The 139,800-nt window shown below is 35.6% G+C and overlaps 13 protein-coding genes, 1 long non-coding RNA gene, 7 other non-coding genes and 1 pseudogene across 40 annotated transcripts; 14 read left to right on the plus strand and 8 right to left on the minus strand.

Annotated features, from left to right (window-relative positions):
- The first annotated feature begins 2,791 nt into the window (after positions 1–2,791).
- LOC114761359 (protein tesmin/TSO1-like CXC 5) lies at positions 2,792–12,072 on the plus strand. 4 transcript variants are annotated; one of them, XR_003742129.1, is made up of 9 exons: positions 2,792–3,467; positions 4,525–4,632; positions 6,483–6,660; positions 8,158–8,517; positions 9,088–9,188; positions 9,262–9,356; positions 9,588–10,019; positions 10,750–11,167; positions 11,940–12,072. XR_003742129.1 is itself a non-coding variant. In XM_028950709.1 (8 exons), exons 1-8 carry the CDS (start codon positions 3,193–3,195, stop codon positions 10,992–10,994), a joined length of 1,794 nt encoding a protein of 597 aa, XP_028806542.1. In that variant the 5' UTR covers positions 2,792–3,192; the 3' UTR covers positions 10,995–11,347. The 4 variants fall into 4 exon arrangements, 3 of the variants coding, with proteins under 3 accessions (XP_028806542.1, XP_028806544.1, XP_028806543.1); XM_028950709.1 differs by lacking the exon at positions 11,940–12,072 and having other exon boundaries at positions 10,750–11,347; XM_028950711.1 differs by lacking the exon at positions 11,940–12,072 and having other exon boundaries at positions 3,367–3,467; positions 4,533–4,632; positions 10,750–11,347.
- A 1,016-nt stretch (positions 12,073–13,088) lies between these two features.
- On the minus strand, positions 13,089–21,949 carry LOC114761358 (peroxisomal fatty acid beta-oxidation multifunctional protein AIM1). Of its 2 annotated transcripts, XM_028950707.1 has the most exons (18): positions 21,614–21,943; positions 21,446–21,517; positions 21,134–21,196; positions 20,962–21,018; positions 20,801–20,868; positions 20,613–20,694; positions 20,448–20,503; positions 19,577–19,879; positions 19,035–19,121; positions 18,415–18,589; positions 17,751–17,872; positions 17,313–17,476; positions 16,187–16,441; positions 15,674–15,795; positions 15,432–15,553; positions 15,129–15,277; positions 14,106–14,244; positions 13,089–13,757 (listed from the first exon to the last, which is right to left on the minus strand). In XM_028950707.1, exons 1-18 carry the CDS (start codon positions 21,705–21,707, stop codon positions 13,713–13,715), a joined length of 2,175 nt encoding a protein of 724 aa, XP_028806540.1. In that variant the 5' UTR covers positions 21,708–21,943; the 3' UTR covers positions 13,089–13,712. The 2 variants fall into 2 exon arrangements, with proteins under 2 accessions (XP_028806540.1, XP_028806541.1); XM_028950708.1 differs by lacking the exon at positions 19,035–19,121 and having other exon boundaries at positions 21,614–21,949.
- A 2,053-nt stretch (positions 21,950–24,002) lies between these two features.
- LOC114761396 (probable protein ABIL5) lies at positions 24,003–25,979 on the minus strand. Of its 2 annotated transcripts, XM_028950758.1 has the most exons (8): positions 25,787–25,979; positions 25,605–25,687; positions 25,163–25,310; positions 24,948–25,047; positions 24,745–24,781; positions 24,556–24,635; positions 24,386–24,450; positions 24,003–24,292 (listed from the first exon to the last, which is right to left on the minus strand). In XM_028950758.1, exons 1-8 carry the CDS (start codon positions 25,880–25,882, stop codon positions 24,206–24,208), a joined length of 696 nt encoding a protein of 231 aa, XP_028806591.1. In that variant the 5' UTR covers positions 25,883–25,979; the 3' UTR covers positions 24,003–24,205. The 2 variants fall into 2 exon arrangements, with proteins under 2 accessions (XP_028806591.1, XP_028806592.1); XM_028950759.1 differs by lacking the exons at positions 24,556–24,635; positions 24,745–24,781 and having other exon boundaries at positions 25,787–25,978.
- A 1,593-nt stretch (positions 25,980–27,572) lies between these two features.
- On the plus strand, positions 27,573–33,026 carry LOC114761403 (protein LIKE COV 1-like). 2 transcript variants are annotated; one of them, XR_003742144.1, is made up of 8 exons: positions 27,573–27,851; positions 29,304–29,356; positions 30,503–30,612; positions 31,381–31,548; positions 31,648–31,745; positions 31,859–31,943; positions 32,297–32,423; positions 32,673–32,978. XR_003742144.1 is itself a non-coding variant. In XM_028950767.1 (8 exons), exons 1-7 carry the CDS (start codon positions 27,702–27,704, stop codon positions 32,765–32,767), a joined length of 801 nt encoding a protein of 266 aa, XP_028806600.1. In that variant the 5' UTR covers positions 27,579–27,701; the 3' UTR covers positions 32,768–32,789; positions 32,953–33,026. The 2 variants fall into 2 exon arrangements, 1 of the variants encoding a protein (XP_028806600.1); XM_028950767.1 differs by lacking the exon at positions 31,859–31,943 and having other exon boundaries at positions 27,579–27,851; positions 32,673–32,789; positions 32,953–33,026.
- Positions 33,027–34,487: 1,461 nt separating this feature from the next.
- Positions 34,488–34,585, plus strand: LOC114761414 (small nucleolar RNA Z43). The gene has a single exon (XR_003742151.1). It is a non-coding gene; the product is annotated as a small nucleolar RNA Z43 (small nucleolar RNA).
- Positions 34,586–34,905: 320 nt separating this feature from the next.
- On the plus strand, positions 34,906–37,098 carry LOC114761384 (uncharacterized). The gene is made up of 2 exons (XR_003742142.1): positions 34,906–35,083; positions 35,121–37,098. It is a non-coding gene; the product is annotated as an uncharacterized LOC114761384 (long non-coding RNA).
- LOC114761409 (small nucleolar RNA U83) lies at positions 34,984–35,065 on the plus strand. The gene has a single exon (XR_003742146.1). It is a non-coding gene; the product is annotated as a small nucleolar RNA U83 (small nucleolar RNA).
- Positions 35,204–35,292, plus strand: LOC114761413 (small nucleolar RNA snR60/Z15/Z230/Z193/J17). Its single transcript, XR_003742150.1, has one exon. It is a non-coding gene; the product is annotated as a small nucleolar RNA snR60/Z15/Z230/Z193/J17 (small nucleolar RNA).
- On the plus strand, positions 35,450–35,549 carry LOC114761410 (small nucleolar RNA snoR99). The gene has a single exon (XR_003742147.1). It is a non-coding gene; the product is annotated as a small nucleolar RNA snoR99 (small nucleolar RNA).
- On the plus strand, positions 35,597–35,720 carry LOC114761408 (small nucleolar RNA SNORD14). The gene has a single exon (XR_003742145.1). It is a non-coding gene; the product is annotated as a small nucleolar RNA SNORD14 (small nucleolar RNA).
- On the plus strand, positions 35,922–36,045 carry LOC114761412 (small nucleolar RNA SNORD14). The gene has a single exon (XR_003742149.1). It is a non-coding gene; the product is annotated as a small nucleolar RNA SNORD14 (small nucleolar RNA).
- Positions 36,343–36,465, plus strand: LOC114761411 (small nucleolar RNA SNORD14). The gene has a single exon (XR_003742148.1). It is a non-coding gene; the product is annotated as a small nucleolar RNA SNORD14 (small nucleolar RNA).
- A 703-nt stretch (positions 37,099–37,801) lies between the features above and the next one.
- Positions 37,802–42,337, minus strand: LOC114761372 (pentatricopeptide repeat-containing protein At5g21222). Of its 6 annotated transcripts, none has more exons than XM_028950727.1 (4): positions 42,285–42,337; positions 41,527–41,743; positions 39,332–40,237; positions 37,802–39,061 (listed from the first exon to the last, which is right to left on the minus strand). In XM_028950727.1, the coding sequence occupies exons 2-4, from the start codon at positions 41,587–41,589 to the stop codon at positions 38,168–38,170; spliced, it is 1,863 nt and encodes a 620-aa protein (XP_028806560.1). In that variant the 5' UTR covers positions 41,590–41,743; positions 42,285–42,337; the 3' UTR covers positions 37,802–38,167. The 6 variants fall into 6 exon arrangements, with proteins under 6 accessions (XP_028806560.1, XP_028806564.1, XP_028806563.1 ...); XM_028950731.1 differs by having other exon boundaries at positions 41,548–41,743; positions 42,285–42,334; XM_028950730.1 differs by lacking the exon at positions 42,285–42,337 and adding an exon at positions 42,204–42,281 and having other exon boundaries at positions 41,548–41,743.
- Positions 42,338–46,950: 4,613 nt separating this feature from the next.
- On the plus strand, positions 46,951–49,459 carry LOC114761343 (protein SYM1). Its single transcript, XM_028950689.1, has 3 exons — positions 46,951–47,274; positions 47,910–48,001; positions 48,777–49,459. Exons 1-3 carry the CDS (start codon positions 47,122–47,124, stop codon positions 49,183–49,185), a joined length of 654 nt encoding a protein of 217 aa, XP_028806522.1. The 5' UTR covers positions 46,951–47,121; the 3' UTR covers positions 49,186–49,459.
- An 81-nt stretch (positions 49,460–49,540) lies between these two features.
- Positions 49,541–55,260, minus strand: LOC114761391 (tRNA(Ile)-lysidine synthase). 6 transcript variants are annotated; one of them, XM_028950747.1, is made up of 11 exons: positions 54,989–55,260; positions 54,589–54,777; positions 54,419–54,503; positions 54,205–54,280; positions 53,739–53,915; positions 53,528–53,630; positions 52,777–52,886; positions 52,520–52,609; positions 52,352–52,432; positions 51,012–51,848; positions 49,541–50,429 (listed from the first exon to the last, which is right to left on the minus strand). In XM_028950747.1, the coding sequence occupies exons 1-11, from the start codon at positions 55,254–55,256 to the stop codon at positions 50,337–50,339; spliced, it is 2,109 nt and encodes a 702-aa protein (XP_028806580.1). In that variant the 5' UTR covers positions 55,257–55,260; the 3' UTR covers positions 49,541–50,336. The 6 variants fall into 6 exon arrangements, with proteins under 6 accessions (XP_028806580.1, XP_028806581.1, XP_028806583.1 ...); XM_028950748.1 differs by lacking the exon at positions 54,989–55,260 and having other exon boundaries at positions 54,419–54,496; positions 54,589–54,645; XM_028950752.1 differs by lacking the exon at positions 49,541–50,429 and having other exon boundaries at positions 51,420–51,848; positions 52,402–52,432.
- A 4,886-nt stretch (positions 55,261–60,146) lies between these two features.
- On the plus strand, positions 60,147–65,632 carry LOC114761386 (subtilisin-like protease SBT6.1). Its single transcript, XM_028950741.1, has 10 exons — positions 60,147–60,886; positions 61,077–61,205; positions 61,298–61,450; positions 61,779–61,895; positions 62,080–62,264; positions 62,740–63,003; positions 63,147–64,218; positions 64,558–65,058; positions 65,188–65,248; positions 65,326–65,632. The coding sequence occupies exons 1-10, from the start codon at positions 60,308–60,310 to the stop codon at positions 65,409–65,411; spliced, it is 3,147 nt and encodes a 1,048-aa protein (XP_028806574.1). The 5' UTR covers positions 60,147–60,307; the 3' UTR covers positions 65,412–65,632.
- A 5,883-nt stretch (positions 65,633–71,515) lies between these two features.
- LOC114761377 (proline-rich receptor-like protein kinase PERK1) lies at positions 71,516–75,797 on the minus strand. Of its 2 annotated transcripts, XM_028950735.1 has the most exons (9): positions 75,542–75,797; positions 75,111–75,511; positions 74,034–74,561; positions 73,834–73,920; positions 73,670–73,740; positions 73,278–73,354; positions 72,673–72,820; positions 72,369–72,530; positions 71,516–72,096 (listed from the first exon to the last, which is right to left on the minus strand). In XM_028950735.1, the coding sequence occupies exons 1-9, from the start codon at positions 75,634–75,636 to the stop codon at positions 71,782–71,784; spliced, it is 1,884 nt and encodes a 627-aa protein (XP_028806568.1). In that variant the 5' UTR covers positions 75,637–75,797; the 3' UTR covers positions 71,516–71,781. The 2 variants fall into 2 exon arrangements, with proteins under 2 accessions (XP_028806568.1, XP_028806567.1); XM_028950734.1 differs by having other exon boundaries at positions 75,111–75,797.
- A 7,701-nt stretch (positions 75,798–83,498) lies between these two features.
- On the minus strand, positions 83,499–88,993 carry LOC114761392 (probable chlorophyll(ide) b reductase NYC1, chloroplastic). 2 transcript variants are annotated; one of them, XM_028950753.1, is made up of 10 exons: positions 88,484–88,990; positions 87,421–87,499; positions 87,178–87,313; positions 86,940–87,014; positions 86,628–86,823; positions 86,105–86,173; positions 85,408–85,547; positions 85,146–85,268; positions 84,375–84,567; positions 83,499–84,038 (listed from the first exon to the last, which is right to left on the minus strand). In XM_028950753.1, the coding sequence occupies exons 1-10, from the start codon at positions 88,847–88,849 to the stop codon at positions 83,853–83,855; spliced, it is 1,563 nt and encodes a 520-aa protein (XP_028806586.1). In that variant the 5' UTR covers positions 88,850–88,990; the 3' UTR covers positions 83,499–83,852. The 2 variants fall into 2 exon arrangements, with proteins under 2 accessions (XP_028806586.1, XP_028806587.1); XM_028950754.1 differs by lacking the exon at positions 84,375–84,567 and having other exon boundaries at positions 86,628–86,827; positions 86,926–87,014; positions 88,484–88,993.
- Positions 88,994–93,625: 4,632 nt separating this feature from the next.
- On the plus strand, positions 93,626–95,606 carry LOC114761394 (polyol transporter 5-like). Its single transcript, XM_028950755.1, has 2 exons — positions 93,626–93,905; positions 94,000–95,606. The coding sequence occupies exons 1-2, from the start codon at positions 93,671–93,673 to the stop codon at positions 95,325–95,327; spliced, it is 1,563 nt and encodes a 520-aa protein (XP_028806588.1). The 5' UTR covers positions 93,626–93,670; the 3' UTR covers positions 95,328–95,606.
- Positions 95,607–100,727: 5,121 nt separating this feature from the next.
- LOC114761404 (transcription repressor OFP8-like) lies at positions 100,728–101,859 on the plus strand (annotated as a pseudogene).
- An 11,769-nt stretch (positions 101,860–113,628) lies between these two features.
- On the minus strand, positions 113,629–117,712 carry LOC114761406 (indole-3-pyruvate monooxygenase YUCCA6). Of its 2 annotated transcripts, none has more exons than XM_028950770.1 (4): positions 116,629–117,712; positions 116,151–116,400; positions 115,847–115,968; positions 113,629–113,861 (listed from the first exon to the last, which is right to left on the minus strand). In XM_028950770.1, the coding sequence occupies exons 1-4, from the start codon at positions 117,313–117,315 to the stop codon at positions 113,859–113,861; spliced, it is 1,062 nt and encodes a 353-aa protein (XP_028806603.1). In that variant the 5' UTR covers positions 117,316–117,712; the 3' UTR covers positions 113,629–113,858. The 2 variants fall into 2 exon arrangements, with proteins under 2 accessions (XP_028806603.1, XP_028806602.1); XM_028950769.1 differs by lacking the exon at positions 113,629–113,861 and adding an exon at positions 114,174–114,949.
- Positions 117,713–132,959: 15,247 nt separating this feature from the next.
- LOC114761375 (heat stress transcription factor C-1) lies at positions 132,960–134,343 on the minus strand. Its single transcript, XM_028950733.1, has 2 exons — positions 134,054–134,343; positions 132,960–133,936 (listed from the first exon to the last, which is right to left on the minus strand). The coding sequence occupies exons 1-2, from the start codon at positions 134,255–134,257 to the stop codon at positions 133,130–133,132; spliced, it is 1,011 nt and encodes a 336-aa protein (XP_028806566.1). The 5' UTR covers positions 134,258–134,343; the 3' UTR covers positions 132,960–133,129.
- Between the last annotated feature and the right edge of the window lie 5,457 nt (positions 134,344–139,800).

Below are 139,800 nucleotides of genomic sequence, written 5' to 3' on the forward strand. Positions count from 1 at the left end.
TATATGTTATTAAAAAAATGCTTTAAAATATTGTATGCATAAAAAAATTAAGTTAAAATACTTATCATTACTGGGAAAACGCTTTTGTTTTCCCTAATCATCTAACAAATTGGACCAGTGTCTTGACTATTCAACACCATCACCCAGACTTTTTTGACGTTTTACAGTTTTAGCTCTGTTTTTTTAGTGGAAAAGGACTTTTATTGCAAAGGAAATGCAAAGAACAATATTTACAAGACAGGTTCAGGATAGGAAAAGATATAACGATACAGAGAAGATGTTTTGGCTTTTACTACTTCGCCAATCCTGAGACGTCCCTTGTTCTTGTGTGCTGCATCAATCATTTCATCAGCAATATGAGATTTTAAATTAAAAATAGAAAAGAAATTATCCCATCCAAATCTACCTTCACAATTAAAGTCTTCCACATAATCCTGAGGATAATGTTTCTTGGGATATAATCCTGAAGCGTTCATGTATGTTTCAATAATATCATTAGTCCTTGTATCGAAGTCAAGAGAGACGACATTAATTCTTTCTAATGAAGTGATCTACGCAGTGCTCAATCCAATTATTGGATTTCTGTTATTTTTATATTATAATTTATCTTATCTCATTGGAATAATTTTCAACATCAATGAACTTGGCATGAAATTTCTCAAAAATAAGAAATTAAATGCACTAAATAGTTTTCTTATAAACAGAGTGCCAAACCCTTGTAGAGAGGGAGTCATCAAGCCCTGGACTTGGTTCCTCAAAAGTATTTGTTTCCAAATAATTTCTCAAAAAATAAAATTGTTACCCACAGGGCCTTTTTTTGTACTAATAATTATAAGATTTGATCAACATGTCAATGCCAAGTTGTCTTAGAAACAGTACTATCTGTTATGCTTGATCCTAAACTCAAACTTGGTATTAACATATTTGTGCGTATTGCATGATCTATTCATTAGCACTTCCTTTGGATTCTCACTTCTAGGCTCTCTCTTCTCCTGTTTGTCTAGGCAAAGAGAATGTCATTAATAAGTATTTGATACTTATGAACAAATATAAAATGAAGCAAATCAAAACAAAAAGAACCAGCCAAAACTTATCAGACAAAGAGAATGCCATTACTCTTGGTTGTGTCTGTATCTTTGCAAGTAGTTGTACAACAGCTGTCAATCGTGTATTTCTTGTATGAGTAATGAGCCGCCACAGCAAGTCTGACCTCAGGGAACTAAGTTATTCCTATTGCACAGTATTAAGAACCATCAAACAAGGGACATAGTGGAGTACAAGATTGAAATCTAAAAATAATGCATTCATAGATAAGCACTTAATTAACTCATACTTTACAAAATAGTTGTTTCCCGCCACCAGTAGTCATTTATAATCCATTGCTGCACATCATTCAACTATCAATTTCAATTAATTTTCAATAATAACAGATAGTATGTGTTAACGGCAAGAATTTGTGGGTTTACAATAGAAATACCAGTTTTCATAGCATTAAATTGTCATTTTCCTGCATAACTCTAATTTGCAAATTTACAATCTGAATACATATTTTCACAACTGCAAGTTACCATTTTTCTGCACATTTCGTTTTCATATCGCCCATTTCAACACATTCACCTATTTTTCTTTTAGTTTTCTCTTCCTAAATTCTTTCAACAACATATTACAATCAGTGTTCACCCATTCCCACCCACTTTTTAAAAATCACTAACACCTCATATTTATTAACTTCAAAGAAGAAGAAGATAACAATCTCTCTCTAAAGAAGAAGAAGATAACAATCTTTCTCTAAATTTAAAAGCTACATCAAATTTTTTCTCACTCACTACCTATTTACCCATGCATTTAAATACTCATTTCTATATTATTCAACTATCACAACCCAATTATGCTCAACAGAACCAAAATTTTGGGGAAAACGGCTTAACGCACACACCAAGCTCTTCTTTTTCCCTCTTTCTTTTTCATTCTCAGCAAATACAGTTCGCAGGGTATTTCAGTAAAATGGCTTCAGCAATTAATTTCAGTTGGCCTCCTGGGTCCTTTAGTAAAATTTCAAAATACTTAACTTAAATTTCAGATTTTTTTGAGAGCTGTTTGAAATTAATTCCTATCTGTGGTCCTTAATCGAATTTTTTTCTAAAATTAAAATATTCAACTTAATGTTCTGGAACGTGGAAATTAATGAGTATTTTTTTTAAATTTTAATACTGTTTCCGCTATATTTTATTAATAGATAGATTCTTACTAGCATAAATTTATTATATATGAGTTTCCATTTCGAGTTTCGACTTTACATTCCTATTGGATGGATGGGCTTGACGCAGCCCGTTTCCCTCCTCGGAGTCAACAACCACGCTGAGACCCCTTTATTTTAGCGCCAAATTCTTCCTATTTTCCGTTTAACCGAGTGGAGACAGAATCTTTAATACATTGGGTGACCATCCAATCAGAAGCCCACACGTTTCCTATATTAATGGCCACTCGACACGTGGCTTCCCCATACTGAAGATTTTTACTTTCAGTGGTTCCTGGGGCACTTCATAACTGTTCGCTTCAGCTTAAACCATTTAACGCGTCCCTTTGCCTGTGGAAAATTCCTTTTAATAGGATCCGAATCCAACGGTCAACAAGGAAATGCCTCTGACGCTTCTATGAATTTCCACCTTCGGATGGATAGTTTGATCACAGACCGTCCGATTAAGGACAGCAAGGGATCTAACCGTTCACTATTTACGAACTTGAATTTCAAAAAGCTGAGAAGAGAGAGGGAGGAAGGGTGCAGACGCAAAATGGTCCCTCTCTTCTCTACCTGAGGAGTGTCTCTCAACTATTCTCATCTTCGTTGTTGCTGCTTCCCCAATCCCAACCATTTTCGTTTCCTCACTATACAAATTCTACAAAAAATATATCTTTCTTTTATATTGCTCCAAGGTGTTTGGATCGAAGCCCCTTCAATTGTGGGCAATATTCGCCGAGCTCGGCCTTCCATCCTGAACTTCATAATCGTGAAGTTTTGTGTGCTTTTTTTTGTTTTTAAAATTGCGGGGGACTTGATAGTAGACTCTGGATCGGAAACCCAGTATATTTGTGTTGATTTTTTAACTTGTGGGATATTGAGGGAATCATCTGTGGGTTAATGAGGAAGATGAATTTGGATTTCGCGGTAAATTTTTGATTTTTTTTCATCTCATGGGAGAAGGTGACGGGAGTGATTGCCCTCCGAAGAATGTGTTACTGGATTCTGCTGCAGCAGCCTTGCCGTTGGATGGTCCAGGAAAGAAGCTAGCAAGGCAGCTCGATTTTACGGGTTTTGGTGGGGTATCGGGTACTGTGGCGTCAAGCGAACACCTTCAATTGCAACTGCCTCAGTCACGTTCACAGTCACTGCCTCAGGGACTGACCCAACAAACCATGGTTGTGATGCCAGTGCCGCCGCAGGGACCTCATTCTTCAGTGAGGGTTGGGTAAGTTGGTGAAATTCTGACTGAAACTCGACTGACATTTTTATTTTCTGATGGATGTTGTTTGTGCAACCTCATTGTGTTTCTGGGGAGGAATTTTTGTTCAGGAAACAGGAAAAAAAAAGAGCTGCCTCTGACATTTCTTGAGAGAGCAGTTCATGTTATTTATTATGGTTCCGTGTAAAGTTTCTTTCCCATCTTGATCTATTTACAGTTTATTAAGTTACTTTATGGCTTATTTTGGAAATCACTGTTTTCTATGGAAGATACGTATTTCTGCGTGAGGCTCTTATGCATGTGTAATTTTTGAATTTCATTTACCTATGTTCCCTTTCATGCTGTCATTTTCTTACCATTTCCTTTTTGTTTCAGTGCTCATCACCATTTTTGCTTATTACTTATACTTGTTTGTTCTTTTAACTCCTGATGGGAAAAAGATGGGGGATTAAACTGCTTGGGAGGCTTAACCTAGGAGGGCACCAACATACTATAGGCTACCTTTCAAACACAATGTATTAAGTTGTCATAGAAATATTGAGCCCTTAAGTTTAAGCACTGCTAAGAACCGCTGCTGTAAACGAGGCAGTCATTTCTTAATAGCGTTCTATGGAATGCTTAGTAATGGACTGATAGAATTGTTCATTCTTCCTTCATTGAAAATGATTGTGATTTTAAAGTAGCATAAGCTCTAATGATGAATATTGACGTTGAGTATTTTCATCTATTGTATGTTTTAATGAGCTGGAACCAGTGCATCTTCAAACTGGATCCTTTGCAATTGTAGGAGAGATAGTGACAGCCAAATTTTTGTCTTTACACCTATATCCTCTTTGCTCTCTATCCCTTTCTAACTGTACTCTGTGCATGATATTTGTAAACTTAGACTGCAGAAGATCTAGACCATTTCATCTTAAGTGCAATAATGGATATTAACAATTAAGATATCTAGTATGAAGCAATCAAATATCTTCCTGTTGAAGCTCAAGCTGCAATTTTGGTTGTCAATTTTTCGTTTGGCCTGAATTTTGGTTGTCAGTTAATTCACAATTTCTTTATTCAGGAAACCAGAATCTCCAAAATCAAGATCAAGACCTAACCTTGAAATGAAAGACTCTACTCCAAAGAAGCAAAAGCAGTGCAATTGTAAACACTCAAGATGCTTAAAGTTGTAAGTAAAACTAATCTCTGTCCCTCCTTTGGTGTGCATGAGCCTGCGAATATATAATTTCCTGTTTGTGCACATGTGCATCTTCACATTTTTTTGATAATATAATATGAAATGGTCTTGCACTACTCAACCACAATCTTTTAAGGGTATTCGGTATTATTTTGCTTCGTACCACATTAAGAGTGTGCTCCTATTGCCAGCGGTTCATGTTTTTACTTTCATATGAACTAAAGGAATGATTTAGATGATTTCCCATTTATTATGATTTTTTTTTTTGGCCTGTGAACTTTCCCGTTATTTAAATTGTGCTGGACGCTGGGAATAACTCGTACTTGTTAGCTTCTAACAGTTTCAACCTTCAAATTCGAGTTCATTGACAAACCTTAATATCACGGCTTTGCTTAGTTTGAAATATTCCTTTTTGTTTTCAAAATTTTAGTTAAGTTGCCATAAACATTTGTATGGATGGATTCATTACACTTGTCTCCTTCCCATAGTTATCTTCTCCAGTTTTGTTATTCGTGTTAGTTCTTTCTTTCTTGACTTTTCCTTAATTTATCAACCATATAAATTATGAGTTTTTTTCAATTAATCCCAGCGTGGAATTCCTCATTATTGCCACTAGCTGACATCCCTTTAATTCATCTAGTGGTTGTCTATTCCTCAATCTCTGCTATCTATTGAAATATAAATCTTTCCCTTTTCAGCTCTTCTGGTCATGGGATTCTAGTAGCGGCTTGCTGCCACAGTCCTTCTATATTGGAACCTCTTTTCATTTCAATAAATAGAACCATTCAATGTAATTTTTTCCTCCTATTTCCCACAAGTTTAAGAAGCCACCAATACTCGGATTATTGGCAGGCAAAGCTGACCCTTTCAACAACCATGGGATAGGGTATTTGAAACTATTTGGGTGAGCTTGAGTTGGCCAGCTGTAGGATTTAGTGGCTGTGCCCAGGGGTTTGTTTATTTATTTATTTTTTTGGGGCCAATTGTTTGATTCAGCATGATTGAGCACTCCTGAAACCGTAATGTAAACAAGATACTTGGGATGGAGTAAAATTTTTGAGGAGGAAAATTGGAATTTCTTTCAATCATACCTTAGGACTTCTTGCATATATTTATATGCAAAAACATATTTTTCTTGTACCACAGCATATTCCTCTCTTATAATTAAATATTTCTTTCTAACGTGGCAGATGTTTGTAAGCCTCATTCCAATTCTTATTCTCCAGTAAATTTTTTTTATGATACCCTACAATTACACCTAATATCATTGTGCTGGGATGTTAATCTGTTGCTAATATTAATCTCGACTGATCTGTTCATCCACACCCTTGTTCCGGGTTGCTAATTCTTAGCCTATGGTTTTTCTATGATTGAACCGAATTAAAATCCTATCGGCAGTTGATATTATTGTTTGAATGAAAATTTAGAGATGTTAGAAGGAGAAAAGCAAGGGGAATTTGAGATGGGCAATGGCATGTCTAATTGTGTTTCATTTCCCACGGAGCCAAGCCATAGCGACTGTTGGTTCTACAGGAAAGGGGCTTTTCGGAGAGAATTCCCCCCCCCCCCATTAATGTGATCTTCTGGCGTTAAGTACCATTGCAATTTCAAAGTCTTTGGTTTCCATAGTGGTTTTTATATCCAATAGACTCAATTTCATCCGAATAATACCGTTCCAACCTTATATTTTTATTCAAAAGGGAGCAAGGGAATATTATTTCCAACATTCATATTCATATGCTTAATATATTTTCATCCGGCCAGGTCATTGTCTGCAAAAGAGTAGCTGCTTTAAGATGATTAAAAATATATGAAGCTGATATTCAAATTGTTTTGAGCAGATACTGCGAATGTTTTGCATCAGGAATATACTGTGAGGGGTGCAACTGTGTAAATTGTTTTAACAATGTTGAGAATGATGCGGTGAGACGGGAGGCTGTTGAAGCTACTTTAGAGCGCAATCCTAATGCATTTAGGCCAAAAATTGCAAGCAGCCCTCATGGAACACGTAATAGCAGGGTAAGTGGGTCATTTAATGGTAGCTACTAGTTCTACTCAGCTGGTTTCATGAAAAAATGGGCCACTTATCTACGGCTTTTTTTTTTTTTGGGGGGGGGGTTCATTGAGGATCTTCTTGCAAAAAGCCGCTATTCTGATAATTACGTTATTCTTCTCTCATGAATTTGAGTCTTTTACTGATGACTGAAAGAACAGCTTCTTGGTTTTACAATTGGTTTCTTGAATTATTTTTTTCATATTAATTTTTATTGATTTTATTGATTTCCTCCATTCCCTTTCAATAAGTTAATTTAATTTTCACTAAGTCATGCTTTTGATCAATTTTTTTAGATGACCCAAAATTATTTCCTTCATATAGACACTAAATGTATTTAAATTTTCTTTTTTACTTTTCCTGCACACTCCAAATCAACATGAGAATACAAGGCTTTATAAATTGCTCAAAGTTAATTAAATGAAACTCGGATTTCTGTTAAAGAAAGAGAGAAAAGAAGTAACGCAAACAAAGAAAAGGTTTTTTTTTTTTTAATAAAAAAATTCTTATGTCTTTGTCAAGGCTGTTAAGATTGATCAGGTAACTGCAGTGATTGATTCATATGATTGGATCAAGGATTGGTTGATCATATCCCTAAATAAACACAACAATTTTAAATATAAATTCACATATATTGATATATATATACTATAATTATGCATAATACTAACAGCATTGAGCATTACTTGAGTGGCATGAAATTTAAATAAGACAGATCCATATTGCTGTATTAAGTAGAAAACAATTTTTGAAATAATGCAAGGATTGAAGGAAAAATAGTGCTTAACCTTGCATCTTTTGTCTCTACAAGCAGCCTTTACCATCCAAATGGCACTAGGGGTTTTCTTTAAGGAAAAAAAGAAGGGGAAAAAAAAAATAGTGCTGTGATGTCCCATTGTCCGCCTTCACCAAATGGAGTTGAAGGTTGAATGTATTATTTTCGAGGAAAGGCAGGGGTAGGGGGAGGAATCTGTCACTAGGGGTTAGGGCTAGTTTAACGATTTTCTTTCCACCTCACTTGACCCAAGATGCTAAAAACCTGATAACAAGTACAAAATGCTGCAAATCCAAAATGTTACAGGGTAAGCATGATTGTGAGATTTCAAGATCTTAATATGTGGATTGAGACCCTATTGGAATTCAACATGATTTACAGATTAGATGGGATCCCTGGGATTATTTTGGAACATTTGATCGCAAGATAAAATCTATCTCTTGACAATCTTGGTTTATGCTATAAATTGCTTTTGTACTAGTTGATTTTCAGTAGTATTATGGAATCATGTAATGACAGAATATGTCATTAAAACATATGGCAAATTCTTTTGATACATGCTCTTAATAAATGAAAAATAAATCTTTTTAACTTAACAATTTTTCTTGTTAAAATTTGTTAAACAATTTATCATGGCGCATTCCTTTTTTATTGTATTGATTATCTGTGAACTTCAAAATAAATATAGGAGGAGACTGGAGAAGTTTTACTATTGGGAAAGCACAACAAGGGCTGCCACTGTAAAAAGTCGGGATGCCTCAAGAAGTACTGTGAATGCTTCCAAGCCAACATTCTTTGCTCCGAAAATTGCAAATGCTTGGACTGCAAAAATTTTGAGGGAAGTGAAGAAAGACAAGCTTTATTCCATGGAGATCAAAATAACAATATAGCATATATGCAGCAGGCAGCAAATGCTGCCATAACTGGGGCTATCGGATCCTCTGGTTATTCATCCCCTCCAGTATCCAAGAAAAGAAAAGGTCAGGAGCACTTTTTTGGGCCAACAGTCAAGGACTCATCTGTTGGCAGACTTGGGCAGTTTCAACAGGTAAAGCTGCCTCTTAGCATGAGTTGCTGACGAATGTAATAGCAGTTAACGTACAACTAGCATGCCTATTTTTATTTTCCTAACATATAAAGACTTTACATTTTATGATATTCTTCATAGACGTACTTAAAACAAAGTTATTCCTTTTTTTTTTTTCCCCTCCCAATTGAACTTGGTTATCCTCGAAACATAATACTGATTGCTCTCTAACCTCATGTTATGATATTTTCTTTTTCTTTTTACCAACTCGTGTTATGATAATGTACATGCTACTTGAAATGCTTAACTGTGTAATGTGCAGGATTTTTATCATATCAAGCTGAAGGAAATGACCTAATATTTTCATTTTCTTATTCTTTTCTAGTTAAATTTTCTGATATTGGATGGTGGATGTATTTATACAAGTTGAGTTGAAAAGTCTGGACTTAAGTTCCAATATTATGTTCTCTAAACAACTGCTCACAATCTAAAGGCTTATCCAAAAAAAAAAAAAATTGCTAGATTATAATTGCGTTTTGGTTGCTTGACTTATATTCAACGTCGCTATCATTTATTATTTATGTTTACCAGGCAAACAATGCCGGAGTTCCTGAACCTTCCTCTTCCTTATCCCCTCTCCCTGGTGCTCGGGTTGGGAGTGCTGCAGCAGGTCCTTCAAAATTTGCATACAGGTAAAATTGGTTATGTTCATGGTGATGCGGATAATTTTACTTAATTTAATAACTGACACAATTACTGTTGAAGGTCTCTTTTAGCAGACATAATACAGCCTCAACACTTGAAGGAACTTTGCTCTATTCTGGTGCTAGTGTCAGGACAAGCCGCGAAGACACTCTCAGGTATATTGACATTCCAAAGCATCAAACATGCTAATGGTTTCAGAAGAACCATTATGTCTAAATGCACGTTCCCATGTATTAATCTACTAGTATGGCTGTAGTTGTCTATGATTAACTTCTTGGGTTACTTCGCTAGAAATTTTATCGCTGAAGATGACATAAGTCATCTATGTCACCTTGTGATGGAATAGCATTGACTTCTTTTATCTTATTAATTACTGATGTTTATAGGACCAGATCAGAAAAATTTAGTTGACAAGCAGCGAATTGAAAATCAGACGGAGAGTGCCCTTGCTTCATCAACTCAACAGCAATTACCTAATCGAGTGGAAACTGACGTCGAGAAAACCATGGCTAATGATTGTTTGAGTGCAAACCAGACGGATAAAATCGGCGGCCAAGGTGATTCCAGTTCAGATGGTGCTCATGTCTCAAAGGGGAGGCCAATGTCTCCTGGAACTCTAGCCTTGATGTGCGATGAGCAAGATGCAATGTTCATGACAGCTCCCCCTCCTAGTGGTTTGATTGCCCATGCCGACAACACATCTTCACAGTCTGGTTGTGGACAAGGCATGACAGAGGCCCATGCAGAGCAAGAAAGGGCTGTATTGACAAAGTTCAGAGATTTTCTAAATAGGGTTATCACCATGGGAGAAATAAATGGCAAGTTATTATTCTCCTTATACATAGATTTGATATTTCTTAGGGAAAATCCTCAGAACCCCCTCTCGATTCCGCCCCGCCCAAGTACGGGGCTTTGACAAATAGGCCGTCAGCCTTTGATTTCAGCTATTAACCTTCCTTGAAAACGTCTGAGTAGCCAATTCTAATCTCTCTTAATTGTTTCTTTCCTTAAAATCGTATGCCGAAGTTTTCCGATCACAATTCTATCCATCTTCTACTTTTTCCTTTGACAGAAACAAAAACCTATTAGTTCACCACATAACAGGAACCTGACACAGCTTTGTTGAGAATTTTTGAAATTGCAAGAGTTGATTACCCAAATTAAAAGTCTAAGGGTTTTATTGGTCAAATCCCGATGTTGGGAGTGGTCGTTGCTATAATCATTCTTCTGAGTTAAAAGTAAACTGTGAAAAATGATGAGGGATCATTGTGGGGAAAAAATAATTGCTTCCCTGCAGTTGTTAAGTCCACATCACTCCTAATGGCCAGCTGTTAAATATTTTTGCATTGCCCGGAATTTTTCATCTAGTAACACCCTATGAATTAGCTCTGAAATGTTTGGGTTGCCTTCATCCGAAAAATAGGAAACTTCGTATCCAGGGCTTCTGATTTGTTTCTGGTGAATTAGTATTATTTATTGGTTGTGTCATAGTGTATGTCATAACTACTTCATTCTTTAGACTGGCTAATTTTTTATTCCCAATTTCAGAGACAAAGTGTTCTTCATTAGCTAGAAGTGTATGGGAGACTCAAAAGGAGACAGTCAGCAATAATGTCGGAAATACAAGTACTAAGACAACACATCAGCAGGTTGTCACTAGTAATGGTGTTGCCAAAGCTGCGGTCCCACCCATGGCCGCAAGTATGAACATAATCACTTCAACGGCTTTAATTCCTAATAATGTGATTCCTGAAAATGGGGAAAGTAAGCCAAAGATCGAAAAGGAGGTATGAAATGATTCTAATGTAAACAGTGTGCCGAGAAGTCATTGAAAGAAATAGTCAGATTACTGTGAAGGTATGCTACAACATCTCCGTAGTATTATGCTCACTGCCAATCTCAATTTTCTGGCTTCTGTTGGAAGGGTGGCTTAAATATAATCATACTGGCCTCGCTTCCAATTGAGGTAGGATAAATTTTTACACAAAAATTACCTTTTTTTCTACTTTTTAACTGCGAAGCTTGTAAATTGCAGAGTTGTAATTTCATTAATTGTCAAGTTTGTCAATTAAACTTGAGTTTCAATGACTTCCATTGCCTGTAATTTAGATTTTCCTTTTCTAATAAAGAAAGCTATTTTATGTCATGACCTGGTGCACGTTATGTAAAATTGCCTCTACTTATAATTTTGCAGTTTAACTGATATGATTTGTTCAGTTCATATACTCTCTCTCTCTCTCAAGATAATCTCCCAAGTGACCTTGGTGCTTGCATTTGATCCGAAATAGAAATACGTGCGCTGCTGCACTTAGATGGGCTCTAATCATTGGTTCTCATGCCAAGAATGAGCGTCGCATGCTCCTTTTTAAGATGAGATGAGGACTATTCAAATTTAAGTTGGACATCTTGGATTCCTAATTTTTAAGTGGTGTTCCCCCGCAAAGTGAGAGTTTAACCAATTCAGATGAAATATGAACTTCCCATCCTCATCTTCGAAGATGAGAATGGAATTGATTTGCTCTTCTTGTTCTGGCCTTGTTAGCGATTGTCTTATTGGTGTTGGCATTGTTATGAACTTTATTGGGATGGGTGAAAAAAAAAAAGACATCGCCTGAGTGTTGTTAATAAGTACTGATATTATTTTTTATATGTGCTGATGCTCTCTTTCGTTAGAAGCTAATCGGTGAAGAAAAGTGAGTTGCTTTTAGCTTGTTTTTCTTACGGTTCTGTTCTTGAAGGCACCTTTCAGGGGAGAGTGGACCTCTGTTTAATTTCAGGAGTCTGAACACTACTTCGATTCCTTTGTGGGATTGTAAGTACGATAATGAATTGATGAACATGCAAATAAAATGAGAAGTGAGAACCAAAAGCAATGTGTAAGAGTAACAGCTGGGTCTTGTGATTTGTGAATAGGGAAATGCTGCATCTGGATATTTTCACGTTTACCTCTTGAGCATAGAAGAATTAAGTAGCGCCTTTGGTTGCTGTGCAAGTGTCTTGCCAATGGAAATTAATCCTACAATTATGTTGATGTTATGAAAAACTTGAATATATTTCATTTCCATATTTTATGAGATAAAAATATTGGAATTATAGGACCATCTGATGTTAGGGTTATAGAGGTGAGATGAGGAGCATTAATGATGTAACAATAAGAAAATATGATTAAGTTTTGTTTGTTTTTCATTCTGAGACTCCTCAACGTACGAAAGCAACGCTATCTTGCGTCCAAACAGGCTATTAAATATCTAATTCGTTATCTCATGAATTGTGAATTATCTTGTCTTTACTCGAAAATCAGTAATAAAAGCTGAGTTTTCATCGTCTCTCTCTAGAAGCGGAGGAGATTGAAAACCATGGATCATAATTGCAAATATCTGTTTCAAATATGGATGATCAAATTGTCAACGATGGTGGCCGGAGAGCTTCGCAATGCTTTTTCAACCGCTGATTAGGACAAGATTCAAGGATTATGATTGCAATGGGGCCACACGGTCACCCAAAAACCGAGCCACATCAAAATTCCAGACCCGTCCCATGGTTGATTCACCATCCGTCCGATTTTCCTTACCAGCATAAATACCCAAATAAATAATACTATCTCACGTTATTAAGATAATTAATTTGAAGATATTAAGATAATCAACAAAGTTAACTATTTTTAATAAATAAGCACATACTTTTTTAGAACATCCTTATTATTCAATTACATTAAAACTATCTCTTAATAAAATCCTTTAACATGTGCGATGAATTAAGATATTTTAGGTAGAAACTTATAAATTTAGGACACAAAAGCTAAAAGTTAATTAAGCTATTATATTTATAACCAAAATCAATCTATTGTCTGACAATCTATTGTAGGAAATTATCAAAGTCACACTAGCTTCAACACAACATGCCAAAGCTTTGATTATTGAATGGCCTAAATGTCGACCATTGAAAACACTTCAAATACACAAAACAGCAAGTTGAAAAGATACCAATTCCAGGCAAAAGATCAACAAGGGGACTCCGTTAATCACCATAACAACTAAAATATAAAATTCATTGACGGTTTTGTCCAAAGCAAGCAGACGACAAATTCTATAATGGAGGACCAAAAGAAAGTCTCTCCTCTTCCCTGGCTTCTCTCCTGTTTTATAATTTTGAGGACCCAAATCTTATTAATTCTGAAAGAAAACCATTTTGCAGATATCTATACTTTCTTGTAATTTTTAATTTGGTACTTGTACGTTTTCTTTCTTGATTAAATCCTTTAATTTTGCTCTATTAGCATCATTAGCTCATGTACAAGGGCTAATTGTGTTAACAGAATAAATTTACAGATGCTAATGATACAAACAGAAAGTTGAAGGATTTAATCAAATGAAAAATGGCATGAGTACCAAATTAAAGATTCAAGTCAAAGTACAAGTACTTGCAAAATCGTTTTCCCATTCCGAGAAGTACAAACATGCAAAGAAGTAACACCCGCCAGGGTATGCTGGAAGACTTGGCAATATTACCACCTATAGGCGTGCTTTTGACCTTGGAATAGATGAAGCAGGCGCACTCTGCAGTCAATAAAATACAGTGTCAAGTAATTATTCTTGCTACACAGTATCATGCATATGTACGAGGATAGTGAGATAGACAAGGCTTTCTATTCCAACTATTCTTCTGCTAGATCTCTTCCACCTCGAAATCCATAATTCAGCAACATTAAGCCAAAGTACACTTCTCCTCTATTGTTTATAACGAAGTTGTAAGTTACTAAAGTGTTCCACTCGTAATAATCCTATGTGTGTCATTTTTATATATTTAACTGCAAATTCTTAGCTGTTTAGATATCTAAGGTTTCATGGATGTCAAGAAACCGTATTTTTCCCAAAAATTGCATTTAAAAAGAACAAGATTCTTACCAAAGGAATGCCTTTCCTTGCTCTTTCTTCTAAATACCTCGATGGTTTATAGAAGTTACCATATAGCTCTGACCATTTTTTCAGACGAGTATACACATAATTGGCCCCAAGCAAGTCTGCCCAGAAAACAATACCGCCCCTGCCAACCAAAACCGAAAAAAAGAGGAAAATGAGATACAAATTAGGGTACAAGGTACGCTGATCCAACTTGCTAAGTGTTCAAAACAAGCGCTGGACTAAGTACTTGGGATTTGGGATCAATTTCCAATTTTTGCAGAGAAAAAGATTATACAGTTCCAAAAGCATTGATTGAAGATGAATAATCACTCCCTAAATCCCAAAGAAAGATAATACCCCCTTTGGTCCTAAATGTGTATTTGTTTTTCTACGATATCCCCTCCAATCATTTGTATTAAAATCTACCCCATTGATGGAAACTTCCTTTAATATGTGCAACAATGAGGAATAGTTTGAAGAAAAAATTATAAATTTGTTAGACAAAGCTGATTAAAATATTATATTTAGAGCCAAAATAAACCTCTCAACTAACTCTTATATTGAGGATTAGAGGGATATTTTTTAGAGTTCAAATAAATTACAACCTATTAAATCTAATCACACTTTCACAACGCTGTTGTCACCGTAGATCATTCATGTACTATAGTCTGCCCTTGGTTCAAGGATAAGAATGTTATGGTAATGGAGAGTAAAATACACAATAAGCACAGAATGTCAACAGAATCTCGTGTGCATGCAGGAACACAGATAAGCCACATGTTACAAATAAGACTAAGCAGATTGGTCAAAAAATCACTCATAGTAGGTCAGTGAATCTTGGCTACACCACCAGGCCCTTCCTCCTCCCTTTTTTCTTCTTAATTATGGCTGTGCCTTTATTGCTTTTATTCACCCTTTTGCTATTGTGCATTCTACATATAAATTGCACACGGTTATGCCCCCTTAGCCCCTTTCTAAGTGCAAATAAATGGCAAGGCAGAAGAAAGCAAGAAAGGAAAGGCCCACCAGTGAGAAGGGAAGCTCATTCCAAGAACAGATGCAATGTCCAGGTCTGATGAACGAACAACGATTTCGTCATCTAAAACACGACATGCCTCATTCACTACTGGAAAGAGTACCATCTCCAGAATATCTTGGTCGGTCACAGATATAGGCTGCAAGGTGATAATTCAATTCCTCAAAAGTTAGTTCTACAAATAGCTGAGAGAGGAAGCTCAGATGAAAGCGATACTTGCAAGTCAATATTGTTGACTCAAAGCAATACGGTGTTGATATAATTGAAATCTTACGACAGCAAAAGAAAAGTACCTTTCCGCTGGGCATAATATTGCAAAGTCTCATGGAATCCTCAATAATTGGTAGAACTGAAAGATCAGGTTTTGGCTTGCTGCCCTTTTCATAAATGTAGTACCCTTTCCCATTGGCTTTACCTGATGAATCAAAAGTTTAGAGATGGCCAAGAACAAAAAGCATTAGTTACGAGTCACTACAAGACATGATGTGTGGTGGACAAACAAGGATTTTTGTAAAAATAATAGATCCTGTATTACCATTTCGCCCACTTTTGACCAACAGTTCAACCAGTGGAGATTTAAACGTGCGATCAGGAAATGCACTGGCAAATTCTTTTCCAACTGCTAGGGCAACTCCATACCCAGCCAAGTCCTGAAGTCTGCAAGCCACAAAATCATCTATTTCAAAATAGCAGAAAACTTGTTTAACCCTTTACACCCAGTTTGCTAGGACCAGGCATATGCCTGTTGCTTCATGTCCTCATGGTTTAATCATTAAAATTTTCAAAACGCAGCCCTGGCTTTTTGGCGTATGGCAAGTGGCTTTGGAATATGTTTCTAAATGTCACATCAACTTCAAACAAAGTTTATAGTAATAATAGCATAAGATTCAACCATGAGCTTCTGTTCAATCCACACAAGGTTTACATGATCCTGAGATCAGGCCCTTTTCTTTCTTTTTGGGTAACAATGATGAGCAAATAAATGAAAATGTAATACATTTTAATTAAAATATGATGATAATAAGTGCTCTTAAGAGAAGAAATTTACTGGAAAGGGCCCATAGGAAGACCAAAATTGCTGATTACTCTGTCAATTCGGAAGATGTCCACGCCCAAGTTGGCCAATAAATGAGCACCTTGTGAATAGGGGAAGAAGGTTCTGTTGACTGCAAAGCCAGTACAGTTACCAACCACAACAGGCACCTTTTTTATGATTTTCCCAACAGTCATTAAATCTAGAATTACTTGCGGAGAAGTTTTCCCAGTACGTACAATCTCCAAAAGAGGCATAATGTGAGCAGGACTGTGCATTAAGAATGTAAAGTCAGAAATCCTCCACAGAACACGTCTATTTGTAGAGAGAATTGACCACTACAGGAACACAAGATTGGACAGAAATGTACTATCAATCTGCAACTCTAATGTCATCAACTGCAACAACGTAGAAACTGTTTGGCAACAGAGACGGTCTACAGAGCAAAATACATTGAGAACAATTTTTTTTTTTTTAAATTGAAAGAACATATGTATTTTAATTGTAAGCAAGTTCTGATAGGATCAATTATGCTAAAATAACTGTAAAGCATTTTATTGTGCAGATTAATAAAGGCACAATTTAAGAAATAACCATAACTTCAACAACATAGACAGCATGAAATGTTTCTCCCAACCCAAAAAAAAAAAAAATAATAATAATATGAAGAAGACCTCAACAAACCATGTCAAAATATTAAATACCCATTCATGCTCAAAAGCCTAAAAGTCATCAGCATTTATCATACTTATCTCTTCCTGTCTAACGCTCAATTAGATGTCTTGAAAGGCACTTTGGAATCCAGACTAAAATGTGGCATCTTGACGGATCTGATTTCTTTGAAGTACTGAAAATGAGTAACTTATTCTCTCTTTTATAACAGAAGAAATTGTAGAATCTATCTCATAAATAGCTTCTTATTCATTTAAACTTATGCCAGGAAAAAATGGCTTCATTAGAGCCAAAAAAACAAACAAGTATTGGCCACGAAGACTAAAAGAAGAGTATTAATACATTGCACCATAATAAGGTTAGGCAGTTAAGGTTTAATGATCCATTATTTCCAAAGCAACAACTCCATTTCTTTAGTTGATGGTACATTTTTTAATGGAAAGGTAGTAAGAGAAATGACTCAAATAACCTGAAAAAATGAGCTCCCGCAATGCGATCTTGAGAGCTGGTCTTTTCACCAATGATGTTAAGATCAATAGTTGATGTGTTTGTTGCTAAAATGCAGTGGGGAGGGCAGGTATTCTCAAGATCTTTAAATATAGTTTGTTTGAGACTAACATTTTCAATGACAGCCTGCAAAGAGGGAAATTAACATTAATTGATTTCCAACAGTATTTCTATAAGTCAGTACACAACTTCGATATATTTATAAGATATTCTTCATCATGCTAAAAACACAAGAGCCAGAGAAACAAACACTGAATGCATATAGAATACAAGGGCATTTGTCAAACTTATTTAAAGCATCCAATTCAAACAAAGTCAACTATTTTCCTATTAAAATAAAGGCCTTCCCTATCACACAGTATCCATATTAAACTGAAAAGATAAGAATTAAGCAACCAACCTCAATGACAATATCCACATCTTTAAATTCAGAGTAATCAAGCACGCCTTTAAGCAGTGAGAGTGTTCTATCTGCCCCATCTTTTTTCAACTTTCCTTTTGTTACTAAGCTACGAACATTTGCTGTCATACATGATGAAACAAAGGAAAATGTAAAACGTTATAAAATGAATCTTTACATGTGTCAAGGATTAAACTTGTTTAGATTCGTCCTTCCTTCAGTAGTTGCTGATGTTTAAATGTTTCCAACATGTTAAACAGCAGCCTTCTATTACTGCATCTTAAGCAGAAGACTCTCAGGGAGCAATTTACTGAACTTGCCAGTCTGCCAAATTTGTAATAACAAGTTCTTCTATGTATATGGCAGATGCCACATACATTATGAGGACATTAGAGCATTAACATTCTCTAGATTAGCAATTAATTATATGTGCCAACGGCCTTCATATATATGTCTGCACTCATCAATAGCAACTCTTCATAACACATGATGTGAAATATTAAAAATGTTAAAAGAAAACACCATCCATAAAATGGAGCCCACACCACTGAAGACGATGTGTATAGCAAATTATATATCCTTAATAACTAACATAATATCATCCATTACAGTTATCCTTCAGCCTCCGATTCATCCTACGATGCTCAAATGACAGAAGAATTACCTTCTATTAATTTGATTCCCCTCTGCAGATATTCAGAGTTAACTTCCTTGAGTATAACTCGTATATTGCCCAGTATAAGAGCTGTAGCAATGCCAGAACCCATCAGACCTCCTCCAATAACAGCAGCTTTCTTTATATTTCTCGGTTTAAGTCCAATATCAGTAACGTTAGGCACCTGGCAAAGGCACAATTCAGAGAACATATTCAATTCAAGAGAGCAAAGTCCCAGTCATTTTTCAGGTTCAAGAATGAGATGATATATCTGCATTAAACGCCAAAAAAGAAAAAAAGCGAAACATCAATCTGTCCTTCGCTGTATGAAAGGTGTATAAAATATTTTTCTTTCCTCAAACGTTTGAATAATAAAAGGTTGTCCTGAGCAAAATTTGCCACTTCTACACATCCTTGTCATGCTTTTTATTGGCCATAAGCAGACAAACAAACAAACTCTTAGCACCAGGCATACTTTTATTGAACTGCATTACTTCAAAATAATGCAATACTCTATCAAAAATTTTCATGCAAAACGACACACTAGAAATCAAAAGATAACCTAGTCCAGTTTTCCAATAATTCAGATTCCACTAGCCATAGAGAAGGGTCATATCTAATTTAGTTACCTTTGATACTGCACGCTGAGCAAAGAAAACATGGACTAGACATTTTGAAGTGTCAGATATGACTAGCTTCTTGAATAGTTCTGCCTCCTGCAATCACTTAATGAATTAGCAAATATGTGAAGCAATCACATCACAAGCTACACAAATACATATGAATGAGTGAAGTATGCCAGATACAATAAGCAGCAAACAACATCTGTCCATGGAGCAAGATGACAATGATAGAACTCCAAAAGAACAAAGCAAACACTTCCTTGTAGACAATCAAAGGAAGAAAATAGGGAGAATTATGCCTGAAGGACAAATTCACAATTCTTTTATTCCTAATGACCGCCAATAGTAAATACTCATTGTTCCACTTGTAAATTTGTATTTGCTTGAGTGATAAATAGTGTTAAACATTTTTTTTTTCGTTCTAAATTTGCATCATGTGAATGGTAAATACTCCTAGTTCAAAGCGAAAATTTGTGCTATGTGAGTGGTAAATTTGCAGGCATTCGTGAAAGTCAATTTGTGAATTTGGTCCCAAAAAAAAAAAATACCCTCAGAACTCCACTGTAGCCTCCATAAACTATTCCATGCTCAATCACATCCAGGCAAGCCTGGTGCTGAGGCATATGTGGAGCAGTCTTCTTGACTTGTTGTCTGGCCATTTTCAGCGCCTCACGTGCTTCAGAGAGGGAAGCAAGTTTGTCCGTCCTATGAAGTGAACGTATCCAAGGTTTGCGCCCCTCTACAATGTCAACAGCCCACAGCCGAGATACCTTCAACAACTCTTCCGAAGACACAATAGCATCAACAAGCCCTAGTTTCTTTCCTTCTTCAGACATGATTGGTTTAGATGTCTGCAAAAAGTGTAACATTGAACTAAATTACGGTGCATAAAGAAGTTAAAAGATGATACTATCTGTACAGTATAAGTGTTCCTCTGTTTATCATGGTTTGCACCCATTCTGTCAGTTCCTTAGGAGTCAAACAAAACATGTACAAATTAATAAGCTAAAGGGGGAAAAAAAAAAGCATAAACAAGTAGATGCAATAAATTTGTAGATTTCATTATTCTCACAACAGTTTGAATTGTAATTGATTTTATTTTACATGTTAATTCAATTGTCATGCATAAGAAAAGCCACACCTAAATCAACAACTTCAAAAGCAATTTTTCAGGAGTAAGAGCTTCTAAACAAAGTCATAGACAATAATCGACACCCCTGCAAAGAATCAAAATGTGTCAAATCAATGGCACAATACCGTTGCTCATAAAACTTTATGATGCATGTAAGCCCTCTTGTTTTATTTCTCATTCTTACCTGCCTTTTCTTTATATACAATCAACATTCACCATCTTTTACAGTGATGCAGTAAATCAAATGCAAGTTGCAAGAAATGAGAACAAAAAGGAAAGCATCTTACCAGCATCATTTCAACAGCCTTAGACAGCCCTAGAAGCCTTGGAAGACGCTGAGTGCCTTAAAGATTAACAACATTCGTTAGCAGGTGAGTGCTGTGAAATGTAGGAAGGATTCAGAGCTCCTAATAAAGATCACGGAGGATATTCATATGCATAAGCAAACAAACCTCCAAATCCAGGAATCACTCCTAGTGTCAGTTCTGGAAGGCCAAGCTGAGTTCTTGGAGCAGCAATACGTGCATGGCATCCCTGTATAAAAAAAGTGTTATTAAATTTCACACAGTCATGAAGATATATTTGGATTCCAATCAAATGGTAAATGAAACATTGTGCCTGCTCAATGACAGCGACTAACCATAGCCAATTCTAAGCCACCTCCAAGAGCAAGTCCCTCTATGGCTGCAACAACAGGCTTCTTGGAATCTGTAATTATATAAAGTGCATTAATAGTTTAACAGTAATTAGTACTAATAGAATCACCAAATTCCCAAGGTAGGCTTCAGGGAAAATCGCAACCTTCAATTGTATTGACTACCAGTGCGACAGAGACATCAGGAACAATAGTGACATCCCCTGTAAAGAAAAATCGCAAGTAGTGCGCCTTTGAGGGTCATACTTGAAACCAGAATTTAACTATTAATTTAGCATAATTCAATTTTTCCAAAATGCAAATTCAATCATTGCACACCAGTTTGGTGAACCTTCTGCATGACACTGATGTCGAATCCACCAGAAAACCGCCTACCCTTGCCTGGAACAAGTTTCAGAACAATCACAACGCTTTGACTATGACAATAAAATATTCATTCAATTTTATTTTCTGGAGAATTAGAGCGAGGACCAGGTTAATCAGATGCCTGTCCTCAATGAGTCATTAAGCCGCTCGAGGACGCAGGTCAAATACATCCAGTCCTCAAGCTTAATTTACACTGTTTATTACGAATAAACCAAATCCAGTATCATAGAATCACCACACACGTTCAATCCAGAGAAACCTTACCAGTCAAAACAATAGCCTTTACATCATCTCTTCTCGTGGCCTCATCGAATTTCTCCTTCAACCCCCTAATAACTAAACCAGAAAAACAGAATAGAAATATAACATTAGAAGGGAAGAAAGAAACGGCAGTGGACGAAAACAAAAGAATAAAGAAAAGCCGAAGCTCACTTGGAATAGCCAAGGCGTTTACAGGAGGGTTACACATAGTGATGACTGCAACCCCATCACTTCCGACCTCCAATTCAACCTTAACCGCTGCCATTTCTGAGAGTCCCGAATCCTCCTAGCGTCGTTCCTTCGCCGAGTCTTATTCTTATTTTTTGGGCATAAACAGAGGCAAATGGTGGTGGATTTCAGGGGAAAGTTGATAACGATATTAGAAGTAATGATTTCGAATGACCAAAGGACGGCCAAATATCTATATAATGGAAAGCGAAAAGGACGTTGGGCTGAGTTCCTTGGCTATTTCCTGGGTGACTTGGTAGTGTAGAGCTGACTCACCGACCTCTGGAACAATTCCAGTAGTGCGCCACGGGGAAAATGCGTTTTAAGAGTTAGAATCAGATGCGTGCTGCCACGGGTTGAGTATGAGAGACTTGGGAACGCGATTTGTTGGTACTGAAGGTGAGACGTGAAGAGATGACGCGTGTCACATGTGCCTCTATATCATCCAATCACATCGATCCATTTCCTCACTGGCACAGGCTTACCCAATGACTGCGTTCTGGCAAGCACTTCCCGCCATGCATTGATGAACTCCCTCCTTTCACAGAAAGACCCTTTTTTGGGCCAAACACAAGGAGACCAATCTAAAACAACTAACAGCCTGTCCGTTTTTTATTCATTATATCTGGGTTGTTAAAAATTAGACAGATTCGTCATTCGTCAAGAACTTTGGGGGGGAAAAAAAACAGCTTGTCCGGTTTTTATTCAATGTTTGGGTTGTTGAAATATGCTTTGTCAAGCACTTTTTTTTTTTCCCAAAAAAGAGTTTAAGGCTATATCCTTTACATAATTATTATTAAAAAAATTTAGAAAGTTTTCTTTTCAACCACCAATAAAAAAGCTTAATTTAATACTATCGATGTCAATATTTATCAGCTGGCGAAAAATATTACTCTCTGTGATGTTGTGTGTTCAAATAACCAAATCACATTTAATGAGTTTGTAATTAAAATTAGTTAAAAATAATAAATAGGTCAAAAATGTATCTTTTTTTTTGAAATTTGTCCTTATTTATTAATAGAGTAAATGAGAGTCAATAAATAAAAAAATAATAAAAGAAAATATATAGGAGTAATATTAATGAGAGAAAGAAAATACTAAATATAGTCAACTGACGACAAAATAGAAAAAAAAAGTAATAAATACTCAGACATTAAAATTTAGATTTTGGACCAGACTTATCTTCAAAAGTAAAGCTTATATTTATATATATAAGAGGGGAGGAGTAATATTTATCCCGCTCAACCTGACCCGAAATTAAAGTTGTTGAGTGCGTGAGTTTAGATAAACCCGTTCATACTAAACCTCACATGAAATTAATTAATTAAATAATTAAAACAAACTTTTCTCGCCATTAAATCAAATCATCTAGAATAGGCTGCGACTTCGCGAGTGAAGTGAGTTTACTTTTACAAATTTTAAATAATTATATTTCAAAATTAGAAAATATTTAAGTTTGCTAATCTAATCAAATTATTAGTTAATCAATTCAAAATTCACTGAACTACTGAATCAAGATAAAAAGAAATAATTTTATTCAAATGAAATTAACACGGACAATTACATGTTTTAGACTCTTAGTGCAAGACACATTACTGTTGTCACGTGTAAGTATTATTCGCGTAAGTATTTTTCGCATGATATGATAGTAAGTTTGGGTGAACTGAGTTGCTAAATAAGTGTTGATAAAAACCCAGTCCAACTTCTTAGAAGATCATCTATTATTGATGAATCACATGATTAAATTAAACTGAAGTCTCGTATTCATATTTAGATCTCTCATATTTATATTTAAATACGCTATTTTTCTCCTTTATACATGAAAATAGATATGTGCACAGATTCATAGATACCTATACTACCCCTGATCCTAATTATAAGATCTTATTTGTAGACTATAAATGAGATCTTATTATTAGGATAAAAAATAGTATCACCTAAAAAGCCAAAGCTAGAGGAGCACAGGTCACAAAATGCATAAAAATCTTACCCATCATAGGAAAATGGGAGATAGACTACGGCGCAACTCTTACAATCACTTTAAAAAAAATATCTTCGTACAAGTCAAGATAGAATTCTTCTCATATATTCACGTCAAACACCATAAAATTATTTTTAAAAGTCTACTCCAATACCAGGAGAAAAACATGTTAAAATAATAACTTTTTTTTTTAATTTCATAGCATTTTCTCATATTTATGTTCGTGTCCAATAAGCCATAGAAATTGATATTATTTCAATGCTTACCCTTCAAGATGCCAATTGGCTTTGATATTTATAGCTTGAGTAAGGTGGCTAATGATCAGAATCGTTGATATAGGCAGGGGCAAAAAAAAAAGAAAAGCGTATGTGCTGATAATATTTGGTTTTGTGAAGTTGAAGCTGAATAACTACATACACAAATAACACGAGGAATATGAGAGACAGGAAATCTTGGCGACATAAACATAACAAGTTTGCTTTTATTTAAAAAAAAAAAAAATCAAAGATGAACAGTCATTGACACTGGGGAGTTAAGAGTTAGGAAGCGAAGTCTCAATGTGTACGTTTCGTGCGCCGAATGAGCCACAAAATGTCACTTCCATGGAATGATTTTCTATGGCGTCCTACTTTCTGGGTACTCTGCAGAACACATCCTTTCACAGTTAAGAAAACAGAGCAAACCCAAAATTCAATATAATCAGTATATAAGGACGTAGGATTTGAGCAACTCACTTGGAAATGAAACGTAGCATTTGGAACTCTCGTTAATACTGACAAGCCATCCCGAACAGGCACCACTGTACGGTATATACCAAAAAAAAAAAAAAGAAGAGATTTTCAGTCTATGTCCATTGCCAATTTGCCATTATGAAGGGCAAGGTAGTATCTTATATGCGCCTTACTTGTAGAAGATTCTGACTTTATATTCGTCTCCATTACGTTCTTAGTTTTTATTTTCCATGGCACCGTACCCTCAAAATCACTGCGTTAAAAATCATAAATGTCCAACTTTGTCATATCAGGGATTGTTATGTTGCTTCTGACAGCCGATAAACATGTGGCCATGATCTTTTCATTATTAGATTAAGTACCTTGATCTTTCACTGCCTGGTTTCTCGAGGGTAGGTGCTGATCAATGAAACCATTTGATGAAAAAATAACCAAATTACGATAAGAGCCAGGTAAAACCCAAAAAAAAAAAAAAGTTATGGCAGCATAATATATCCTCATAAAGGTGCATCATTTTCTTGTGGTTTCTCTGAGAAAATGGACAGGGGAGACTTGAAGCACTTACGTGATGATAAGTAACGGGAATGGAAACGTGGTAATTTCTCACTCCATCGCATATTAGTGAGGGCAAGCTTATCAGCATATTGTCCGCACGAATTAAGCCTCTGCGAAAAATGACCAACTTGATTTACAACTCTGTTTTAGTCAACAACAATAAAGACCTTGTCTAGATGCAGATGCTAACAAAAAATGCTCTTTCTGCAGAGTGATAACACTGACTTGTTTGAGAGAATTGATGCGCAATTCAGCCTCAGAAAAGGCATTGGTCTGAGAAACAAGGCATTCAAGATTGGTAGACACGTTTCCAAGATGGTCTATAACAGTAACCACTGCCCTGCACAAGTAACCTTTTGTGTTTTCCACCACCCTGCATGAAACATCATATAGGAACTCTAAAATCACTTTCAAGACACCACACAAATGTAAAAATGGGCCTAAGCCCAGATGAATAAAACACAATGGGTGTGGGCTCAAGCCCAGCTCATAGATCTACCCGGAAATTAAAACTCAGCAAACCAAAATTTTGGAGACTCTTCCAGGACCTATCACAGGTTAAATGGGTCCTGAATCTAACGGCATACTGTTAAAAACTACGGAAAGTCATTCCATAGAAGGTAGAAGCTGAAGCCTGAAGGTAGATGTTAATGTTTGCGTTACTCACTGTGTCTTCTCTTCGCCTTTCAAGAACGCAGTTTCACAGTAATCTGCTGCATGGTGAAGCTGAGACCTCAGCTCTCTTAGCTCCTGCACATTGACCATGAACAAGCCTTAAGCTTTTCCTAATGATGTAAATTACAAGTAGTAAGACAAGGTAGATAAAATATGATATATATGCATACGGACCTGAAGAGACTTGTCAAAGTTGATGCTTTCTTCCACCTCTGCTTCTGGGGTTTCAAAAGGAGAAGGCTTGGATACAGCATCCATGGAGGAAGACATAAAAGTTTTGATTTCTGAAAGTAATGCTTATAAACACGAGAATGGAGTGGAAAAAAAGGGTTTCTTATCTGCTCTCTTCTTCTGATTGTGACACGTCGGGGAGGATTTTTGTCATTGTCCCCCCCACCAATCAGAGTGTGAAAGATGGGTTTCTGTGACTACCGGAGGCTTGTGAAATTTTTCAAGAAGCAAACAAACTTGGAAAAGCATGATTTGGAGGAAGATGACAAACCAACAGTTTTCAGTCCCGTGATATTCTGTTCTTCGCTTTTTGGAGCTTTAATTATTTAAAAAAGGCAGGGTAAGTGTGACTCAGACTGTGACAAAATGCAATGAAACGACATGGCCACATTGATCCATTTGAAAATTGAGGATTTTATAGGCAATATTACAGCTCTGGACCGTTCAGTGAGATTACCACCCGTTATTCTTTCGAAAACGACAAGATTGTGTTGCTAATCCTGTAGTGATGATGCCTCAGTTAAAACCAAGTTTCAGAAGGATTTATAGATTCAATTAGGCGAAACCAATAATTGCATCCCCGCTTCCATATTGAAAAGCACATGAATGGCGGAGAGCTCGCCGGGGTTAGGCTTACCCGGCACATGCAAAGCTTCATTTGAGATCCAATCTGGACAAACATGAAGGAACGGGGAAAATGAAGAACGATGAGTGAGTGATTATTATGAACTGCTTCAACGGGATAAGCTAACTTAAACTGAGATTTAACATCCGGAAACACAATCGAAGCACCATTTTTTTCTCTCTCCATATTTTACCAACCGGAGGCGGAGCTATCCAACCGAGTGCAGGGCTTAGTTAGTCATTTGCAAGTGTTTACCCCAGAAAAATAAATTAGATAAACAACCCAAATAAGAGACCAACAACTTAGGCGTCGAATAGGCCTCATATAACCCCGTTTTAAATCCGTTTTGCATGAAACTGCATCATCTTGAGTTCTCTCTCTGTTTTTTTTTCCCCCAACCACCTTAAGCTAATCATTGGGAAGATGTTGCAAATTGCATTACCTTTTTTGGTTGTCATATCTCAATATAAAGAGTGTTATTGGGCCCTAATATAAAAAGTGTTATTGGACCTCAGCCAGGGAAGGAAATCCAATGACCTTATAGGGATGGCGATTTGCGCTTCTCATTATGAGTGATAATTACAAGGTTGTTTTAAAATTATTCTGCATTTGTTTAAATTGTTTCTGTTTTCTTTTGTTTTTTTTTGCCCCAGCATTCTTGTTTTTGTTTTCAAAGAATTAAAATGACGATGTTCAAAATTTTGAAAAATAACCTAATATTATGCTTCTAAGATTTTATAGAAATGCTTTTTGACAAAAAAAAATGATGGTAAATATCTGTGGAAAATATTTGAAACTTGTCTTTATATTTAAAATCCTTAAAAGTTGAGTTTATTTATCAATCAATTCTTTAATTAAAATGTAAATGGATAAATTAAGCATGACATAATTTAATAAAAAAACTATACTACCTTAAATATAAGAGTTAGTTAACTAATTTAAGTAGATTAGAAAATAAATTAAATTAATTTTTTATAATAAATAAGTATTTTCATAATTAATAACATGTCTATCAAAATAATACACTCCATGTTTATTATTCATTAGATGACCCCAAAGCGAAAAGAAAATTAAAAAATTAAGCGCGGTTTCGGAGTTCACGATGATTAATTTTCTGCTTGGTTGGAGTTTTGTCATCTCACATTGTCTTCCTTTGACTGTGACGCAGTTGCAGCAGTGAATCAATTCCACTTTTGAATTGTCAAACGGCGTCGCTTCCGGGGACTGCCGGTGATGGGCGATGACCAATCATCTATCGTAATGTCCAACAGAGACAGAGATCGAGAGCTTCTCATCCCGGTGGCGGACTCCGCCGACGAAGACGCGGCTTGCAAGCCTTCTTCGTCTTCGTCTTCGTCGTCTTCACATCATGCTGGCCGGGAGGTGATCTCTTCATAGGTTATTTTAGGGTTTTAACAGTTCACATGCGCTTACATATCTTGCTATTCCGACAAAATACAAAAAAGAATAAGCCATTTAACCATATTTTGACTTTTCTGTTTTGTAATATCTCACTGCACCGTTAAATTGCTTTTGCGGGACTGCGCACATGTTTGTTTTGTTATTATTGACTGCGTCCGTTTAGGAAATTATGTAGTTCCTTTGACTTGGATTGGTACTATTTCTGGTTCGGAAAGATGATCAATTATGAATTTTAATGGCAGCTTCTTTTCCTGGCTAATTTTGTTACCCCACTTAATTCTGAGATCATTTTGATATTATGCAATGGGAACCTGAAGTGCTCCCTAATTTTTCACTGAGTGAAACTATGGTTTGCTATAGAACCACTCTTTAGGCAACCATAGCACGATCTTAACTATTGTGTTAAACCTACATTTACTATTTCAAAGGCAATTGTAATGAAATCAATTGCTTGTTATGGGGTTTATCGTACATCAAATGGGATACCTTTTTCTTTTCTTTTGTTTTGGTTTTTTTTTAAAGGACATGGGATCGATTGATATTTATATCAGGAGAAATTTTTATCTGTTGCCTCTTGAATATTAACCTCTACATTTTTTAGCAGTCTATTGATAATGAACTTTTAATTGAAGAAAGTGACACTTCTGATTTATGAGGCATTTCTGTACCACAGCATTGTATTAGGAGTACTTCTGTGTGCAATGCCTTACATTTTAAACTAATATCATAATTGAAATTTTCGAACATAAGCTCAATTATAATTAACAATGTGTTTGCTTTTCTTTGCTTGAGCTAGAGTCTTCTACTGGAAAACGTTAAACCACTGGTGAAGTTACCATTCATGTAAAGTGAATATCTCTGTTATATTACCAAAAAATGTTACTGGAATAGATGTTTAGTAATTGAGGAAGTTTCTCAATGGTCTTTTGGCTTTCATAAGACATAAAAAAGCCAAGTTATGCATAAACTGAGCAGTATTTTTGGTTAACAGTTACATTATATCTTGAGCACAGGAAGATTATGACTAAAGAATGAATTAGAGAGATTTAACTTTGTATGCTTGTCTGTTATCATTCTATGTTTTCTAAATTATAATCACAGTATCATGTATATGGAAGAAAAACACATAATTAATAATAGAGTAAATTTAACTTGTTAGTTTATAGATTTCAGTTGCTTAATTTAGTATGCAGTGTGCTGTGTACATCCCCAAGCTACAGAGAATGCTACTTAACTGACATATTATAATCATTCATCTCATTACTACTAGACTTGTCCTCACAAATTGAACTGATTTTTTCATTTCACAAAAATTAATAACTAACAAAATGTTCCCTCTATTGCATCTGCTCACTTATTAACTCTAAAGCATCTGTCTGACTGATTGCTATGTGTTGTTTCATCATTTTGTAGACTTTTTACAAGGTTGTTAGGAGCTGGGCATCCAAAAAATTCATGACTGGCTGGTGCGCGATTCTTTCTCCAATCTGATATCTTGCTACTTATGCCATGTATGCTATGTTATTGCAAATTCTGACATATGTACTCAATTATTCTACCCCTACCTTTTAATTAATTTGTTGTTGTCTCCTGAAGAAACATGTCATTTGCAAGCTTTGCATTCTCTAAAATCTCAGTCTAGCTTCAATTCTTGAGCCATAATATAGTTCTTTAGACATCCTGTTGCTTATGTTGTATGTGGTGGTATGGTACAAATTGCAAGTTATCGCACATGATAATCATAATCATTTTATGTTTGAAAGATCCCACAGACCTGCTTGATTAGGCTGAGAGGTGTATTCTTAATAATCTTTTCAAAGTTATACCCATTATGTAATGTGAAATCCTAATTAAATCTAATCCTAGGTTCTGTGGCCTATATTTCCAAATGGCTTACTGAGATCTACTGATTTCAGTTTAGCCCTATACGCTGATTCCCTAAATGATTGCGCTGTGTTTTGTGTGTGTGTGTGTGTGAAATACTTTGAATTCTAGCATTGCTTGAATTGAGAACACATTTAAAAGTCAAGTTGATGGAGAAATTAATTACACACAAATCAAGATGTTAGAATTAGAATACTTGTTGCCAAGAATGTTTCTTCTTCTGCTCTCTCCATTCTCCACTATTCCAGCTTCTACTCTTATAGATCTATGCTTTGTGAACAATTGCCTCATGATTACTTGTCCTTTCTTTTCAGATTGCGTACTGCTTTAGCCTTTTAGAATTTATGTAATCATTTTGTCTTTGCCACAGTTCCCTTTTGTGCATCACAAAAATCTTGATTGTTTGGAGCACTGGACAATAAAGAAAGCAAATGAAAAATGAAAGGTTTTCTGTCAGGTTTAACAGTTGCTACACCCCTAGTTTTTTTAATATCTTGTCTGTTCTCTTGGCATGCTTTAACCAAAGCTGCTCCCCCCCCCCCTTTTCTGGGTGACAAAACCTACTTGTTTTATAACTATTGAATTGCAATGTCAACAGTTCCCTCAGCTAAGCCAATTGCTTGCAACATAAATGCATGTATTTGGCACGCATATATATATATATATATGTATGTGTGTTCTCTGTGTGTGTGTGTCTCGGCTATAACTCGTAGTTGGTTATTTTGCAGTGTCATTCTATTTCCACTGGCAATTACCTTCTATATCACATGGTGGTTTATTCATTTCGTGGATGGATTCTTTTCTCCAATCTATGCTCAACTTGGAATTGATATTTTTGGTAAGTGCTTTTACTTTTTAGGTACTTCCCCATCTCTCTCTCTCTCTCTCGGGATTTGGACAAGTTAACCCTCCCTTCCCCCATGGGGGACGGTACCCACCCACCCATCACATCCCCCTATTTTGGCCACTGCATCATATCTCTCTACCTCTAATGTATCGAACGTGTGTGATGAACTGTAAGGGAATTCACAATACCAATCTGGAAAAAGATTTGTCTAAAATGCACACTACACTTTGAAGAGTAAAATGCAGAATGATTAACTATCAATAGAGAAATCAGCTATTCATACAACTGTACCGGTGAGTAGATAACTTACTCCCTTGATTTTTTCATCAAGGATAACTATCTGCTCTATGTTCTCTAAAGTATTGTGGAGGAGCCAAATCCTTTGGACTTCTACAAGTCATGGGTTAGGTTGTTGTTGTTGTTGTTGTGTTTTTTTTTTTTTTTTTGAAAAAATGGGAGTGTTTTTCTAAGAATATTATTTAAGGTTGTTAAAAAATTACTATTTAGTAATCTGTAGTAGACATTAGGATGAATATGAATTCAATATTCTTAATATCCATTTTATTTGTGTTTTACTGTATTTAACCCCCTTTCTCCCTACTCCCTCTTTTTAAGTAAAAATGTGGGAATGGAGAACAAAACTGGTGGAAGTGATTGTTTGGAAATTATAAAGATAATTGAGTGTTGTTATCTCTAGTACTCCCCAGATGGATTGAACTTGATGTTAATGTCATTTGCTGATTTCTGATTCTTAATTAGGTCTTGGATTTGTAACTTCCATAACTTTCATCTTCTTGGTGGGGGTTTTCATGTCATCATGGTTGGGTGCATCTGTTTTGGGCCTTGGCGAGTGGTTTATTAAGCGAATGCCCCTTGTTCGTCACATTTATAATGCCTCTAAGCAGATTAGTGCTGCTATCTCACCAGGTGTGTCACTGTGTGTATGTAAACACCTTGCTCTACTATAAGGTACAAGTGCATCAATGTTGATTGAGAAGGATTATATTGACATATTTACTGTCACAGATCAAAACACACAAGCCTTCAAAGAAGTGGCCATCATTCGGCATCCACGAGTTGGTGAATATGCATTTGGATTTATCACCTCATCTGTTGTTCTTCAGGTTTCCAAGGAGCTTTCTGTTTCATGTATTTCACATTTGGAAAATATTCATGCAGCATTAACATGAGTTTCTGAATGCATGACATGATATTGCTATATTGTGTGGACCTTTAGGTTGCATTACGCATATTGATACTGGTTCAGGCAAATATTTGTCTTGGATGGTGTGATGTGCTCATCCGTACAGTGCATATATTAGGTATACGATTTACAGATACTTCATCAGTAAAGCTATCAAATTTTAGCATTAGCATCAAAACTGTGGTCTTACTGTAGGAGTAAGAATTCAATTCATTGAATGGCTGAAAAGTTTTGGTATGAGGGCTGCTAATTGTTGGCTTGTTGCCTCTTGCTGTTCACCTCTCTTTCATTGTTCTCAATTCTAATATTCACCTTTCTTTTATTGTTCTCAATTCTAATGCTGTCTGTTGCTGTATATCCTTTTAAGTTCTTTTATTTATGTAATGCATTTCACAAGTTGTCCAACATGAGTTTTATATTGGAGTTTTAAGCAATTTTACTTGTTGAAACTGAAAGTTTTCACGTATACAGAATTACTCTGGAGAGGAGGAGCTATGCTGTGTCTATGTTCCAACGAATCATCTTTATATTGGTGATATATTTCTTGTCAACACCAAGGATGTCATTAGACCAAACTTATCAGTCCGTGAAGGGATTGGTGAGTGATTCTAGATTTATAACTTCTTTAAATTCACCTGCTGCTATTATTATTTGAGTAAGGCCTATGTTTTCTTTTTTGAGCTTCTTAATTCTGTCTAAACTTTGTCTGGATAACTTACTGAAAGAGAGAGAAAAACGAAGTTATGGACCAACTTCTTTGAGTATTTCAAGTTTCATATGATGTGCTAGTTTTCTTTCATGAGTAGTACTTCCCTAGGAAGTGGCTAAATTTGTTTTCAAATGGCAGAAATTGTCGTTTCTGGAGGCATGTCAATGCCACAAATCCTATCAACGTTAGATCCTCGAGTCATGCCAGCAGATAGAATCAGACCTCCCAGCTGAGAAGTAGAGGAAGAAAATACGGGTTGTTACGTTTTTTATTTTTAGTACGTTTAAGTTTTCCCAAGTAGCTTGGTTTAATATGGAGCAAAGAATGCAATATTTGAATTTAAATTAGTTATTGCTGAGGAATAGAGATCAGATTGTGTGATGGAATTGTGTAAGAGATATTTGTTTCTGTGTAATAGAAATTTGAATTTGCCGTTCGTTTTAATTTGGGTTGGTGGTGGATGGCGACACAGGTATTACCAATTAACCATCTGATAATTTTGTGCATCAGGTTCTTTCTGCAAATGGTGAAGTTTAGATGGATTCTATTAGCACCTATTACTTTTTTCTTGTTACTGTTCGTAACTTTTTTATGTAAAATTTGTATAGCAGTTAAAGTTTTGATGATAATGTCACTTGACTGGCGAAAATAAAAGGGTAAAGCAGATAAAAGATAATGTAACTTGTAATGTTATAACTCAAGAATTGCAAATGAAGACCAGCCTTGGCCTTTTTTTTTTTTTTTTCCAGGCTGAATCACGGTCATGCTTTTTGATCAACCATAAAGTTTTGTTGGTGAAAAGGAAACAGAAAAACTTTAGTAAAATTTTGATCTTGAGAATTTTTATATAAGTTAAATATATTAAATTATATAAAATTAAAAATAATTAATTACTTAAAATTGAAAATAAATCAAAGAAGCGGTAAAATAATAATTTCTATTTAATTTATTTATAGTTAGGTAATATGATAAATTGATTCGTAATCTTATATACTTGTCTTACCAATCAAATCAAAGCAAGTGGCTTTTAAAACATTAATTAATAATATTAATACTGGGGTTTGTTATAAAACAAATAACATAAAAAGCACTCTATCGGAAATGATACCTTAAGTATGTAAGACTACTTTTTTTTCTTTTACTTGTTTTGCATTCAACTTAACCTATTGGACTTAAAACTAATTTTTGTCAAATCAGGTGTATAAAACTTAAAATCTTCTTAACAAGTTTGTTTATTAGGATTCAAATTTGCGTTTTATTCCCCCTATTTAATGATATTAAATTTTGTTTATTTTTTTGATGCAACAATTCTTATTTATTATTTTCATCATAAAATTATATTTGTCCATATTTCAAAATTGTGATAAAAGTAACAACAAAATATCAAGATTGATAAAAATTGATATGATGTCTTTTGAGATTCACAATTACGAGGTTAATTATATTAAAATTATAATTAAAAGATTAATAATTGTCCCATTAAAAATGTAAAAAAAAAAGAGCAGCATGTAAGTTAATAATAATTTTATTATTTAATTAGTAATGTTATAAGGATGATAATATACATTTGATCCGGAGGAAATAATTAAATTAAATTAAAGTGTAGTCTCTTCTTGAAAATAGCCCGACCCTTGCGGCCGGCTCAGGTTAGTTCGCGCCTTCGCGGCGCTTCCTGAGCACATTCTAAAGTCAGCCGCATCACTTTGTAAACCCTAGCTGCCAGACGTTCTTTATAAGCAGGGCCAAGTGTGTTGCATTTCCTAGTTCCCGCCTCGCAGCTTTCGTCTTGTCGTTCTAGGGTTTGTAGCTGCCGGTTGAAAATCACTCTACGAATCTGTTTTTTCGCTTCTCCCGTTCTCTTGTTTCTCTAGCAAGAATGTCTGTGTTGAACGGTTTTTCTTATTTTTCACCTTTTGGTACCTAATTGTTTGATTTGTTAGCGGAAAACAAGCGGGACAGTGACGATTTTGATGTTAAGGTCTCGTTCGTCGTAATTGGCCTAACCGGCCTTGCCGACCATCCTGATATATCACCACCCATATTCCGAGTCCCATCGTTGATTTAGATAATTATTCATATAAGAAGATCTAGTTGCGTTTTTTTCTTAGTGTTTTGTACTTCAAAGGCTTTTAATGTTTATTTTTATTTGATTTCTGCACCATTCCGGGATTTATCGCCCAATGATTAGATCATAACAAATAGACAAGCATATGTCTGAATAATCATGTGGAACAATCTAATCTTCTCTATGAGGCCGATAAACAGTTTTTGGCTTCCTTCAAACTTTGGTTTCGCCCTTCTACATGCGTAATGAGTGACATATGAAACCCTCTTTTTACTCTCTCTCTCTCTCTCTCTCTCTCTCTCTCTCTTTTGTATATTTTACCTCTTAACAAAGAGGGTGCCTCATCGTTTCTAATGGTGGGCTTTAAGTGATGCTCCTCTACCTTGCCGATGATGAAAGTTATGGTATTGTGTATTGTATGATATTTCATGATTACTATACCAACTACTGCCTTCCTTCTGAGGCCTTTGACTGCTCATTTACTGTAGTTCTCTGTCATCTATAGGTTTTGTTTTCTTAAGCTCGTATCTCGTTGTAGCTTTTGAGTTTCTATTATAAAATTGATTGCCTGTTCGAATTTAACTAGCGGCGTGAGATTTGATGGCAGGGTCATGTGATGAACAGAAGCATAGTTCAGATGATATTTTTGTGATTATTTCGTTTTAAGTCTTTCGCTCCTATCTGATGACCCTTTCAAACTTCTATTAGACTCGGTTCTGGTTAATGGGTGCAAAGGTTTTACATTCCTTTCTGCCTAGTGTTCGTCTATGTTTTACCCCCAGAGGCCTTTTTCCCCTATGCATTTAGTTTCTATTTGGGACTTTGTCTGCCCCTTTAGCAGTGTCATTGAGTGCTTTAGGGATGAACATGTCCCAGATAATTATCCATCCGAATCACTTTGTCAGCTTTTATTTTTGTTTGCTTGCTGATCATTATAGGATGGAATATTGACAAGCATCTCAAGTTATGGGGTATATATGTTTTTATTATATATTAATGTCACTGATGACAATTTTAAAGGCTTGTTTCTCAAAACATTCGCAGTGGCCGCCTGAGAGCTTTCGCCTTTGCCGGGCTTGAGAGCTAATGCTGCTGTAATCCTTCCTTGGATGTCTGAGACATTTGCATGTGATGTTTTCGATGTTTTTTGGCATTATTGTCCCGATTGTAAATTTTGCGAAGTGAATTTGTTTGCAAGTTACTGTTAGTTGTTTGAAGTACTTTTTTGGTCATTCTTCTGATATTCTGTCTTAAATTCCTGTGATGCTTCTCTTATGCAAAACTTCAATAAATTTTGAAGTCATAATTCATGTGAGTTATATGTTCAATGATGACAAATCCAAAGGCTTGTTTCTCAATACATTTGCAGTGGCCGCCTAAGAGCTTTCGCCTTCGCCGGGCTTGAGAGCTAATGCTGCCCCAATCCTTCCTTGGATGTCTGAGACTCTTCTCACTAATTGTTCTTGAACCTCTCCTTTTGAACCGAATGGTGTAGTTTTTTAATAGCGAATTTTTTTCCTCAATTCTTTTTCTCCAAGGAGAGGCCAATGTTTGCAATATGTCATTTTTTAATAAATAATTACAATTCTACAATTGGTTGCGCAAGCGTTAATGTTACGTAGTCTTTTAGTTAATCTATTGATATTGTCTTAACACTTCTGTTGCGTGATTGTAGGTAGCTTACAACTGATATGATGGTATTGTTCATGTAAAGTGTGATGTCATTTTACGAGGGAATTAATTGTCCAGTGATGACATCTCAAAGGCTTGTTTCTCAAAACATTCGCAGTGGCCGCCTAAGAGCTTTCGCCTTCGCCAGGCTTGAGAGCTAATGCTGCACCAATCCTTCCTTGGATGTCTGAGGCAATGCATGTTTAATATTAAGCTAAACTTACTAATTGATAAGAATTATAAATATGATTAATTTTTTTAAAAAATTACATTACTTGTTGATGATGTATTATTAATATAAAATTAACTTAGTTGTATTAGAAATATAAAACCAACTGTGTATGATCGGTAAATCAAAATTAGTGCAATTGGTGCATTCTACTAGTCTTGTTTTCTGCTACCTGCGTTGGGTTCTCCTATACTATTCGCTTAGAACAAATTCGAAGTCATTGTTGAGTTTATTGGTCAGTATTCACAAATTCAAAGGCGTGTTTCTCGATATCTGCAGTGGCCACCCGAGAGCTTTCGCGTCTGCGGGGTTGAAGCGTCTGTGCTGTTACAATCCTTTGATGCTTGAGCCCGAGGTCAAAATATTGAAGCATCTTCTGTTTATTTCTTTGCAATTTGTTTATCCTTTTCATCCATAGGACGTTGGTTAACCGAATGTTTCATTCTTATACGGAATACAACTAGTTTAAGAGGTTATGTTGACAGTTAACCCATGGAGGGAGACAATTGCTTCCTACCCTGGCATTCTGAACGCCTTGGGAGATTCTGATTTGAGTATGTCGTATGTGCGTTTTGGTTCAGTTGATGAAGTTGAGTGCTCCTCATATAGTCTTTGATTCCACTTGACAGTGTTGAACGAAGCATGCTTGTGCCTGACTACCTGTTGAACAAGATCATTGAAATTCAAACTTAAAAATGTATGCTTAAGTTTGAACAAAATCAAACCGGGGAATTTGAACAATTCGAATGCATTTGGTTTCTTGATGGATCCGTTATTTGTTCGAATTCCCCGGTTTGATTTTTTTGGTGGTTAATCCGGTTTGATTTCGATCTTAAAATGGATACTTTCCGGCTATTTTGTGATCGGGGAGTTGGTGGACGCGGAATGATTTGCCTTCGGTAGCGCAAGGCTTGAGACCAGATAAGTGTTGCAAAAGAGGGAAAACGAAAGGAAACTATTGTCTCTAATCAGTCAGAAATTATCAAGTTCTTGTATATGGAAAATAGTCGTAATTAAAACTGTATTCATAAAAATATTTCTCATCAAAATATAATTTTCATTAATATTATATTTTTATGTCGCTGTCGTTAACTGTGTAGCGGCATTTAATTTTGACTAATTAATAATTAATTCTTTCCGTGGAAGAAATTTACACCGTTTGATGTTGTAGGATGCATTTTTACTAATAAGTAGCAATTTGTAAAATTGTCAATTGTATTTCTCAAGGTCACCAGTATTCCCAGTGTAACGGATATTTTCGTCTCCAATCAGAATTTCTTTTCGGTTACCTCAAATGAATTTGAAAAGACGGTGTAAGCTAGCCATCTAAATTTATTTAACGATATTAGTCACAACCGAATTGGTAAAGATGTATGTGATCGATAAATATACAAGTGTACACTCAATTGGTATCTCTTGTACAATGCCCAAGTAGCAACAATTCAGCAAATGCAGTTTACCCCAGCATTGCGCCAAAATTAGGTGTATATCGAAAAATCCATGAATGATATCTACAGTTTTTCTGGCTAAATCTTGTCAGCCTATTCTGCGGCCAATGGAGAAAATTCAATCTATTCAGAGAGGAAAGGCTTGACAAGCAGCGCGCTACCATTTCAATGGTTCATATTAGACCGAAATGATATCATCTCATAGCTGCAAGCTTCCTCATTAGCTTATTGCCATTACTCCGCAAGAACCAAGGAAAGGCTTACCAAGCTTGTTTTGAATTTGTCGCCTACTTACAATCAGTGGCTGTATTCTAAATGAACACGTATGAGCAAGAACCATTGAAATGGTAGCACGCTGTGTGCCGATGGATGAAAACTCATATCCTTTGACAATCATCTGACTTCTTATGCTGCCATTGGAAGATCTTTCCGGATGAGCTACCACAGCATCAGGGAATTGTAACACATTAGAGTGAGTGGCGCTACGTTTTTGTTTCTCAATAATCCCCCCCAAACTCTGCACTGGTAGTTCATCCCCTCCAGAATTTTGATTTACTTCAGATTCAGACTCTTCTGAACCATTTAAAACTCTCTTGGCCTCCTTAAATAAACCAATGGCACGCCATGCATCAGCAACCAGGTTCTTGGTAGTCATTTCAGGAGAAACACCCCTCTCTTCCATAATTTTGAGCAGGTCTTCTGCTTTCCCTGGTTGTTTTGCTTCTCCATACCCCCAAATTAGAGTTTCGTAAGTTTTGAGGTTTGAGGGAATTCCCATTTCACACATTTTCTCATGAATACGAGAAGCTCGATCCATTTTGCCAGCAGCACACCATCCACTAATGATGGTAGTGAAAAGAACAACATTTGGGTGCACACCATATTTGCTCATTGAAGTCAGAAGAGCCTCTGCTTTTCCTGGCAGTCCAGCACGTACATAACCTTTGGCAAGGATGCTATATGCATGGATATCAGGTTCTATCCCAGCCTTCACCATGTCATTGAATATCTCCTCGCAATTGTCCATCAGCCCTGCTGAGCTCCATGCGTTCATAATGGTGCTAAATGTAATTACATCTGGTTTGACCCCAAATTCTTCCATCAATGTCAGTGCCTGACCAATTCACATATGCAACTTTAATGTTTCACGATAATAATGACTACGGAAAAAGGTACAAGCCATCAACATACACACTAACAAACAGAAAGATTTCATAGTGGAAGAAGTTAGGATTATATAACTTCAGGGCATTCATTTTTCTCACCATGGTAGAAAAATAGAAAGAACCCTGGGCTATAATTATCCATGAGCTTCACAGGGGTGAATAAAATAACAACAATAGGAAAAACTATCTTATGGCAAGCATCAAATTTGAGTATTTACCTCATCTACTCCATTGGTGTCCATAATGTCCAAATATCCTTTGATAAGAGAGTTGAAAACTACCAGATTTGGATGCAATCCAAGCTCCTTCATTCTGTATAGAAACCTCAAGGCATCCGCCATATTCCCTTCTTTACAATAGCCACTTATTATGATACCACAGGTTCGTTCATTAGGCGAGACTTTATTATACTGCATTTTCAATATCAACCTTTCAGCTCTCTCTGTTTCTCTACTCTGAGCATAAGCCCTTGCCAGAGTGTTGTAAGTCACAGCATCAGGCTGCAGGCCAGAAGCCACCATCTTGTGCACAACATTCCACGCTTCTTCTAGTTTCTTCTTGGTACACCAGGCTTGGATGAGAATATTATATGTTCTCTCATTGGGTTTCACATTTTCATCTATTGTCATCATTTCTAGTAATTTCATAGATTCTTCAGGCCTTCCAGCAACTCCAAATCCTTTGATGAGAGTGTTAAAAGTACTTGTTGTAGGTTTACATCCATAATGCTTCATTTTTTGAAAGATTTCCATGGCTTTGTCTACATTGCCAGAATCAGAAAAGGCATTGATCATGGCATTAAAAAGTATTGAGTCAGGCTTCAAGCCATTCTCTTCAACTTTGGAAAGAAGTGAAGGAATGGACTTGAATCTCTTCAAGCGGGTCAGGGCAGCTACAAGAGTAGTGTATGTTATAAGCGTTGGCCTATGCCCTCCCTCTATTAAACCATTAAAGATGGCCTGGGCTTCACGAGGCTTGCCTCTCCCAATCAAGGCATTCATCAGTTTTGTTCTTGAATGAACTGTTTGACAACTGTTGTGGTCCATGCAGATGAGACAACGTGATTCTTTGCATGGTTCTTCTGGAGTCGAGCTTAATTTCATTCGACTGTACTGCTTCAATCCCTGTTTCAAAATTACCACAAGTTCCACATTACTTTCCCTTGTATGTAAATTGAACCCTTATGAAGCTTACCCACTAATTACTTATGCAAAAAAAAACAAAAAAAAGTAATTATCCTGGTCACTTAACAAAAATAATTATCTTGGTCACTTGATCAATCATCAAACATTGTTCAGGCCCCCGCCTTAGAGGGCTGAATTATTTCTCCCGATCTATATGACAAGGATTTAAATATTTGATCTTCCATATTATCATAGGTATCATTACTAATAATTTGGATCCGTCAATAACTGGAGACAGAATACAGTTTCAAGTTCCAGATGTATTAATAAGGTTTAGATATTGGATATTGCAAGCTTAACATGGTTATGATCATCTAGATCCTTGTTTACCTAGGGACAGAAAAGTGCTTCCAAGTTCCAGCGTTTACTCTCAAGTTGTAATAATAGACCTTTCAATGTATGAGAAAATAATAGATGACAAGAAGATACCGAAAATCTCAACAACCACTAGTGATGTCCTTGTCATGATAATAAATGCTGAAGTCATCTCAAAGATCGTAAAAGCATACAGTTTATATTTTAATCAGGCTTCTGGCTATCTGGTATAATCGTACAGACTTCATCTAAATGGAAATCAGAGCAAGACACACATTCAGATAATTAAAATAAGTTATTCAAGTCCTATTACTCCCCAACCATCAGTTTCAAACGCTATATATTCTACCGAATAGACCAGGCATCCATACAAATCTTGTCTAGCTAAAGAAGAATAATTTAAACAAAGCATTAACCAGAATAGTGCAAATCCTGATAAAACAGAAAACCACTGAATTACTATATATATGTAATCAGTGATGTGAATCTATCTAGCAAGTCAGACATAGTTCATATCAATCGGTGAATACAGTTTGCATGACATAACGGTTCATCCAGTTGAGTATGGCCTTTGTCATAATGGTTGAGTTGACATAAATCAATTCTCATGGTCCAGCAATGCAAGAATTTCCTTATATCTCGCATGCTGAACATCCACTATCTGGTGCTATTGAAATCACATAATTCAAGAATGAATAGGAGTAAGACAGGATCACTCTTCCTTTCTCTGTACACTTGTTTTTGCTGACACAACGGTTCGGGTTGTATTAACATGTAATGAATCTACGTATTTAGGGTCTCAATGTTTAACATGCTAGTGCTGATTGTAACTCGTTAAACTAATAGTCAGGCGATAACACATTCAACAGATGGATGGGTAAGATAACATGAGAAAATGTAGCAGTTTATGTTACCAAGACTGGTAATTCCTTAACTCGGTCATTGGTCATGAGAGCCCCCTTCTTGTTGCCATCCATGATCGTGAATAGACTTGATCAGTTTTTGCCAGCTGTTTTCCGCGTACTTCTCAAAACCTGAATGAAGCACCTTGCTAACCAGGTAAAAATTAGATTCTGGAGACCGGACACAAGTCCATTTCTACTGCTATTCCATCATCATAAAGGATTTGTCCTATGAAAATTATAGCCACGAATCAATCAGAGAATGTTACCTCTAAGTTTTAAAGTTAAAAGAGCGACAAGCAAGCAAGTATTCTAGCTTATTGTTCTAAAAATAAAAAGAAAAGAGAAATCAGTTTCAAAATCAACTATTGATTCACTTAAAAGGAAAAAAAATAGAGAAAAAAGCCCGCTGAATGAATGCAGAAACCAGAAATTAATAAATTAATAACGCGGCATTGAAACCGAGAAGCAGAGAACTCCGATGAAGACACAAAGATATAGTTCACTAATTGATCACATGAACTATCAACATTTACCAATCCTCTCAACTGAGGACAGGATCCCAGCTAACAGTAAAGACAAACTGACAATGGGAATCCAAATCCACTTCACATATAGTTTACGAGCTTGATGGCTCTTCGACAAACAAAAGTGAGGCACATACTCAAGGATCAGAAGCAAAATCATACTTGGGAACTCATACTGTTGTGTTCTAGAAATGCCCATCGCCAGTGAAAAAAAGAGAGAGAAAAGCATGAATGAAAGCGTACAAGTTGAGTTGAAGGTACCGCATGAGCTGGGGAGGAGAGAGAGCGTAGTGAGAAGAAGACTTGGTGCATGCAAATCACTAAATTGTAAACAAATCACAGAGGAGGGGAAATGGGAGTCGTGTGTGTGGCATCCGCTGGAGATTCTTATCCACAAATATTTATCAATATGAGATTTCAAGGCGCTTTTATGAGGCCATTGCCAGAAAAATACAAATGCGTCAGCAGAGTAGCAGACTTCTCTATGGGACTGCTTTCGCCACGCCAGCGTCCTATTGACAAGTCCAATTTTACCACGTACACCTCTCTCCTCCCCATTCTGAATCTCCCATCATTTTTAGTACATGAGTTTTTTAATTATAATTGTATAAGCGGAAATATATAATTTCCTATAAAATATTTTATTTTATATTAATATTGATAGTGACAGTGATAATCATAATAAAGAATAATGCTTATATATAATATTAAATCAATTTAGATGAGGTTAGATTTTTTTTTCCCTTAGCTATCCTCCAATTCTGACACTTTGAATCTAGTAAAAAAAAGTGCAGTCCCTCCCAACAAGCTCGTGCAAAAATTTGGAGTGCCAGGACCCGAAAAATGATTCAAACTCCGTGGCTTGGTTGCACATAATTGGATCTGGGTGGAATGGTTAGGCCTTCTTGGGCCGCAATTTGCCTTTCTCTTTAGAACTACGCGCCTAACAACACGTGATTTGTCTCAGTTTTCTAATTAGTTTGTTCTGTAATAAATTTTGTTAATTACTTGTTATCAATGTATATAAAATTGTAATAATTCTATTTGGAAGAGTTGTCAATGGCCCTAATCAGTTGGTAGGATGTGATTTGTCTAAGTTTGCCGACTGGTTTGCCCTGTAATGAATTTTCCTGATTATTTGTTGTCAATACATATAAAAGTGTTGTTAATATATTTGAAAGAGCAGTCAACACATCTAACAAAGTGATAATAAATTTCCTTGATTATTTGTTGTCAATACATATAAAAGTGTTATTAATATATTTGGAAGAGTTTTCACATTCGAAATTTCGGATCTTATTTGTTTAACCATATCAACATATGCACACCACATTTTCTTTTGAGCAGAAAAAGTTAGTAATTAATTCCGAGTCCATGAAACAAACAATTTTCAAAAACAATGTCAAATTACAAGATACCAAAAACATTAAGCTCATAAGAATTAAACAAATAAAACAATTCCATACTATGTGCAAAATATAATATACTGCACAAGTAAATTGAATATAACATATTATTAAAAACACCAATAGTATAGCTATTAACAACTTTGTTTTATTTATTGACTACAAAACAGACTTTCTATGACAGTAACAAAATTTCTGATATTAGATTATAGGGAAAATGACAATAAAATACCACCTGAATTCCAAAAAGACAAATAAGGGACCTGAATAAGTAAAATGACAAATAGGGCACTGGGTACCAATTTGGAATATAGATTTTCGGCCAAAAGACCGAATTGCCCTGATTGTCTCTGAACATTGAGTAGTGTATTCATGCGATAGAGAAAGGGAGAAACTGATTTCCTTCTACGAAACTAAATCCAAGTTCCTGCAGTCACCAAAAAGGATTTTTCAAAATCACGTTGCCGTCATCGTAGGAGTAGATTGCCATCGCTGAATTTGGTTACCATCGCTGAAATACATTGCCCTGTCTGAAATAACTTGTACCCCTGAAATTGTCGTCGTCGAAGAGGTCGCTGAAGTATTTGAATTATTCATGAGTGAGTAGAAGTTGATGGCGGGATTTGGATTATTCATTTTTGTGGCTGTTTCATGGTGAAATAGGAACAGGATTATTGCATTTGAGGGTTCATATTCAGTATTTGGTGAATGATGAAGCAGAAATCAGAAAATAGTCGCAAGCAATTACGTAATGTAATTGCTGTCATATGTTTGCTAGTTTTTGGTAAATCCCATTCCGTGAATGGTAAATTTTAATATACATGTAGTTAATTATGAAACTTAATAGTTCAATGTTTATTGTGATGTACTTCAGGTGCACGTTCACTGAATGATTTATTTATGCTTACAAGTTGCTCTTCCGGTAAAAACAGGTTTACAAAACCCATTGAAGAAGTGGTCACTTTCACTATAAAAGTTGTAAATCCCATTATGTGTTTTGTAAAATTCAGCGTGAAATTTTATTGGTGGTGAAAAGTAAGTTACTCATCCCCCGAAAATATATTGCAAAATCTATTAACAAAGCGGTCACTTTTATCACAAAAGTTGTAAATCCCAGCATATGTTTTATAAAATTCAACGTGAAATTTTATTGGTTTCTAGAAACAAGTTACCTATCCCCTGAAAACAGGTTACAAAAGCCATTTAAGAAGTAGTCATTTTCACTATAAAAGTTGTAAATCTCACTGTGTGTTTTGTAAAATTCAATGTGAAATTTTATTGGTTTTTAGAAACAAGTTGCTCATCCCCTAAAAAGAGGTTGCAAAACCCATTTAAAAAGTGATCATTTTCATTAAGAAAGTTGTAAATCTCACTACATGTTTTGTAAAATTCAACATATAATTTTATTGGTTTTTATAAACAAGTTGCCAATCCCTTGAAAACATGTTGCAAAACCCATTGAAGAAGTGATCATTTTCATTATGAAAGTTGTAAATCTCACTATGTGTTTTGTCAAATTCAGCGTGAAATTTTATTGATTTTTAGAAACAAGTTGCTCATCCCCTGAAAAGAAGTTGCAAAATTCATTTAAGAAGTGGTAATTTTCACTACAAAAGTTGTAAATATTACTCTATGTTTTGTAAAATTCAGCATAGAATTTTATTGGTTTTTAGAAACAAGTTGTCAATCCCTTGAAAACATGTTACAAAACTCATTGAAGAAGTGATCATTTTCACTACGAAAGTTGTAAATCTCACTATGTGTTTTGTCAAATTTAGTATGAAATTTTATTAGTTTTTAGAAACAAGCTGCCCATCTCCTGAAAACAAGTTACAAAACCCATTGAATAAGTGGTCATTTTTACTACGGAAGTTGTAAATCCCACTATACGTTTTGTCAAATTTAGCGTGAAATTTTATTAGTTTTTACAAACAAGTTATTTATCTCCTGAAAACAGGTTGCAAAACCCATTAACAAAGTAGTCACTTTCACTATAAAAGTTGTAAATCACAATATGTATTTTGTAAAATTCATAATTAACTACATGTATAGTAAAATTTACCATTCACATAGTGGGATTTACCATTCACGTAGTGGGATTTACTAAAAACCAGCAGGCATATGACAGCAGTTACGTAACGTAATTGCTTGTCATTGTTTTCTGATTTCCACTTCATCTTCCCCGCAGGTTCACTCCCTCTCTCACTACAAATCCTCTTTCCCACAACCAAAACCCACCAAATCAACAATCTCTACAGAATGGTGATGCGAAGGAGTAAGATAATAGCATTTCCAACATTCTTCTTTCCTTCTTCCCGCATTTCATCACCGTCGGTCTTCCTCTCTCCTTTCTCTCACTGCGTCGCTTTCTTCCTCTCTCCTTTCTCTCACTTTCAGACAGGGCATTTTGGTCTTTTGGCCAAAAATCTGAATTCCAGATTGGTACCCAGTCCCCTATATGTCATTTTGCTTATTCAGGTCCTTTATTTGTCTTTTTGGAATTCAGGTGGTATTTTATTGTCATTTTCCCTAGATTATATATTAACAGCAATAATGAGTTCCTTTGCATTTGGGGCACTTGAAAAATAGTGAAGGCCGAGGAGATCCGACTCAAGAGAATGGTTATAGTGTTAGTGTGGAATAACTTATAAATAACTTTTTAATCATATTTTACGAAATATGAGATAAATATGTGAAAGAAGTTTTATCTCGACTTACATAAAATATGTTTATAAGTGATTTCAATCGTGATAACAAACATGATCATAATAGATAAGAGCTTGGAGTTGATCGCTAAATCCTTTAAGAACTTCTAAGGCCTCATGCTGTCCTCCTGCAAGGGTTTTATTACCAATGGACTCGCCGCCGTTGCTGCCAATTGTAGGTCTTTTCATTCTCACTTTTCTCTTCTTTTTCATGAATTTTGGCCTGGCTTTGTTTTTGGTCGGAGTGAGCATGAGAGGGAGACAATTTAGGCTTTGGACATTTTCTTGCTTCACAAAAGATCGTAAAGTTCATATCTTTTCTACGGGAGAGAATTTTGAGAGACAGGAAGAATAGTGAAAGTGGAAGATGGAATTGGTGAAATGAAGACTAGAGAGAGAAATGAAGAAGCTAAAAAGGAGGAGTAGGAAGAGACGAAGGACTCAAAGGAAGAAAGTAAGAGGAGGAGAGAAGGACAAAATAAAAGAAGGGTATATGAGTAAATTGATAACATCTTGAAATTTCAAATTAATATGTGGGAAGGAATCTGACATTTGCGAAACTTGAAGCACTGATTTGAAATTTTATAATTTTGAAGGTATTTGGATATTTTTGTCCCTAGAAATTAATCTTCCAATTAATTTGGTCGAAGCAGAAGATACTTTTTGTCCATAACAAATAAAATAGAAGTTGGTTTTAATTGTCCATTTGTAATAACCATTAATAAGATCTTAGTCCCATCCCTAACTCTCGATTGATAAGTTCATTACATGTTACTCTTATTATTTGAGACATTTTCATATCTACTCGTCAACGAGCCGGGGAGAATAGCACACCCATCTGCTCACGGAACGTCAGAATTAACTAGATTGCCTCGACGGTTTTCGGAAATCTCTGCTCTTTCCCGTGTCATCCCTACTTCAGCTTCTCTGCAACGCAGTGTAATTTTAGTTCTTCCCCAAACCGATTAAATGATGATGAGGCTTTGGAATTGGTATACCAACTGCCTTTCTGTTCATCCCGTTAAGACCCAGGTTATTAGCTCTGGCGTCCTTTGGGCTGCTGGCGATATTACTGCACAGTACATCACCCACTCTGCAACAAAGAAGCGTCTTCAGCTCTCTGTAAGGAAAATTCGCTACTCAATCTAAGCGTCTCTCTTCGACTCCTTTGTATATAATATAGATATATATTTGGCGACCACTTTGTCGCATTTAGATGCTCATTCCTGTGCATCATACCGGGCATTAGTGAACATATATTCTAATGAGGCGGACATAAGAAATCTCAATTACCTGGGTCATATGGTGCATGTTCGTATATTTCCTTTCCTTCATGTGAGTTTGCTGTTGAAGTCTGCAGATGTGTTATGTATACACTTGGGTTGCCAGTTCCTTCTGGAGTTCCTTGAGCGGTAGGATGTAATCTATCAGCTTATTGCTCAGAAATCAAAATGACGATGGGATGTGGCAAATGTTATTAATGCCTCAGCTCTTACTGAAGGCACGTTAATACAGTCATGATTACTAGACGATTCGATAGTTTTTATTTATATAGTAGTAATTGTTTGGAAAATATGTCATCAAAACCTAATAGATGTTGATTTCTCTCACATTTGAGGCAAGTTACAACAAAGAAAATAGATTCTTTCGGTTAAGATGGTATATTATAATTTCTTCCAACTTTGATTTACTTGGATTTAGTGTATTAACTATTAATAAGGTTTCTCATCAATCTTAAATTATCTTTGATGTGGTAGGATGCAGATGCTAAATTTATGATCGATTGGAAGCGTGTGGCTATCACAAGTGGGTTTGGTCTTGGTTTTGTTGGGCCAGTTGGCCACTTCTGGTATCTGTTTCCCATGTCATCCGTTTAGTTTTTTGCAATGTAATATGTTTGTGGTGTTTTTAGTTAGATAAATCATGTCCAAATAACACCAAGGGAATTTCTGTGAGTCTTTATTCTTACTTGAGAAAAACTCGATCAATTTTAGGTGAGGACCATAAACACAGTGATGTTGACAAGAAAGACTTTGTGTTGTTAATTCAGTTAGAAGAGAACAATATAGCTAGGTTTAGAAACCTTGCGAGATCATTATATCAGAGTAGATTGCCATCAAGTGTAGGACATTTCTTTATTTAGGTGTCTCGAAACCGAAATGGTGTTGTCTGTATATGGGTGAGTTTATGTATTGTTTCCTTCATTTGTTGGATCATCTTAGAAGGTAGAGTTCATATCAGTTGGTTCTCATATTTCCTGTTAAGACCTGTTATGTAGATAGCTTACCGTATAGAAGATGGCTAAATGGAGAGAAAAAATTTTGAATCACTAGGATGTGAATTATGAGTAAATTTCTGACTTTATACCCTCTAACCGATGTAGCAAATCACACGTTATGCGCCGAGTCATGTTGATAACACTTAAATTTGACGATTTACCATGTGGAAAGTGAGAGAATTACGTTCCCCTGTAATCACGCTTTTTGGTTAGTCTGTGGTTGATCAATTAAATTTACTTGCATATTTTATTGTTTTGGGAATATAATATGCAACATGACATTCGTTCTAGTGGAAAACAGTAGAAGAACTTATACTCACGTCAAATTGGTCCTGATATCTCGTAGGTATGAAGGAATGGACAAGTTTATAAGGTTCAAGCTTCAACTGCAACCAAAGTCAGTGCGATTTGTAGCAACTAAAGTGGCAATGGATGGCATCATATTTGGCCCAATCCATTTATTTGTCTTCTTTACGTATATGGGATTGTCGGCGGGCAAGACTATTCCACAGGTGAAGGAAGATTTGAAAAGGAATTTCGTCCCAGCCTTCCTTTTAGAAGGTGGTGTGTGGCCAATTGTCCAAGTTGTGAATTTTCGGTACATCCCTGTGAAGTACCAGCTTCTCTATGTAAACCTTTTCTGCTTGCTGGACAGTGCTTTCTTGTCATGGCTGGAGCAACAGAAGGATGCACCTTGGAAGCAGCGATTTATGTCATTTGGCCGTTTGAAGGAAAAAGGAGATCAACATAGTTAAGGAGAATTATATCTCAATTGCTTCCCCTATTCAATCTTTAGGACGCCTTTGATAACAAAGGCAGAAAAATTTTCCGTTAGGAAAAAAGGAGTTGGTGCATCATGTAATAAAATTGAAGCTTTTACATTTGTATAACTTTTGGGTATTCTGATGCACGGGAGGGAGTAATTTTTTCATTTTTGTTTTTAAACGGCATAATAGATTACTTTTATTTGTGAGCCATGCGGGATATGAAAGTATAAAATTTCCAAGTTACTCAGTTTTCTTTGTTTAATCCCTCTTCCGTCTCTGATCTCACCTAAATATGACACAATAAGGTTGATTCCTGAAGGCGCCACTTCAGAGTGAGGCAGTATACAATGGCAAGAAACTCTTCATTTCAAACAAGGCAGCGTCAGATCTGTCATTTTATACACAGCTTAATAATCTGTTTCACGGCGGTAGGCATATAAGATTGAATTTTATTTCTGCAACAAAAGTGGGACTAGCCCAAGGTAAAACTATCACATTCTCTCATCTCATGGGAACCACATAATGCGTGTCCATGCTCCTCACAAGACTCGTCTGATCTGTCAGACGAGTTGAAGAGATCTGCTACAATTTGAGGATCAACTTTGACCTGAGTGAATTTTACCATGGAATAAAAGCTTAACTGCTGCAATAGCAGTAAAATTTCAAACTGCATTAGTCACAGAACCTTTTAGCCCAGTTCCATGGTCTTTTTGTCAGGAATGCCCCAACGTATATCTGAGACAAATCCTGCGCAGTCCGTGGCAGGCGAATCGTAAATTTTTAGCCCGAGGAGATTACAGCATCTTCAGCTATTTTTACAATTTCCCCCACCCTGTCATTACTATACCTCCGGGACACTTCCATAGCCATCGCCCTAAGATCCACCATGACTCTGACTTGAAATTTTCAGGAGGCTTTCATGTGGAATTTGCTGGCTGAGAAGCAGATTATGGCTTTTGGGCCTCCACAACATGAATGCGGTGCCATCTCCATCATGTCCGCTCTGATTACTTCGAAGTTGCTAGGAAGGATGTTGGAGCAATTTCTCTCATTTCAAATTGAGGATCTCCAGAGCAGCGACTCACGTCTTAATTCGAAAAACAGTCAAATGTAGAAAGGAAACTTCAGGAGCTATTTTACTATATGAATGAACTATGGCCTCCCCCAAGGGGTATTTTTGGCTTGAATTCTGCATGTGCAATCAAGCGCGGACAATGGCTGAAATTAACAGTCTGGAAAGAAACATGCACAATGTTATGTCCCAATACAAGGATGTTAACCACAAAGCAAAGATCAGAAGGGGATGAATTTAGCCCTCCAAAAAGATGCCTTTTTATATAATTTGAAACTACTTAACACACGTGATAAATATTTGAGCTTATTCACCATGGTATTGAAGAAACTTTAGATATAAAGCAGAATTCACGGCAGGTTGTAACTTATTCTTCCCTTACAGAAATCAAACAAAAAGTATTATACAATCTTTAGTACTTAATATCAGAGTTAGTTTGATTTTCAATTTGATCCTAAATATAAAACCCCAATCTACTTTGTCATTCATCTGTTTTTTTCAAAGTAATTCTTCTAATAGTTGCACATGTTAACATTCTATTAAATGATAATTATAACTAATACACATAATTAACAAGAATATTCTAGAAAAGATAACACCTATTTATTACAAGTAACTAACTTAACAAACTTCTTTAATCTATTCAAATTAGTCAACTAGCTCTTATACTAAGAACCGGACGTAAAATTAAAACGTAGAAAAACAAGTAAACCTGTCACTAATAGTACAAATCTTGACTTACTGGAATGCCAAGCAATTGTCCATGATGATTGACCAGGACAGGCAGGCTTCTTCTTGCAGCAACTGGGATAGATTTTAATAACAGAAGAGCTTTCCGTGCTGATACACAGGCATAATGGAAACATGGAGTTTTCTTCTCCATTATTTGTTCTATTTTACTAGATTTTATAGCCCCTCCTCGCTCGAAATTATTGGGAGGTGGGTACTTCGACAACTTTCCAAGATACAGCCAATCAGATTCAATCATGTTACGCAATTCAGGTCTGGTGCTATGATCAACGACACACGACATGCAAGAACAGTTCCAGCTTTCGCCAACCAAATCCATGCCACATGCAAATAAATCAGATAATGCACCCTCAGCAATGTTTTCTTTCAATCCCCATGTAACAATAAATCTATTCATGAAGTAACATATTTGCCCTGGCTTGAATGTAGTAACAGTATCAACTTCATGCTTTGGTTCTGAGCAAGTCTTGTCCTCAGCTTTAGATTTGAAGCGATCAGTCTCTTCCCTCTGCAGTTCAATAATATTCCTATGGGTTGACTCACTGATAATATTTAGTCTTGTTGCTTCAGTCAGAACTAACTCAGACGTCACATCCATAAAATGAACATCTGAGGCACCTAGAACTGATTGACTTGCATATGATTTTCCGTGTTCTATAATTTTTTCCATCTCATTCAAAACACAGCATTGCAGTTTTCGATCAGGGAATGGCTCAAAAAATTCCTTCTTTATAGGCAGAGGACCGTCAACCGAACAGCAAACCAAGACTCTGGACCCCCTGGAACCAGGATCCGGGCAGAGGTAACAACCAGCAGCTGTGAGAGATTTCTATGGGACAATTTTCGAATTAATAGTTAGGGGAGAGACAGTCAATAAAATTAGATCATCAAATACAAACACAAGCTAAAACAAGGCGTTCGTGCACCTGCAGAGATAATCAAATGATAGAAGTATCTATGAAGACATGTTTAACACAGTTGAATAACTCTGCAGGGTGCATTTCTTACAAAATTCATTGTCAGATCATTATTAGTATTATTATTATTTGCACCTGGATTAAAAATTACAACCATAAATAGTATACACAAAATTTTACATCAATTTAAAGACTCAATGCGTGGTGTATCTGCAATAATAAAGAGTCATGTAACAATATGATTACATAGTCCTTGTTAGCTAATTTTTTAAAACTTGGTATATATTATTAACATGATAATTATTTATAATTCAACAACGGGGTCAATGAAATTCCCTTCCTATAGATGTCTGTGAGTGTGTTACATATGCCTTTAAAACGGGTCAGCACATCTATGTGATGACAATAGATTCACCTTGCATGGGAAAGTACGAATATAATCCAACAGCAATCTTAACGCACTACCTCTGATTGGCCTTTGCCTTTGCGATATGAACTGAATAAACAAGACAACTGTTAGAACAAGGTCCACAAGCTAAAAAGGTTTAAAGGCATGTGCAACAAACTATGAGATCTCAAGTACCTGTAAAATCAAGGACAAGAACTTTGCCAGGCACATATCCAGAATTTTTGAGGTATTTAGAATCTTTAAATCGATAATGGCATATCCATGCTGAAAACAAAAACAAACCCAATCCCAAGAACAGTCACAAAGTAAATACTGGGAAGATGTTACTTAAGCGAGGAGATATGTTACATATGAACCATTTCTAATATATCATCAGAATAACAGTACCATGTATTAACTATAAATGGATTAAATGAAAAACAAAAGCTTACCTCCATGATGACCACAGCTTCATTTATCAAGCTATAACAAAATTGATCAACATATGATCGTGTCATTCGACATGCTGAAATGACTGCGTTTAGCTCAGACTTGAAAGTGGCTGGAAATGTAGAAACAATATCCAAGGAAGTTCAGTGAATTTAATTGCAAAATTTAAAGAAGTCACGGCAAAACCATCTGATCTTGAATTAAAATATATGTTCCAAAAAAATCCTAAAAATAGAAAAATCTCAGACTGTTGAGTATATCAATTCTCTTGATTTTGAAATGGAATAAAACCTACTTGCTTTTAGGCACAGTAATATTTCAATTAATCTTGGATCAAGAAAAACAAGACATGTTTCCTTACGTATGCCACGGAGTTTTAGTAAACTGAAATGTCATGACTGATCCGGCCAAAAGAAAATGTCATGATCTAAGAAAAGTGCAGCTTGCAATAGATTTTATAATTACATAGTGACGGTTTAGCTTTTCCCATTTCATCTTTCTCCTTTGAATCTAACCAATGAAAACTACTCCTGCTTTTCGACTCTTTAATACAGATACTGACACCCATCTTTCTTTAATTACAAAAGCTCTGCATTGAACAAGAGTACATAAGATCAATAACAAAAAGTGATTTTAACCCAAAAGAAATGCTGGTCAGAAGAATTTTAATTAAAAAAAATAGTTGTTAAGAAAAAAAAAGAAAAGGATATCACTGAGCTGCATCACTCATCAGCATCATTCATCAGAACTTACACGATGACAAATCATTCAAAGACATTCGTATCCTATTACGTGCAAATAATGGACTTTGATTTGTTGGGTCTTCAACCCAATCATTGCAACCCCCTTGGCATATCTGTAAAGGTATGGCAATTATCAATTCACATTATCAAGAATACATTCAGATGTAAGGAAGGAAAAGTAGATATTTGCAATGCATAAACATATACACTGTTATGCCAACCTTGTACATATCTTCTTTTGAAAATTCTAAAAGAGGTCGCACAAGAAGGATGCCACAATTCAGTGGAACTTCACTGTAGGAATGTATTTGTGTGGAGAAAATCTGGGAGGTAAAAGGCATGCCTGCAAGTCCAAGCACACCACTATTTCGAGAAAGCCTCAGGATAAATAACTCAGCCTGCATTGTGTCTCAACAATCAACTACATGTCTAATATGCATAACAAGCCTTCATTGTCACAACTATCTTTGAGAACAAAGTGTTGCATTCAACACTAAGAATCCAATTACAATTTTATTAAGTTTGAACTATAGATCGTGTTAAAAAACCTACTCCCAAAAGGAACCAAACAGCTTATGCTCAAGATCTCGTATAATGAATCAAAAGCATCAGCATGTCTTAAAACAGAATCAGAGAACACAAAGGGCACAACGGAGATCCAGAAGCAAATAGCTTTGCCAACCAAACCTGATCATCAGCATGATGTGCAATGAGCAATACACCAATCTGGTGTTGGACACAAACTTTTTGAAGCATTTCATACCTAAAGTTCAAATTAAAAACGAAATAAAAACTTCAATAAGTATATTTTGTCAAAGTCCATGTGCAGACTAAAAGAACATTTCTCTATTTTACTTAAAAATAAAAAAAAAATTTCTATTTAAAGTTAAGACACAATAACCTCATTTCACGAGCAGCTTCTTGCAAATGGCCCAGTTTTGGCCTGCCATTTGACCAATCACAGTGGGCAATCGCACATCTGATCCCTATTAAAAGTTTGCGTTTGCAATCAGGATAGCTGAAAAATGGTTAAGAAATGAGTACAAATGTAGCACCCAGATAAAGATGTACCCATTTCAGAAACCCGGCGACTGACAACATCGGCCTCATGTTTGCTCTCTGATCGTAATCCATGATCAACAATTATTGCTAGTAGCCCGTCAATAAGACCACCACTTTCGGCCTTAAGACCAGCCGTTTTCCACCACGCAGTTAATACACAGAGTGCCATACTGTCGGGGCCACCGGAGACTCCTAAAGCTGGCAGGAAAATAAGTAGCGAGTTACTTGTATCATCGGCAATGGAAAATACGAAAAACCGTGTGTCTGTTTGTTAGAGTAATTATATAAAATAACTATCATTATTTCAATTCACCCAGAGCAACAAATAAAATATAACATTGCTGCAGATTCCTAGGAACCGTGGAGAACGTAGTGTTGGGAAGTGGTGAAGTCAAACTAACTAACTAACCAATTCGATGATGAGGTTGAAGCCCCGCCATGGCCATTCGCCGCGAGAATGCTTCTCTGTACTTAGACATGTCGATCGGGTGTCGGGAAGAAGAGTTACAGGAGTAGCGAGCTAGAGCAACATAGCGAGTTTGACGATGAGAGTGATGCCACACGGGGAAGCCGAGCAAAAGTCTGCATCTTTTGTGGGGCTCTTTAGAGATAGACGATAATAGAATATTCGCAGCGTCTGGTCTGCTCTGGGCAGATAGGAGGAACCCCCGCGCCATAATCTCGTCGCTGCTCGAACAGTGGGGTGGAGAGGTATGTGAACTTCAAAAATACGGATTCGGATACATAGAAAGATTAATGAAAATAAAAATAACATTAAAAAAAAAATCCTATGACTAAAAACCTATTTGGATGACAGAACAATCCATGATTTGGAAGATAAAAATATGTTTTGATAAAATATCATCCAAGCAACTTAAAAATTGTCAACCCGTGATTCGTGATTCTAACTCTAAGTGAAACTATGGTTTCCACCGGTGAAACTATGATTTGAATGAAGTGGAGTGATAATTGGAGGCAACTTTTATTGACCAAAAACACCTTTTATCCGGAAGGTCACACGGAAGAGAAGAGGAGGGAGAGAGCCATAGGGACAGCTCTTGCCTGTATATTTTCAGCGGGGCAGATTTATACTTTCTCTCACTTGCAATTTGTTTTTTTAGTGAGCAGGCAACAAGTCTCGAGGCAATAATCTTGTTCATGAGATTAACAATCTAGTTTTCACTAAAATATATATTTTAATTTATAATTTTCATCGGATTTGAGGATACCTTCAAATTATACCAAAGATTATTTTTTAACATTTGTATTTAAAACGTAGAAGACTATTTTTTAACAAATATTATTTTTTAACTAACTTTTCAACCTCGAAGAATGTTATATTTTTAGATTTTATATTAACAGATAGTTTTTAGAGTTTATATTAACAGAGGATCCCGGATTTTATTCATCCTAAAATATTATATTTTTAGATTTATTAACAAGTAATTTTTTTGTTTCACAATAAAGCATAAAAATTTAAGCTACAACCTCACATGTACTTTTTTTTTTCCAAGGGGTTGTGAATCTAAACTCTAAGCTAAAAATACAATGAGTATGTAAATAATTTTATGGGATTTCATGTTTAAAATCTTTTAAAAAATTAATATTTTTCTGTGAGTGAAAAATAAATCATTTTTCTATAAACATATTTAATATTATGTTTTATAAATATATATACACATATTAATTGTTTATTAATTATATTATCTTATATATTATTAATTATGTTAGTAAAAATTATTTTATTAACAATTTTATTTCTTCAAATCAAAATATATTATAAAATCTATTCCTTATATGATTATCATATTAACTTATATCCTTTTTAGTAATTTGCACATGTAAAAAATGTTTTTGGTAACAACTATCCAAACACTCTCACCTCTCAAAATCATTTTTTCACAAAATCTATTTTTCACAAAATCTAAAAAGTGTTTGGATAAAATCAAAACCATAGTTTCAAAAATGTTTTTACAGTATACGAAGTAAATATGTGAAAGAATTTGTCTTGATTTGCAGAAAAATGCTTCTGAAAAGTGATTATTAGGATATCCAAACACCCCCTATTCTCTCCAAAATCTATTCTCCAGAAGCTATTCTCCAAATTATAGTTTGGTTTCATTCAAATACCCTCTAAGTCACAGTCACAGATAAAAAGATATTGAGAAAATATTTGGATGAAACCAAATCATAGGTTTAAAAATAATTTTATGATATAGTGTGATAAAAAAGTTGTCTCGATTTACAAGATTTTTAAAAAGTACTTGTGAAAACTGAATAATAAACACATTGAAAATGATAGTAACAGTTATGCTTACATATCATTGAGCATGTTTTAAGATCTTCAAGAATGTGATCTTTAAAAATGGAGCGCTTGTCTTGAATGGCATGTTCGTTTGAAGCCCATGGTCCTTTTAGAGTTTCCTCCTTCTGTGATTGAATGCTCTAAAACATCTTTGAACTTTTCCTCCGTACCGGAATGTTCTGAAGCATTTCACCCTTTTCCTCTATGTCTAGATGCTCTAGAGCGTATTTACATTTTGGCTATGATTGTTACAAAGCTACAACTGGGACGGTTTTTGTACATGTTTGAGCTTTAGCAAGTTGCTTAACAACTTCCCAAAGTTTAGAAGCAGCAGAAACCGAAACCATGGGAGATGAAACTTAAACGTTCATGGTGTTGAGAAACCAACGGAAAAAAACAAGTTGGTGAGCTGCAACTTAAAATGTGTTTGGATTAACGGTGACAAAACTAATTTTTATTCTAATTAACTTTTACAAATTTAAGTTAAAATAAAAGTTAGTTAGTATAATATAATTTGTATTAGAATTTATTTTTATAAAAAAATCAATTTAAGAAGTTGAAACTTGTTTGGATAATTAATAGAAAAGTAAGTTTGATATAAAAAAACAAAAAAAATGACCTTTATAATATATATTATATAATTTGATAATTTTTTTATAAAATATTTAAATTTAAATTACAAAAGACTAAAAAAAACTTAATTAATAGTTGTTTTTATAACATTTTAATGGTTTTTGTATAGGAGAAAATCATAAAATAAATAATTTTTATTAGTAAACTGTAAAAATTAATAAATTATTTTGCTAAAAATGTACTGCCTCCTGTCCTTAATATAAAAGTTAGTTTACTAATTTAAACAGATTAAGAAAACTAGTTAAATTAGTTATTTGTAATAAATAAGTGTTGTCTTTTCAAAAATATCTTTCTTAATCAAGTACATTGACTAGAACTACTATTATTAAAAGTACTATTTTGAAAAAAAATGAATAAATGTGAAAAACAAAATGGACTAAAATCTGATATTTATGATCAGAATAAAAATTAAGCAAACTCTTATATTAAAGACCATATGTAATATAAAATAAATAACTTAGCAAAATAAACATTGTAGACAAAAGTTATGATAATTGACAGGTAAAGCCTAAGAGGGTGTTTGGTAACCTGTAAAAGTGTTTCTGAGAAGTATTTTTTCGCAAAACGAAACAAACTTCTCCACATATTTACTTGGTAAACCATAAAAACACTTTTAAAACCATGGTTTGATTTCCATCCAAACACCTCTTAAGATGAGAATGAGGACCAAGGTAAAAAAAAAAAAGTTGAAAATGAGGACAAAAACAATAAGGACGGGAAAGGAAAGACAACAAAAAGCACTAAAGCAGGGAGAAGGAGATGCAACGTGACGCTAGAAGCTAAGGGTGTGTTTGGAATAACGGTGGCAGAAGTAACTTTTTTTAATCTGACTTTTACAGAAGTCAGATTGAGTAAAAGTCAGATAGTGTAATGTGATTTATGTTTGTATTGGATTTTGTAAAAAAGTCAGTTTAAGAAGTTGAAACCTGTTTGGATGATATATGTAAAAGTAAGTTTGGATGCAAAATGACTTAAAAGGACATGGATTTTATTAAATAGTACATATCTAATATTAGATATATATGTGACTATTTTAAAAGAGGTAAGGAAAATAAAATTATGTTTGGATTAATATTTTTAAAAAGTCAGTTTGAAAAGTTAAAACTTGTTTGGATAAATAAATAAAAAATAAATTTAGATATAAAATGATTGAAAAGGACATAAGTTTTTATACAAGACTTAATTAACTAATTTAAAAAGATTAAGAATATATAAGTATTTTAGAAAAATCATAAATTTTATATTAAAGAGTCAAGGTAATATATCATACACATACAATTTGATAAATTTTTTTAAAAAATAATAAATTAAATTAATTAAATTATTGGGGTTTTTTCCAGAGAAATTCTATCTTTTTATGTTTTATAGTATGAAGATGGACCCCATTTTGTTTTTTTCCCTCTTGTACATCTTCTCTCTCCACGGCAAGAACGAACTTTTTCTTTAGAAGCAATGTAAAATAGTTTCACTGATACCGCTCGTTGGGACCAAAAAACTCATTTCCACAGAAGTGATCCCAAACATATGCTAAAACATAAAAGGAGCTTTTGGCTGTTGAGATGCACGTTTGGAACCCCAAACGTGATCCCAAACAGGCCCTAAAAAAGTTGGCTTCTATCATAGAGAGTTTTTTTGTCAGAAATTACATTTAAAACAAAAGTTGACCCAAATAAGGCTCTATCTTTAACTACACATCCAACTTTCGTTTTGCACATCCCAATGTACATTTTGAGGTCAAAATGATGATGCAAACACACCCTTAATCTTCAAAATCAAGATTTAGGGTTATGTCCTTTGATGATGGTTTGACACCGAGTGTGCCACACAAGACAGCTTTTTTGATCCACAACTTGATTGAACAAATTTGGGTGACGCACTGACGCTATTCCCCAAGGACGTCTTAGGTACAGGAGCAACATTTGGCAGGGACCAAGAATACTTCGAAGATGAAAGCAACAGTTATGTTCACAGGTCATCAAGCATGTCTTGAGACCTTCGAGAATGTGATCTTCAACAGAGAAAGTCCTCGTCTTGAATGATATCTTCGATTTTGAAGTGTCCTCGTCTTTTTTAGACTTCTCTTCCTTTACAACACTAAAACATCTCCAGCCTTTCCCCTCGTACCTAAATTGCTCTGAAACCTCTTCACACTTTTGCCCTATGTTTAAATGCTCCAAAGCTTCTTCGCACTTTCCCTCTCTGACCATTTTAGTACCACGCACTACGTAGATTTTGTACTTTTTCAAATATCCAAAAATATATTGAAAATGATAGTAATAATTATGTTTGCATATCACTGTGTGCATCTTTAAAGAGGAAGCACTCGTATTAAATGGGAAAAATAATACCTTTGCTTTTAAAAACTTAAAAAAATATCTTGTAAAATTAATATATCAAACTGAAATATTGAATAAAGATAGAGATAAAAAGAACACTTTATGTGTTTTTATACTTTACTCTTTATACTATTCAATATATAAAAATAAACTATTTTTGGATTTTTTTAATGCAAAATTATTTTTGAATTTCAATACTTCTAAAAATTCCTCCTATTTTGCATTTAAATATTATACACATAACCAAAGCGGAGCTGACGGAAATATGAGAAGGGATGACTTTCTGTTCCAGACATACTGTTGCAAACAATAAAAGACGACGATGTGAAACCTAGACGGATTGAACTTACACTGAATAAAAACCACGCGAAGCACCATCACTCCCCTTCTCAGATGTGGGAACTCAGCTTTCCCGCCAAATTAACGAACTTCTGGTCACTTCCCTGATACCGCCATGGGCACCCACCCGCGCTTCATCTTCTCTCCCTGGCTCCTCATCGTAATTATCGCTGTTTGTCTCTATCACTTCGGCCCCTCTACTGACTATGCACGATCACAAAACCCAACCCTAACTCCCTCCAGAGACATTTCAAATTCCACCGAGAATGCCACGCGTCAGGCCCAACTCGCTCGGCAAAACTACATCGTGCGGTTTCTGGAATACAAGACAGCCGAAGTGCACCGAACCTATCTGCAATCGAACATTCGATCCCAAGGGTGGGAGTGGATCGAGCGGCGAAACCCAGCTGCGAAATACCCCACTGATTTCGGATTGATTTCGATTGAGGATTCGGTGAAAGAAGATTTGACAGAGGAGATTCGGAAATTGGGTATGGTGAAGGATGTGAATGTGGATATGAGCTACAGGAGGGGTCTGCTTAAGGACGCCCGTGATAGAGTCGGTGCTTTTGTGGACGGAAAGAAGCGCCCCGGGAAGATATTCACAGCGATGTCTTTCAGCGAGGGACAGGGAGGTCACTCTTCCAAGATTAGCGACGCTTCCGTTAATTGGGGGCGGCAACTCTTGATGCAGGTTAAAAATTTTGTTTTTCGTTTCTTTCATGGGGTAAATTTGTCTTCTTTGATTCGTTCGGGAAAAGTAAAAAAGTCAATAAACACAGAAATATAGGCACGTACTCGATTTTTTTTTAGTGCAATTTCTTGATTCTTGATTCTTGATTTTTGAGAGTATGCATTCTCTTAGACTTGCCTCTCTCTGGCAGAGATCTCAAGTTACTTCCATGTTCGGAGCCCAAGATCTTTGGGCAAAAGGGTACACTGGTGCTAAAGTCAAAATGGCCATATTTGATACTGGCATTCGTGTTAATCATCCTCATTTCCGTAACATCAAGGTAATACTTGGTTTAGATGATATGGAGACCCGTACTTGGCTTAAAAGGTTTTTGGTAGACCTTATATGAATTGATTTCAAGGACCTTTACAGGAGCGTACAAATTGGACCAATGAAGATACACTGAACGACAATCTTGGGCATGGGACTTTTGTTGCCGGTGTAATTGCTGGAGTAGATGCAGAGTGTCTTGGTTTTGCACCAGATACAGAGATTTATGCATTTCGGGTGTTCACTGATGCACAGGTAATGCACTTGGTTATTATCACAAGTTCTTTTTACTGCAAAGAAGTATCATTTCGGTTTATCCAAGTTCATCCAAAGTATCTTACTTCCATTAATTTATACAAGTTTATTTTCTCAATGATGTAATCCTCCCTTGTCATAAGCTTATTGACTTAACTTTTTCTCCCTTTAAACCAGAGAATGCAGATGCATTTGTAGTCTCACAACTTATTGACCATCATATAAAATTACATTAAGCTGCAGTCTTAGTTCGTGATTCTTTTGCTGATATTTTCATTTTTATAAAGTTTTGCTAGAATTTGAGAAAAATTCATTCAGCTCATTGCAGGTGTCTTATACATCGTGGTTCCTTGATGCCTTCAACTATGCCATTGCTACCAATATGGATGTGCTAAATTTGAGCATAGGTGGACCTGATTACCTGGATCTTCCATTTGTTGAGAAGGTAATTTCTTCTGTTCTAGTTTAGTAGTTTGATAGGATTAAGGGGGACCTTGGTTCCCCGGTAAATAGGTTCAGATTCTGCAGAATCATAATGTCAAACCTAATTAGTAAAGTTAAATGTTTAAATTCTTGCAGTGAATACGTAAGCATCCCTTAGAGTTTTTTGTTGCTAATTTGTTGATCAGGTTTGGGAGATTACTGCAAATAATATTATTATGGTTTCTGCAATCGGAAATGATGGTCCGCTCTATGGAACTTTGAACAATCCTGCAGATCAAAGTGATGTGATTGGTGTTGGAGGAATTGACTATAGTGACCATATAGCCTCCTTTTCCTCGCGTGGTATGAGTACCTGGGAGCTTCCTCATGGGTATGATTTTTTTTTTCCTCTGGTTTTTTTTTTTTTCATTGATCCTGCTTCAATGGCTATCTAATAAATGCAAATCTATTTAGGATTGTGAGATTTTGTTACTAGGATGATAAGTGAAATAAAATTATCATGGATGTTTAGTGCTTGGAGATTTTGTTGAGTTAAAGCAATTACCTCCAAAAGCGAACTAATTCTTGCTTTAAATTGTATTTTCATATTAATACTTTGCCTTTTCCATATGAGGTTATTGGTTTTGGCCCTTGGCATGCTATGTGTAGGCCTCCTTGTTATACATACATATGTGCTTGCATATACTCTCTTCACACTTCTATGATTCCTTAGACAATGCCATTAGTTTCATACATATAATGCTCTTCTTATTTACTATTTGTCATTCCCTTCATTTTTATGCATGTTGGATTCTTGGTGATGGTAGATGTGCAAATTTTCATATGTTGGCATCCTTATGATGCAGGTATGGCCGTGTTAAGCCAGACATAGTTGCATATGGGCGGGATATAATGGGATCCAAGATTAGCACAGGCTGCAAAAGTTTGTCAGGAACTAGTGTTGCTAGTCCTGTGGTTGCTGGTGTTGTATGTTTGCTTGTTAGTATCATCCCTGAATCCGATCGGAAAACTATTTTAAATCCAGCAAGCATGAAGCAAGCGTTGGTTGAGGGTGCTGCAAAACTTGCTGGCCCAAATATGTATGAGCAGGGCGCTGGCAGAGTTGATCTGTAAGTTCTCCTTTCAAGATGCTCTCTTTGAATAAATATAAAAAGTTTAGTGTAAGCAATCTAACTTGACAATAATTGCTGTCATAATTCTAACTGTGCTTCGTTAATATTTGTTTGTACTGATTTGTTAACTATACTGTCAGGTTAGAGTCGTATGAGATTCTTAAGAACTATCAACCCAGGGCAAGCATCTTCCCCAGTGTTCTTGACTATACTGATTGTCCTTACTCATGGCCCTTTTGTCGTCAGCCCCTATATGCAGGTGCCATGCCTGTCATATTCAATGCCACTATTTTAAATGGGATGGGTGTTGTTGGCTATGTTGAAGGTCCACCAATATGGCATCCTTCTGATGAAGAAGGGAACCTTTTAAGCATTCATTTTACGTATTCAGAGGTTATCTGGCCTTGGACTGGTTACTTGGCGCTTCACATGCAAATCAAAGAGGAAGGTGCACAGTTTTCTGGAGGTATTGAAGGTAATGTGACTCTTAGGGTTTCCAGTCCTCCAGCTGCTGGAGAGAAAACCCCTCGAATTAGCACATGTGTCCTCCAATTGAAGTTAAAAGTAGTGCCAACACCACCTCGGTCAAAACGAATTTTGTGGGATCAGTTTCACAGCATCAAATACCCTCCTGGTTATATTCCAAGAGACTCCCTGGATGTTCGTAATGATATTCTTGACTGGCATGGGGACCATTTGCATACAAATTTCCATATCATGTTCAACAATTTGAGAGATGCTGGATATTACGTTGAAACACTTGGTTCTCCTCTGACATGCTTTGATGCCCGCCACTATGGAACACTTTTGTTGGTAGATCTAGAAGATGAGTACTTTGCTGAGGAGATCGAGAAGCTGAGAGATGACGTCATATATACTGGATTAGGACTTGCTGTTTTTGCCGAATGGTATAATGTGGATACCATGGTAAAGATGAGATTCTTTGATGATAATACACGGAGCTGGTGGACCCCTGTAACCGGAGGGGCAAATGTTCCTGCCCTTAATGATCTCTTGGCTCCGTTTGGAATTGCTTTTGGAGATAAGATTCTAAATGGTGACTTTTCGCTCTTGGGCGAGCAGAGTAGATATGCGTCTGGAACGGATATAGTGAGATTTCCAGTGGGTGGTTATGTGCATGGATTTCCCTTCTTGGATAGTTCAGAAAGTGGGGCCACTCAGAATGTGCTGCTGACTTCTGGCATGAACAAGGTAAGCTGGGCGAGAAGCATTCAATTCATTAATAATTATATAGTGGGAGTAATAGAGATGGTAATTTTTGAAGAAAAATTGAAGGATTCTCAATGATCATTGAAATCATCGGGGCCTTTTGCTCCATGTTAGACTAATGTACAAATGATATCGTTTGAAAGTTGAAATCAAATGGTGGTGTTTGACTTTATAAATGACATTCATGTATTCATGATAACTTCATTACTCTTGAATCAGACTATTCTGAGCACCAAAATTGTTGAGCAAAGCTTCCCACAACATAAAGGTATTTCTCTAATATTATTCTGAAATTGACAATGGTCTCTTTTGCTGAAACAGGCAGATTCTCCTATTCTTGGCTTTACAGTGATGGGTGAAGGTCGTATAGCTGTGTATGGGGATTCTAATTGTTTGGACAGCAGCCATATGGTTACTAATTGCTATTGGCTTCTCAGGAAAATACTAGATTTTACAAGCGGGGATATTAGGGACCCGGTGCTTTTCTCTGATTCAGTGAAAATAGACTCTGCACTGTATGAAGATGACAATCAATTGCCGTCCCGCAGAACTGATGTGAATTTCTCTACATATTCTGCTGTTGTGGGAAAGGAATTGATCTGCAGGACTGACGCAAGGTTTGAAATATGGGGAACAAAAGGCTACAGTTTGCATGTCAGAGGAAGAAACAGAAGATTGCCAGGATATCCTGTGATTGATTTGGGGAGAGGTTTCAATTCTTCGTCTGATGCCTCTAATATTCCTAGGCGTCCCAAAGTCACTCCGGGAAGTAAGAGTGACTCTCTAGGGAACAGGTACTTCGGCCTGTTCTATGGGGATGAGGTAAGAAACCGTGTTGCATTGGTTCTTTAAAGATGAAATCTTCCTTTATCTTCAGTTGCCTATGTTTGTAGAAATACCAGAGTCGCATAATGCTTGTTAATATTATGAATTTTCTGATATATCCTGCAGCCCGATGCTCCTCTGTTGGCTCGTAGTTACTGGCTTGCTCCTGCAGTTCTTGCGGCTAGTGGTCAGTAAAATTTGAATTGGCCATTTAATATATCCATAACACGTTTGTTGCGTTTTCATTAGTTTATCTGGCTGCAGGTATTTTGTTATGTTGTTGGCGCATTCGCCAAAAGCGACGCCGACGACGGAAAGGATCAGGCTCTAGTAGATTGGTCAATTTATAGCCCAGCATTAAATCCCTAAATATTTGTAACACTACCCGGCTTCCCTCAAAGAGATTTTTCCTGTAGCATAGGAAAGGAAAAAAGTTAGGAAATTTTCTACCAGCATCTTTGTAGGAAGTTGCTTTTGCCCTGTAGATTTACAACTCTTTTTTTCAAAATTGTTTTAGATGCTTATCAAGGTCACAATTTTTCAGTTAATAAATCATATGCATTTCAAATTATTTGTGACTTTCGTGTGTAGGTTAAGTAGATATTGTAGAGACTAAAATATATATTTGGTCTTTTAACTTTATAAAATACTTTAATTTAGTTTTTTAATTTTAGAAAGTATATTTTTTATCTTTTAATTATAAAATTGTTAGGCTAGTGATGATTTTGTAACAATCATAGTTGTTTTAAATATTATATTTAATATATTAGTAGTTGAGAATGCTTTGTTGACATTTAAAATTTTGGTATTATCATTTTTTTGTTCATAATTTTAAGGTCAAATGATTCAAAATATACTTTTTAAAATTAAAAGATCAAAATGAAACTCTGTATAAAATTAAAAGACTAAAATCTGTTTGGTTCAAATGTATTATAGCCTTGCAATGATCATCTCTACCTCATTACAATCCACAGCTTCTTTGGTTGAGCTTTTGGATGATAGAAAAGACTGTAATGGTAATATTTATTGCACATTTTTTGGGTAGTATTTATTCATATGGGGGACATATGAATGATCATTGCAGGACTGTAATTCCCTATAAAATATCCATTTTATCCCTATTAACTAATGTAAAATGACAATAGTTGCCCTCAACGTTTCTCTATTGATCGTCTCTTCTCCTAACATCTTGTCCTTTGTCCCTTGTCTCCCTCACTTCATTACCATGACCGCTGCCTCTTCTTCTTTGTCACCTCCCTCCGTTATCGTCATCTCCTCCTTCTCCTTCACAAAGTAAAAACATGTTAATTCATCTATATCCATATCTACAATTTTCACATCATTACAATACCTACTTGCACCAATTAACTAACTTTTGCATTTTTCCAACTACTACTTAAAAAGTGCTTTGATCATTCCACTATTAATAGCGAAAATGTTCGGTGGACCCTCCCATTGTTAATTTAATTCACAATATTTCATTTTTCATTTGTTCTACGTAGTGGTGGTATTCTATTGGGGTGAGGCATTTGGGGGGTCTAAGCATTTGGAATTTGAATAAAAAAAGGGAACAAAAATGGATCAGTAAGACTGATATGTCATTTGCCATGAGCGGAGGAAGAAGACGATTGTGGTTGTGAACTTGTGATTGAAGAGCTTTCCGGACTTTTCATTATTATTTTTATTTGATTAAATGCAAAAAAATATTTTGCCCAGTATTAACACACCAAACGCGTTGGTGGTAACAAATATTGCATTGCACTTCATTACACTGCACTGTATTACCTTCTTTAAACAGTTGGTAATTGAACCAAACATGCCCTAAATGTATATTTTAGTTTATCATAGATTTTTTAGCAAAATACTGTGACTATCTTTTTGTTTTGTCTTAATTACACAAATCTCTTCTCTATTTACATATATTTTAATCTAAACCATTAACACCGTTAAAGAATATTTTAAAAAATTATTTAAGTATATTTTTTTAATTAAAATATATTAAAATAAATCTTGTTTATTATTTATACCTCATTATATTAAATCTCTAGTTTATCTTTGAATATTAATATTTATTAATGATCTATTTAATACTTTTACTAAATTTAATAAATTAAGACATAACTATATAATTTAAAATATTTTCAGCTAATACATATATTTAAAAAATTACATCACAAGTTAGTTTTAATTAATAAATGATATAAAAAATTTAAATTTATTATAAAATAAAAATTTGTATTTATAAAATTAATTAGGGGAAATGACAAATAAAGACCCTTGAATTAGCAAAATCACAAGGAGGTCACCTGAATAAGCTAAATTACCAAGAAGGACCCGGTCTCAAATTGTAATTATGAAATCAGGCTAAAAAGACAAAAATACCCTTCTTCTCTTTCTTCCATCACCCCATCTCTTTCTCTTTCCCTCTTCTCTTTCTCTTCGTCTCCGTCCTTCTCTCCCTCTTCATCTCCCTCTCTCTCTTCTTCCTTCTGTTCCTCTCCCTCTCAAAAATATTCATCTCCCGCCTATGCATTTATCAATATGATTAAGGTTGTGGCCATTCCCATAAATCTCTATTACAAAAAAGATGATGACCAATCGTTAATGCTAGTTGGCAGAGGTAATCAGATTGAAGTTGATAGCAATAGTGTTCTGGAGATGGTATACAGAATCAATGTTGGAGAGGATGAGACTCAAGCTACCCAAGACACTACATGTATATATACTTCATGATTGGCACGGCATCATCTTGGTGGGTTGCGGTGTGGTCATTGGGTTATACGGTGGAAGAGAATGAAACGTGAAGTTAATGATGGAAAATGTTAGTTGGAGGATGTTGTAGTTAGTTTGAGATACACTTGTCACCGAATCTTGCAGAAACTGGTTGCTGTCAAAACACCTCTGGTTTTTTGTTATTTGACTTACTATTGTTGTAATTTTACTTAGTAGTGTTGTAACTACAGATTGGTTAGTTTGATCATAGCAACATGCTATGACAATATGAAAATGTTAGTATTTTGTTTATGGGCAGAGCAATGTTAACATTTAGTATTTATAGTTGTTAATGGTATCAATGTAGATCTATTTAATATTCTAAATTCATGACAAATCTCCTCACAGACTTATAATTTCACTTATCACAGTTGTTATTTGGCTTTCCACTCTTGTCAATTGATTTTCATAACTTGTCATTCGCCTTAATCAACTTGTCATAAATTACTTATCAGAACTGGTCATCTGCTAAAGAAATATGAAAATTCTGTCATTTGAAAAGAGAAAATTAAATTTTTATGAATTGCTTATCAGAAGTTGTCATTCGCCTTACTAAACTTGTCATTCGTCTTAGTCAACTTGTCATTGAATGGATCTACATTGATATCATTTACAACTATAAATACTAAATGTTAACATTGCTCTACCATAAACAAAATACCAATATTTTTATATTGTCATAGCATGTTGCTGTGATCAAACTAACCAATCTGTAGTTACAACACTACTAAGTAAAATTACAACAATAGTAAGTCAAATAACAAAAAACTAGAGGTGTTTTGACAGCAACCAGTTTCTGAATCTTGTAGAAACTGGTGTATGACAACTTCTGATAAGCAACTCATAGGAATTTAAGATTCTGGATTAAAATGACAATTTGCACAATTCGTTGGCAAATGACAATTTTAGTTTTATTTAGCAGATGACAAGTTTTGATAAATAATTTATGACAAGTTTAGTAAGACGAATGACAAGTTTAGTAAGGCGAATGACAACTTCTGATAAGCAATTTATAAAAATTTAATTTTCTCTTTTCAAATGACAGAATTTTTAGATTTCTTTAGCAGATGACCAGTTCTGATAAGTAATTTATGACAAGTTGATTAAGGCGAATGACAAGTTATGAAAATCAATTAACAAGAGTGGAAAGCCAAATAACAACTGTGATAAGTGAAATTATAAGTCTGTGAGGAGATTTGTCATGAATTCAGAATATTAAATGGATCTACATTGATACCATTAACAACTATAAATACTAAATGTTAACATTGCTCTGCCCATAAACAAAATACTAACATTTTCAGATTGTCATAGCATGTTGCTGTGATCAAACTAACCAATCTGTAGTTATAACACTACTAAGTAAAATTACAACAATAGTAAGTCAAATAACAAAAAACCAGAGGTGTTTTGACAGCAACCAGTTTCTGAATCTTATAGAAACTGGTGTATGACAACTTCTGATAAGCAACTCATAGGAATTTAAGATTCTGGATTAAAATGACAATTTGCACAATTCGTTGGCAAATGACAATTTTAGTTTTATTTAGCAGATGACAAGTTTTGATAAACAATTTATGACAGGTTTAGTAAGGCGAATGACAACTTCTGATAAGCAATTTATAAAAATTTAATTTTCTCTTTTCAAATGACAGAATTTTCATATTTCTTTAGCAGATGACCAATTCTGATAAGTAATTTATGACAAGTTGATTAAGGCGAATGACAAGTTATAAAAATCAATTGACAAGAGTGGAAAGCCAAATAACAACTGTGATAAGTGAAATTATAAGTCTGTGAGGAGATTTGTCATGAATTCAGAATATTAAATAGATCTACATTGATACCATTAACAACTATAAATACTAAATGTTAACATTGCTCTGCCCATAAACAAAATACTAACATTTTCAGATTGTCATATCATGTTGCTGTGATCAAACTAACCAATCTGTAGTTACAACACTACTAAGTAAAATTACAACAATAGTAAGTCAAATAACAAAAAACCAGAGGTGTTTTGACAGCAACCAGTTTCTGCAAGATTCGGTGACAAGTGTATCTCAAACTAACTACAACATCCTCCAACTAACATTTTCCATCATTAACTTCACGTTTCATTCTCTTCCACCGTATAACCCAGTGACCACACCGCAACCCACCAAGATGATGCCGTGCCAATCATGAAGTATATATACATGTAGTGTCTTGGGTAGCTTGAGTCTCATCTCATCCTCTCCAACATTGATTCTGTATACCATCTCCAGAACACTATTGCTATCAACTTCAATCTGATTACCTCTGCCAACTAGCATTAACGATTGGTCACCATCTTTTTTGTAATAGAGATTTATGGGAATGGCCACAACCTTAATCATATTGATAAATGCATAGGCGGGAGATGAATATTTTTGAGAGGGAGAGGAACAGAAGGAAGAAGAGAGAGAGGGAGATGAAGAGGGAGAGAAGGACGGAGACGAAGAGAAAGAGAAGAGGGAAAGAGAAAGAGATGGGGTGATGGAAGAAAGAGAAGAAGGGTATTTTTGTCTTTTTAGCCTGATTTCATAATTACAATTTGAGACCGGGTCCTTCTTGGTAATTTAGCTTATTCAGGTGACCTCCTTGTGATTTTACTAATTCAAGGGTCTTTATTTGTCATTTCCCCAATTAATTAAATTTATAATATGACAATTGATTTAATAATATATCAGAAAAATTAACATATTTATTAAAATTATTTTTAATTTTAAATAAAGGTATATTAAATGATAGTTATTAAGTAATATTTGCATTAAAAAGGAGAACAGTTGAATGGATAAAAGTTGAATATCAAAATTAGAAAAGAAGTTTATGTAACATATATTTTTATTTTAAGAGAAGTTGATATAGATTTTCAAAATAAAACATAGGTCTTTATAGTTTAGGTTAATAGAGGGGAGGTCGATGTATTTTATCGTAGATTTTATTGCTTGGTATCCTAACAAATCAACTCAGCACTAATATTGGCTTGAATAATAATACTGGGGTTACTCGTAGGCCAAAAAAAAAAAATTTATTTTAAACTTCCCCCCAGACCAGAAGTCCTTGTTCTTCGTTCTCCAATAATCCGCGTCAATGACGGTGTCCTTCATTTTAAATTTTAATTAACAAGTTGACCTGTCGGCATTTACAAATATTTCAAACTAGAGCTGTAGATGACAGGTACAGCCATGGGCTGTTTCCAGGCTAGAAGCACTTGTGCCTCGTCCACCTATTCTTTCTTTCTTCACCAAACATCTTGCTAATGATACTCTGCGACAACAATGCATCGCGTGACTCTGTCAAAGGTGGTTCACTAGAAGAGAGATTCCGAAAGGTATAACTTTTATACCTTAGTTTTGGTTTAAGCATGCGACCAAGAGTCCCATAAAATTTAGGCCTCTCTCTGTTTCGAACTTTTCTTTTTCCTAATTCTAACATTACGGGGCGAGGACCTAAAATTTGAATAGCAAACACTGCTCCGGCTTTTCAAGAACTCAAATTTTAGGATTTTCCGTCCACCTTATGGTTCTTCAAGGACCATTTCATTCATTATGTTAGATATCAAGGAAAATCCATTCTGACGTGTTCAGGAATGCCGGCTCTTACTTCTGTGGTTACACATGGTGGATAAATACAGGGACTCAAAGGTTCGACTTTGACATTAGCTCATCAACCATCTTACGATTTCAATCACAAGCTAATTGACAAATGAACACGAAAAACAAAGTTGATGCATTTCAATCCCAGTAATCAACAAATGAAAGAATCTACCTAATGCTACTTTGTTGTATATATGCCCTTATCAATAGAATTTTAAAGCTGACAATCTGTGAAAAATATTTAGGTAATTCGCTCAGAATAGGTCAGTCAAAACACAGAAGTAAAATCAAAGGATATAGATTTATACATGGTAAAAGCAAAGAGTTGTCAAGAGCTTCCACTGTAACCTTGGTGGTTATTCATCTTTCTCATTTCCATTTCCCGGGTGGTCCCGCGGCTCTGGCCTTCGCTGCTTGAGCCAGATGGGTATAAGCTGTTGTCACTCGTAGGTGCACTGTATTCACTGCTGACGCCAAGCTCCTGGGTTCCCAAAGCCATTTTCCTGAATTTTTTCATGTCTTCCTTGTATTGTGCAGTATCATAATCAGAGCTTCCTCGGAAACTGTAGGCAGAGCTGTGTCCGGGTTTAATTCCTTCGTTCAGATCTGATAGAGACATGTCTCCTTCCAGAGCACGAGCAACCTATGACATATTCAAATTGTGGGGCTTTTAGAAGCAATGTTGTAAATAGTACAGTACTCTGAACTAAAGTACTGTTAAGTTTGTACAGGAGGGCTTAGGTCTACTTTTAGTAGCAGCACAATGACGAGATCGCACTTGACATGACTTTGCATTTTTCACACTAAGTGGCAAGCCATATAAATTTAAGGTACAAAATATAAACCATAACTGGCTTCCTCAGGACAAACTGCTCAAGGTATCAGTCAATCGTGAGCCTGGAAACAGTGATTTACCTGGCTCACTTTTGGCCTATGACGTGCTGAATGACGGGTGCAGGCTGCAGCACATGCGACCATGCGAGTCATTTCATTGAGGTCATATTCATCTTTCAGCCTTGGATCAACCAGAGAATCAAAATCATGCTCTTCCAAAGCACGGATAAGCAAAGGCCTTGCCTGTGATAACAAGAGATGAACTTTCAATTCAAAGGTTGCTTCAAAGCGCGTCTCTCTTTCGAGGGAAAATAATGCAAAAAACAGTCCATTTTGCTAGCATGAAAGTACTCTACACAAAAAGTTGGATCATCACAATACTGACCCACTCTACCAGACTATCCTCCATGAAAGTATGAGTTGTGTCAACCGGTCGACGTCCAGTAATTAGCTCCAGGAGCATCACCCCAAAGGAGAAAACATCTGATTTGTCTGTGAGTTTCCCACTGGAAGCATATTCTGGAGCCAGATAACTACAGCACGATCAATGTGAGATCACGTTAAATATGCAAATATACAAAGCCAAACAAGATAGTGTCTTTGACAACTATTGCTTATGCCAGCTAATAGTAAGTGAAAAATCTTAAGTGGAGAAGCAAAGCGTCAAGCAGCCTCAACAAAGTACGAAATAACTACAACAGTTTTTCAGGGTAAGGTAGACAATGGAACAAGGAGAGCTTGGTCCATATATTGGATCGTGAAGCATTATGGTACCTCAAAATATCAAGAATACGGACATGGTCTTGGAAAAATTTTTAGGGGGTGTTTGGTAACCTCCAAACCATGATTTCAAAAGCACTTTTCCGTAAAATAAGGTAAATTCCTCTACATATTTACTTCGTAAACCGTAAAAACACTTCTGAAACCATAGTTTGGTTTCTATCCATCCATTTGAAAGTTCTTGAATAGTTAAAAGGAAGTAACTCTCACCCAAAAGTTCCCATCACTCGAGTGGAAACATGAGTATTGAGATCAGAAGAAAACTTTGCTAGTCCAAAATCAGCAACCTGGCATCAGATAATTAAAAAAATGTAAATTCGAGTTCATATTGAAAAACTAAAGGTGTGATTACATAATAATAAGAGATTCTAACTTCCTACTGATGCTAAACAACTAATCTGATTTTTCATGGCAATGAAAACAGAGCAGCCACCTCCGCCGAAGACGACATTTTATAGAATAATAAAGCATGTCTAGAGTTAGAATGATAGAAGGCCCTTCTCTCCTGGCTAAGGAAAAAGTGAGCAGTGAAAGATGTGTTGTTGAACTTACATCAGTATTACCGATAAGAAGTGGCAAAACAACACTACGGAAATTATTACCTTCGCTTCAAACTTGAAATCCAGAAGTATGTTAGCACTTTTGATATCACGATGGATGATCTTGGGATGACCTGGACATAAAGATAGTTATAATAAGAATCTAAGATCAGGCAATGTAGCCACATCTTTTAAAAAAGAAAAATGCCCAGATTCATAGCACGTACAATCCTCATGGAGATACGCCAGTCCTTTTGCTGATCCTAATGCAATTTTCAGTCTTGTGGGCCAATCCATAGTAGGTCGCCCTTTTCCTGCAGTAGATATATCTATCAGATTCTTGCAACCAACCCCACACAATAAGTCAAGCCAAATAATGACTATGTAAATGGAAATCCAGTCACAAAAGGCGGCTAAGAAAACTTGCCATGTAAGTGAAGCTCCAACGTATTGTTTGGAACAAATTCATAAACAAGCAATCTCTGGTGTCCAGTAATGCAGTACCCAACGAGAGAAACAAGATGTCTGTGATGAACTCGGCTAATGATCTCAACTTCTGCTTGAAATTCTCGTTCACCCTGCCCACTTCCTGCCTTTAGCTGCTTGATTGCCACCTCCTTCCCATTCGGCAGGATTCCCTTGTGCACATATCCAAATCCACCTTGTCCAAGGAGGTTGGCATCGGAGAACCCATCTGTTGCCCGTACCAACTCTTCATATGAAAATGCGCTCTTTGAGAAACCCAATGACATTCCAGGAGAAGGAGGTGGGTGTGAATTTTCGCCACCTGTATAGTTGGAACCTGACCCACCACTGCTGCCGAGAAATGGCGGCGGCGGAGGAGGTTTAGGGGCATAAGCCGGGGGCGGGGGCTTTTGCATCACGGAGACAATATTATCTGAAGGAGACGGAGCATTATGCTGCCACTGACGTGGTAGGCCACCATATTGGTCACCTGGCAATCGTAAAGAATTCAGTACCAAATGAATATTGATCACCAGTCCAGTATCTCAGAGCATCATCATAAAAAAAAGTCCCCCAAGACTCCTTCCCCTTCCCGGAAAGAAAGAAAGAAATAGCCCTTTCTGTATAATAAGAATAATTCTTCTTTCCGACTCGCTACAGCAGATAAGCCTAATCTAATATGCCTTGTCAAACATAGGCGTAACGATTTGTAGATGTTCTGGAAAATCATGGGTCCCCTTGTAGTTCCATAATCATTGGAAAGGCGCATGCAGGAATATCAATGTTCGATTTTGAGAATTTTAATAAATGAACTTGCAAAATTTTGGCAGTACCATGAGGAACAAAAATATTTTCGATCAAAATGACTAATATGATCAAATTGACAGAGTCACAAATAGGATAGGAGCAAGGGGGGAAAGAGGAGCAGTAAAGGCATGGCCACAAGGAACAAATGTGAATAATTAATTGCATACAATGATGGACTCGTTCTCAACGTGAGTTACAGAATGTTAAACTTCACTCCAATTCAAACTCTCACCTTTAGGTCCCTGTGGCGGCACATAGGATCCTACATTACTTGTTCTCCTCTTCTTCCTCCGACAACATACGCAAACAAGGCTTAAAATTACAAGAATCCCCACAGCACCAACGGCGATGCCAACAATAACACCAGTTGATATATCCGGCGATGAAGAAGGGGACGAAGGCGTGGTTGAACTGGACGGAGGAGGAGGAGGAGGAGGCGAGCTGCGAGTCACCGGAGGTGGTGGAGAATTGGTACCAGACGTAGGCGGCGGTGGCGAGGTTGCAGGTGGGGAGGGAAAGGGAGGGCTGGGAGTGGGTGTGGCTGGCGGCGGGGGCGAAGGAGTAACCTGTGGTGGAGTGGAGGGAGTAGCAGGAGGTGTTGCAGGAGGGGTGGCCGAGGGCGGAGGAGGAGATGTTGTGTTAGTAGTAGGCGGAGGAGGAGATGTTGTGTTAGTAGTAGGCGGAGGAGGAGAAGTTGTGTTAGTGGACGGCGGCGAGGTGGGGGCCGGAGAAGCTCCGGGAGACGGCGAAGTTGACATTGTACCGAAAGAATATGTCAGGTAATGAAAAGAAGGCGTCTAGAAAACGCAGAACAGAAAGGCAATCGCAGTGGCTATGGTGGTAGAGACTCCCTGTGATGATGCGAGAGAAGTGTAAGATGCAGAGAGACGCAATGGTGAGGGAGTGGTCTAATGGGGAAGGAATGGAATTGAATTGAACGAGTGCGAGAAAGAAAGCGTTTCGTCAAGAAGTAGCTTCATACGTTCCCAGCTCACACCTTTGATTTGAAGCTTCTATTTTATTTTTCAAAAAATAAATAGTAAATCCGACCAACCAAGTCCAACCACAACGGAAGAGAGACAGTGGGGCCTCCAAGCTCGTTGCTCCCATTTGTCGCCTGCAGAATTTGATATAAATTGGATTTTGTGTAATTATTCTAATTATTTCTCGATGGTCTTCGAATATTAATGAAAAATGATCACGTTTTAGTATTTTTCATGTTTTGATATTAATATTATTTTTTCTTCAGCTCAGAAAAAATTATTTTTTCCTGTTATTTGTGCCCGATATTTGGTCATGGTCCCTTGTACCGTGTATTTTGGGGCTGTTGCGACTTCTGATTCTTCCGCCAGCGGGGAATGAGTAAATTATTGGCACCTAATTTTGTTTTAAAATTCTTTTTCTTTGGGTATAATGTTCATTCAACTTTCCACGCTGGCTTTTGCTATTTTCGTTCTCCGTTCCTCTTATTCGTTGTTCAGAGTTCAGACATTTTCACAAAAATAGCAATGCGGACTTCATGCGAGCAAATATTTGTAGAGAATTTCATTTTTGAAAGAGTGTAGTAAATTCAAATTTCTTATAAGTTGCTAATAAATTTTATTATACATATAGTTGATATATATACTCCTCTTATTTTAAATTTAGGAACTAGTTGAGAAGTTAATCTAATTTTAAATATAAAATTTTAATCTATTCTGTTTTTGAATTTTACAATTCTCTTCCTAAACCATCCTGGTTATCACAATGAAGGAAAATTTCTATCAAGGACATAGTTTTTAATACAAGTAATTAAAAATAATATTTTAGAAAAACTAACATATATTCTTTTTAAATAACCACTTAATATCAATTAATTTTATTAATATTTATAAAGGATAATATTTACATCAATTGCTTTATATTCATTATATCGAATTCTCCAATCACACACGTTATCATGTATTTTATTTTTAAAATATTAGCATTTAATAATATTTAATTATAAATCTATATGTAACAAAAAAGGATACATGATGACGTGTGATTGGAGAACTTAACATAATGAATATAAACAATTTGACCTAAAAAAAATTTTCATTTACAAAATAGTTATTTAATTTCATATACTGATGTGTACTAGTTCCTCTAAATAAAGAGTACGCTTTGCTAAAAAAATTATTGCATTTAGAACAGAGTGAATTTAATAATATTTTTAAATTATGAGTGCCTAATATTGTAAAAATAGCTCATTATTTTCAGGCATAAAATAATCAACAGATAAGTATTGAAGCCTTCTTACTCAACATTTGACACTCTATTAATTACACATACTATGCGGAATGAAAATATAATTACGATATTTCTAAACAAGTTTTTTGTTTTTTGGCGTGTCCCCAAAAGCAATAGTCCTACCCTGTGGAGAAGAAGACAAGAATCTGTAGTGCAGCGTCGATGGGGAGAAATCAGAAAACGCAAATATAGGGTTTTGGAGGTAGTGCGTAAATTAGGGAGGTGATTGTGAACCCGCATCACATGGATAAAGATTTAGAATATAGTGGCCAATCAAATTCTGAGGAATTTAATTAAGGAAATGTGTCAAACTCATAGTTCTCTTCCGTGATAAATGCTATTTCGCATTTTTGATTATGCTAACTGGCCTGCATCACAGACCTGCATGGAGTCAACTATTAGAAACCAACAAACACGTTTCATAAAGTCACTCAACCATTTTCCCCTTCAGTAATTAGCTTTGCTTCCAATCCTCCCACTAAACATAAAAATATTACCTCCTGTGTTTAACACTACCTCCGGCTTTGAGCTGGCTTCACATTCAATTTGATCTTAAATATAAAACCATAATTTACTTTATCTCTCATTTTTATTTATTTTTTTAATTAATCATTGTACTAGTTGTACATGTTGAAAGTTCGGTCAAATAGTATATATAGCTAATAAACATGACTACTAAGAATATTTTTAAAAAAACAATACATATTTATTATAAATAACTAAGTTAATTATTTTTTTCCATCTATTCAAATTAAGCATGAAATAAATGGCATTGATAAGAAAACAGTGTGAAAGCTAGGCGTGGTTAAAGTTGAAAGTTGAAACCCTTCTCAAATGTCGTTTTGCAAAATTGAGGCGTCTTTATGCCTTTAAACGGCAGACGCGCTGGTGATTGCCAAATGCCAACACAGCAAAAGGAGATGCCCTGTGCGGAAAATTAAGGATCGACGAACAAATAGAATGGCATATCATGTCCCAATTTGTAATATTCATAGGAGTGAATTTTATATGGTTGTATTATAATTATATCTTGTGAGTTTTTTTTTTTTTTTTTGCCACAAGTTATCTCACCAGTTTGGTTGGCATAGATAATATTTTGATGCTTATTTTTAAAGTTAATAGATGTTATTTTAATACAAATAAATTTATATTAAAACATAAAATAATTATTTTAATGGCATGAATCATCGGTCATGTTCTTAATTGATGCCCATGGCCTATCCTCTCAAAAAATCTAGCAGTTTACATGAACCGAAGGAGGCTGCAGGCCCGTCGGAATAATTCTAAAATTTGAGCTGGTCAAGGATCTCGTGCTCTCCCATTAATTAATTTATTTATTCCCTCTGCTTCAAAATAGACGTCTTTTTAGGGATTTTTTGTTGTTGCAATATTTATGTGTCTTTTTAGAAGTTCAAATGCAGTATTTATATTAACATTTTTTTTCATAATATTCCCTTATTTACTCCCACAATTTCATTAAAGAACATTTATTAGGTTTTAGGGACGACTTAGGCCATTTAATCAATATTTCAATGTATTAATTGCATTTCTTAATTAGTATACAGTTACTTTAAAAGACAAATATTACGAAATAGAGGGAATATCTATTTATTTATTTATTTTGACTTTTTTTAATTTCCAACTGAGGCAAAGGAATGAGCTCTGCTAACAGTAAAAACCATTTCTCATCGGTTATTATTAATTTTTTTTCACAAGAGTTGGAATTCTAATAGTCCAACAGCTTGTTTAGATGACTCTTATCGCTCACGCTAGCCTAAATTGGTAAATATTTGATTTATTTATTGAATAATGCAATACTGGACAATAAAATAAGAACTCATACGATATGTTTATGTAAGAATGGAATAATAAAAGCGCAAAATCAATTACACAGTAATTTGCAGTATTTCACTCATAAAAGTCCCAAATTCTTTAATTTAAACTTCTGATTATTAAAAGGAATATAGAATGCTAAACATAAATCGAAAGATTCAACTGGAAATAAATGGATGGATGGATGAAATGAGGAAAAATTGGGGATAAAATCTCTCATTGAAAATTTAATTGGTACATGGGACTAAGGATTTTGTACAACTGAACTTTTATTGTGTACAACTGAACTTCTATTGTGTACAACTTAACTTCTTTTATGTGTAATGATCTTTCTTTGTGCAATGTGCAATTTAATTTTCCTTTATGCAAATAAAATTCTCTTAATTATGTGCAAGTCATCTTTCTTATATGCAAACTAATTTCTTATATTTAAATAATGTTCTGTGCAAACTATCTTTTCCTTGTACAACTTACCTTCCTTTATGTATAACTAATCTTTTCTTATGCAATCAATCATCCTAGATCCCATTTGCTAATTAAATTTTTAATGAAGAATTTATCCCCAGTTTTCTCATGAAATGATTGAAATCTCATTTGAATTTTCGCTCTTAATTTTTCATTAAGAGAAAGAATTACTGTCCATGAGAAAGCTGTAGAGAGGAAAGAGTATAGTATAGCATAAGGCCAGTGCCAAATGATGAACTGCCATACTTGTAATTTTAAACAAGAGATTTCCGAGTGAGGCTAAGAGAGAGCCATTGGGCATTTCCCAAATTAAAATTCCTTCTAGAATTGGACCGACTCTTTTGGACAGCTTTTCTCCATCTTTAATTTGCTCCTTTGTTCTTAGGATCCAACCAGATCGAAAATTAGTTGTATGATTCTTCTTAAACACTTAAAAACCATTAATAGAACATAGGTCTGGCAGAAGAGTATCTTAAACATGATTAAAAAGGAGAACCCATTGGAATCAGTCATGACTGTCCTTTTTTCCCCCCTTAATAACCCAAAATAATATTATGTTGTGTTTTTATTTATTGTTTTTCTTCGGTGTTATATTTGTCTGATGACTTATTGGCGGCTCTAATTAATTGTGAAAGCTCGTGCTAGTTTGGTATTCCTTATATATGCTGGCTATTTACACACACACACACACACACATATTGCATAAAGACATCTTATTTCTGAAATTATTCCTAAGGTCTTTGTCCTTCTACGGAATTGAGGCATCCTCAAGCTGAAAGCTAAATTTGGGAGGGATATTCAAATCTCATTCGTGTGGCTATTAAATAGTTGAACTGATGAGTTATTCTAAAATTGAGCGCTGAATTTGAAAATGATGGTTTTAAAATTGTATTTTTGTGACTATTTTTTTAAAAAAATGATATAATCTGTTTAATGATGCATCATGAAATCGAGTGCTAAATTCAGGAATGACATTTTAAAAATTTTCTTGTGCGACTATTAAACATGGAAAAGCATTTTGGCCACTATACGAGGGCACGGAAAAGGACCAAGCTCTTTGGGAATAATTTAAGAAATTAAAAGTCATTGTGGATAATTAATTTCATCATTTAGTCCTTGCTATGAATATAATAGCTGTGTAGGTACTCATTTATCTCTGCTTGTCACTCTAATCTCCTCAAGGGATGTGAATCTTCACAAGTCTTATAATTTATTCTCCGCACATTCATGAAATTTATCTTTTTTTTGTGATCCGTTATTTCACATGACGAGACTTTTGAGTTATAGAGATATGCTTATCAATTAAGGATATACTACTTCTTATTCTTAATATAAGAGTTAGTTAACTAATTTGAAAATATTAGAAAAATTAGTTAAATTAGTTATTTATAATGAACATATATTGTCTTTCCTAAAACACCTTTATTAATTATGTATATTAACTAGAATTATAATTTGATGAAACATTTAACATATACAACTGCTATAATGACTATTTTAAAAAAAATAAATAAATATGAGACAAAATAGACCCGAATCTTATATTTATAACCAAATTAAATATTAAATTAGCTCTTATATTATGAACCGAAGGTAGTATATTATATAGTTATTACAACGAACGTGGATAAGGCATATTTTATCTCATTTTTTATCTCTCCAATTCTCTATTTTTATTCTCAACAATCCTGTATTTTTCTTGTTGAATATCTTTATTTTCATAATTTTTATAATAATCCTTATGTATCTCTCTCCCTTGTATGTAATTAAGTATACGTGATAAGGATATAAAATCCTTGTGGCAAATGGGAATATCGAGAGTTTTAATATTTTCTATTATTCTCTCGCACTTTTCTCCTCAAGGCTGCTCAAGAAGGATAAGACCCAACCATCACCGTGAGGATATTCTTTAACTCATTCGTCTTTCTTTGTTTTTTTTTTTTCCGGTCCATGTCTTAATATTTATTCTCCTTGCCAAAAGAATCCAACTAAATTAAAACCGGCCCTTGGTTCTTGATTTTATTTTTCAATTGGAAAGCACCAAACAAGTTTGTAATTTACTTAAGTTTTTTTAATGACAAATTATCTCTTCTTTCCCTAAAAGAAACAGCTATTTATTTAAATAAACTTAAAAGATACGTAACACACAGGGCCACGACCACGATCACACTGCATGCAATGAAACAACAAACATCTAATGACCACTTGGTAATTCAGAAAACCTTTCCATTCATAATGATTAAAAGTAAAACCTTATTTAATAGGTCTTAAATTCTTTTATTACTCAGTCCAACCATAGTTACACTTTTTTATTAAAGACTGAGACGCCATTTTTTAAAAAAAAAAAAATAAGCTCACATGGATGTTGAATTATATATTGAAAATCACAATAAGAAGCGTAATTTATAATGTATTTTCTTTATAAGAAGTTACCCTAGACAAATAATTAATTCAGATTCAACTGTGCCAAGCTCCAATAAAGAGAATTTCTCTCAACATATTTTTTTTTTAAAATTCCTAATTCATAATGGTCAAAATCCAGACCATATATTGAATCTCTTGTTTAGAATTGTTGTTATTAAAGATTGAGACGGCATGCTCTGGTCAACAGACTCACATGGATATGTGGAATTATATTTTGCCTCGTCCATTAGAAATAAGTGGCGCAACATTCGTCTGAACTGCGTAATAAGTGGGACCGTGTTAATATGTTAGGTCCTTCTTCCTGCTCATACTCCCCCAATCCTAACGGTAAAAACTAGAAAATAATTATATAAAATTTAAAAAATAATTAAATTAGTTATTTATAAAAGTGTGTTATTAACTTTTGTAATATCATATTTAATATATAAAATCAACGGTAATAATTTAAAAATAATAATAAATTTGAAAGATAAAATATATTAATATATCACATCTATGGAAAACTGGAAACAGTTATTGATTATGGTATAATGAGTTTAAGGGTTGGCAGTCTTCAGTTCTGGGGTTCATCACAAACAGCCATGATGTGGATAATTAATAATAAAATAATGAACTCTAAATGAAAAAGGCCAAAATGTATTGTATTTTATAATGTTTGCACGACGAGACGAGTAACGTGTTTGAGATGCTAATGATGCCATTCCTACACGCGGTGCATTTGTGGAGCCACAAAAGTCAACCGTGCTCCCAAGACGGTGAAGGATTTGTTGCGTCATCTGACTAATCCCCTCAATATAGATTTTATTTTATTTTATATCGGATGAGCCTTCCCGCTCCAATCTTGCTGTAATTATATTATTTTATAATTATATACTCCTTCGGTCCTTAACATAGAACCCAATTATTGAATTGATTTTGGTCCTAAATATAAGACCTATTTTTTATATTTATCACTTTTCTCTAAATTATCCCTATAGATACTCCATCAACCATAATCAAGTAGAAGAGGGAGAAAGAAAGTATTAAGAAATATGATTATGGTATTTTAAGAAAACGTGTCATATTTCTTATAATTAACTAATTTACCTGACTTTCTTAATCTAATCAAATGAATTAAATAGGTCTTATATTAAGGACCGGAAGAGTACTTCTCATAGCGCATCATAATCAACACGTATTATTATTCCCTACTCTCTTGTTTTTGTAACACCACATAAAATACACACAAAAAACTTGACATCCATTTCTTTTGGTCATTAAACCAAACACTTCAGCCAGCTTTATCCGGTGAGACCCTATTTCTCGAGCGCTAATTACAGTTAGAAGTACGCTTTGTTCAGACTCCTTAATTTCTGCTCTAGCCAATGTTCAGAAGGCATTCTCTCTAATATATGCTGTTATTGAGTGTTAATAAAAGCTTTGTTAAAATCATTGCTCTAGCACCATTACCTTGGAAATCCTTGGGATCCTCTATTTCCTGATCTTGCTGAATCATCTTAATGTCATGCTGTCTCTTCTATTCCGCTGATAGTTCAAATTAATCATCTGTTTTTTTTTTTTTGGCGAACTGTTTCATGATCATTTTAATTGGGGCCACGAGAGAGGGAGCATGATCGGACGACATGAATGATGAGAAAACCAATAAGTCTCTTCAATTTAGGATATTTTTACCAAGCGAACATTAAAAAGGCAAAACTACTAATGCATCTGAAGGGACAATACTTCATCGCATTAGCAGGGCATTCTGTAGAATCTGCACAGAGAGCCCAAACAACACACTTGAGAGTTATACACACAAACCAAAGTGTCTGAGCTCATAACTGAAAGCTTCCTGGAAAATTGATAGAGACTATAGTAGGAAGTATTCTGTGTGGATATGGTGGGTAAAAAGGTCCACCTGCTTCTTTCTGTTGGATTGGTGATGAACATAAATTTGCCTACTCACTACAAGCGAACGCACTTTCATAACATCGCCAAGACGTCAAGTGCCAGGCAAGCTGCTGCTTGTGCTGGAAAGAATTATGAAGGCACAAACAACAGAAAGTGAGAAGACTGATACCCACGTGTTCTCTGTGTACATTTCCATGGCATCAGTGATTGAAAGACGAGTTCGGTTTTCAGCCCAGTTCCGAAGTCGATCTGCCTCAGCAGCATACAAGGCTCTCCCCTGACATACATATACCTATTACGTTCTTACTTGACATTTCTATTCAGCAAATCCAATCCATATCTACTGTGAAATGAGATGTCTGTGCTTTTCTTAATGTTAATTGTAATGTATTTTTTGACTAACTAAGATGGCAAGTATCTAAGTACAAGCCAAAAGTGCCACCTCAAGGGAAGCGAGGGCAGTGAAAAAGAATGAGAATGTGACCTACAGAAACCCCCCAAGTCCCACAGAAGTGGGCTTGCTTAATGCACTTTTAGGAGCAAGGCTATGTTATGACAAGTAAGTCCCTGCAAAAATCATCTATTGAGATGTCATGCCCAAAAGTTTTGTTACCTGATCATCAAACCAGCGGCCTCGACGTAACCAGGCAGTGATCAAAGCAAATAAGATTCTAGGAGGCGTCAAGTAATTGACAGCCTTGCCTGTTCCCTTGACAATCCGCATCCGAGGAACTAGAGTTCTAGCAACAGTTTCAGGGAGCTCGCAAATGATGTTAAACATTTGTCTGTTTTGTACAGTTGAGCCACTGTGCAAAAGCCATCATATGGTTTTAGCATAGTTTTAGAGCAGGATTCACGATTTCTTCATAATACATAACTTTAACTAGAAAGAGTTATAAGATATGAAACTCAAAATGTTACTACCTCCGGTCCTAATTATAAAAGCTAGTTGACTAATTTGAGGAGATTAAAAAAAGAAGTTAAGTTAGTTACTTGTGTTGTCTTTTTTAAAATATCCTTACTAAGCAACTGTATTGGTTAGAATTACTATTGTTAGAAAGATTACTTTGGAAAAAATGTATAAATATGCGAGACAAAGTGGATTGAGGTCTTATATTTAGAACCAAAATAAAAATCAAACAAGACCTTATATTAAAGATCGGAGGTAGTATTAATTTGTTGGGAAAAGAGGGAACTCAATGTCACATACGAGGCACACAAGTATTTCACTTATCAGGAATAGGTGTAACGGAAAATGTTTGTGTAATGGGAAGGAAAATAACATGGACGTCAGAACTTTCTGAATCAGCTAAGGAAAGTAAATCCGCCACCATCAATAAGAAAACCATATCAGAAACAGAAACAAGTCCAAATTGAAAGGTACCTCAATAGCAGATCTGTAAGTACCATCCCTGGAGATGCTGAATGCACTCCTACTTTAGATCTTTTGCATTCCTTCAACAGTGATCCTTGAAGCTGCCTTAGTCCACACTTTGTGGAACCGTAACTACATTTAGATATTAAGAAACAAAAAGTCATTATAAGCATCACCATGACATGAGTAAATATAAGTATAAAAACTCCATTTGGAAACCATCGGCATCCTCCAAAAAGAGAAGAAACAAAGTACCAAGAAGATAACTCACACAGCCGTCAGAGGGGTGCTGGAACCTCCAGAACCCGCACCATCCATATTAAATATGCGACCCCCATTGGGTTGGTTATTCATTATACGTATAGCTTCTCGTGTACAAATTATAGATCCAACCAGATTTGTGGAAACAATCTACAGACAAACCAGATGGTAGAAACAGAGAAGGTCAAATATTAGAAATGAATTTGAGTAGAAGACTTGAAACTCTTAACTGGCACCCAAAGTCATGAGTATTTATTTTTCAAACAGAGGAACTACTCCCTATGTTTTATATTATAAGCCAGTTTTTGGCGTGTTTACATATTTCAAAATATAAGACGCTTTGAGAAAAATTAGGTTTCATTAATGAACTTATTCCAAAATTGTCTACGATAATGATGTAATAATTAAGTTTGAGTTTGAGTTGGGATTAAATTAACTGAAGGGTATTCTTGAAAGTTTATGTGTTTTATGAGAAATTAAGATTTCAAATTGTATCCAATGAACTTCATTGGGATGAAGTTGATGTAGTATTAAGTGAGTTTGAGTTGGGATTTAATTAACTGAAGGCTATTCTTGAAAGTTTATGGATTTTATGAGAAATTAAGATTTCAAATTGTATTCAATGAACTTCACTGGGATGCGCAATTCTGCCCAATGAAAAGAAGGTCTTATGACATGAAACGGGGGGAGTACTGAGTAACATATACCTGTCTAATATCTTCATCACTAAATTGAAGTAGTGGTCTGAAACCTTTATTTGCGCCAGCATTGTTTATCTAAGTCCAAATATAAGAAGTAAAAGATCAGGGACAGAAATAGACACTGCATTCTGCTCAATATATGAAATCTTCAGATTTTGTATGTCTTCAATGACAATGGAAAACTCAACGGCCTCCGAGAATAACAAAATTCTTAAAAGAGTAAATTAGCATTGCCATTCATGGTCACATAGCGAATACTGCTATCCAAGATTTTACATTGCTATCAATGATAATAACATGTAAATCCTATGCAAAATGAATGAAGGTAAATCTAATAATTCAGAGTCCGAACAAAAACTACAGGATCACTGTATTACATTCAGTTCATGTGTCCAAAAAAAATGTGCAGGAGAGCAGCGTTGAGATGCACATAAATGGCATCAACTTATGACTGGGAACAAAACGATACAAATTAAAACATTAAATGTTGTCATTGTCCTGTTCTCGCCAGAATGGCTGCAATACTTACCCAAATGTCAATACATCCAAGCTCACTGACAGCAAAGTTTGCCAACCTCTGCACATCACGAGGCTCACAAACATCACAGGCAATGCCTACTACTTTTGCATGAGATAGCTTTGTCAGAGATGAGCCTACACCAGAGGCAATGCCTTCCTTCAGGCTTTCCTCTAGCTCTTCTACTGTTGCTTGAACAGACTCAGGGCTGCCTTCACCAATTATGAAAATGGAAGCATTGGTGTGAGTAATATGTAGATGAAAAACACACAATACTCCTCAATCTCAATTCAACAAAAGAAGTTCTCACAATCAAGACACCACCTGCGAGAGGTAACAACCACTCGATCTCCAGAAAGAAGAAATTCCCGTGCAAGTGCTTTACCCAATCCCCTTGTACTGTACAAACCATTTAGAAGATGCAGAAATCATACCATTTAGAAGATGCAGAAATCAAATTTGCAGTATAATATCTTCTCAGAGTGACAGAAACATGTTCAACTCTAAGTCGCATGTGATACACAAAATATTGTAGAGGCATGATAATATCAAATAAGTATACCTCCCAGTTATGATGACATTACGAGGACCAGCACGACAATGTTCCTCCAACACCATATTGGCACCTATCATTGTTCCTATGATTATTCCTCCAAGCCAGCTATACCATATCAGTCCCTCCATCTGGCTCTCTCCACCTTCGCAAAAATTGCAGACAATTTAACATTTGGTTTGGAATAGCACTGTGTATTAGATCAAAAAGATTTGCATACACGTCTCTATTGAAAGATAGGTATATGGCGACCTGACATCAGAAATCCAATTGTAAGGATTACCCCAGTGCTCATCATAGTTACAATATATCTTCCAATTTGAAGGGCAACCTGTTTTTCATAAAGAAAAACACTGTCAAAGACAATATTTATCACAAACCAAGCTAATATAATGCTGCGGCTTGGATACCTCTGTCCAGTGACCCAAAATGTTACATATTATAGCTGTCACTCTACCAAAGTAATGAAACAGAAAATTTAATGACATGCTAAAATATTGCTGTGGATGTCTAAACCTGATACTAGGAAGAAACTATATTCATGACATATGATATAATTCAGTTACAATAAAAAGTCTAACGAAGCTTCTGCTTTCTAATGACTAATGTCGTTTTAAAAGAAACTTCTGCTTTCTAATGACTAATGTCGTTTTAAAAAAAAGTAAACATAAAGAGGTGATTCTCCAGCTTGACTTAAAGAGAAAGAATCACCATTGTTCTTCTTGAACTCAGCCAGCTTTTGCTTCTCTGTTAATTTTATTAGTCTTTGAACACAAAGAACCACTTCAAAGAATCAAAGACTCAGTGATAAAGAACCACGTCTTTTCTTTTCTTTTTCTTTCTCTTTCCTTTTTTTAACCCAAAAAACTTCAAACTAGTCAACTAATGAAGCCAAAGTTCCATTAAATTCAAGGAAAGCTTCAATTGTTACCACCCACCATTTTAACTCAGCAGCTCAAGATACAAACCACAGGCTAACTATTGGGCTCAATTAATTTTTACCAAGAAATACGAGAACCATGAATCTTGGAGTCTAGAGTCCAGACTACATGATAATACTTGATCATGGAGGTTATTGATACCCGTCAAAATTATTTCAACCTTTATTTGGTCAAAAAAATTATTTCAACTTAAAAGTTTATGCTGGCAAGGCTAAGGGATTTTATTATAATTTTAAATTTGAAATCTGAATCATCTAAGAGAAAAATCATTTGATGATTACGGGGCGTAGGTAATATTCTAGAAGCTTTAGTTCGATCACTTCATGCATGGAAAAAAAACTACAGAATAGTAATAATTACTTTAAACAACTTACTGAGGATAGCACCTCCTCCACCTTCGCCACTGCTTGCCGATACTCATCATCTGATTTTGGATTCGCCTTGAAAGTCTTCAACATAATAGACTTCATAGAAACCCAGAACCCTTTTTCCCTATTCAAGTTTACCAAAATCTGATCTTCTCCTTCACTTTCCGACCTTTTCTCCTCCAAATGCCCTCCATTCTCAGACTTAAGCGCCCAGCATCGATTCAAACGAAGCCCGTCATGACCACCACCAAGTATCATCCGCGAGCTGGACCAGCAAAAACCTCGTCTGAGCGACCTCCTACTGTGATGACCTCTGAAGCAAAGATAGTCGAAGCTTTCAGGGCAAACGCGAAGCCTCACGACTGTGGCCATGGCTATGATTGAAGGATGGAAAAGACGATACTCATAACAGTGTTGAAACCAATTGGGAAGTTAGGCAAGCGGGTAACTTGTGGATTTATTGATCATTGACAACTCAACTTTTGTAATTTTGTGGCCGAAAATATCAGATGAGTCGCGGGCACAGATTCGCGGGGGATCTACAAGAGTAACGAAGAAGAGGAGAAAGATTGTGATGACCACACGTCAAAGTACAACCGCAGCTTGCGAAGATTGACGACACGTGGCAATGTGGGTACGTGTCCACCTTACATTTTAGGCACGTGTGGGATTCCTTCACTTGTGTCCTGGACTTGAATGGAAGCCATGCAGTCATGCACCATTTTGTTGGAGTCGCACCATTTTGATGGAGTCTTAATTTTTAATAAATTGTCTTTTATCAAAACAAAACAAAAATAAAAGGAAACAGAAAACTGATTTGAATTTTGTTATCGAAGGTGAGCTTGCTCACGGCTTTGCTTTTTCCTGTCTTCCCACGTAATCAGACTAGTTGGAGTTTTGACAAAATTTTTGAAGTTTTGTCTTTATTTTAAAATAATTATTAAAATTTTAAAATTTTAATAAAATATTAATTATTGTTTACCATTTATGATTTATCTAATACTACCTCCACTCATAATTATAAGACCTTGTTTATTATAAACGAGATCTTATAATTAAGATTGGAAGTAATATAAGCTATGTAAAAGTCCAAGAATAGATCCTATGAAATTAAATCGTTACTAATAGGAATAGTTCCTTAAAAATCTTGTGCAGAATATGGTATACTACCTCTGGTTCTAATTATAAGAGCTAACTGACTAATTTAAGGAAATTAAAAAAAGAAATTAAGTTAGTTATTTGTAATAAATAAGTATTATCTTTCCTAAAATATCCTTGCTAATCAAGTGTTATGGCCAGAACTACTATTGTTAGAAAGACTACCTTGAAAAAAATACATAAATATGACAGACAAAATAGATTGGAGTCTTATATTTAAGACCAAAATAAAAGTCAAATAAGATTTTATATTAAAGCCCGAAAATAGTAGTTTATAAAAGTTTTCGATTTGACTTTTATGTGAAATTTTTTATTTTCATCATGAGGTGATTCACAAGTTATTCTTTAATATACGTGAATCAAACTGAAAAGTTTACAACGTATTCACTGTGTCTTCTATTTGAACTATTCATAAAAGCCGTTAATAATAACTCAATTTTAATGAATTTAATTATTTGTAATTAATTTTTGCGCCTGATATTTTTTATCGTAATTTTTCCTCTTTTGTAATTTCTTTGCCAAAGTGTACTCTTTGTTATCTATCCATATTATATCTCAATGGAAAGTTTTCCAATTTTATGTACGAAGTTTTGTCGTGGTTTCAATATATAAAATTTAAAAATATAAGGAGCTATATTTATATGATTAAGAAAAACTAAGTATGCTTATTGATATTACTGGACAGGCTGAAATTTCTGTTTATAAATCAACATGATGTTCATAAAAATAAGAATTTATGTTATAATACTAGCATGAATCAACGGGACAACATAATCTCGTGAGACACTCGCCAAAGGCTATTGATAAAAAAATTAGAGGCTTCAAAGAAATCATATACCACCTCTGATTCTTAATATAAGAGCTAATTAACTAATTTGAATAAATCAATAAAATTAGTTAAGTTAGTTATTTATAATAAATAGATATTTTTTTCGTAAAATATCTTTACTAATACAGTGTATTAATTAGAACTACTGTTATTATAAAGATTATTTTACCAAAAAAAAAATAAATACGAGAAATAAAGTAAATTAATGTCTTATATTTAGAATCAAAATAAAAAGCAAACGAGCTCTTATATTAAGTAGTAGAAGTAGTATAAAATAAAGGAATATATTGTGTTCTCGCTCCAATATCTTCCTAAAGGCTTCTCTGTGAATAATTACTCCCTCCGTTCCTTATTATAAGAGACATTTGATGCTTATGGCATGTTCCCATATATAAGAGACACTTAAAAGTTGTCTCTATTTTTTTGTATTGATTTCCTATTTTACCCCTATTTATTTTGTCTCCAATTCAGACTCTCTCTCCCTCCCACTTCTCTTTCTTTAATAATTAATTGTTCTCTCTCATACTCTCTCTCCTTATTAATGGGGGCATTGTTGGAAAAAACATTATACTTTTTACACATTAATTGTCCTCAACTAATTTTAACTATTTTTTTGATCAACGTAATTTAGTTATTTGTCTCTTATAATAAAGAACGGAGGGAGTAATACTCAAAATATTCACAACTTCATATTTTAAACTATTTCAGATTTGGAAAATCTTGACAAGAGCTACACAAATATGTTTTGATTTTAAATGAAATATCTTAGTTTGCTTTGCTTTTGGAACAAAAAAAATATTGCATGGGAATTTCTATTAAATAATAAATAATACTACTTCCTGTCCTTAATATAAAACCTTATTTAACTTTTATTTTGATCCTAAATATAAGACCTTAATCTATTTTGTCTCTAATATTTGTGCATTTTTTTTCTAAGATAGTCCTTCTAATAATAGTAGTTCTAGCCAACACACTTGATTAGCAAGGATATATTAGGAAAGACAATATATATTTATTACAAATAACTAACTTAACTTATTTTCTTAATCTTCTCAAATTAGTCAACTAACTCTTATAATTAAGACCAGATGCAGTAGTAATTACAACTGCACGGGGATTAGAATAGAATGAGCTAATGGAAACTATGCAGATCAAGTGTGTTATCTTTGTTGCCTTCTTATGTGGTCTGTTACGCTGTACCCTCATTAAGGTTTACTGTTACGTGGTCCTCTGTTTTTCGTTTGCTTCGCATTCCAATTTAATACGAGCGCCGGGATTGGAACACGCGCAATTTTCCTTTAGAATACCCTGTGGATTCATCCCGCTTCTAAAGCTTAAGGGTGTGTTTGGATGAAACCAAACCATGGTTTGGAGAATAGCTTCTGAAAAATAGATTCTGAAAAAAATAGATTTTGGGAAGAATAGATTTTGTGAAAAAGTGATTTTGAAAAGTGTGAGTGTTTGGATAGTTGTTATTGGAAGTACTTTTTATATATACAAATTGGCATAAATTAATATGATAATTATAGAAAAAATATATTTTATGATATATTTTAATTTGAAGGAATAAAATTGTTAATAATATATTTTTTATTAACATATATTAATAATATATAAGATAATATAATTAATAAATAATTAATATGTATATATATTTATAAGATATAAGATTAAATATATTTATAAAAAATATGTTTATAAAAAAAACAACAAGATACATATCCTATAGACTCTCATACTCTCCCCTTTTTCCTCCAAAAGTAAAAAATTTCTTCTTTTCTCAAAATCATGGTTTTGAACCCAAACCATGGTTTTGATTTTTTTAAGGGTGTTTGGCTAACATTTTTCCCAAACCATGGTTTGGGTCCCAAAACTATGGTTTGGGGTGCTTGCCAAACACACCCTAAAACTCGGAAGCTAGGACGTGGTGGGGAATGGAGCCACCAAAAATCAACATAATCATGGAGCAGTTGCCCCAGCCTCTTCCCGCCCAACAAGATTTGTTCTTGTGTTCTGAGACACAGAAAAGAAGCTACAGTTGTGGCATGGAGGAAGGGTGGGCCACCCTTCATCTTTTACCGTTCTGCATCTTTTATTTGTTGCCAGACAACAGAATTCTGATGCGTTTCAAAGATTTCATTAAACTTATATATAACCTCTAGGCCCTATATATATATATATATATATATATATATATAGCGCTTAGTTTCTTGGTTGAAAAAGCTTTCTTTGGTTTAATCAGTATTTCTGTAATATAAAACAGAGGAATATATTGTGTTCACACTCCAATATCTTCCTGAAAGCTTCCCATTGAATAATTAAGACTGGGAAAACTTCCGCAACTAGTTGCAAAGGTTTTTCAAAAACCGTACACGTGATGATTTGGGTAAATGGCACGTTTGGGGACAGAGCAACGCCGTCTAACTCGGAAGCGGACCCTTTAATAATTCAGATTACCTGATAGCAACTTTTTTTCAACCATATTGTGAAAAATATGATTTTAGATCAACTTGTGCTTATTATTTCCTGTACTTAATATAAAAACTAGTTTGATTTTTAATTGAGTCTTAAATATAAGACTCCTATTCACTTTGTCTATCATTTTTCTTTATTTTTTCCCAAGTAGTCATCATAATAGTCGGACATATTAAAAATTCAATCAAATGGTAATTCTGCCTAACATACATGATTAATAAGGATATTTTAGAGAAGATAACACATATTCATTGCAAATAACTAACTTAACAAGTTTTTTTAATCTAATCAAATTAGTCAATTAGTTCTTATATTAAAGAGCAGAAGTAGTCTTTAATAAGGAGTATAATATAAAATTACGCGTCGTGTGTCATTTTAGCCGATCATTATATTAGTGATATTATATATGTTCGCGTGTGTAATTACAAGCAAAAGCGGAGTAATGTGCAGGCTGGATCAATTATTTTAAGAAAATTATCCATTTAAGACAGGCCAACATCAGGGATTTTTTTAAAGGCATTATTTTTGCCAATTATAGTTGTCTTTACTTGGTCTTCTTTAGAGGATAGATATGAAGGTATGGAAGTTAAAGAGAAGAAGCTACAGGTTTAAGTAGTTTTTTGTTATCGTACGTAAAACAATATAGATACTTAACAAATATCCAAGAGTCAAGGTTGTGTCGAGTTTTGGAATCGCCCCCTTTTCGTTTTTCTGCATTTCCTTTTTCAGAGATGGAGGACAGCCCTGATCCGGAACAGAGCAATCACCGCTATTACCATCCGCTTCCTGCTTCGGATTTTTACGCTGCAAAAACTGATCTGAAATATGAGAGAAAAGGAGAACGATCATCATGGGTGGAAGAAGACGATGTTGCAGTTGGATCCCAAAAAGACAAGCCTCGTCTCAATAAATACGCACTTGCTAGTGCTATATTGGCTTCCACAAACTCCATTCTCTTGGGATATGGTGAGTAATTTCTTTCGAATCAGTTCGATGACAGGGCAAAATCCGCTTCTGTTTCCATCGACATAAATTTTGTGTATGTACGTGTTTTGTGCAGATATTGGGGTGATGAGTGGTGCTGTGTTGTTCATAAAGGAGAATCTGAGAATTACATCAACACAAGTAGAAATCCTAGTGGGTTGCCTGAACGTATGTTCATTGATCGGATCTCTGGCTTCTGGCAAAACCTCTGATTCAATAGGGAGGCGTTACACCATAATCCTAGCAGCATCAACATTTCTAATAGGTTCACTTCTGATGGGGCTAGCACCTTCGTTCACATTCCTCATGGCAGGACGCGTGGTTGCAGGAATTGGGGTTGGATACTCCCTCATGATCGCTCCAGTGTACGTAGCCGAGCTCTCACCTTCTTTATCTCGAGGGTTCCTCACTTCCCTCCCAGAAGTCTTCGTCAGTATTGGAATTCTTCTGGGTTACATCTCCAACTACGCTCTCTCAGGTCTCTCTCATGAAATAAACTGGAGACTGATGCTTGGTCTGGCGGCCCTGCCTGCAATTGCAGTTATATTTGGTGTTCTTGCAATGCCGGAGTCGCCTCGCTGGCTGGTCATGAAGGGAAGGTTTCAGGAAGCCAGGGATATTTTGGTAAGAACGTCAGAGACAAAAGGAGAGGCTGAGATGAGACTTGCGGAGATATCAGAAGCTGCAAATGCAAATATTTTAGGGAGAAGTCATGGACAAGGGGTTTGGAAAGCCATGTTTGTAAGACCTTCTCGAGCTGTCTTGCGAGTTCTGGTTGCTGCCATTGGAGTCAACTTCTTCATGCAGGCTTCTGGGAATGATGCTGTGGTTTATTATAGTCCACAAGTCTTCAGGGAAGCTGGGATTCACTCTGAGAAGCAGCTTGTTGGTGTTACCATTGTCATGGGAATCGCCAAGACTTGTTTTGCTTTGGTGTCTGCCCTGTTCTTGGACCGGGTTGGCAGGAGGCCGATGTTGTTATTGGGTTCATTTGGCATGGCAGTCTCACTGTTTGGGCTGGGCTTGGGCTCTAAATTTCTTGACCAGCATGATAGTAAGCCCGAATGGGCCATTGCACTGTGTGTGGTTGCTGTATGCTGTGCGGTCTCCTTCTTCTCAATTGGGCTTGGCCCAATAACATGGGTGTACTCATCAGAGATATTCCCAATGAGGTTACGGGCCCAAGGGTCGGGCTTGGCTATATCTGTGAATCGGCTGGTGAGTGGGATGGTGTCCATGACATTTCTCAGCATTTCCGAGCAAATAACATTTGGGGGCATGTTTTTTGTTCTCGGTGGGATCATGATACTTGCTACGATTTTCTTCTACTGCTTTCTGCCAGAGACAAAAGGTAAGAGCTTAGAGGAAATTGAAGCGCTGTTTAAAGATGACGAGGCTCACTGAAGCTCACTTCAAGGCTTTGCTTGAAATAAAACCCAGCCTTCACAAACCAAAGTAGTGGTTGCCACATAAAAAAAAAGAAAAAAAGATACAAAAGTGGTATGAAATGTGGATAAGTAAAGAGAATGAAACAAAAAAAGTTGCAGTTTTTATTATTTTATGGTGATGTGGAAATCACTGTCACTGTATCAACTATCAAATTGTAAGTGTGATTGCTCATGATATTCTTTGGACAATTCTTGTACTTCTGCAAGAGTGGATAATATATAGATTTTTCCATTCTTTTTTCACGAGTAGCAACATACAAGTACCGCATAGTGTATAGTATAGCCTTTCTCTAGAATATCGTCTCTGATTAAGTGGATACTCTTAATTCCTACCCAAAATGAAACTGCCGTTGCTTGTTTTCAAATTTCAACAGAGCACAACATTTTGAAGTGTTGGTACTGATTAAACGAATACCCGATCTACCAAAAAATTGTGAACCTTTGTTTACCTGTTTTGAAAAGTGGGAATTAAATTCTATGCTATTCTACTAATTCTAATTTAGACCATTTCTCTCAGAAGTTCTGCTGCTCCCTGCTAGTGGATTCTGATGTACGGTGCTGATGAAGAGAGTTCATATACGTATTCACCCGTGCCGAAATCATAACCTGACCCTCAACTCAACAACTTTATACGAAAAAATTGAATCAGAATTCCACTGGCCATACGCAAGTGTTAGGAACAAAACATGACTTGTTTGTTTCTGTTACTGTAATGTGTAAGAAGACGAAGACAACGTACACTTGGGTTCACGGGCGGTGAAAATCCTTGGTAAAATTTGGTATTCTGCTACTCAAATCACAACTACCCCACACACACATACGGGTTGACATTATAATCTTAAGCAGCGCTCAGCTACTTTTACTTTGTGTAGCTCCACAAGACTTTGATTTTCTTGCTTCTGTAAGGATATATTACTAGTTTGTACTATCTTCAGTGGTGTCTGTGACCCTTCTTGCCAAAAGCTTGCTTGTTTCAACTCAAACTTCAAATAATATTACAACTGTTTCATGAACTATCCGTGTCCAGAAGCTGACTGCAGAATCAGTAGTTGTTTCAATGTCGCTTGTCTGCTACTGTGACTGTAATCTCCCCGACTTGAATATTAACTTAACGTTAAGGATTTGAATTTGCGACCGAATCTCTTGTACTTATATGTTATATGGCCAATGCAAGGGACAAGTTCATGAAATCGTAAACGAAATATGAATATAATAACATCGGAAGGACCATACGTCATGATCCAAATGTCAAACACTTGCTACAGATCCTTGTCGTCATCGACAAGCCATAAAGTGAAAAACATACTATATTGGAAAAAAATGGGAGGTCTGAGATTTTTCAGAGGAGCAGTATATGAAGAAATCCATGGAAAGGGCGATGGTTTTCTTCTTGTCATTGAGCTTATTTGGTGTTTAAAAAGCTGACTGAAATTATCTCAAACTGTCTGGTATTACTTGGTTGGTATTTTAGGTAAAGGGCAAGATCTGCTCTCTTTCGTGTGTCGTTTTTTGTTTGGAAGCTTCCATGACTCGAAAGATGCCGTATTTAGAGAGAGAAAGTGAGAAACATACCGCGAGTTGATGTTTTCAAAGTCAGATCTTAGTATTAATGTTTACAATTAATATATTATAGTGTTTGTGTTATGATGGTTTTGGAGAAGATGAGACGTACAACTGAGTGGTGAGGAGTACTCAAAAAAGATTCAACATGACGGTGAGGCCAAGGACTGAGAGCCCCTAACATTGTCTTGTAACCACCGGACGAGTTGACGAAGACACATGCATGTGGACAAATGAAGTTCTCTGTGTAGTATCCATTTAGATGGCAACACTTGAAAGGTGACAACATTAACTTTGTCGTCCACTCTAGTATCTCACATCTCGAAACGAAAACCATGTATTTTTTTTCCCTTTTATCTTTCTCTCTCCTTCTCTCTGCGTGAAACATAAATGAACTTTTGTAGCTTTCAAAATTCATTTCAGTGAACGTAGAAATATGGCGGGAGACCCCCCGGCCCCTTCCCCTAGGCCTACATCGGACCTCTTGGCTTATCAAAGAAGATTAGGAAAGGCATCGAAGGCAAACTTGAGAGACATATATATACTAAATGACAGGTTTTTAGGTTTGTTGGTTTTGGTTTAGGGTTGAGGGGAATAAGAAGGTAGTAGAAAGTGGAAGCAATGATTGAAATATGCAGAAACACGAAATGGGAAGTGACTACCAATTTGATTCAAATAGTTTGGTTAAGAGTCACTATCCAAAAACTAGTTGTAGAAACTACAGAGCACACAGTTCACTGCCTTAGACTCAGAGGGCCATCAAAATATATAGGCACTAGGGGGAACCTCATCAGTAGTTTTATACCCTTTCCATGCATGCATAAAGTTAATTAGTTATACTTTAAAGTCATACTACTATTTCAAAGGGTTGGCAAAAAAAGAAGTCATATTTCAAAGGAGGTTAATTATGAAAAAGCTCACAATATCTATAGATCCATTAAAACAAATTAGACATTCCCACTATGATTTACAGGAACTTTTCAATAACATTGAGCTTTGCACAATATCGAGGCGCAATACAATTATTAACAAAAAATATACCTCCCCCGCATCCAAATATCATTTCGTAATTATATTTAAGTTTTATTTCAAAGTATTTGTGCCATTTTATAATTTCAATGAGACGTTAGTTCTTTTTTCATGTTATTTTACTAATAAAAATGACAACGGGTGGAGCAAGTGTTTGTCTAGAAGATAAAACAAAATAAATAAGAATATTTTGGGATAATACCATTGGAATTTGCTACAATTTACATTGATACGGTAATTTCTTAATTTTTATGCTTAACTTCAAAATTTAAACAGGGATATTTTGAAATAAGGGCGTATATATTGGCAAATAAGAGTTCCTTCCAAGGAATCATTTTTATGTATAATATCCAGGATAATGCAATGTGATGAAGAAAATCAAGGAACAAAGGCGTTAAAAGAATCCCCATAAACTAAGCTCTGATGCAGCTCTTAGGATCGTTCTTCAATCTCTCCCTCTTTCCTCTTTCTACATAATTGCTGTGTGTTAGTGAGAGAGAGAGAGAGAGATGATTTCATTATAGGTAATTATTAATTAATCTTAGTCTCCGGGGAAATGTCTTTTTTCGGGTATAAGGAAATGTCTTTTAATTATGAATTAATTTGCCTTTTATTATACCGTGACCATGTGACTAGCTAGATATAAACAAGCTAATGGAAACATTATCTCAATAATTATATAAAGAATAAACTTTCAATCCTTTAGCAGTAACCAAACTTGTGAGCTACGAAAATAGCTTTGATAGAGTATGTTTTTATTTATAATTATACTGTATTCCAAATATCTCTTTCTTTTTTCTTTTTTATCTATATTGAGATTTCATATCAAATAATTTTACAATAACTTAATAATTAAAAATACTCATTTCATCAAATAGTTAAAAAAAATTTATATTCAAAATATATATTGTAATTATATTGATTGATGAGACATAAAACAATTTTGAAGTAATTGCATACGAAGATAAATTGTCATAGAAATTATTAATTAATAGGCTAATGAGAAAGATATATATATAATTCCATATCAAAAAATGATTCAATGCTGTGATTAAGATTACACATGCGGTGCATAAATTATCACAATAGTTATTACTGAATTATCTAATATCCGAATTAATACACCCACAGAAACATGCATTATTGCTAGATAAGCAAAGAATATATGAGAATGGAATGGAAGCTCGTAAGAGAGTAACGTTATTACTCTCGAAAAAATCAACATGTGAAATTCATTTCATAGGAGAGTAGAAGAAGAGTTTAGGTGAAGATTCTTGCAGAAAGGCAACAGAGATGGAGGAAGCTCTTGTTTTGTTGTGGTTTATCAGATACGGCGACTCCCTTTTGAATTTCAAACACCATTAAGCGCCTGCAAAACCTGTTCCATCATGCTCTCACTTGTTTAGATATCATGGCCTGGTCCCCTAGACCCCTACCTTCCTATTAATTATACATGTTCCACACGCCCCAGCAATCACTTTCTGCATTCATTATATTGGCTGCTTCTTCTCGGACAAAAATACCAATAAACACTCAATAATCAGTAGCAGCAGCAATTCTTTAATTATTAATATATAGTCTGTTTAAAGAATTGCATTAATTAATCCGCCCATTATATTTCGTGGAGAGTAGAAGGCTTGTGATTGACTCACCGGCTTGCTCTTCGGCCGTTATCTTTGTTGTATTATTGCTGCTGCTATCTCTAAACTTGATTCCTTAATTAATCCAACTTAATTTTCACCAAAACGGGGTCTTCTACGTACACTTCCAAATCTTGATATGTTTGAGACCTCTTTCTTCGGGGTTACCAAACAAACTTGGCGAGCAAGTGAGGATTGTGCTTCTCTCGCAAGCCTCTTGTTATTCTGGCGTTCTTGTCCCGCAAGTTTTATTACACTTTTTTTTTTTTTTTTACTGTTCCACTGATCTGACCCTGACACATTAAGGTGTGATAAGCATCGCAAGTTGTAGGTTTTATACTCCCTTACCCCGGATATAAGAGTTAATTAGAGTATAGAATTTGATCGTAAATATAAGACGTTAATCCATCTTGCCTTACATATTTATTACTCATCCGATTCTAAATACAAGAACTATTTTATAGTATAAATTACACTATATTTACACTATAAAATAAGTCTTATATTTAGGATTAGATTGAGTATTATTTTTCAAACTCATTTACCTAATTTAATTTGTATATTCATATATTATATAATATTATATGGATGAGTATTTTGGGGAGATCAAGTTACATTCATTATAAGTAACTAATACTAGTATACATAACTTCTTTTATCTATTCAAATTATTTAAGTATAGTATATTAAGAATTAAAGGAAATAGTTGGCAAAAAAGGGAGGAAATAGTATTGAGTTATTGAGTTAACTGTAGTTAAGATGGAGAGTTATTTAACTTGTCATTAATTTATGTTGAGTAAATAAAATTATAATTCTAATTCAACCAAATTGTGTGCGACTAATTATTTTGAAAAAAAAGTTTTCTCCATTTATGGAAGATTTAGTGAAATTAATTTGTAATTAAAAGAGTTAATATGGCGGTGATTGGTTTTTTGAGATGGAGCTGGGGGGGCTTAATAGTGAATGAGAGCATTTACTTAACCAATAGAAGAGCAGCTTTTAAAAGTAATGATAAGTCAATGAGGACAGGGAAGAGGACGAGAAAAACAGCATAAAGTTGGTCTCAGAAGATTTGAATATGATGATACTATATGCGACTTCCACTTTCAGTTTCTCATGCATTTATATCTCTCCCACTTCCTTTCTCCTTACCCATCACAGCTCTCCGCCTCCACATTCTCTTCTATCCCCCCCCCCCTCTTTCTTCCTTCCGCTACCTTCTGTTTCCTCTAATGGAAACTCGCCTCAAGATGCGAATCTCTCGCATGTTCCTCTCCCCTTTCGGCTCTTGCCGCGCCCGCAACATCTCCGATGTGACTGAAAAAGCCGTCTTCCCCCAACACAGCCGCCGTGGCTTTCATCCCATCGAGCCATCGTCCCCTAAAGCCCGTCCCTTTCCCTCCATTTGTGGACCCAAAGCCTTGGAAACCTCTGAAACTATTGATTCGCTTCCTAGAAAGAAAGTTTCGGAGTGGCCGTCTTCGCCGCTTTTCTGCGGCAATCACGAAGGAAGGCCGTGCCCCCCGGTTTCGCCAATCACGCCTCTGAATCCAATATACGAGGACGAGTTTGGTTATTGTGAGAAGTTGAGACATTCAGGGAGGAACAAAAAGAGCAAGAAGAAAAAAACGAAGAAGAAAGAAGAAGAAGAAAGAAAGCCGTAAGATAAGAAAGCCTTCGGATATGTTCCCGTTTAACTCTTGCGCTCAGGACGGAACCATAGGAGGGTATTGGTGGTACAGCAACGACGATGACGATGACAGCGAAGGAGAGGATGAGACAGAAACACTTTTCTCTTCTAGAAGCCACTCTTCCGATTCCTCCCGCTCTCGCCGCCGTCGTCATCGGTCGAGCCGGAAAAAGAAGGACGGTGATCGAGTGGGTTCTGGGAGCCTAAGTTCTGAAATGGGCGTGATGCCATTGAAGGGAAGAGTTAAGGACACCTTCGCCGTAGTGAAGCGATCCAGTGACCCTTACAATGATTTCAGGACGTCAATGGTGGAAATGATAGTTGAGAAACAGATATTTGCGCCTAAGGATTTGGAGAATCTCCTGCAATGTTTTCTGTCGCTCAATGCGTATAATCATCATAAGATTATTGTTGAGGTTTTCACCGAGATTTGGGAAGCTCTGTTCTCTGACTGGCTTTAAAACTCAAGAATTATGTGTTATTTGTGTTTGTTTCGATGGAAAATAGTCTTGTTCTAACTTAACTTAGTTCGCCGCTTGTATTATATTCCAGGTCCTATTCAATCTAAGCTACTTTCAAAGCTCTATTTTCTTTTTTGTCTTGTCTGGAAAGACTGGAACTGAATCTTCTACTCTTCGGATTTTCTTTATCGTTTTTGTTTCGCTCCCCGTCGGAATATTTCTTCATATACATACAGATAAAACTGACAAAGAACTGTATCTCCGAAGGTGGTAGTAAAATCAACAAAAATACCTAACATGGAGATTATGCTTTCATTGTTTTGTTATGCATTTTGACGCTAAGAGAAAGTTGTTTGCCTGACTTTTGGTTATCCTTGTTGAAAAGATCATTCGAGTGGGAAACAAGCTGCTCTGCGTTGGACTTCTTGGCCTAAAATGAGGAAAAGATGGGGATGGGATGGTTTTGTTTGATTTGAAGCCGTAGTTTGAAAACAATAAAAAGCTGTCTCACTCTCTCGTGTTGCTCCTTTTGAATCTGTTTTCCTCCAAAAGAATACAAAAAGGTTAACTCGTTTTCTGAAGTCCCCCCAACAAAGAAAAGTAGCTTTCTTCTCCATTGAAAATTTGAAACTTATTGGTTCCCTTGAGAATCCTTTCTTCCTCCCTTGGAAGCTGCAATATAAACTGTATCTGTGTCCACCTTTTGTAAGTTTCTAGCCCATCTTCCGTCTCACTTGTGTCACTTTTTCACCTTGAGCAAAAGGAAGATACGAAGTGAGTGAGATCTGTCTCTTTCATTTTTTTTAGCCCCACTTTCTTTTTTGTGCGTATGTGCCTAAGAAAAGTGGGATCTCAATTTGAAATGATTAAGTTATTATTCATATCTGTGAGTCGAAAAAGATAAAAATATATATTTGGCCTATTAGGGAACTGTTACTTTATGGCGGCCAAAGGTCAAATTTGAGAAATTTTTTAACCCAAAAGAATAGAACCCAGAAGCTGGTGTAAAAGTTGACCCAATCTGCAAGAGTAATATACTATTCGCCCATGCGTTGGTAGGGGATTCACATGACGAATATACTGGGGTCTCTTTCTGTATTTAAATTCACATGCTTTAGTTTTTGAATGATCACATTGAAGGAAATCCATACGATGCGGATATGGCTTGATGGCGATTCAAACTAACCAGTCTAGATCTATTAATAAAAGAAGGCAACAGCAGCAAAAAGATTCCTTGAATCTTCCATACAGTTTCTCTTGTGACACAAAAGAACAAAGCCGATGTTGAATAATTTAGGAGTCACAAGAGACTGGATATTAGAGTATACTAATGGAGAAAATCTGTATTCGAAAAATCAGGGAAAAAGATAAAACCAAGTTGAATATGAACAGCAAGGATGGAGAAAAGAGACAAAGTAAAGAAGGAAAACGGTGATTGGCTGCATTATTAGGCAAATGCGTTTGATCAGAGCAGAGAACAGAGGATGTGAGATGTGTATGAGCGATCATTATCTGAGGCATAACAAAGCAGACGCAGTGTCAGGGCTTAAAAGAAGGCTGTGTTTTTTGGGGGGGATGACAATAACACATAAGAAAAGAATGGGAGCAAATAGGGAAGAAGAGAGAGAGAAAGAAGAGGCAGAGGAGAATTGGGAATGCAGGAAGGGAAAGCAATGGAACAGAAGAAAAGAGAGAAGCAGAGAGGAATTAATGCAAACTAAGGAAGGGAGTCACAGTCAGAGTGATTAGGGATGCAGAAGGGGCACTGCAATTCGGGTAATGGGAATGAAGGGCCATTAATGAATGGGTCTGTGTCTGTGGCGTTACCATTCGCCATTAATTATCGCATTTTTTGGGTTACCGAGCTCCTCTTTTCTCGCTGACGCTTTTGGATGAAACCAAATCATAATTTAGAGGATAAATTTTAAAAAAAATAAATTTTGTAAAAAAGTGATTGTGAGAAGTGAAAATGTTTGGATAGTTATTATCAGGAGCACTTTTTATATATACAAATTACTAAAAACTGTATAAGTTAATATGATAATTATATAAAAGATAGATTTTATGATATATTTTAATTTGAAGGAATAAAATTGTTAATAATATATTTTTTACCAACATAATTAATAATACATAAGATAATATAATTAATAAATAATTAATATGTGCATATATATTTATAAGATATAAGATTAAATATGTTTATAAAAAAATAATTGAGGGATGTTAAAGTCATATTATTGTTGAGATATACTCTGACAGGCATAATCATACTCTCCAATTGGAACCAGAAGTATAATGGATTCACTTCTCCTGAAACCATGATTTTGGGCTCTAAAACCATAATTTTGGATTATTTTTCCAAAATTGATAATGTTTGGGTGACATCTCACCCAAAACATGGTTTGGCCTCCCAAACCATGATTTTGGGTGCACCCAAACAAGGCTCTTGATTGGACAAATCAGGTTGAACTCATAAATTTTCACTCACATAAGAGCATTTATGTCACTAAGTTGTAAATTCTTCTTGACAACCCCACCACCCATGTTTTTCTTTTACTTTTGTTTCTTATTCTTCGCTCTATTGTATTTGCGCTTATTTTTTAATCAAAAAAATTTCTGTTTTTTCATGGCATTAAGCAAAGCAATAAATTAGGGGGGGCATAGTGACAGGGCCTAAAAAAGGAAACCGAGGGGTGGGGTAGCGTTTAGGGAAGATGGGCTTAAGGGCAGGGATGGGTGAGTGGGCCTAATGGGGAGGAAGATGAAGAAAGAGGCAAGCCCAGTTACGGAGGTGGCTTCAGTGCCCAGACTGGGAATGTTGCCGCTTTTGGGAACACATACGGGTCCTCTCTGACCAACACCAACAATCAAACATACGGATCCTCTGGATGCTGTACTATTTTGAAGGCAACTGGAAATCAAAGACTCAGGTGAATGTCTCGTGTGCGAGTATCTCTCTTCCCATTATTATGAGTAAAGAGTTTTTTTTTTGGGGGGGGTCCAAAAGGAGTGTGATGCCCCAAAACAAAAACTGATCATAGTGGAAGAATTTAAGCTCATACAATCTTTAGACATTAGATTCCTGATATGAACAGGACACTCATCCAAAAAAATTGGAACTTGTCAACTTCATCTTAGCTAAAGCAACCGCAACTCTATTATACTCTCTGAAAACATGATTCACTTGAAGATCCCAATCAAACTTCATCGTGCTTCGAATTTGAAGAAACACAAGATTACAGATTTGATCTTTGCCATTAATCAGCAACATATGGATTAAAATTTTTGGCATCCAGTTCAATAATAACTTTCTTGAATCCCAAATCCCAAATCAACCTCAGACCCCTAAAAATAGCCCATTCTTCTAAGGAAGAATTACAATAAAATCCTAAAGAAGAAATATAATAATTAAGAAGTCTTAATAATAATTGAATAACATGTAATTTCAAGCTGTAGCACTTGTTATCGGGATTTTTTGATGGTTTTGTTTTATTTGTTTGGGACTTTATTGTAATTTTTCTTTCTTCTATTTCAAATACGTCTACCAAGAGATGGAGTAAAACCAGAAGCCCACCTTAGTATTGCCAGCAGTGAGAACACCATGCGCATGTAATTTAAAACTTAGAATTAGTATGTTTGCCTCTAAGAACATGATTTGGGCCACATCGAATAGATTGGGTTGGGAGAATGACTTGATATACAGCCCAAAACATCTCAAAATGCTCCAAGAAAGTTCTAAAACACAAATAATATAAAATCATGCAACCAAGGCCTAAAATCATTCTAGTTTAATATAACTTAAGACGAAAATTTGTACTACATTTTGCTTGTATGAAATGAAAATATCAAGTGATTGTTCCTATTAATTTTAGACTCCACATAGAGTGACCCAGAAATGTCAGACTTGCCTTGGCTTCCAAAAACCAACCGTGTGGCTTCAAGAATTCGTTGGTGTTTGAGAATATTATTCCACAAGCACTGGGGCCGTCATAATAAAGAAAGGTATCACAAGCCATACGGGCATATTCGTATCATTCAAGGCAAATTCCCAGGAGGGCACCATGCGGAGTATAAAATGACAAGAAATGGGTAGTTGCGTATGCACTATGCAGGAGGGTGAATAGCTCAACAAAGCATTGAGACACGTGGCCCATTCCCACTGCTCAAGTTTGATGTGCGGTTACCATCCTCTTGCCTCGTTACGTTTCCTTTGCTTCGCCTTTCTTCAGTCGTTCACCTTCTCCAGTCTCCACCCACTTTTCGTTCCATTCTTATTCTCCCAACAGAGCCCTCACCCCGTGCATTTAGCTCGGCTCTCAATCCTTCATTTACAGTAATCATTCTCATATTGTCCAGCATCCATCTTCCATTCAATCCCGACATTGTCCAACTTTCATAGTAAATGCTCTTTTTAGTCAAAAGTTGGCGGACCCTGGTTAAATTATGCCAATCAATCAATCAGTTGACATCATCTGTAATTATTACAGAAACATCAGCATACGATGAAGACATTTATTATAAAAAAGTGGCACAATTCAGAAACACCCCGCTCCTTTCTTCTTTCTTTTTACCAAAGCGGCCACACACCAACTCCACCACTAAAAGTAAAGGCAACGAAACATTCATTATATATATATTTATATATATATGTGTGTGTCACACACACATACACAAAGTGGAAATCAGTCACCGTCTTCCCCGCCCTGATAAGACACAGATTGCGAGCTTTGGAGGTCGTCGTGGGTCCCGTTTGGAAGCGGAAAGGGAACAATATGGAGCGTGTCTGGTGGAGACAAAAGGCTACGATAAAATGCAAAGGGAATTTTTATGAGGAAAAAGGTTGAACCAGAACAAGCTTTAATGGCTCCTCTGCTTTTTTTGCCCGTATAAAGAATTCTTCTTCGCATCATCACCTGCAACCCCAACTTTGACAATCACAGGCACACGGTATTATTCTCTTCCCTGACAAACCCGCCACAAAAGTCTGATTCTTTGGCCGTCAACTTATACCCTCACCAATGCTGCTAAGAAGCTCCATTGCCAGCACCAAGAAGTTCTTCAATAGGACCCTTGAGAACCTCAAGTTTTTCTTCGCTCCGGGCTACCAAAGGCTTCCCAAAACACCTCCCCACGACCATTTCACTTTTCCTGTGACTGCAGCTTCTGTCGTGGACGCCAAGAGCAATAACCACACGTATGAAGACTTGGAGAAGTTCTATGCTAACTTCACAGAACAGTGGGATTCTCAAAAACAGAAGCCTAGGAGAGGGAGCAAGAAGAAAACTGTGATGTCAGCCCCATCAAAGCAGGAACTGCAAGTCTATGATGGGAATTTAGTTTTTGCAAGCCCTGTGCAGAAAATGAATCCCATGGAGAAAAGAGAGGAAATTGATCGCCTCAATAATAAGAGGATCATAACACATCATATGGGGAAAGTGCAAGATACAACACTCGTGAGTTCGGCGCATGTGAATGAAAGGAGAAACTGTATTGTGGAAAAGAAGCTGAGGGAGTTGGAGATGTTGGATAAGGGCAATGTGGATCATGTGATGGACATTGAAGAGGTTCTTCATTATTATTCTAAACTTACTTGCCCTGCATATCTTGAAATTGTGGAGAAATTCTTCATGGAAATGTATTCTGAGTTCTTTGGTCAGCCGTCACCTGCTGCACCTGGCACTGCTAAATCTAAGTTGAAGCATAGACCAGTTAGGTCTTAATTGGTCTTTCGTCCTCTTTTCTGAATTAATCCTTACGCTCCCACATCATTTAACATTTTGTTTAGTTGATTTGATTGTGTGTTTATTAACCTTGTGCTCATGGATGATGACAACTGTTTTGGTGTGCCTAAATAATTTCAAGTACATTCTGTTCAATTATTTCATCGATCAATCAATATGACATACACTTATGTTACCGATATAACTCTCTGCCTGAAAAAGCAAACATTTTTTCATGCAATTTTCTGGCTAAATTGAAACATACTACGAGTAAGTTCAGGAATACAAGTTAGCTGTAAAAAGGCTGATAAACCAATTTTTTTCCTTCTTTGTCCTCTGTAACAATAACCGGAGCCAGAGTTCTCCTGATGATAGTACTTCATATATGCAAACAAATTAACAAACTCTGCTTTGACAAGTCAACTTTTATATGTATCCTCTTGGATATTATATAGATATCTTTTCACCAAAACAAAAATAACATGGATTCCTAAGAAAGGAGGGTGACATATGGCCACATAGGCTACTGCACATGCTCTGAATCTGATTAGGCTTATTTCATGATGGGCCGGACCAATGGACTGGTAAGTGATAATGGGCTGGATAAGAGGGCTTAAGGATCTTATCATCATGTGACTTTTTGTTGGGTCAAGATAATGGCAGTGGCTGATCCAAGGCAACTTTCTCTTGTTTAGCACAACATGGCCCAATACATTTACTTGCTGCAATTATGAGAAAACCCAATCAGCTGTGCTTACTGGGTTGGATTTTGTGGCTCAGAGGCCACAAATAAACGTATTCCTGCTAAAGGATGCCTAACTAGGGGAAGCTTAAATTGGACTGTGCTCACTTCCGGATAGATTATAGAAGAATAGGAGGCATAGGCGGATCATGCAATGCATGTGCTAGGATAGGGTCACATGGTTGAATAGCGATGCGATTGGTAAGGATAAAGAGGAAAAGTCCAAGGAATTGAAAATGGGGGGGGGGGGTTGAATAAGTACAGGATCTGAGGTTCTCCACCAAGCATGGTGGTGGTGGATCCCATGAAGCAGCTACGAGACAAACCCAAGGAAATTTTGTTACGTTTATCGGACCTTGTTCTTGAGAGGCACAAGATTCCACTAGTATCTATCCTTTTTCCAAAAAAATTGGTTCGATTGCCATGCTGAGTTGGACACTCCCCCTCGGGGCAGCACATTGTGGGAGTTTACTAGTCTACCATTTTATTACTTTTGTCCTTGTATGCACGCAAGAAGGGCGATTTGGTTGTCGAGATACTATGTTCTATATTTGCTCCCTTAACTTTTTATTATTGGAGCTTAATTTGATGGATTGTCACGTCCATTGAAAGCCCCTCTTAGCACTGGCTCTTTGAACGCATGCAAATCGGATCAGTTGAGGAATCAAGACTCTGCGAAAGATACAGATTATTGTTGACCAGTGCATATGTTAATGATTGATGGCCCACCTCCCTTAAGCCCCCATAATTATGGGTTATATCATTTTCACAGCAGTTGCGCCTAAAACAATCGCATCTTTGGTTGGAAAAAAACACAAATGTTTCACGTAACTCTGCTTAATTACACTTGTGTTCAAAACTGCTGGTTGAAATTTCTATCACGAGGATAAAATTAACATGCTGGAATTGGAAGTTTTGGAGCCCCTTTGGGCTGAAATTAATGAAAATGAAGCGAGCAAATACACATAGTTGTGCTGTACTTTACATGTGCTTTGGTAAGAGGTAATAAGAGAAACAGGAAAACCAAAGGGTGGAGAGTGATGGAGAAGTTTCACGAAAGTGGAAAGTGCAACTTCTGTGTGGAATAGCTGTAAGGGTTGGGAATGCCATAGATAATGTGGACTGTGTAAATGATTGACGAAGACAAGTTGGGAGTGGTGGTCCTTCGTGGAATAGAAGAGAAGCTAAGAACAATTGTACAAAGATGTGAAGTATCCATCTGCAAATTCCTTTCTTATGACCTGACTATATATCTCTGCGCCACTCTACATATATAGTTATATATACCTTCCCTTGCCCCTCACGCCCATTATCACTCATCACTATCCCTTCTCAGTTCTGACCACTCATCATGTTCTCCCATCTCACGCACACCCGCCTGCATGTCTTGCCCTTTTCACCTACGTAATAAAGCGACAAACACACACACACACACACTTACACTCTCTCTCTTTTATTTCTGTATATATCTCACACCAGCACGTTCACTAGATTTTTTGCGGTTAATGCTGACAAATCTCCTAGATTATGTACAAGCATATCTGGTAAACATATTAACATCGTTTGTTTATATAGTTACTTAAGGCGCCCTGCCTCTCTTGGCCAAATGAAGCAATGATCATTGTTGATCACATCCATATCAAACCTTTTTTTTTTTTTTTTTGACCAGGTCATCCATATCAAACTTAACATTACGTCCTCTACCTTCTCAGCGTTACTATCACACTTCAAATTGGGTAATTATATATACCATATTATTCTTCAGCTTCAATATGATATAGATTATTTATCACATTGCACATTGAATACCCACATAAATCACACTCACAGATGAGTTTGTCACAAAATTTGAGGACTCCTCGTAATTGTAAATAAAGTTTGATATTAATAAGTGATATGTTAAGTGCTTCTTATCTTTAGAAAAGAGAAGTCATCAGATTATTAATTATCCTAAAGTGACATCTGAGTTTGAATTTTGAAAATGAAAGAGGGAATATATGTTATTGGCATGGCTGTGAGCTTAAAGTTTCAAAGCGTGAATATCTGTGTAGCTGCTGCAGGAAAAAGTTAGGCCCAGTGGTGATGCATCGATCTCTCTCTTCATCTAAAACTAATTAATTGCAGATGGTCCTGCGGAATAATAATATATAACACCCAATTATACGGTCATTACAATAAATTTCTTGGACCACGTCTAGTCAAGCCACTAAATTATATGAAACGTGAATGGTCCAGAATAGATTCATGATCATTCACAGCATGTGTGCGCCCATGTGTACCTAAGCAAGAACTTGGGGATTTAGACGGGATCCATCACCTATTGTATATCACTCATTTTCATCAGGACCATACACTATTTCTTCTGCACATTTGTAGGCCACACCCTTCTGATATAATCTTATATATATGATTGCACTTTGTAATTAATCAGCTGCTGCACAATGAATTAATATATGATTCCATCTATAAATGGTCAGTCATTAATTGCTTTTGATTGATGTTTAGAGCAAGCAAAAAATTTTAATTAAGTGTTATATATGACTGTCTTATTCTGCAGTACCACCGTCCAACCTGTTAGCTTCATCGCAATCACTACATTATCATTATCTCCATCACATACGGTGGCATCAGTGTGTATATAGGAATATGAAAAATAATATTATATTGTTATCATCTTCTACCTTTTTTTGACCGAAGCTTATCATCTTCTACCTACAATCACTATCATCACCATTACTTCATTTGTCACATCACTTAATTGCACCCCTGGCAAGTGAAACTTGTCTTCAAATAACTCGGTTTACCTAAATCTAGTAGGACAGAAAATCTCAATCCCATTAATTATGGACCAAGTTTGAAGCGGACAGATTGTGTCCATACAGTGAGAAAGTATGAAATTGGTACAGTTTTCTCTGGGCAGTATCTATTTTAAACAGAAAATTCAAGGCATTAGTTTGAAGTTCGCTTTCGCTTTAATCCCCGCCATACATCTAATTAAGCTCTAGCAGAAGTTAGACATGCAGTATTCGACCTAAAAAGTAAGGCTCCGTCAGGATAGCATTAATTGGTATCGATATACTCCTTTGGTTCTTAATATAAAATCTATTTAATTAATTTGATTAGATTAAAGAAGTTAGGTAAGTTAGTTAATTATAAGAAAAATGACACATTTTTACTAAAATACCATAATCATCTTTCTTAATACCCAATCTCCCTCTTCTACTTGATTATGGTTGAGAGTATATCCATAGGGGTAATTTAGAGAAAATTGATAAATATAATAAATTGGTCTTATATTTAGGACTAAAATCAATTCAAGAATTGGGTTCTATATTAAAGATCGGAAGAGTATTATATAAAATCTTTTCCCAAGTAATGGATATATCCAAGTGCCCAATTAAATATCGCCATGTATATGGGCATTTCAATCTAAATATAACGTATAGTCCAGGGGTACGTGAATATAGTGAAATTCCAATAACATAATTTGTGCTTGAAGAAATTAAATTAATCCTTTGAATCATCCAGTATCCACCGGTTATGTCAATTAGTTCAATCTAAACTTGTCTTGGTGCTGGTCCAAAAAATCTAAATTTGTCTTGGGACCCTGGGGAAATTCTTCAACTTGATCTAACCATGAATAGTTAAGTTATATATAGATATGAAAGCCAGATAACTAATTTATAGATATTAAGAAAACTATTTAAGTTAGTTATTTGTAATAAATAAATATTATCTTTTTTAAAATGTCTTTGTTAACATGTGTATTATAACTACTTTTTGATGAAAACTTTTTAACATATTTGATCGCTGTAGATATTATACTTGGAGACAAATGGATAAATATTAAAAATAAAATGAATTGAATTTTTACATTTAAAAATATACAACTAGTTCTTATAAGTTAAAAACGAGAAGTAATAACAGGTGTGCTTTGTTTTCAGCATATATTGTCGGTTCTTTGGTGAATTTCGCTGGAAATCCATTTTATTTGCATATTTCAATGTATATCAACACGTAGGTAGATTAGAAGACGGAAAAGAAATGATATGGACAGAGAATATGTAATTGAAATTATACCCTCAATTACCGAGCAAATCAGTGGGAATAGCGCAAAAGGGAATTAAACGGGAAATCTTAGGGGGAGAAGGTGAAACGGACATACGCTCAAAAATCTAAAAAGAGAACAAATGGTGGCTATAAACAATGAAAATTTTGGCTATATAAAAACCTGCAAATCTTGGCTAGTAACTTTTCTTGGATATGTTAAACATAATTTTGTCGGTGACTGTATACACAAAGAGACAGACTCACGCATCAAGATAATATGTTAATTAAATGGACGAAGAAAAGATGAAAAATGGTCGGCAGGCAAGAGGAATTAAGGGCAGCTTAACGATAAAATTAAGGAATGTCGGGGGTCAAGCAATAATTAGTAGGCCAAACCTTGCTGGTCCTCTTCAGAATTGCGCGAGCGCGCGCGCACACACATATTTAGGGGAATAAAAAAAAAAAAACTTTGATGTTGATTTGTTGGTGTAGGGATTTGGGAATTGAGAGGGGATATACACATGTGATGACCATTTACACAGAAGCTAAAGAATGGATTCTTCTTGTGGGCTCACCAACTACCCAGCACGGTCGGAACAAAACACAAACCCTAACTAATTAACTCCCTCCGTTATTGTCATTTTCAACAAATCCAAACCAAATTTTATCTCTTCTTTGCACTGTACATCTTGGAGTTAATTATAACAAATATTCATGCCCTTCCTTTTATACAATGAAGCAATAAATTGAACGAAAGCCTTGGAAACATATCATTCAACTAATTTATAAAATACATTTTGCGTTAATTAATTTTATCTCATTTCGGTTTCGGTTCTTAAAATTCACAATCAATAGTTTGGTTCCTGAAACAAAGTTTGAGGAACCAAAAATACTGTTCCAAGAACTAAAAGCTGTAAACAAGCTAATATGACTCAAATTTCATAAATCAAAATTATTAATTTCAAATTTTAGAAATCAAAATGACATCAAATTTTGATATACTAAATATGGTATTAACCCTTATATTTTTCATCTAAAAGTGATTTTTTTTTTTACCTTTTACTACGTTTCCTTCTATGGTCTGTTCCATTTGGCCGGACACAGACCTTAAATTTACAACATTTTAACAAAAGGTCATAGTTTGATACAGTGATTCCGTTCGAAATGTAAGCATCAAGTTAAAGGCTCCATGTCGAGACAAACGAGAGTGAGAAGCTTGTGGTTATGTATAAATTAGTTCACTGCAGGATGACACAGTGAAAGCTCAGTGTGATGATTGATCAATAAGAGATGATGCGATATATATGTATGTATGTATTTATGTATGTATGTATCTTGTCCTTTCATGCCCTTACTAGCCCTTAGCTCCTACTTTGAATTAGAACGGCTGGCCCCTCCCCTTCTTCATCTTTGAATTCTGAGTTCAAATAAGTACACAGTTTCATGTGCACCGGGACTTCAATTTCAACCCTAGCTTGTCATGCATTTATTAGACCCTCCCAGTAGCCCATCTATGAATGGTTTCTGTGTGGACTTTGAAGAACCAAAGTTAGGTAGTCCGATCGATCGAGATCTTTATGACGATGGAAAGATCACTGCAATCAGAGACCCACGAGAAGATAACAGAGTAAAGCACAAGTTAAATATTGACAGAAAAAAGCAAACTAAACCAAGAAAAAAGAAAAGCTAACCCTGCAGAAATTTACAAAGATAAAGCCATAGAGGGATGCAATATAGCTTTTGGTCATGGGAATGAGGACCTTTTCGTAGTCTAATGGACTCTTTGTTTTTAAGCCACTGTTTTTTTCCATCAGAAAGAGACAATGGTCCCCCAGCTAGCCAGCCAGGCCAGGTCCAAGTTATAACTAGCTAGAGTTATGTTTATCTTCAATTAAGCACTCCAGATGTAACAAAACCAAGGTCAAATTTGATGCAAACATGTCTCATAATTTCTATACACTCAGCAAGCCACACACACGCACGGATATAAGAGACTACGTGATATTATAAACCTCTTAATTCTAGATCTCCCAGCCAAAACAAAAAAAAAACAAAAGAAAACCTAGCTAACGACAAATGTACAAGATATACACATCTATAACATGATGACAAGACAAGCGCGTCACTTTTCAATCCACCAAGTGAAGAAGAAAAAAGTGCACATGAATTAAGTCGCTCAACTTGGCACGCTCGCAAACCCGGAGTTTTGTGAAGCGATGGATATGCAAGAATCGCACATCGCAGCTATATATGCCTTCTCTTCTTTTCCTTATATTATCATCAATTATATTCCTTTCCTTCCTTTTGGAGTGCGCTGAGCTCAACTGGGAGGACTGTCCGGGCACAAAGCATGTGTGTGAATGGCAGGTCGAAGCAAGGGCCAGCCAAGTCCTTTATCTTTATCTTTTTGGCCTTTGTTTCTTTTTTCTAAGGGAAAACATTAATTTTGTGCGTCTTTCTGGTCATGGCATAATGCAAGTGGAGGAGTGAACTTGATAACATGGCTGGCCTGCACAGCTTTCCAGCAATGTTCAATGTCTTCTGCGATTCGCTTCGCGTCAATGGAGGCGCCAAGGAGGCCACGTTTTGTGAAACCCACAGAATAGAGTCCGTTTTCGCCTTTCCATCCATTGGGAAATGCTTTCCGGGGCAACCCATCTTTCTCACTAAACATGTCACTCTCCTGATTATCACATAGTAATTTCAATTTCAACCCCACAATAATATATAATCCAATTAATTCATCAGCTTATATGTATGGTATTTACCACCAACAAAGTATATTCTTGGGTGTGCGAAAATAATGAGTCATGTAGATCTTCTTAAAGTTTTCAAATTTAAAATAAGCAAAACTCTGGAAGGTTAGATTAATTGAAAGTGCATATGTATAGAAGCTTAGTTGTTTGTGATATTTTAATCTAGATATTTTGTAGTAGAGAGATAACGATATATAGAGAGAGAATATATATACTATAAACTTTATATGCACAATGTCCCAATCATTTTTTGTCGCCCTTTTTATATGAAATATTTGACCGTAGACTATCTTTTTTTTTTTGGGTAAATTTTGTACCCGTATCCTCTGCAACGCATGGATTAAATTCAGTGGGATAAAAAAGAAAGAGAGTGTGGAGTGTATGGAAGCTCATAGATGATATTTGAAACTCAACCCCCCCCTCTCTCCCCCCCCCCCCCTCTCGGTCTGTTTCATATACTGATTTGTTTTTAGCTGAAGTTAAAGATTTGGATTCGTAATTTTAGATATTTGTCATATTTTCTAAGGACAAGCCAAGTGAATTTTTTACAATTCAGCATCATATGTATACATTTTCCCTCTTTTAAAAAAATCTCAACAATTTTTCTTTTTCGTAGGAGGCCCACAGATTAACAAATAAAATAATTTTACCCACTTAAGCCTAAGCTCTTAATTGAAAGCCCTTATCTTTAGCCCTCAAGAAAAACGTTTCAATATTAGTTAGCTAACATTCCCTTGGCTTCTTCTACTCTGATATTCCCAATATCCAAACATAAAAAGTGCCAAAAACAAATACACACCAAACAGAGAACAAAAAGGAATCACCTTTAACCAAGAGGGTACATTGCTCTTGTAACCAGTTGCCAGAATGATGGCATCGAAGTTCTCTAGTTTACCATCGACAAACTCCACTGCATGCTGAGTTAGTCGTGAAATTCCCCGGCGAAACCTGCACATATATTCCGCAGTTGAAAAATGTCGGAGAGACAAAGGAAGAGATAACATATAAATTTCTTGTTTTCTTTCGGTGTTGAAATGGAAAATGATCCCATCGATTATGACAAGAAAACAGAATAATTAAATGAAACCTCGTGGGAGAGCGAGGGAGGATATCTATATCCAATTCTAACCTTAATATTGCCGCATTTGATCTGAGCCAGTGTGCCAACATCCAAAACTGGTGTCTTGCCGCTTAAGTTCTTGAGCTCCAGAGGGCCAACTTTGGGTCGATTAAGTCCATACTGAGCTGTGTTCCCAAGCATGAGACGTGACATCAGAAGCAAAAACCGATCCACAAGCCGTATTGGGAACCACTTGAGCAAACACATAGATAAACCAAAAGTAGATTTCCCAAACATCTGCTGAGGCAAGATATGAACCTGCAGCCCAATCAAAGAAAATTTTAAAAAACTGTAGGCATGGCAGCACGAGAGCTAATCACAATCACGCTTTCAAATTAGTTTTCAGATAGTTCTGAAAACCCTGACGGTATAGTTTCAGGATCTCGAGCAGGTGCACATGCATACGGATTCCAAGAAAAGTGTAAGTCCACATGTTTATATAAAACCCTTTTCAGAGTTATTCGTAGAATAATAATATAAGCTCACCGTGTCTCTAACCACAAGGGAAGGGCGAGCATTATGATCGCAGAGGTCCAAGCAGACTTCCATGCCAGAATTCCCGCATCCAACCACCAGAACTTTTTTCCCAGAAAACTCACTGCCTCTCTTGTACGAGCTACTGTGTATTACAGGTCCTAAGAAATCATCCATGCCTTCAATTTGAGGCACTACGGCCTCTGCATTCTCTCCTGTGGCCACTATGAGCCACTGACAAACATATTCTGTCATCTCCCTCTTCAGCCCTTGGGTCTTCACTCTCCAGAAACCAAATCTGTGATCAAATTCTGCGGTGATCACTGTCTTGTTGAAGGCTGGTTTGATGCCAAAGTGAAGAGCGTAGGCCTTCAAGTAGGCTAGAAACTGCTGTTTTGTGGGATAGGAAGGGAAGTTCTTGGGAAACGGCAAGAGAGGAAGCTCACAAAATTGTTTGGGAAGGTGAAGCCGAAGGCGATCGTAGGTCTTGAATTCCCACATTGAAGCTAAGCAACCGGACTTTTCAAGGATGAGACTTGGGATTCCTTTGTGTTTAAGACAAGCTGCTGTGGCTAAGCCAGATGGACCAGCTCCCACTATAACTGGTCCACGAACGCACAATCTTTTAGCCATCTTTACCCTTTGAGCATCATAGTCGTGCAAGCTTTTGCCTTCTATCTCCTTCAGGTACTCCTCCATCACCTGCCACAAATTAAAATTACTCACAACAAGCCACACACACAGAGGGTAAAGGGTTCAAGAATTCAAAGCCCGCCAATCAAGATGGCCATGCTTGATTGTCAGATGGGGTTTTGGGTTTGAAGAATATAGGGCGTCCCGACGAGGCCCTGAATTGATCAAATGAAGTCAAACTTTAAAACTTGGGTTTTGTTCAGTGTAGGGGAAAGCGTTAAAGTGAGGATGAAGGAACTAAAGAAACAGACAGAGCTATATCTGTTATGTAGAAAGCTAGCTAGAATTAGTTCAATGGTATTCGACGACAAGGGATTTTAAGGAGGTGCAGGGTTTAGTGAGTGTGGACATATTTATATACGAATTGGTCAGTTTGTGGTCATGAGTGTGTTGAAGGCGTTTGGTTGTGTGGGACAAGTTATATTAGTGATAATAGCTAACACTGACCAACAACAACCTTTCATCTACCCCAAATAACATATACACAATCTGTGCGAGCGAACACGGGTCACAGCTATGGCTATAAGGACAAGAATTCTATTTGATTGCAGTATAAATGTGGAAAGAGGCTTCTAAACGCTTATTTAATTTAAAGGCTCTCTGACTGTACTAGTCATCATGATGCTCGTGGACAAATACTAACAGTGAAAATTGGATGACATACATATGCAAGGGTCAGCAGATCTGTACAGAAAGAATTTATTGTTGCTTAGTCCGCGACCGGTATTATTTACCATGAGCTGCTGCTGCTGCTTCTTCTTCTTCTTCTTAATTTATTCTCATTATACCGAAGTTCCAATATATGAATAAATTAAACTTGAATTATTTACATGGTCATTTATCATTTTTAGTGAAAATACTCAAAATAACAAATACCTAACTACACATTTTCGTTTTTTACTCAATAAATCAAAAAATTCATTGAAGGTGTGGATCAAAAAGCACAAAAGATAAAAATAGTCGTGAAAAACATTTTTAAAGTCTACAAATAATTGAAGACTTAATATGTGCTATTTTACAATATTTACGGGGTGATATATATACTAACTTGAAAGTGAAAATGATGAAAGGTTAACACATAATTAATTAATGGAAATCAAGTGAGGATGTCGGGATGATTAAGGTTTCAAATTATGATGACGCGATGATGAATTAGTCTAGCTCTCCCAATTTTATTGTTCGATCCACGCTTTAGTTTTCTTTGATCGAGAACACAAATTTAATTAATTAGTCACGCATCACCAGGAACAAAAATTCAAGAAAAATAAAGGATAAGAGGAATTGGGAGAGATGTGTATTATATATATATATATATATATGTAATCAGGCTTCTCTTCTTACATGTTATATATGTATTTATATTATACAGTTCTCAAAACCTAGAAAAATTTTTCTGAATAGCAATCTAACTATATGGGTCTGGACACTTGTGCCCTCTTTTGACCTTCACTTTGGATTTAACCAATAAAGTTAGGAGGAATTGACCATATAGCAGGCATACCGGTTTTACCAACAAAATCTCACCACCATTAAGTCATGTTTCAACTAACCTAGCTATTAATTAAACCTAAAACACGTGCATACCTGGCCTAAACATTATTTGACCAAAACATATGTTTGGCCCAGACAAGTACGCTCATGATCTCAAGCGCTTTCCACGCTAATTAGGATGTGTTTGAAATGGCTTTTGAAGACCCCCAACTGACTTATTTGACCCCAAAAGTCAGTTTAGACCCAATTTAAATGTTTATGATAGCTTTAAAAATAAAGCACTTCTACTCCAAAAATTACCTTAAAATGAAAATAACTTTTTGCTGCTTTTTCAGCGCATCACGGTGCATTGCTCGCACACAGTTGACATGTGAACCAATGTGATCAAGTGTTATGTGGTTGTCTAATTCTAGATAGACATGAAAGCTGGCTTAGATGATTTTACCTTCCCAGCACATTTGCCAAGTATGAGTATTCTTGAAGGAGTCTAGGGATGCCAAAAAGTAAAGTTTTTAGTGACTCTGTTAAAGCCTCTAGGCTCTTGTGTTGTGAATGTTCTTCAAAGCGCATCGATCCAGTCATAGGAGCTATCAAAGAAATAAAGAAGTTGATCATATTACCATGTGTTCAAAACAAAATTTGACAAATGCACTGATTGACTTACTCATTAAGAACATTATATGAATATTAAATAGTATTCTAGGCTCTCTTTTTTCGATGCAAGAATTTCTTTTTGGCTGGTCTACTTAACAAGTCATGTGCTTATAGTTAACTTCTTCTTTTTTTGCACATTTTTCCATAACTTTGTATTCCTGGGGAAAGAACTCGCAGAATGCTCCCTGTAGCTAATAACATCACATATTTTGCTCATAATTCTAATTCAGAATGTTTCAACAAGCTCGTAATTAATGCAGTCTTGTTTTCCTTCTATGTTTTCTTGGATGTTATATAATCATCTAATAATATTAATTTCAGAGATGTTTTCTATGATTGCGCCTCCTGAACATCAAAGATCATTTTTTTTTCTTTTTAATAATTTTGCCATGCATCCGTTGCTTCGGCATTGAATTAGTTTTCCTTGAACAAATCTTGCTTCCCCTTGATAAACAATGAATCAAGTAGTAAAATACTCATAATTCTAATTCCAGAAAATTAAAAATAGAAAATGAATCAAATAATTGAAGTTTAATTTTTGTGATTATCACAAGTGAAAACACATTAATCCTCGGGACAACACGCTTAATTAGCCTGTATCTATTGTAAATTTGTTTTGGCCGATACCTGTTGTAAATAACTGTAGCATAAGATTTGTGTTCAACTTTTCCGATTACTTCTCAAATGAGGAAAAGAAAATGACAAGACCAAAGATGGTAGAAGAAAATGCAAGGGAAACTAAGAAGATACGATTAATGTTCTGGATCCCTGTGATTTAAAGGTTGATAAGCGGGTTATGGTAGTACTGGATCAATGGAACCATCAACATGTTCCAATTCGTTGGGATCGAGGGGTCAATGTTCCTGTGCGCTCAATTTAGTTCGTTCAAGATTCTTTCTGATGACGACGTAAATCCCTTCGAACGCGTGCACAATAAAAGTCCCTTTTTATGATTTCCTCTTAGTTTCTTTATTCATCAGATCTCTTCCTTTTTCTTCACCTCGGTAAATCCGGCTTTATCACTCACGTGTCTTTCATCCTTTCAAGTTCTTAATAAAGGCTGTACTCTTACTATGACCATCCTCTGCTATGAAAATATGTGCACTTTCTTGATTAATTGAAAGCAACTGCGAAACATAGACAAAATATTGTGTATTACAAGTGTTTTTTTAAAAGCACTATTTTTCACTGATACTTAATTGGCAACACTCACGTACTTTTCTTTTATAAAGCTTTTTGTCAATTAAATGCGACGCAGAGCCGAGCATGAAATAGAGAGACAATTATGTTTCACTTTCATGTATTTTCATTTCTCTTTCAAATTTGACGAGGATACATTTTCTGATTATATATATATATTTGATTATTAACAATAGCATCAATGCAATTATATTTATATAATATATTTGATAAATAATTACATTTGTTTTACTTTACTAACTTACGTATTCCTTGTTTTTTTTTTAATGTTGTTTTACTGCTAGATATATCTTGCGTATTGCATAATATTTTTCTGTTTTTTTTGGCTGAGTCAAATTTGAATAACCTCAACACAAAATCGATCATGGAAAACCCTATATGATATCCTGACCCTGGCCCCTCAGAGATTTATGTTTGCTAACTCTATTATAAGTTGCCAACTGCTTGGACGCTCTTTGGCTCTCTGATTTCTCCAAAAGGAACAAAAATTAGAATGGTTGATTGGATGTTTCAACTTTCAAGAGCTGCATAAATATGTTACACGGTCAACTTCTGAAAATATGTACTATAGTACCATGAAATGTCGTGTAAAGAAATTACTACTTATGAACCATGATACATATTGAAACATTTTAGGCCATTCTTGGTGCTCATGATCATGGCCTTAGAGCCTGACAAATTGTTCAACCTAGAGACCAGGCCCTGCTCACCTTCCAGCAACCCAAAAAAGTCTCTTGCATGTTTCCCAAAACTTCAAATCTAAAAACTTTATAAAATCGGTAAAGATATACTACCTCTAGTCCTTAATATAAGACTCTGTTTGACTTTTATTTTAGTCTTAAATATAATACCTCAATCCACTTTGTCTCTCATATTTATACTTTTTTTTTTAAAGTAGCCTTTCTAACAATGATAGTTCTAATCAATACACTTGATTAGTAAAGATATTTTAGAAAAGACAACATCTATTTAGGACAAATAACTAACTTACTTACTTCCTTAATCTCCTAAAATTAGTTAATTGGCTCTTATAATTAGGATCTATATGCGTATGCACAGTTACTAGAGGAAAGAGACTGATGATGAATTAATTAAGCACTTTCCCTTTAAGTCAACTGAAAAACAGCAGAAGGCCTTGCTTTAAGTTAAAGTAGCACAGTATTATATTAACAGTCATATGCTATATATCTAAGGACCAGTTTATTAAATCAGATTCAGCAGTATACCACCTGAGTTACAGTCATCGTCAATTTGAACTGGTAGGGCATAGACCGAGGCACCATATAATTATATACAACCCATAATCAGCCACGCCAACTTCTTTATATGTATATCTGTGTGCGCTCAAGCAAAAGGCTAAATAAATAGTATATTTACACCTGGCTGCTCGAGGGTTTGCAAAGCTGCAAAAACTCTTTTTCCTAAGCCTATGAGGTGCATTTGATGATGCGAGAGTTTTATTTCCCTTTGAAGTATTTTGGGTGTCTTTAAATGTCAGTAAGCTTAAGTTAGTGTTTATTTGTGTGTGTGTGTGTGTGTGTGTGTTGGCACTTTAAATATGACTCATTGGGGCTCACTCGATCATATAATAATTAATATCCCCAGAAGAGTCTACAGTACCTAGCATCACTAGCCTTTACAAGTACTTAATATGCTGATGATCACTTCTGGCTAGGGTTCTTTACTTATTCGTTAATTTGTTTAATTAGTGCACTTTCATTGTCAACCTCAGAAGCAAACTCAGCTCCAGTAAAAAATGATCATAAATAAATATGGAAAACCCAATCGGTCTTCGTGCGTGGTCTCATTATTCTTGTCAGATGCAGAATTATTGCATCAAATTTTATTTCCTACAGTCGTCTCTATATATGGATCCTCCACTGTATTTAAAAAAAGGGAAAATGAAAGAAAAGTATGGAATTTGCTTACTCATTTTGCTCGAGAATGTCAAAAATGTTACACACTCAAAGCTTTATTCTTCTTCGGAGGATCGCATGCCATTCCGATTCCAGCCATTCTCATTTTATCACTTTAGGTATGTAATATATTAATAAAACACATATTATATGACATCCATTATATTATTCATGGTTGGGGCTGCGAAAAGGCAAGAACAGAAGAAGAAAATTAAAGCACATAAACATACCACCAGGCAAACTAAGCTACGTTTACATGACTTTCAAACAAAAATTCCTCATTGCACAAATTTTTTACATTTTCTTTCGCCAGAAACTCCGGCCACTGGCTAGATTATAGCAGTGCTTCTATTCACTAATCACTAGCTAATTAAAAATAGTACACTAGTTCTCCATAAACCTTCATATATTTTTATACAGGAACATCCCTGATTTCAGTTTTATTAACATATATGTGCGCTCTCTACTTTTTGAACAAGGACAAACTATATGTGTGTGTGTATGAAGATATGAGGGATCATTTTGTGATGCGGCTAAAAGGAAAGGTTGAACTGCGCAATAAGCCATTAGAGCGTGTAATATCCTCATCTGAGAATCATTGATCTTAGGATTATATATATATATATAGTTAGGCCCTAAGTAACTTTGCGCAGTTGAAAATAGTTTCGTGATTCTACAGACGACGGAAGGGCAACGATCATGTAGTGCTGTCTAGCTAGCTTCAGTTCTTCAAATAAAAGGCAAAAAATAAAGATTGTGGTTAAAGTATATTGTTCAACTTTTGATTTTTCAGCCAAGTGTGATGATTGGGACTGTCATGAAAGACAACACACACACACCCACATAATTTCTACCTTTTACAATGGCCTATGGTGATTCGTCTTGTACTAATTCTCTGCTGTCTCTAGAACTTCACTTTTGAAGTGCTATAATGTGTAGTTTATCTATCTCATTAGCTATGGAGACCCCTAGTTCGTTCTCCCTTTGTTCAGTATTTAAGATAATACTTTATTGAAGCTTAAGGCAAAAGAGATTCAGCTAGAATTTGTTTTTTTTTTAATGGATTTGTATATATATTAGGAAAAAGCTTCTTTGGACCCTGATGTAGAGCTCACTGTGAGCTTTAATAATTAAGTTGGCCCGTGTACAGTAAAGTGGCCGCGGGGGCAATAAACTTTATTATAATAACAGAATGAGCTGAGAATGGAAGAATTATTTATTCACTGTAAAATACTTTTTGTAATAACTTACCAAATTCTCAGGTTTTCTTTCCTGCCCATGCTCAGTCTCCTCTTCCTTTCTTTTACTCTATGGGCGGTTATAAATATGAACAATTCAAATTTACTATAACAGTTGTAAAGTATTAATAATGAGATGTCAAAATTAAAAAGAAAATAATATTAAATTTTTTTACTGTAGAACTTTTTTTCAGGAAACCACAGTCCTTGAATTGTATAAAACTTGAAGATTAAAAAAGAAGGGAGAAGTGAAATGAAAGCCAAATCATCTAATTTATTGTGCGTATGCAAGAGAAAATACCCACGAGGGGGCCGTTGCCTTGAAAACTGTAAACACAAAGTTTGGAAAGTTCTGTTCTTTTTGGGTATTAAGTTTGGGAAGTAGTTTTGGTTCGTTGGGTTGTTCTGTTTCTCTACCAAACCGCGAACACACAGCACATTTGGCTTATTATCCGACTTTATTTCGCCACGTAATTGACTGCAAGTTACCAAATATGCCAAAGTTATAAGGAATATTAGGTTATGAGGATTTTTGGGTAAATTCCTCGGTACCAAAGTTGATAGTATCTACATATCCACACACACACACACACAGATATGTATGGCCTATTTGTAATATATAAATAAATCTTAATGCAAGACCGCCATTACATATAATAATGAGATATTTATTTCTCGTTTTTTAAAAATACCCCTTCCTGACCACTATCATAATTCATCTCATCTGATTTCAACTGTAGTTTTAGAAAATGATAAAAAGTGTTTAATATTTAATGATTTTTAACTAATTTCTTAATTTATTTAAAATATTTAATGGATTCTTATAATAAGGATATAGAAAAAGGAGTATAACAAAAATCTCTACGAAACCCACAACGCATATAATTAAATCGTAAAAATATATAACTCGTTGATTTAAAATGTATGCAAAACGCAAGAGTAGCGTCCTAATTGATTAAATTAAATTAAAATTAATTAAAACGTGCAGAGGGTGAAAAGAATGAATGATGAAGAAGTGACCATCTTTGTCAGGCTTTCAAAATTCAAATGATGAGGAGATGGTAGGAACTAAGAAATGAAGGGAGCACTACAAGACAAAAGGAATCAAAGTGGGCATCACTTGTTGCAACACAACTACAAGCTTCCCTTTTATGGGTACCACTGAGAATAATAATTGTGTTAATACTATTATTATTATTAAGGGCTGCCCGATAATCCACTTTTAAGAGCTTGATTAGACACTGGTGGGAATCATTCTCTTTGTTATCATTTGATTATAATTAACATCATTTTCATTTCTTCCCCGCCAAAAAAAACAAATTCCTATTGATTACATACGCTTTGTCAGCTTGTGGCTACATATTGCGTACCATATTTCAATTTGATCAGATTATTTACTATGTTCAGTTTTAATTTCAATCATATTCAGATACGTTAGATTCTATTTTGTTTTCGTCATGGTTTTTTAATATTTTATTTTAAAAATGTTAGAAATACAAAATAAGATTATATCTCCAATTAATTTTTAATTAAAAATTTTAAATTACAGAAAAAGGGAAAAATATTTTTTTAAATATTACATTTTGAAGATCCGAATCTTAAGTAAATGTGCTCATGACATAGCATCCCTATGGTATTATGGCGATGTAAATAGTTAGTAAAGGTGCTTGCTTTGATTAAAATTTCAATCTATTCTAATATTTTATTTTGAAATGAAGATGCCTAAATAATTATTATAAAAATATAATTAACATTGTAAAAACGAATCTATAAAATAAATAAAAAAAATCTCTTTCTAAATTTCTACCAAACAAGTCACCTCAGATTAGGATTTCTCTTTTACAAGATGTATATAGTGGCATTTATTGATTACTAATTACAAACTTTTATATGCTCGTAAAAGTAGTGGAGCAGATATTAAATTATAGTTTATTGTGCAGTGATAATTAAATACACATTTTAAAATGATTAATTCGAATTTTGTCAACAACTTTGAATACATACAAAAGCAAAATATCTAAAACATGCTTTCAATAATATTTATCAGGACACCGCATCCCACATGCTGCTTCAGGGGGCTTTATACGTTAAAGTGACGAAATGTTCGTACAAATAAATGGTTAGTTAAACCTGAATTATCTCCGGAGACGAATTAGGAAGGATAATTAAACCTCTGATGCGGATTTATAGAAAGAACGGATGGCGCTTTTTCTCTTTTCGTGAATAATGAATGTTATCACTAGAATTAATGGAGGAAATTAAGATGATTAGGGAAGACTTTAACATAATAAAAGAAGCAATTAAGCCTAAATCGTGTCTCAAAAGCAAGTTCCGACATTTATGCCTACCTTCTCACCTTATGCTTGGCACCAGAGAAAGAAATGGAGGGGAGGAGGAGAGAGGAAAAATTTTAACGAGCTCTATTTAAAAATTTGGAGAAGTGAGATTTTAAAATTTTCATAAAGAGAATATGTAAGATAAAAGAATAATAAAATTAATTAAAAACTTTTAACCACACTTCTTTAATTTTTTAAATCAAGCTTATTAAAATTTTAATGAGCTCTGTATCTTTTCATTGATTCATAATTAGTTTTAGTTGCTATCGTCTAACCCTTTATTTTTTTTTCTAGGTATATGTATTTTTTTATTAAAAACAATAATATTCAAAGCATTATCAAATATTAAATGGAGGCACTTTTTTGTAATTAGGAATTCGAATCCTATTTCACCGCATCATGAAGAATTAGTCTCTTTCGTTAAATTTAACTCTTGTTGGTGCGGGGGCTATCCCTTATTAAGCAGAAGACACTATGACTGGATTCATCAAAATATGGGGCAAGAATGGGACCAATTTTTTAACTCAATAGTCTTGCAATTTTTCTGATTCAACAAACCAGCCTACTCCATTTACATTGCCCCAACAATAGTGGAAAAAGGCAAAATTAAGTACACAGCCCAGCCCAGAGCATTTATTTTTCATTACAAAACTCTCCTCATTGCCCATTCCCTCCTTCATTAATTTGTGCCGTCATTTTGTTTTGTTTTGCCAACTAATTTGTGCCTCCATGCCATGCAGTTCATATTTGCATACCAGTAATCAATTTACAAAGATTTTCATATTTCCATCAAACTAAATGGGCCTTTTGAGAATGGGGCCTCAGCCCAATAATGAATGTTGGGCTATTTTAAGTTGAGTTCAAATGTCAATATTATAACTTGTTAATACAAAATAATAAAGCCTGCTTCCTTGAAATTAATTTTGAACTGTAGTAGTCTTTTGATTCCAGGTGGGGTAGGATGTGACTAAGAATTGAAAGTTTAAACTGTGGGAAAATTTTTTGAAAAATGTACTGTGCATTTAAAAAAAAAAAAAAACTTGCTTATGTTAGAGGCAGTATAATGGAGCTGAGGGTTGCTGACCACATCGAATGGGAATCTGACAAAAAGCACAAATAAAGTGAATGAAGATGAGTATGACATTATTAGCTGACGGTAGAACATGAGATGCTATAGAAGTGAAAACAGGCTGAATGGGCAAATATAGCCTTGGAGGGGGGCGTGGTGGGCGACGAGGGTGGTAATTAACATTATCCGAGGCTGACGTGTCATATGGCATGCTTGCATAATTGAATCCCTAATCCCTATTATTTAAACATTAAAACATTTTCGGCTCCAATTAAATCTCCCATCCCCAACTTCTTAGGACGTGGGCGTCTGATAGCCCCAACTTTTGGAGCTTTTTTTCTATATAATAAATTATACATATTTATTATATTATCCCTAATTATTCAAATGTCTCTCCAAAACGAGACAACTTCCCCTCTATACGCTCCCCCTTCCTCGTATTGCCCACTCCTTCTTTCTCTTCTCTCCCTCTTCCCTTTCTTTTAAAAAAAAAAAAAGAAAAGAAAAAGAAAACATATTTATTTATTTTTCACTGTATACTGAACTTTACTAGTACTTTATTGGCTGACTGACATAATGGTGGATCTCGCCAGTGTGTGTGGGCCTTGTCTTTTAAATTCCGTCCATCCAAGTCCAACCACATGCCTTCGTAGAGTAGGGTGGGGCCCCCTTATAGTTGGTGGAGGGGGTCATGCCTCTGTTCGGAGTGTTCTGGGCTGTGATCGTCTGTTGGGGAGAGCCATCTTGCTTCGGGTGCGCTTGAGTCCAGGTCAAAAAGCCGTGCTCGTTTGGTCAGGGACACGTGTGGCGTTACATTGGCTCCCGCCAACGTGGGTCCAGGGGCCGAGGAAATGGTCCCCGCCTGAAATAACGACTCAGGTTGCCTCCATTCCATTATTGGAAGCTAAGTCGGACCTCCCTCCCCCCCCGTTCGTCCTTTTTGTGACGCGTGTCTGACTTTACTTAATGCGGAGTAAAATGCTCCATCAGACGGGTCCCACCTCATGTTTTCTCCCATTATGATATTATATCATTCTTTTTCTTATTATAAATCATTTATATCTCAAACCGTAAATTAAAGAATATATTAAATTAAACGATTTTTTCTTATTTATCCTTATTAAATAAAGACTATATTTGTGGTTGTGTTGGATTAAAAGTTGAGAGAGGGAGGGAGGGGATGGACTGTATAAGAAATAAAAAATTGAGAGAGAGATAGAGAGGGAGAGGGAGAGGGAGAGGAACGTGTTGCAAGAAGCCATTGCTTCAAACTTAAATTAATTAATTTTTTATTAAATTAATAGGGGTGACACTTGAAAAAGATCATTAATTACACTACAAATGACTTATATTTTGAAACAAACTTTTATGATATAAATGACCTATAATAAGAAATAGAGTGGTACTGTATTACTACTATTTGTATTTTCGCCTTCTTATTAGTACTCTTCCGATCCTATTTAGAGAACAGATCGATTCTTAGTCTTATTTATAAACCACTTCATTAAAACTTTAGCATAAATATATTATTTTATCCTTCATTTATCATAGTGTAAATGATTATTTTTTAAAGGTATACGTATTAATTAAGGATAAAATTAAAAAGTTATTATATTTTAATAAAAAGTTAATACAGTTTAAAATTTTTCTTAATCTGTGTGAAATACGTTGAAAGGTTAGGGAGAAATATTTGAAATTCTTTTAACGAGGAATATGTGTATCTGGCTGTGCGGGTGCATGTGTGTAAGTTATCTGTTTTAATGGTAAGTGCATGAACCACAAGAGGGGCTGAAAATGCAAGGGATATAAGGAAGAGTTGATGAGGACATATGAAAGTTGATGCGGATTTTAGGGATTTAAAACACTGTTTAGATTAATGGAAATAAATTGGTATCAAGTCAGGAGCTGTCATAAGCAAGCCAGCCACAAGAAGTTAAGAGAGTCTTAAGAAGAGGGAATCTAATCTGCGCTCAAATGAAGAAACAGACAAAAGTTATGTGTTACTCCCTCCGTTCCTTATTATAAGAGACATTTGATGCTTATGGCATGTTTTTATATATAAGAGACACTTACAAATTGTCTCTATTTTTTTGTGTTGATTTACTATTTTATCCATATTTATTATCTCCAACTCACACTCTCTCTCCCTCCCACTTCTCTTTCTTTTAATAATTTAATTGTTCTCTCTCATGCTCTCTCTCCTTATTAATGAGGGCATTTTTGAAAAAAAATTATATTTTTTACACATTAATTGTTCTTAACTAATTTTAACTGTTTTTTTTATTAACGTACTTCGGTTATTTGTCTCTTATAATAAAGAACGGAGGGAGTACTACTCTATAATTATACTTACTTTCTCTCTCTTATTTTCATTCCCTCTGATTAATGCTCATTTTGTGCATTATTGTCGCCCCCCCCCCCCCGGGCAACCTGAAGGAATAGTTAACAAGGTAATAATGGTACCGTTGTATTTGTATGTAAGTAACTGCCAGGTAGTAAACCAGTGATTCTCGAGTAAACAAATCATTAAAATATATAGGAAATCAAAATAAGTCTCGGAGAAATAAATCGCCACACATGAATAACAAAGTGATTTCAGTGATGAAACCTGAAGGGGAGGGAGGGGTTTAATTATCATGATGAGTGTATTAAAAAGATGTGATAATGACATAAATGTGACGTCAAGTGTCACCACTCGTGAGGAAGAGGCTTATAATAATTGATTTAATTAAGATGAATTATATGGGGGTGGTTGATTAAACGTCACGTGATTCTTTGTGTCCATGAAGAGTGGTACGCCCATCTCTTTGCGTGCTGCCCATTTTTGCCACTGTTCCTATATTTCTTAATTATTAGTACTCTTTAGTTTGCATCCGAAAAGCGCGTCTGCTTAACTAATCAAGTGAACCAACGGCTCAGATTCCCTCCATGAACCAACGGACGTGGTTTCTTGGGCGGTGAAAAGAACAGGGACAAAGGGCAATGATGAGTCATTTTGCGAGAAGCGGTGCGTTTTAAGTTAAGACGCAGTCACTGTGCAGTGTTGCGGATCCCATTTCCTCGCATAATCCAAGCCGCCTTGGTGAAAAAATGGAGTGAAGCATAGAAGGAAATATAAAATTTAAACTCTTCTGAGGCAATAGAGAGGATGCAACTCTCCGAGAAACAGAGTTTATCGGGGGGGGGGGGGGGGGAAGATAAAATCAATATAAAATTTCAAATAAGAAATGTAATCACTAAAAAAAAAAAACAAGAAGAAGTTATCAACATAGAGTGACAAGTTCCAATGAATTAAAATAGCTGTTTTATAATTTTATCCATATTTAGCATATATGCTTTGTTGACACAATAATAATATATACCATAATAAATAAAAGATAACATGGTATATTTATATTAAAAATTTAATAATACGACTTATAAATTAGATAAAATAAATTTTTTTTACCCTCTAAATGAGATTGAAAGAGTATACATGTGTGTATTTTTTTAAGGCTCTTTTTCATGGGATTAGAGAGGCTTTAGGAGTGTTTCGTAACCCTTAAAGGCACTTTAAAATACTTTTACACCAGGAGAGACAATATTCTTCTTATATTTATTTAGTATTACTGTTGGTTCTAAATATAATATCTAATTTATTTTATTTTTTTAAGCTTATAATGTGTTCTTAAAAATATTCCTATTGATTGTAAAATATTTTTACCTAATTAAGCGTAGTTTCAATGTACATGATTGAAGAATAGTAATTTAAAAAAGTCAAAACACATTTGTTACAAATAAATAATTTAAATAATTTTTTTAATCTTCTCAAATTAGTCATATAGTTTTTACATTAAAGACTGAAAATAATATATCTTTATGATAATAAATACATATTCATTTCGTATATAGTAAAATAAAATAAAAAATCCATCATTGTGGGTGACAGAGTCTGTGAATTCAATCTCCCCAGTTGAGCCTCTCTCAAATTTAAAAATAAAAATCAAAGTTAAAAAGAGCAGAGACTCACCTGTACCGTACTGTTGACAAAAGATCAAATTGACGATTTTTATTTTAGACCGTCTTTGCTAGCTTCTCATGCCCTATTTGGCATGATATTAAAAATTACTACCTCTAGTTTTATATATAAACTTTAAATCATTGAATTACGTTTAACGAACTAACACTTAAAATTAGTTAAGAATAATAAATAGGTCATAAATATTTTTTTTTCCAAATTCATTCTTATTTATTAAGAGAGTAAATGAGAATGAAAAAATGATGAAAGAAAATATATGAGATGATATTAATATGTGTGTGAGAGAGTACTAAATATAGTTAACTAAGGGTAAAATAGGAAGAAAAGTAATAAATGCTTAAACAAACTCAAAAATAAAGTTTATATTTTGCATTAGACCCATCTTTAAAAATGAAACTTATAAATAGGACTGAAGGAAGTACTTATAAGTATGTTCATAAGCTGAGATAAAATTTCTCTCATATACTTATCTCCCATTTTGTAAAATGATTAAAAAATTATATATAAACTATTCAAAACGGGTCGCAAGTGGTCAATTAGTGATGGGGCGACACTTCTCATCATCATTGTTTCCCATCCTTTGGTTCAATTTGTAATTTGCTTTCCTGTGTCTCTTATAACAACCAATTAAGTTTTTTTTTTCAATTAATTCTACTTAATAACCTGGACAAACTTAATGTTTTATCGATGCTAATTAATATAGCTGATCACCCAATTGTCAAGATTCACACAAAGGGGCTTAGTCATTAAACTCGTTATCAACCCCGCGACTCCTTACTTTAATTTCGTGCTCGGATGAAAAAAAATCAGGGGGGAAAAATACCTGATTTTTTACTATTTTCAAAAAAAAAAAATTCTTCCCAATACTTATCTTTTATTTTTGTCTCAGTTTTTGTTCTATCCACAACATAGCCTAAAGCATTTCATAATTAACGATGATCGATCTCCTTCGTAATTGTTCTTGCAACCACCCAACCACTGCTCGACAGCAGCTTCGTCATCACGTTTGATTTAAAGGAAACATATTCAGAATAAGTATTAAAAAAATACAATAGTTGTTATTTTAAAATATTTATTTTCATTACTTTTCAAGCTAGAGTTTGAAGATATTTTCCTATATAAAACCTTTTCCCATTTCAATTATGCAACACACACACACACCCCTCACTGTCAACTTGTCATGTACTCGTATTATTCGTTTATTTGCAAGATTATAAGAAATCATAATTGTTACATTGTCCTCACTCTCCTGGAGCTTGTTTTGATTTCGCGTCGTAGTTACATAGATGGTCTCCTCTGGCTAAAGTTTCCTATCAAATTTTGTTCAATTTAAATATATTTCACTTTTTAAATCACTCGCTACACCAATTAGTACCGTGCTGACAAAAAAATGGAAGGGGAAAAAAAAAGAAAAAAAGAAACATGAACTCTTGGTTGTACGTCTGCCTGATTAGCTATATTGTCGCTTAAACTATAAATTTGTTATATATGAGTTATAATTTCTAAATTTTAAGATTTATCAATCCTCTCGGAAATTCACATCTCAACTAGCTTAGCGTACTCAAGATAGATTTATAGGCGAATGCGTCCTCCGTACAGGTTGAGTTTTAAATTAAAATGTAGTGTGGATAAATTAGAAGCCTCCTCCAAATTAAAATTTGTCAGTTGTTCTTCATAAAGCGTACAACTCAACCAGTGTATTTAAGATTAATAAGTCGCAGGGCAAGGTTAAACTTTCAATTTTACCTAGAAGTCTATAGCTGGGAAAGATGTTTGAACAGATTAAACAACAACAAAAAAATCTCCATAAACAATGTTGGAGCACATATAATTAGAATTAGAATTATAACTTGATACCAAAGACAGAATCTGACACAAATTTTGTGAAGCAAGCATATCTAAAAGCCCCACTCCAACAGCGAAAATGGATAAGGCGGCGGCGGCGGCCTCGGTTTGCTCTGGGTATCCGGCGCCATATCTGTAAAACATGTCAATAATTGACCGTCACCGGCGTGACATTCCGAATACGTCCCTCCTAGAGGCGGCCATACGGTTCCCACCGCCGTGGAAACGGTGGTGTCGCTATTACTCTGTTGACTCCGAGGAGGTGTGTCAAGTGTTGCCTGGCTTTTGCCCCACCAATACGGTGATGATTCCTGCGGCGGAGAAGATTGACAAAAATTACGAGTTTCGAAACCAGTAGTCTCCGGCGACCAAGGCATAATACCTCCCACCACAGTTGCCTCGTCTTCTTCCACCTTTGTTTTGACAGCCATGCCAGACGAAGACGAGGACGAGGTGGTGGCAGCGGCGGCCGATGATATCAGGCGCCGCCTCTTCTCCGCCAACTGTCTTCCTTCTCTCTTGGCCAATACGCGGGATAGAGCATCAGGGTCCTCCACCACGTTGCACAGAAACGCCATCATTTTCTGAGGTCGTCTCTCCGTTGCCTCCAACCTCTTATTCATCCCTTCCACCTCCTTGTCCAGCGCCTTCTGCTCCTCCTTCAACCTCGCTATCTCCATCACCAACACTTCTTCATCCACTTCCTCCATCAGCTTCCCCTCCAAACCCTCATGATAACACATAATATTCTTATTCTTGTGCTGCTTCTTCCTCACTATGTTCACCAACAGCTGCTTCTGCCCGCGAAGGAACCACTCGTTCGCAAACTCCCATCGATCTGGATCCACCTTTTTGAAACCCTATCACGAATTCCATCACACACATGCACATGATAAGAAAGCAAAGATTGCGATGCTTAAATAAAAGAGGCTGTTAAATGAAAAGAAAACTCCATGGAAGTTATGGAGGAAGCTAACATAGGTATTGAGCTGACGAACGAAGCTGGAGAAGTTGTTGTGCTTGAAATACGCTGGTAAGATCCTGCGGGAGAAATCCAAAGGGTCGACGACGATGAAGCTATTATTGGCTGGCCCCCAAGCGACGAGATCATCGGTCCTGGGATCGTTGACTATGTGGTACGTCTTCATGACGAACGGCGCAATCACGTCGTTCTGCTCCATCCCATACTCTCTCTCTCTCTCTCTCTCTCTCTCTCTCTGGACGATGCGGGTGTGTTTTGTGTGAATCTGACTGCGCCTGTTTTTCTATTTTTGGTGGGAGGTTCGCTTTCTCAAGGATGATGGAGCACCACCGTAATATATAAAGGGACGCGCACACAGTAACAGATGCGGCTAACGTGGCGATCTTTGGGAGCGACGAGATGGACCCACATACCTCTTTCTTTTTCCTTTTTTGTCAAAACCCATTTTTTGTGACACGTCATGCCTGATGGGCGTTGAGATATTTTGGAAGGGGACAAACGACGGGAAGCACGCGCGTATTGAGAGAGTGAGAGAAACGCTTAAAGAGCGCGAGTGAGTGCGCAAGTGGGGTGGTCCCCATTGGACTAAACGACCCGCTTTTCATTGGGTGCTGCTGCGTTATCGCTCCCTAATCTTTTTCGAGGATTTAACCGAGCATGACCAAGTGAGGGGCAGCTTAACCAATGTGACCATTTGTTAAAATTCTTATACTCCTCCGATCCTTAATATAAGACCTATTTAACTAATTTGATTAGATTAAGAAAGTTAGATAAGTTAGTTAATTATAAAAAATGTGACACGTTTTTCCTAAAATACTATAATCATCTTTTTTAATACTTCATTTTTCTCTTCTACTTGATTATAGTTGAAGGAGTGTCCATAGGGGTAATTTAGAAAAAATTGATAAATATAAAAAATGGGTCTTATATTTAGGACTAAAACCAACTCACCAATTGGGTCTTATATTAAGGACCGGAGAAGTATTTTATTTTGAGTATTGATTTGTTAAATTTAACGATTGTTATTATAATTAAATGGTCGGATGAAGTTTGAAGATGAAATATATATCACAGCTTGATTTTGATATATGGTTTTCATGCGAAAGAGATTGGAATGAACAGTGACAAGTGGCGAAGGTTTAGATACCTTTAGCCAAAAAGGGAACAATATTATGGTAAGGACAAAGCTATCTATTTCAGGGGGCAGTGAGAAATTACAAAATATGTATATAACTATAACTATATATATAATTAAAAAAGTTTGATTTGATGGAAAACAAATAAATTAATTAAATTAACAATGATGGGAAAGCAGCGTGGGAGGAAAATGAATGAGCACATGAAAATGGTCTGTATGAGCAGAGAAAACACGGCAGACCGTGATTGCAATATTTTATACTTTAGATTCGGGGACAGGATTTATTTATTTTTAAAATGCAAAATCAGTGTGATCATTGGCGAAATAAAGAAATGGAATTGGAGGAATAAAGAAAAGGCTAGCTTGACTTGAACAGCGGGTTAAGATTCGAGTACGCGTCGTCCCCTGGTTGGTCCACGTGTAATCTTCTCCATTGGTATTATGGTGTTTCAACGCCGGGGAGCAGATGATTGGTATTTCATTTCGTACTCTTACGAAAGTTTCTCCGATGGATCCATGGTGAGCCCCGTGAAGAAGCCAGAAGAGCAACTCGGTTGAAGTCAACGTGAGGGTAGGAAAAAGGTTTTCACTCCAACCTCTAATACACATAAATGTATAAAATACTATAGTAACTAGTTTTAGAGATAAGTAGCGGAAAGAATATATATATATATATATATACTATCTCCAGTTTTATTTATAAAACTTCGTTTGCGGTCTATAAATGAGATTTTATAAATTGGACGGAGGTAGTGTATATATTTATATGCGGAGAGGAGGGATGAGAATGTGGACGATGGTTGATTGGAGGTTGCCCGTTGGGGAAAGGAGAGATCCATTACTTAACAAAAGTGGTAATGGGGGGAATAATTAATATAATATAATATGATAGGAGGGGAAGAGCTGGAAGCTAAGGCATCTTTAATTGGAGCAATATATTACTACCTCTGGTTTTTAATATAAGACTCTGTTTAATTTTTATTTTGGTTCTAATTATAAGATCCCAGTTCACTTTGTCTCTCATATTTATACATTTTTTTTCAAAGTAGTTCTTCTAACAATAATAATTCTAGTCAATACACTTGATTAGTGAGGATATTTTAGGAAAGATAACACATATTTAGGACAAATAACTAATTCAACTCACTTCTTTAATCTCTTCAAATTAGTCAAGTGACTCTTATAATTATGATCGGAGGTAGTATTATGCTTATGTAGAGGTCTTGGGGCACTCGGGGTGGGGCTCCAAGAACACGTGAATTATATTCCGCGCCCTAGCATATGCCTCCAAGAAAAGAATACTCACCCTACGTGTGTGAATATATATATATATATATATATCTCCCCCTGGCCACCACCAAAACATATAATTAATCCTCCTAATAACTTGGCTTCAACCCATTCTTATTATTATTATTATTGCATTAGTGCAAGCTAAGTGCGCCGTATTTTTCCTTTGCCTCTCCAATCTCCATCCTGCATCAGCACTACAGTAGGAACCAAACCAATAATATCTATCTGCAGAACAACATATTATTATTAAAGCATAATGCAAATCAGAAGCATGACCATCCCCGTGTGAAAGGAGCTTGGAATAAGGGTTTTGACTGCATGCCATATACGCTTTGTTTGTTCAGAGATTCCCCAAATGGTCAAATATAGTAGCAGGGGCACTGCCCTTTGCTTCAAGGTATCTACATTAATTGGGCGGACCTACTTAGGCATGACAACGACATAAATAACACCTGTCTTTCATTTTGTGGACCCCCAAAAAAAAAAAATGCTCTTCTTTTTCTTATTTAGCTCCTCTGCGTCTTCATTATTCTTGCATGCACCCCCTCACTGTCACATACAAATCCATTACATCTCAAATCCAGTTCTTGTTTATTTATTACCCCCGCCTCTCTCTCTCTCTCTATATATATATTCCTTCTCTTTTTCTTGTCAAACCAGCCTCATTAATTGTGCCCCTCTGATTTGTTTTTCAATTCAATCTCGTCAGTAATCCACCACACAATCAAGCCCGCGTAGGTAATCATAGCATATATAATAACATTGGGTCCCCTCTGGCCTCCCTAATGCAGTAATTAATTACTGCCTCCATTCTTAATATTAAAGTTAATTGGAGGTTTGAGTTTGGTCCTAAGACGTCAATCAGTTTTGTCCCTCAGCCCAGTCCATGTTAAACATGTTGGTATCATTGGCAGTTTCAATGTAGAGGATGGAAGAGGATATTTTAAGAAAACTAATACAGATTTTTAACAAATACCTAATTTAATTAGTTTTCTACAACTATCCAAGTTAATTAGGTAAATCTTATATCAATACCCTATTTTGACATTATAGTATATCATTAAATTATGAAGCTCACGAGTCTTGAATACCAACGTAGGACAGTTTCCAATTGTTTGGTTAATCAGAAAAAAAACTATATTGATAGTGTGATTGAAGAAGATTGAGTAGCTGATTGGTGGATTATTGGTCAAGGGATTTGATAACACACAGCAGAATTAGGTTTTCCGTTTTAGGGTGTAAGTTTGGTAAACGACTCCATTTATAGCAACAGTCACCAACACATGGATTACTGAGTCCACCAATCACTTTTACTTAACGGCGAACAAACCCAAGCTTTTTCACTGATCATCTCTCTTAGCTAATAGTGTGCTAATTGACTTTAATTATCAGATGGGGATCTGAACGGCAGCCTGAAATTATTTGAAATAACTAATTAACTAACACCAATGAGTTTCGTGTGTGAATGAATTATATTCATTTATATATGATTTGAAGTTCAAGTATTTTGATTTTGTAGTTCAATTGCACTTGAAATATTTTTATGTAATTCATTTCAAGGCTTGAGCTGTACATATAAGGACATAGTCAGCTTATGAATGGGACAGGATTACAACGGTGTATGTGCGGATTAAACAAGGACGGTATTATATTGAGAGGAAGAATGGATGAAAGAGACAGATATTTAAGGTAAGATGAGCCAGATTTTAAAGTGCATGCTTATCACAAAAGATCAGATTAGTTTCTATGTCAGCCAGGTGAGAAGAAAATGGAGGCTTCATTAAAAGTGCCCTAAGACTCAGGCCAGATCTACGAAATCTAACTGCGATCTGCAGCAGTACGTGGACTTCAACACGTGTCATCAAGAAGGGTCCAGACTAAAGAACACGTTAACGAGTCTTCGCAAGTTCAACGTTGTACTGTTCCAATTCTATCACGGTCCTGCGTACTCCTGGAGAATTTTAGCGTGCGGAGAGTGATAATAATATCTTAATTTTGTACATGTATTATATGTACGTAGAGGTGAAGTTTGGCTTAAGCAGAGACAACCCAAGTCACTGTAATGTCGGTAAGATGAATAAGTTTCAGCAAACTTTAATCCTGGATCAGGGTTTTACGGACATGATGTGTAAAAGTTGAGAATTTAATTTCATCAGTTCTGCAACTACTCTCGGCTTTAGCTGTTTGGCGTCATGTGCATTTAAGAACTAGCTTGACTCTCTGGGAACCTAGCTAGCTTGGAATATTCTCTCGCGTGAAACAAAGATCTTTCAAGGACATATTGAGGAAGAGAAGACAAAAGAAGCAAATTCTGCAGTGGCATTTGGAGCCACATATGTGTACTTGGTGAGCTTTCATTAGCCACATGAAGATTTAGATTCGAAACAGGAGCAAGAGGGGAGCGTGAGGGGATGATTGTGTCCTAAAGTGAACCGAGGGAAGGGACATGATGAAGAATTTGACGATCAAAACACTGTGACTTATGACACAGAGACCCTATGCCTCGCCATGTGTCCACCTAAACTGTAACAATCATGTGCTGGACAAAGCAGAAAGGAACAGGGACAGCCAAAGACATTGATAGGTAAACGAGACATATGATTGGGCAACTTTAATCCAAGCGTCTCTTTTCATCAATGGTCTTGTTGGGTGCACGCAACAGGTGGCACAAAACATTAAGTTTCAACCAGAATCTGTGATGTTGCCTTCCTTGTGTGGCGCCAGCAGAACAATTCGCCTAAACATCATACGATGCCCATATGATCTATACGTTGAAAATTGTCAGATTTTTTAACGTGATAACGTTGGTAATAATGAAGATGGATGTGATATGTTGGTTGTAATGAGAAATTCATTGGTCTAAATTTACAAAAGAATAACACATCATCGGATTTAAGAGTGCAGCAACTGACTTAAAAAATGGTGAAGGATCATATGCAGCTAAATTTTGGATGGTGAAGGTGTCAATTAATTTACCACATGTTAGGGTATGTTTGGCTCAATGAGAGGAAGGGGAGGGGAGGGGAGGGATTTTAATGGAGGAAAGGGGAGGGGAGGGGAGTGGAAGGATTTTAATATTATATTGTTTGAATTTATAAAAAAGAGGGGAGGGGAGGGAAAAATATTTTAATATGGACAATTTTGCTCTTATTTTATTTAAGGCGTGGGCATAATGGTCATAACATGACAAAATATAGACATAATGGTTACAACATGACAAAATATGAGTATAATGGTCATAATATGACAAAATATTGCTCTTTCCCTCCAAATCCCCCATTTTGGAGGGGAGGTTGAGGAGGGGAAGGGAG

Source organism: Neltuma alba, unplaced genomic scaffold, assembly GCF_004799145.2.
Source record: "Neltuma alba isolate B1F8T4 unplaced genomic scaffold, ASM479914v2 tig00011119_pilon, whole genome shotgun sequence".
Lineage (NCBI taxonomy): Eukaryota > Viridiplantae > Streptophyta > Magnoliopsida > Fabales > Fabaceae > Neltuma > Neltuma alba.

Coding starts and splice junctions, on each gene's coding strand:
- LOC114761359 (XM_028950709.1), top strand. CDS start 3,193: ATGGGAGAAGGTGACGGGAGTGATTGCCCTCCGAAGAATGTGTTACTG. Junction 6,661..8,157: donor ATGGAACACGTAATAGCAGG/GTAAGTGGGTCA, acceptor AAATAAATATAG/GAGGAGACTGGAGAAGTTTT. Junction 9,189..9,261: donor CCTTCAAAATTTGCATACAG/GTAAAATTGGTT, acceptor TTACTGTTGAAG/GTCTCTTTTAGCAGACATAA.
- LOC114761358 (XM_028950707.1), bottom strand. CDS start 21,707: ATGGCAGCGGTTAAGGTTGAATTGGAGGTCGGAAGTGATGGGGTTGCA. Junction 21,019..21,133: donor GCAGAAGGTTCACCAAACTG/GTGTGCAATGAT, acceptor TTTTCTTTACAG/GGGATGTCACTATTGTTCCT. Junction 17,477..17,750: donor ATGTGGATATTGTCATTGAG/GTTGGTTGCTTA, acceptor CCCTCTTTGCAG/GCTGTCATTGAAAATGTTAG.
- LOC114761396 (XM_028950758.1), bottom strand. CDS start 25,882: ATGTCTTCCTCCATGGATGCTGTATCCAAGCCTTCTCCTTTTGAAACC. Junction 24,782..24,947: donor TTCCCGTTACTTATCATCAC/GTAAGTGCTTCA, acceptor TTCATTGATCAG/CACCTACCCTCGAGAAACCA. Junction 24,293..24,385: donor ATGCTACGTTTCATTTCCAA/GTGAGTTGCTCA, acceptor TGTGTTCTGCAG/AGTACCCAGAAAGTAGGACG.
- LOC114761403 (XM_028950767.1), top strand. CDS start 27,702: ATGGGCGATGACCAATCATCTATCGTAATGTCCAACAGAGACAGAGAT. Junction 31,746..32,296: donor CCTCATCTGTTGTTCTTCAG/GTTTCCAAGGAG, acceptor TCACGTATACAG/AATTACTCTGGAGAGGAGGA. Junction 32,424..32,672: donor ATCAGTCCGTGAAGGGATTG/GTGAGTGATTCT, acceptor TTCAAATGGCAG/AAATTGTCGTTTCTGGAGGC.
- LOC114761372 (XM_028950727.1), bottom strand. CDS start 41,589: ATGGATGGCAACAAGAAGGGGGCTCTCATGACCAATGACCGAGTTAAG. Junction 40,238..41,526: donor TTAAGGAATTACCAGTCTTG/GTAACATAAACT, acceptor ATTTTGAAACAG/GGATTGAAGCAGTACAGTCG. Junction 39,062..39,331: donor ACACCAATGGAGTAGATGAG/GTAAATACTCAA, acceptor TGAATTGGTCAG/GCACTGACATTGATGGAAGA.
- LOC114761343 (XM_028950689.1), top strand. CDS start 47,122: ATGATGATGAGGCTTTGGAATTGGTATACCAACTGCCTTTCTGTTCAT. Junction 47,275..47,909: donor AGAAGCGTCTTCAGCTCTCT/GTAAGGAAAATT, acceptor TTGATGTGGTAG/GATGCAGATGCTAAATTTAT. Junction 48,002..48,776: donor GGGCCAGTTGGCCACTTCTG/GTATCTGTTTCC, acceptor GATATCTCGTAG/GTATGAAGGAATGGACAAGT.
- LOC114761391 (XM_028950747.1), bottom strand. CDS start 55,256: ATGGCGCGGGGGTTCCTCCTATCTGCCCAGAGCAGACCAGACGCTGCG. Junction 53,631..53,738: donor CAAAAGAAGATATGTACAAG/GTTGGCATAACA, acceptor ATACCTTTACAG/ATATGCCAAGGGGGTTGCAA. Junction 52,610..52,776: donor AAGCTGTGGTCATCATGGAG/GTAAGCTTTTGT, acceptor TTTTGTTTTCAG/CATGGATATGCCATTATCGA.
- LOC114761386 (XM_028950741.1), top strand. CDS start 60,308: ATGGGCACCCACCCGCGCTTCATCTTCTCTCCCTGGCTCCTCATCGTA. Junction 61,451..61,778: donor GGGTGTTCACTGATGCACAG/GTAATGCACTTG, acceptor AGCTCATTGCAG/GTGTCTTATACATCGTGGTT. Junction 65,249..65,325: donor TGCAGTTCTTGCGGCTAGTG/GTCAGTAAAATT, acceptor ATCTGGCTGCAG/GTATTTTGTTATGTTGTTGG.
- LOC114761377 (XM_028950734.1), bottom strand. CDS start 75,636: ATGTCAACTTCGCCGTCTCCCGGAGCTTCTCCGGCCCCCACCTCGCCG. Junction 73,741..73,833: donor GGCGTATCTCCATGAGGATT/GTACGTGCTATG, acceptor CTTTATGTCCAG/GTCATCCCAAGATCATCCAT. Junction 72,531..72,672: donor AGGATAGTCTGGTAGAGTGG/GTCAGTATTGTG, acceptor TTGTTATCACAG/GCAAGGCCTTTGCTTATCCG.
- LOC114761392 (XM_028950753.1), bottom strand. CDS start 88,849: ATGGCCACAGTCGTGAGGCTTCGCGTTTGCCCTGAAAGCTTCGACTAT. Junction 86,174..86,627: donor TTGGATGTATTGACATTTGG/GTAAGTATTGCA, acceptor ATTTGGACTTAG/ATAAACAATGCTGGCGCAAA. Junction 85,269..85,407: donor AGCACCCCTCTGACGGCTGT/GTGAGTTATCTT, acceptor ATCTAAATGTAG/TTACGGTTCCACAAAGTGTG.
- LOC114761394 (XM_028950755.1), top strand. CDS start 93,671: ATGGAGGACAGCCCTGATCCGGAACAGAGCAATCACCGCTATTACCAT. Junction 93,906..93,999: donor CTCCATTCTCTTGGGATATG/GTGAGTAATTTC, acceptor TGTTTTGTGCAG/ATATTGGGGTGATGAGTGGT.
- LOC114761406 (XM_028950769.1), bottom strand. CDS start 117,315: ATGGAGGAGTACCTGAAGGAGATAGAAGGCAAAAGCTTGCACGACTAT. Junction 115,969..116,150: donor CAAATGCGGCAATATTAAGG/TTAGAATTGGAT, acceptor ATATGTGCAGGT/TTCGCCGGGGAATTTCACGA. Junction 114,950..115,846: donor ATGTACCCTCTTGGTTAAAG/GTGATTCCTTTT, acceptor TGTGATAATCAG/GAGAGTGACATGTTTAGTGA.
- LOC114761375 (XM_028950733.1), bottom strand. CDS start 134,257: ATGGAGCAGAACGACGTGATTGCGCCGTTCGTCATGAAGACGTACCAC. Junction 133,937..134,053: donor TTCGTCAGCTCAATACCTAT/GTTAGCTTCCTC, acceptor AATTCGTGATAG/GGTTTCAAAAAGGTGGATCC.